Raw genomic sequence first — 144,179 nt, forward strand, 5'->3', positions numbered from 1 at the left:
ATACCTGGATTGTAGGGTAGTTCTATTTTTAATTTTTTGAGGAATGCCCATACCGTTTTCCAGAGTGGCTTCATGAGTTTGCATCCCCACCAACAGTGCAAGAGGATTCCCTTTCTCTACATCCTCACCAATGCTTGTTGTTTCTTGTGCTGTTGATTTTAACCATTCTGACAAGTGTGAGGTGATATCTCATTGTAGTTTTGATTTGCATTTCCCTGATGATCAGTGATGTTGAGCATCTTTTCATGTGTCTGTTGGCCATCCATATGTCATCTTTGGAAAAATGTCAGTTCATGTCTTTTGCCCTTTTTTTTTTTTTTTTTGGACTATTTGGTTTTGGGATGTTGAGTTTTATAAGTTCTTTATATATTTTGAATATTAATCCCTTACTGAATATATCATTTGCAAATATCTTCTTCCATACAGTGGGTTGTCCTTTATTTTTCTTAGTTTTTTCCTTTGCTGTTCAGAAGCTTTGTATTTTGATGTACTCCCAGTAGTTTACTTTTCCTTTTGTTTCCCATGACTTAGGAGACATATCTAGAAATAACTTGCTATGGCCGATGTCAAAAAAGTTACTGCCTGTATACTCTTGGTTTCAGATCTCACATTTAGGTCTTTCAACCATTTTGAGTTTATTTTTATGTATGGTATAAGAAAGTGATCTGGTTTCATTCTTTTGAATGTTGATGTTCAGTTTTCCCAACAACAATTGTGGGAGACATTGTCTTTTTTCTCATCGGATATTCTTTCCTGCTTTGTTAAATATTAATTGACCATATAGTTGTGGGTATATTTTTGGGTTTTCTATTTGGTTCCATTGACTTATGTGTCTATTTCTGTGCCATTACCATACTGTTTTGATTAATACAGCTTTATAATAAAACTTGAAGTCCAGAATTGTGATGTATTTAAAATTTTTTTTTTAAGATTTTATTTATTTATTCGACAGAGATAGAGACAGCCAACAAGAGAGGGAACACAAGTAGGGGGAGTGGGAGAGGAAGAAGCAGGCTCATAGTGGAGGAGCCTGATGTGGGGCTCGATCCCATAACGCCGGGATCACGCCCTGAGCCGAAGGCAGATGCTTAACCGCTGTGCCACCCAGGCGCCCCGAGAATTGTGATGTATTTAGCTTTGCTTTTCTTTTTCAAGATTGCTTTGGCTATTTGAGGTCTTTTGTCATTCCATACAAATTTTATGATTTTTTTGTTCTAACTCTGTGAAAAATGCTATTGATATTTTGATAGAGATTGCATTAAATGTATAGATGGTTTTGGGTACTATTGGCATTTCAACAATAATTTTTCTTTTAATCCATGAACATGGAATGTCTTTCCATTTCCTTGTATCATCTTCAATTTCTGTCATCAGTGTTTTATAGTTTCAGAGTATAGGTCTTTCACCTCTTTGGTTAGATTTATTCCTAAATCTCTTACTGCTTTTGGTACAATTGTAAATGGGATTGATTCCTTACTTTCTCTTTCTGCTCCTTCATTATAGGGGTATAGAAATGCAACACATTTCTATACATTGATTTTGTATCCTGAAACTATACTTAATTCATTTATCAGTTCTAGCAGTTTTTTGGTGGAGCCTTTCAGGTTTTCTATATATGGTATCATGTCATCTGCAAATAGGGAAAGTTTTACTTTTTCCTTACTGACTTTTCTTTCTTTTTGTTGTCTGATTGCTGTGGCTAGGACTTCCAGTAGTATGTTGAATAAAAACAGTGAGAGTGGACATTCTTATATTGTTCAACCTTGGTTTTTCCCATGGAGGATGATGTTTTCTGTGGGATTTTCATATATGGTCATTATTATGTTGAGTTACATTCCCAAAAAACCTACTTTGTTGAGGGTTTTTATCATGAATGGATGTTGTACATTGTCAAATGCCTTTCTGCACCTATTGAAATGATCATATGGTTCTTATCCTTTCTTTTATTAATGCGATCTGTCATATTGATTGATTAATGAATACTGAACCACCCTTGCAGCTCAGGAATAAATCCTACTTGGTTGAGGTGAATTATTTTTTAATGTATTGTTGGATTTGGTATCCTAGTATTTTATTGAGGATTTTTGTATCTATGTTTGTCAGGGATATTGGCCTGTAGTACTCCTTTCTATTGGTGTCTCTATCTGGTTTTGGTATCAGGGTAATATTGGCCTCATAGAATGAATTTGGAAGTTTTTCTTCCTTTTATTTTTTAGAATAGTTTGAGAAGAATAGGTATTAACTCTTCCTTAAATGTTTGGTAGAATTTTCCTGTGAAGCCATCTGATGCTGGACTTGTTTGTTAGGAGTTTTTTGATTATTGATTCAGTTTCTTTGCTGGTTATCAGTCTGTTCAAGTTGTCTATTTCTTCCTGTTTTAGTTTTGGCAATTTATATGTTTCTAGGAATTTATCCATTTTTTCTAGGTTGTCCAATTTGTTGGGCATATAATTTTTCATAATATTCTCTTATAATTGCCTGTATTTCTGTGATGTTGGTTGTTATTTCTCTTCTCTCCTTGTGATTTTATTTATTTGGATCCTTTCTCTTCTCTTTTCTTTTTGATAAGTCTGGCTAGAGGTTTATCAATTCTATTAAATTTCCCCAGCTTCTAGTTTCATTGATCTGTTCTATTGGTTTTTGTTTTTGTTTTTGGTTTTTTTCGTTTGTTTGGTTTGGTTTGGTTGTGTGTGTGTGTGTGTGTGTGTTTTGGTTCTATATCATTTGTTTCTGCTTTAATCTTTATTATTTCATTCCTTCTGCTCACTTTAGGCTTTGTTTGATGTTCTTTAGCTCCTTTAGGTGAAAAGTTATTTTATTTGAGATTTTTCTTGCTTCTTAAGGTAGGCTTGTCATATTGCTATATACATCCCTCTTAGGACTAGGACTGCTTTCGTTGCATGCCAAAGGTTTTAGACCATAGTGTTTTCACTTTCATTTGTTTCCATGTTTTTTTTTTTTTAATTTCATCTTTGATTTCTTGGCTGACCCATCATTGTTTAATAACATGTTGTTTAACATCCTTGTATTTGTGGTCTTTCCAGACTTTTTTCTTGTGGTTGACTTGTAGTTTCATAGCATTGTGGACAAAAAAGGTGCATTGTATGATTTTAGTTTTCTTGTATTTGTTAAGGCCTCTTTGTGGGCTAATTTGTGATTATTCTGGAGAATGTCCCATGTGCACTTGAAAAGAATGTGTATTCTGCTCTTTCAGGATAAATATTATCTGTTAAGTCCATCTGGTCCAGTGTGTCATTCAAAGCCGTAGTTTCCTTACTGATTTCCTGTAGGTGATCTGTCCCTCGATATAAGTAGGGTGTTAAAATCCCCTACTACTATCATATTATTATCAATAGGTTCCTTTATGTTTCGTTATTTTTTTGAACTTTTTTTAGTAAATGACAAACATTTATTAATTTCATTTTATAAACAGATTATCAAGAGTGTATATGTTGCCAAACATGCTTACTAACTTTGTTGTTTCTTTTTTTCTTTTATTTTAATGTCAATTAATTAACATATCATGTGTTACCGGTTTCAGAGGTACAGGTCGGTGATTCCTCAGTCTTATATAATACCCAATGCTCTTTACATCACATGCCCTCCTTAATGTCCATCACCCAGTTACCCCATACACCCACCCCTCTCCCCTCCAGCAACCCTGTTTGTTTCTTATGATTAATAGTCTCATATGGTTTGTCTTCCTCTCTGGTTTCTTCTTGTTTCATTTTTTCCTCTATTCCCCCATAATCCTTTGTTTTGTTTCTTAAATTCCACATATCACTGAGATCATATGATAATTGTCTTTCTCTGATTGACTTACTTCACTTAGCATAATACCCTCTAGTTCCATCCACATTGTTGCAAATGGCAAGATTTCTTTTTTGTTTCTCTTTCTTTCTTTCTTTCTTTAATGGCTGAGTAGTGCTCTATTGTATATATATATACACATCTTCTTTATCCATTCATCTGTCAATGGACATCTGGGCTCTTTCCATAGTTTGGCTATTGTGGACATTGCTACTATAAACATTGGGGTGCAAGTGCCCCTTCAGATCACTACATCTGTATCTTTGGTGTAAATACCCAGTAGTGCAATTACTGGGCCGTAGGGTATCTCTATTTTCAACTTTTTGAGGAACCTCCATACTGTTTTCCAGAGTGGCTGTACCAGCTTCCATTCCCACCAACAGTGTAGGAGGGTTACCCTTTCTCCACATTCTTTCCAACATCTGTCATTTCCTGACTTGTTAATTTTAGCCATTCTGAATGGTGTGAGGTAGTATCTCATTGTGGTTTTGATTTGTATTTCCCTGATGCCGAGTGATGTTGAGCATTTTTTCCTGTGTCTGTTGGCCATTTAGATGTCTTATTGGAGAAATGTCTGTTCATATATTCTGCCCACTTTTTGACTGGATTATTTGTTTTTTGGGTGCTGAGTTTGATAAATTCTTTATAGGTCTTGGATGCTAGCCCTTTATCTGATAGAACATTTGCAAATATCTTCTTTCATTTTATCAGTTGTTTTTTGGTTTTGTCGACTGTTTCCTTTGCTGTGCAGAAGTTTTTTATTTTGATGAAGACTTAAGAGACGTGTCTAGCAAGAAGTTGCTACAGCTGAGGTCAAAGAGATTGCTGCCTGTGTTCTTCTCTAGGATTCTGATGGATTCCTGTCTCATATTTAGGTCTTCCATCCATTTTAAGTCTATTTTTGTGTATAGTGTAAGGAAATGGTCCAGTTTCATTCTTCTGCATGTGGCTGTCCCAATTATCCCAACACCTTTTGTTGAAGAGACAGTCTTTTTTCCATTGGATATTCTTTCCTGCTTTGTCAAAGATTAGTTGACCATGGAGTTGATGGTCCTTTTCTGGGCTCTCTATTCTGTTCCATTGATCTATGTGTCTGTTTTTGTGCCAGTACCATACTGTCTTGATGATTACAGCTTGGTAATAGAGCTTGAAGACTGAAATTGTGATGCCATCAGCTTTGGTTTTCTTTTTCAACATTCCTTTGGCTATTCAGGATCTTTTCTGGTTCCATACAAATTTTAGGATTATTTGTTCCAGCACTGTAAAAAAAGTTGATGGCATTTTGATAGGGATTGCATTTAACGTGTAGATTGCTCTGGACAGCATAGATATTTTAATGATATTTGTTCTTCCAATCCATGAGCATGGGATGCTTTTCCATTTCTTTGTGTCATCCTCAATGTCTTTCATGAGTGTTCTATAGTTTTCTGAGTACAGATACTTTGCCTCTTTGGTTAGGTTTATTCCTAGGTATCTTACAGTTTTAGGTGCAATTATAAATGGGATCAACTCCTTAATTTCTCTTTCTTCTGTCTCATTGTTAGTGTATAGAAATGTAACTGATTTCTGTGCATTGATTTTATACCCTGCCACTTTGCCGAATTCCTGTTCTGGCAATTTTGGGGTGCAGGCTTTTGGGTTTTCCACATAGAGTGTCACATTATCTGCAAAGAGTGAGAGTTTGACTTCTTTTGGGCAATTTGGGTGTCTTTTATTTCTTTGTGTTTTTCTGATTTCTAAGGCTAGGACTTCTAATACTATGTTGAATGGTAGTGGTGATATTAGACATCCCTGCCGTGTTCCTGGCCTTAAGGGAAAAGTTCTCAGTTTTTTTCCCATTGAGAATGATATTTGTTGTGGGCTTTTCATATATGGCTTTTATGATATTGAGGAATGCTCCCTCTATCCCTACACTGCAAAGAGTTTTAATCAAGAAAGGATGCTATACTTTGTCAAATGTTTTTTCTGCATCAATTGAGAGGATCATATGGTTCTTGTCCTTTTTTTTATTTATATAATGTATCACATTAATTTTTTATGGAGTGCTGAACCAGCCTTGGAGCCCAGGAATAAATTCCACTTGGTCGTGGTGAATAATCCTTTTAATGTACTATTGGATCCTATTGGCTAGTATTTTGGTGAAAATTTTGGCATCCCTATTCATTAAGGATATCGGTCTGTAATTCTCCTTTTTTTGGTGGGGTCTTTGTCTGATTTTGGGATCAAGGTAATGCTGACGTCATAGAAAGAGTTTAGAAGTCTTCCTTCCATTTTGATTTTTTGAAACAGCTTCAGAAGAATAGATATTATTTCTTCTTCAAATGCTTGGTAGAGGTATCCTGTTTCCTCTGGCATCTTGGGTTGAGATCTGAAATGATGAGTGTGGTCGGCTTGTTTGGAGGACTTCTCATGCTTTTTGTGTTGATTCATGGTTTTGAGGATGTGTCTGTAATCTGTATTATCTGTAACCAGTGCTGGGCTTCAGGTCAGAATTGAACAAAAGCCTTATCTATATTACCAGAAATCCCAGCATTATGAAATCTATTTGGGAACTGGCTGTCCTGTAACTGGCAAGATGTTGGATTTCTTTGCATTCCTTTACCCTCTCTCTTCTTGTGGAATTAGAATTGAAGAGTGCCCATGGGGTATTCTCATTGAAAGTTCAATCACTTATGTGCCAGCGAATTTAAATATGACTGGTTACCTCCCGATATCCTGCTATATTCAAAGACATTTTGTATTCATTTTTGTGCAAAAAGAATAACGGTAGTAAACTTTGGGCACAGTCCAAGGGCCAATGGGACAGGAAAAGTCAACGTTGCCTCAAATGGAAAATGTGGGGACTCATCCACAAGTGTCTTTTGGGGCAGGAATTAACCTATAAATTCTGGATGGTGAGGCAACCTTGCTGACCTTCGCATGGTGACTGTCTGAGGATTGCACTGCCTAGTAGAAGCTGGACTGGTGCCTGTGGATATCATCTTTTACCAATTCAAAAATGATATTTTTAAATGAAGAACTTGCTCCAATGTCTATATTAATGAACTCTTTGGGTAGGGGGAAAAGGAGCTTCCCTAGATTTTAAATTTGTAATAAAGGCATTTTATAAATAAATAAATAAATAAATGTTTGGTAGAATTTCCCTGGGAAGCCATCCAGCCCTGGGCTATTGTTTGTTGGGAGATTTTTTATTACTGCTTCAATTTCCTTGCTGATTAGGAGTCTGTTCAGGTTTTCTATTTCTTCTGGATTCAGTTTTGGTAGTCTGTACATCTCTAGGAATGCATCCATTTCTTCCAGATTGCCTAAATTGTTGGCACATAGTTGCTCATACTATGTTCTTATAATTGTATTTCTTCAGTGTTGGTTGTGTTCTCTACTCTCATTCATGATTTTCTTTATTTGAGTCCTTTCTCTTTTCTTCTTGATAAGTCTGGCCAGGGGTTTATCAATCTTATTAATTCTTTCAAAGAACAAGCTCTGAGTTTCATTGATCTATTCTACTGTTCTTTTGGTTTCTATTTCACTGATTTCTTTTTTTTTTATTTTAATGATTTTTTTATTATATTATGTTAATCACCATACAGTACATCCCCGGATTCCGATGTAAAGTTCGATGCTTCATTAGTTGCGTATAACACCCAGTGCACCATGCAATACGTGCCCTCCTTACTACCCATCACCAGTCTATCCCATTCCCCCACCCCCTCCCCTCTGAAGTCTTCAGTTTGTTTCTCATAGTCCATAGTCTCTCATGTTTCATTCCCCCTTCTGATTACCCCCCTTTTCTTTATCCCTTTCTTCCCCTACCGATCATCCTAGTTCTTATGTTCCATAGATGAGAGAAATCATATGATAATTGTCTTTCTCTGCTTGACTTATTTCACTTAGCATTATCTCCTCCAGTGCCGTCCATGTTGCAGCAAATGTTGAGAATTCGTTCTTTCTGATAGCTGAGTAATATTCCATTGTATATATGGACCACAGCTTCTTAATCCAGTCATCTGTTGAAGGGCATCTCGGCTCCTTCCATGATTTGGCTATTGTGGACAATGCAGCTATGAACATTGGGGTGCATATGGCCCTTCTCTTTACTACGTCTGTATCTTTGGGGTAAACACCCAGTAGTGCAATGGCTGGGTCATAGGGTAGTTCAATTTTTAACTTTTTAAGGGACCTCCACACTGTTTTCCAGAGTGGCTGTACCAACTTGCATTCCCACCAACAATGTAGGAGGGATCCCCTTTCTCCACATCCTCTCCAACAATTGTTGTTTCTTGCCTTGTCTATCTTTGCCATTCTAACTGGCGTAAGGTGGTATCTCAGTGTGGTTTTGATTTGAATTTCCCTGATGGCTAATGATTTTGAACATTTTTTCATGTGTCTGTTAGCCATTTGTATGTCTTCATTGGAAAAGTGTCTGTTCATATCTTCTGCCCATTTTATGATTTGTTTATTTGTTTCTCGTGTATTGAGTTTGAGAAGTTCTTTGTAGATCTTGGATACCAGTCCTTTATCTGTGGTGTCCTTTGCAAATATATTCTCCCATTCCGTGGGCTGTCTCTTAGTTTTTTTGACTGTTTCCTTGGCTGTGCAGAAGCTTTTTATCCTGATAAAGTCCCATAAGTTCATTTTATCTTTTGTTTCTTCTTGCCTTTGGAGATGTGTCGTGAAAAAGGTTGCTCTGGCCGATGTCATAGAAGTTGTTGCCTATGTTCTCCTCTAGATCTATTTCATTGATTTCTGCTCTAATCTTTATTATTTCTCTTCTCCTGCTGGGTTTAGGCTTTTTGCTGTCTTTATCCAGCTCCTTTAGGTGTAAGATTAGGTTGTGTATTTGAGAACTTTCCTGTTTCTTGAGAAAGGCTTGTATTGCATATACTTCCCCCTTAGGACTGCCTTTGCTGCATCCCAAAGGTTTTGAACAGTTGTGTTTTCATTTTCATTTGCTTCCATGAATTTTTAAAATTATTCTTTAATTTCCTGGTTGACCCATTCATTCATTCTTTAGTAGGTTGCTCTTTAGCCTCCATGTATTTGAGTTCTTTCCAAATTTCTTCTTGAGATTGAGTTCCAGTTTCAAAGCATTGTGGTCCAAAAATATGCAAGGAATGATCCCAATCTTTTGGTACCAGTTGAGACCTGACTCGTGACCCAGTATGTGATCTATTCTGGAGAATGTTCCATGTGCACTTGAGAAGAATGTGTATTCTGTTGCTTTAGAATGGAATGTTCTGAATATATCTGTGAAGTCCATCTGGTCTGGCTTGTCATTCAAAACCCTTATTTCCTTGTTGATATTCTGCTTAGATGATCCGTCCATTGCAGTGAGGGGGGTGTTAACGTCCCCTACTATTATTGTATTATTGTTGATGTGTTTCTTTAATTTTGTTATTAACTGTCTTATATAATTGGATGCTCCCATATTAGGGGCATAAATGTTCACAACTGTTAGATCTTCTTGTAGGATAGACTCATTAGTTATGATATAGTGTCCTTCCTCTTTTCTTATTACAGTTTTTGGTTTAAAATCTAATTTGTCTAACATAAGGATTGCCACCCCAGCTTTCTTTGGACATCCATTAGCATGATAAATGGTTTTCCATCCCCTCACTTTCAATCTGGAAAAGTCTTTGGGTCTAAAATGAGTCTCTTGCAGACAGTATATCAATGGGTCTTGCTTTTTTATCCAATTTGATACCCTGTGTCTTTTGATTGGGCATTTAGCCCATTTACATTCAGGGTAACTATTGAAAGATATGAATTTAGTGCCATTGTATTACCTGTAAAGTGACTATTAACTGTATATTGTCTCTGTTCCTTTCTAGTCTGTGTTACTTTTGGGCTCTCTCTTTGCTTAGAGGATCCCTTTTAATATTTCTTTTGCACTGGTTTGGTGATCACAAATTCCTTTAGTTTCTCTTTGTCCTGGGATCTTTTTATCACTCCTATTCTGAATGACATCTTAGCTGGATAAAGTATTCCTGGCTGCGCATTTTTCTCATTTTACACCCTGAATATATCATGCTAATCCTTTCTGGCCTGCCAGGTCTCTGTGGATAGGTCTGCTTCCAATCTGATGTTTCCACCCTTGTAGTTTACAGACCTCTTCCCCCCCACCCCCCCGCAAGCTGCTTTCAGGATTTTCTCTTTGTTTCTGAGATTTGTAAGTTTCACTATTATATGTCAAGCATTGACCTATTTTTTTATTGATTTTGAGGGGGGTTTTCTGTGCGTCCTGGATTTTCATGCCTGTTTCCTTCCCCAGATTAGGGAAGTTCTCTGTTGTAATTTCCTCTGATATACCTTCTGTCCCTCTCTCTTTCCTCTTCTTCTGGGATCCCAATTATTCTAATATTGTTTCACTTTGTGGTATCACATATTTCTCAAATTCTACCTTCATGATTCAGTAGTTATCTTTTTTTTTCTCAGCTTCTTTATTCTCCATCATTTGGTCTTCTATATCACTAATTCTCTCTTCTGCCTCATTTATCCTAGTAGTTGTGCCTCCATTTTTGATTGCATGTCATTAATAGACTTTTTGATTTTGACTTGGTTAGATTTTTAGCTCTTTTACTTCTCCAGAATGGGATTCTCTAGTGTCTTCTATGCTTTTTTCAAGCCCAGATAGTATCTTTATAATCGTTATTCTGATCCCTAGTTCCAACATCTTACTTATGTCCCTACTGATTAGGTCCCTGGCAGTCAGCACAGACTCTTGTTCTCTTTTTTGAGGTGAGTTTTATGTCTTGTTATTCTGTCCAGAGTAGAACAGATGAATGAGAGAACAAAATACTAAAATGGCAACAACGACCCCAGCAAAATATACACTAAATAAGTTAGAAGGGGCCTGAAACCAGAAAAAAACAGAACAAAATAAAAAACCGAACAAACAAAAAATTTTAAAAAAGAAAAAAGAATATAATCAGACAGGTGAGCAGAATAGATCCATGCACTGGATTCCGTGTGTATTTTGGTCTGCTTTTTTAAGAAAACTAGATGCCAAAATTTTTAAGGAAAAAGACATATATATGTACAAAAATAAAATTAAATACAATGAAAGGATAGACTGTAACTGTAAAAACAAATTAAAAGACAAGAAAAAACAAAAGAGAAAAAAAAAGGAAGGGATATAAACGGATAGGTGAACAGAAGAGAGCAATACACTGTCCTCTGAGTGTGTTTTGATCAGTTTGTTAGAAGAAACTACATCTCAAAATTGTAAAGAAAGAAAAACTACATATACAAAAATAAAATTAAATGCACTGAAAGGATAGAATGTAACTATAAAAATGAAAATTTTAAAAGACCTTAACAAAAAAAAAAAAAGAAGAAGAGAAAACAACAACAAAAAAGAGAATATAATTAGACAAGTGAATAGAACAGAGCCATACACTAGATTTTGGGTGTATTTTGGTCTGTTAGAAGAAACTGCATCCCAAAATTGTAAAGAAAGAAAAACATATATATATACAAAAATAAGATTAAATACAATGAAGGGATAGAAAGACTGAAACTGTAAGAATGAAAATTTAAAAAGACTTTAAAAATAGAGCTGGTAAAACAAGAAATTGGTTGAAAAGGGAAAGAAAAATAATTTTTAAATGAAAGTTGAAAGACTAAAGAATCATTGGGAAAAAGGCATGAATTCTATGTGCTGTATTCCCCTAGCGCTGGAGTTCTGCATTTCTCATTGATTGGTAAACTTGGTGTTGGCTGGATATTCTTGTTGATCTTCTGTGAAGGAGCCTGTTGCATTGATTCTCAAGTGTCCTTGCCCCATGTGGAATTTTACGACCCTTGTCAGGGGGCCAGGCTAAGTAATTTGCTTTGGTTTGTTCTCTGTGGCTTTTGTTCCCTGAAGGCTTTAGAGGACAAGAATGAAAATGGCAGCCTTCCTATCTCCTGCCCCAGAGCCGAAAACTCAGGGTTCCACTCCTCAGTGCACTCTTAGAGAAAAGCAATCAATCACTCCTGTCTCCTTGGTCTCTGGATGCACTCTGTGCTCACCCAGTCTTTGACCCAGTGTTTCTGTCTCAGACACATGACCCTGTTTTGAGTTTCTAAACTCTGCAGACTTCTGTGGTGCACTCCCGCACTGCTCCCTGACCTAGGGGGGACAAGGGGGGGGGCCTTGCCAGTTCTGCTGCTTTTTGGGCCCATGCTCAGAGAGCAGTTGCCCGAATGTGCTGCAGTTTGTGGGTTATGGCAACCCCGAGCTAAGAGCCCACTCCTGGGCTCACTGCTTGCACCTGGCTTCCCCACTCCTATACCTGAGAGCTCTGCTGCCCTCAGGCACCACCAGTCTTCCTGTGACCCCGAGGATTCTGAGAGCACACTGTCCCAGCTAGGGTTTTGCCCCTGTTTAGCCACCTGAGCAATGTCCCTCACCAGAGCATATTTCTAAAAGTTCAGATTTTGTGCTTTGCTGCTATATCACTTGCCAGTAGCCAGCTTATGGAGGCTTCCTGTCCCCATGGTTTATCTTCTCACATATCGCCTTGGATTCACTTCTCCACACCTCCTCCCTTGCAGAAAGTGGTCGCTTTTCTATTTACACAGTCACAGCTATTCTTTTCTTAGATCTCCAGTTGAGTTTAGAGGTGTTCAGAATGATTTGATAGCTTAGCTATCTAGCTGAATTCCTGGCACCAGACGAAATTAAGGTCTCCTACTCCTCCACCATCTTGGATTCAGTCCTCCTTTATGTTTCTTATTCTTTTACGTATTTGGGTGCTTCCATGTTGAGGCATAAATATTTTTAATTTTTATGTCTTCTTGTTGGATTGTCCCCTTTATTATGATATAGTGCCCTTCTTTGTCACTTGTTATTGTCTTTGTTTTAAAGTCTAGTTTGTCAGTTCGGGGAGCCTGGGTGGCTCAGTCAGTTAAGCATCTGCCTTCCACTCAGGTCATGAACCCAGGGTCCTGGGATCAAGTCCCACATAGGGCTCCCTGGAGCCTGTTTCTCCCTTTCCTCCCTGCTCATGCTGTCTCACACTATCTCTGTCTCTTTCTCTCAAATAAATAGATCTTTAAAAATGATTTCAAATAAATAAATAAATAAAATAATAATAATAAAATAAAGTCTAGTTTTTCAGATATAAGTATTGCTTCTCTGGCTTTCTGTTGATATTCATTTGCATGTTAATTTTCTCCATCCCCTCACTTTCAATCTGCAGGTGTCTTTAGATCTAAAATGAGTCTCTTATAGGCAGCATATAGATGGCTCTTGTTTTTTAATCCATTCTGATACTCTATGTCTTTTGATTAGAGTATTTAGTCCATTTCCATTCAAAGTAATTATTGATAGCTATATATTTATTGCCATTTTATTACTGGTTCTGTCATTGTTTCTGGAGATTTTCTCTGATCCTTTCTTATCTTTGTTACTTTTGGACTCTCTTTTGCAGTCAGAGTACCCTTTAATATTTCTTGCAAGGGTTGGTTTAGTGGTCATGAACTCCTTTAGTTTTGTTTTTCTGGGAAACTCTTTATCTCTCCTATTCTGAATGACAGCCTTGCTGGATAGAATATGCGTGGCTGCAGATTTTTCCCATTCAGCACTTTGAATATATCATGCCACTTCCTTCTGGCTTGCCAAATTTCTGTTGAGAAATCCCCAGCTAGCCTTATAGGTCTTCCCTTATAAGGACTTCTTTTGTTTTGTTGGTTTTAAGAGTTTTTCTTTATCACTATATTTTGCAAATTTAATTACAATATGTCTCAGTGTAGGCCAGCTTTAGTTAATTTTGTTGGAAGTTCTTTAGGCCTTTTGGATCTGCAGGTCTGTTTCCTTCCCCAGATTAAAGAAATTTTTAGCTATTATTTCTTTAAGAAAAATTTCTGCCCCCTTTGCTCCCTATTCTTCTGGGAATCCTATAATGGGAATGTTATTACATCTGATGGAGACAATGAGCTCCCTAGGTCTATTCTCATGTTATGTAATTCTTTCTCTTTTGTTCAGTTTCATTATTTTCCATTATTTTGTCTTCTATTTCACTAACCTGTTCCTCTGCTTCCTCCAGCCTGCTGTTCTTTGCATCAAGCCTGTTTCTGATCCTGTTTATCATATTCTTCATCTCTGATTCTTTTTTTAATTCTTTTATCTCTGTGGTAAGGGTCTCACTGATTTCTTCCATTCTTTTCTCAAGCCCAGTGAGTATCCTTATGATCATTGCTTTAAATTCTCCATCAGGCATATTACTTACATCTGTTTCACTTTGATCTCTGGCCATCACCTTATCTTGTTCTTTCATTTTGGATAATTTTCTCTGTCTTCTCATTTTGTCTAAGTCTGGGCCTGCTTCTCTGTGTTAGAAAAGCCAGTTAAGTCTCCTGTTCCTGAAAGTAATGGCCTAATGAAGAAGAGAGTTACATAGTGCCCAGGGCCTGGCACTTCCAGGGAGTGTCTCCAGTGTATTCCGCATGCACTGTTGTGCTCTGGCTACTCTGTCCCCTAGGCCAGTTGTCCACAATACTCTCCTCGCCTGCTGGAGGCAGTGTTTCATCTCTGACGTGAATACAGTGAGTTTTAACTAGGTGTGCTCTGGGCTGCTTGTGAAATGAGACCTGTCACCACCTACACTGCAACTGAGGCCCTACAAAACTCTCTGTTTGGGAGACATGGTGTGGGCAATTGTTTGTGCTGGTCTTCTAGGGGAGGGGCCTGCCACACTGGGACTAAGGTAAACAAGACTAAGAAGGACAGTTCTGCAGCAGCACAAGTGTGTGGGGGTTAGCATTTAGGCAGCTAATGTCCACACTGCACTGCTTCCTATAGGTGGCTCTGTGGTTATGCTGGGGGTGGGGGTGGGAAATGGCACCAGTGGCCAGCTTCTTTGTTCTCAGAAAGGTGTCTTTGTGAATGCTGCCTCTCACAGACATTGGTCTGAGAAGAGGCAATAATCTCCCTACTGTGTGCCTCAGGTGCTCTTCAGTTCAGTTTCTGCACTGTCCATCTCTGGGTTGTTTGCCCACCTTCCATTCTGGAACAGCACAGTGCCCTATCCCAGCCAAGAGTGCTGACCTTTAAGACTCCAGGTTTTAAGCTCTACTGGTTGCAAAAACTCACAAAATTCATCACCTCTCGTTTTCCAAACTAATAGCTTTGGGGTAATGTTCTCCTCTACATTCCCCTTGTGTGCTCCTCTCTCTTGCCCTTCTCCATGACCACGGTTCACTCCCCTCAACAGCAATTGGGATCCCTTTCTCCCCTAAACCATGTCTCACTTTCTACCTTCTTCGATGTGGCCTCTTCTCCTTCTTTAGTTGTGGAGGTTGTTCTGTCAGTCTTTAGGTCAACTTCTGGGGTATTTAAGATGAGTTCATAGTTATCTAGTTGTATTTATGGGATAAGGTGAGCCTAGGGGCCTCTTACTCTGCCACTATCTTCATGTCTCTCAGCATTTTTCTACTAATTTTGTTTCAGAAGATTCTAAGAATGAGCTGGTCTTCTAATCCCAAATAAGTGGAAAATTATTTCCTTCCAAGCTGTCAGTAGAAGAGCTACCCTTTATTATCTTCAGCAGAGCCCCCCCATCCCCCAATATATATAAAATATACCAGTCTCCAACTTCTGGCACAGATTTAGTAGGAGCCTGGCCTGACTGCCAGAATACAGCCAGGCATCCACTCAGACCACCCTAATGACCCACACTTTTAAAACTTGTAATAGCCTCCTCGTTGTGTTCCCTATTTTTTTTTCACTGCCCCCATATAATTTAACCTCAACAGAGAAATCAGAATGATCTTTAAAGATGTTAGCTAGATCATGTTACTACTTTGGATAAAATCTTGAATTTCATTTGAACTAAAGTTGAGAGTCTTTACAATGGCCCAGGGGACCACATAGAACCTAATATTACAGGCACTGTTCCACATAGACTCTTTGACATCTTTGAATAAATGAGAGTTGGACAGATTCAGCAGATTCTATTTTGAGAGTAGAACTATTAAGACCTGCCAATGAATTGGATGTGGTAAGATCAGGGAACGGGAACAATCAAACGTGGTAAATGACTCTTGAGTTTTTGGCCTGAGCACCTAGATAAATGATTGTGTTAACTTTTCATGAGAAAGACCAGGTCTAATACACATATGTGGGTTATGGGTAATAGGTAAGAATTCTATCCTACACATTTGGAATTTTAGGAACCTATTAGAAATCTAACTGAAGAGTAAGAGTATGCAGCTGGTTATACAAATCTGTTAAGAGAAAACTAGGTGAATGTGATTTCATGGAACTCTAGAAAAAAAATGCTATATCAAAATGCAGTGGCAATCTATTTTTGATGCTGCTGAGGTTGAGTAAAATTAGGACAGAAGTTGACAACAGATTAAACAAATGCAGGCTATTGGTGATCTTGGGAAGATGATGTCATTGGAATGGTGAATGGATTAAAGAGAGAATGGGAGGAGTTAAATGGAGGACAGCTTATATAACTGACTTGATGGTAGAAAGATAAGTCAGTTCCCCCTCTGATTATATCCATTTTTATTGCAATATTAATTAACACTAGAGAGAGCATGGGGGGGGTAGAGTGAGAGAGAAGCAGGCTCCCCACTGAGCAGGGAACCAGATGCGGGGTTCAATCCCAGGACCCCAGAATCATGACCCGAATCAAAGGCAATGTTTAACTGACTGAGCCACCCAGGTGCCCATATTTTGTTCTTCTTATGGCTGGATGTTTTTCCACTGTGTGGTTTTACCACATTTTGTTTACCCATTCATCAGTATATAGACAATTGAAGTTGTTTCCACCTATTACCTATATGAGTAATGCTCATATAAACACCCATGTATGACTTTTTGTGTAGATATAAGTTTTCAATCCTTTGGTTATACCTAGGAGTGGGATTGCTAGAAAATACAATAGCTGTATGTTTGGCAATTTGAGGAATTGCCAGACTGTTTTCCAAAAAGGCTATACCATTTTAAATTCCTACCAGCAATGTACAAAGAATGTGTATTCTCCATATCCTTACCAACACCTATTGTTATCTGACTTTATGATTACGAGTCATGCTAGTGGGTCGGAAGTGGTACCTCACTAGATATGTATTTCCCAGATAACCAATAATATTAAACATTTTTTAACAGATTCTGTTACTGACCATTTGTATATCTTTAGAGAAATGGATATTCAAATCATTTGTCCATTTTAAAAAATAGATATTAACTCATTTAATCTTCACAACAACTATACGATACGGGTGGTACAACGGTCCCAATTTTACACATAAGGAAACTAAAGGAGAGTTTAAGTAACCTGCTCAGGAATGCATAGCCACTAAGGCCTGGCTTGAGGTTCGATGCTTTTAACTACAATGCTAAATCCCAGTGTACAGACTCCTGTTTCTAAATTCTGTTCAGTCTTATTCAACATCTCTGCCTGCACCAACCCCATACTTTTACAATTATATTTTCAAATGTGTTTTAATTTCTGAAAGAGAAGTTTGTACCTTTCTTTTTCTTCCGCATTTTCCAAGATATTACTATTTTCTCTACAATTTGACCTATAGAATCAGCTTAACTTTTTGAAAACGATCATTACGAGTACATTTCTAAATTACCTTAGGGAGGATTTGTATCTCAAAAGTAGTGTCTACTAAGAAGAAGCTCTTTATCTACATTTATTGGGTCTTCTACTGTTTCCTGTAGTTTTATAGTTTTTAACATATTTGAATCATATTTTTGTTAGGTATTTTATAGTTTTTGTTGTTGTTAAGAAGAGGTTCCTTTTTCTTTTTACTCTTTAACATACTGTTGAAAATATATGAGAAAATATTGATATTTTTATACTAATTGTGTCATCATACTGAATGATTACTGTGTAATCATCATACTGAACTCTTCATTGATTCTAGTAATTTTTCCCTGGATTTTCAAGATAGTTGTTTGCAATTATATACCTTGTCATCTGTCCATTTTTAAATTCAGTTATTCGTTTTATTTTTTGAGTTGTAAAAGTTTTTATATTTTCTAGATAGAAGTTCCTTATCATATACATGATTTGCAAATATTTTCTCCATTTTATTGGTTGTTTTCACTTTCTTGATAGTATCCTTTAATATGTAAGAGTTTTTAATTTTGATGATGTCAAATCTATCTAGATTTTCTTTGGTTGATTGTGCTTTTGGTATCATATCTAAGAAACTGTTGCTTAAGCCAAGGTCATGAACATTTACACCCATGTTTTCTTTGAACTGTTTCATAGTTGTAGCTCTAACATTTTGTCTTTCATCTGTTTTAATTTTGATATATGTTATGATCACATAACATAATTTTGTATAGTACTGTACATAGTATAATTTTGATAGTACTGGACATAGAATTCTTAATTTCATTTTCAGGTTATTTGCTACTAGTGTGTAGAAACACATTTATTTTTTTTGTATTGATCTTGATCCTAAAACTTTGCTGAACTCGTTTACCATGATACTCTTATTGCTGTAGTATTATTATAATTCTTGAAATCAGAGACTCTTATCTCTCTTTTTCTTTTTCAGAGCTATTTATATAATGCCTTTGTCTAGTTTTGATATTAGGGTAATATTGACCTCATAGAATGAGTTGTTATGTATTCCTTGCTCTTCTGATTTTTTGGTAAAGTTTGAGTAGAATTGATAGTATTTGTTCCTTAAAAAATCTGGTAGCATTCACCTGTGAAGCCATGTGGGCCTGCAAATTTCTTTATAGAATTTTTTTTGGGGGGAAGCTTTCCAATTTCTTTAACAGGTATCAGTCTTTTCAAGTTATCGCTTTCTTCTTCAGTGTGTTTTTCAAGGAATATATCTATTTCACCAAATTGTCAAATGTATTGACATAAAGTTGTTCAAAATATTCCCTTATAATCCTTTCACTGTCTGTAGAATCCATAGTGTTGTCCCCTCTTATTCCCAATATTGGTATTATGTGTCTCTTCTTTTTCCTGATCAGTCCAACTATATGTATATGTGTCTTACTGATCTCAAAGTATCATCTTTTGGTTTCATTGATTTTTCTCTACTTGCTTTTTACTTTTCATTTCTGTTTTGATCTGTACTATTTCATGCCTACTGTTTCCTTTGGGCTTAATTTCCTTTACTTTGTTAGTTTCTCATGGTGGAATGTCATTCACTTCAGACCTTTCCTTTTTTTATTTTTTTTATTTTTTTTTTATTTTTTTTTTTTTTAAAGATTTTATTTATTTACTTGACAGAGATAGAGACAGCCAGTGAGAGAGGGAACACAAGCAGGGGGAGTGGGAGAGGAAGAAGCAGGCTCATAGCAGAGGAGCCTGATGTGGGGCTCGATCCCATAAGGCCGGGATCACGCCCTGAGCCAAAGGCAGACGCTCAACCGCTGTGCCACCCAGGCGCCCCAGACCTTTCCTTTTTTTAAACATAGGTTTGATGGTTTAAATTTCCAAGGGAAATACCCCACCGATTCTTTTATGTTGTGTTTCTATTTTCATTTAATTCAAAATAATTTCTAATTTCTCTTTGACTTCTTTCATTAATGGGTCATTTAAAAGTGTATTATTTAATCTTGAAATATTTGGGAATTTTTCAAGTATCTTTACATTATTGAATTCCATTGTGGTCAGAGAACAGACTCTGTATGATTGGAATCTTTTTTTAATTTCTGAGATTTGTATTATAGCACAGAATATGATCTATTTTGGTAAATGGTTCATGAACACTTGAGAAGAATATGTATTCTACTCTTGTGTACAGTGTTTTATCAAGGTCAATCAGATCAAGTTGGTTGTCATGACTGTTGTTCAAATTTCCAAGTTCATTTGTCTATTTCTCCTTGTGGTTCTATCAGTTTTTACCTCACTTTTTTTGAAGTACTGTTAATAGGTGCATAAATCATTAGGATTACTTCCTTTTGATGAGTTGACTACTTAATCCTTACGAAATGACCATCACAACCATTACAAAATGAAAATTTTACAATATAAATAAAAGTCATTTCATAAGGATTATGAAGGATTATGCCTGTAATACTCTCACTCTGAAAATGTCTTTGTCTAATGGCCACCGCAGTGTTCTTTTGACTAGTTTTAGCCATGTTGTATCTTTTTTCTATCCTTCTAACATATTTGTATCTTTATGTATGAGGTGTATTTCTTGTAGGCATAGTTGGATCGTGTTTTCAAATCTGATCTGATAATTTTACTGTTTTAATGGCAATGTTTACCCTATTTACATTTAATGTGATTATTTATATGGCTAGATTTCTTTTCCGTATATCTTTGTTAAATATGTTCTTTGTCCCCCCCCCCTTTTCTGCTACCAACTTTTGGAATATTATTATTATTTTTTTTAATGAATTTGCTTTCTGCTTTGTTGGGTTATTCACTATGTCTTTATTTAGTTATTTTATTGATTGCTTTATCTTGTTACAGTCTATGTTCAAGTGATAGTATAACACTTAAGCTCTACAAAAACTTTAATTTCTCCCCTCCTGAACTTTATGCTAATGTTGTCATGCATCTTACTTATATGTATTATAAACCCTGCACTGTTAATATTATTGTTTAAACAGTAAGTTATCTTTTAAAGGATCTGAGTAGAAAAAAAAAATATATATTTACCTACATAGTCACCAATTCTGGAGTTCTTCATTCCTTTGTGTATATTTACATTTCCACCTGGTATTATTTTCCTTCTGCTTGAGGACCTTCTTATAACTGTTCTTATAGTATGTGTCTACTGGTAATGAATTCTTCTAGTTTTTATACGTCTGAAAAATATGTCTGACTTACCTCACTGTTGTTGAAAAATATTTTAGGAGGACATATAATTCTAGGCCGACAAGATTTTCATTACCTTAAAGATGCTCTAATGTGTTCCCCCTTGGATTATTTCCAATAAAAAAAATTATTTTCAGTCTTATGTTTGTTGTTTTGTACATGTCTTTTATTTTGGGGTACTTGTAGGTTTTTCCTTTTTTATCACCATTTTTGAACTTTTTGGAGATGATAGACCTTGCTGTAATTTTCTTTCTGTTTCTTGCAGCTGTGTTTCATTGAACTTCTTGGATTTGTGGGTTTATAAAGGTTAGAAAGGTTTTGAATATATTTCTTGAGAAAATTTTTCTGCCCCTACCCCTCTTTCTTAGGGCTCTAATTACTCACACATTAGGCCACTTAAAGTTGTCTGACAACTCACTAATACTCTTTAATCTGGGGTTCCTTTTTCTATGTGAGTTTCACTTTGGATAGTTTCTATGGCTATGCCTAAAAATTCTTATCTTCTGCCACACCTAATTTGCTGTTAATCCTGGCCACTGTATTTTTCATCCTAGACATTGTAATTTTCATCTCTAGAAATTTGACTGGGGTCTTTTTTTTTTGTTTTTTTAATGTCTACTTACCTCTTTGAATATATAGAATATAGTCACAATTGTTTGCTGTCCATTGCTACTAATTATATTATCTGTGTCAATCTGGGGATAACTCTGACCGATCGGTTATTTTCATTGTGGGTTGTATTTTTCTATCTCTTTGCATGTGTGGTGATCCTTGATTGCATGCATACTTTGTGATTTTATTTTGTTGGATGCTGGATACTTTTAAATTCTCATAAATCTTCTTGAGCTTTGTTCAGGAATGATGCTAAATTATTGGAAACAGTTGATCCTTAGGTTTTGCTTTTATGGTTTTACAGATTGGGAGCAGTTCTGAGTCTAGAGCTAATTATTCCCTGCTAATGAAGCAAGACATTCTTGAGTAATCTACCCAGGGTCTTATGAACTGTGAGTGTTTCTAGTCAGCCTGGAGGTAACAGGCACTATTTCTGGCTCTTTATGTGCTCCAGGCATAGGCTGTCTTTATTCCTGCCAGAGGATTCTTTCCTGGGCCTCAAGTAGTTTCCTCACAGCATGTGTTGATCAGCACTTTGCTGAATATTTTGACACTGGTACCCTTACACACTGGCAGTTTTCTTTCTGTGCGGCTCTCTGCTCTTTGTCCCTCATCCTATCAACTCTCACTGCCCTGATGTCCCTGGCCTCTTACATCTGTCTCTTCAATTAATGGTCTTAACTGGGCTTCACCTCCACTTTCCTTCCATATGTGAGGGCCTGAAAACTCTCAAGTTAGTATGTTGGGGCAACAACAGGTCTCACCTCTTGTTTCTTGCCTTTCAAGAATCATCACCCTTTATTACCTGATACCCAGTGTCTTAAAAACCATTGTTTAAAGAATTTGCCTGTTTTGGTTCTGTTTTGTTGTTTGTTTTGGTTGTTACAGGTGGGAAGGTGAATTTAGACCCTGTAACCCTATCTGTGAACTTTTCTTAAGCAGAGGTAGCAGGAAGGACTCTGAAATGGCCCATCATCAATGTCTTTTCTTATTTATGATGGGAATGGAAAATTTGGCCTACACACACACACACACACACACACACACACACACACACAGTTTTTTGCTTCTCGAATCTTTAAAAAAAACAGATGAAGCAAACACTGATTACACAGATTCCTTCTCCAGAAACAAGAGAATTCCACTGGGGAACAATCCTTTACGGTGCAGTATCCTAGCCCAAGCTTTGTCCTGATAGTTTACAAATTCAAATTTCTCCACAGGGGTCTGATGGGAAGTTGCAGGCCAGATATAATATGTAATTTATTGGAGAAATGGCAGTGAATGTAGAGGTAGACCTGGTCCAAAGTCATTCAAATTTAGTAGTATGACAGCAAATAAAAGGGCCCTAACTTTCTGGCCCAACTTTATTGCACATCTTCATCCTAAACTCCCACCATATACCTCAATCATAAGACTTTTTATCAAAATACTCCATGGGAAAAAAGTTCTTAAAAGAAGAGCAATATATAATATTAATAATTATAGTGGCATTATTATTAATGCTGATAAGTCCTTTGAAGGGGGTCTATAGTCCCCCAAAGAAAGGTTAACCAGGAGGATGCAAAATCATAGATGAGGAAATGAATCTAATTGCCGTGAAGCAGTAAATATCCTTTTTACCAGTCTTGGAGAGGTTGTGTATCCACAAAGCTTAGCAACACACTCGTGGCAAGGACAGTACATCTCTCTGTCTTCCCAGCAAAAGTAGCCCTATTATTACAACCTGCTTCTCGTGTTTTACAATCTGCTTTGGTCAATATTTCCCTAACCTAGGGAGAAAGCTAGCCAACACAGTTAGAGATGAGAAACTGGTGTTAGAAACCTATTGACAATATAAGCTAAAAAAGACATGTTTGGAAAGCTAGAATCAGTATTTTTAAAATATCAATTTCTATATTTTAAATAGGTATGGTTTGCTTTCCAATGGTAATTTAATGATAACTAAGAGTATCATATCAGGAATTAAAATAATATGAAGGATTCTACTGATTATGGCCTAGCCATGATGCTCATAAAACTCTAACTCCTGCTGCTACTACAGGTAGTCTACACTAGTACAGACCCAGAATATCTGAGTCATATTATGACTGAAATATATGTTCTTACCAATATTCAATGATGTCTTAAAGGACATCAAAAGAGAGCAACATATGATAGATATAAAGTACTAGTGTATTTTTAATATCTAATATAAATAACAAAAGGAATTAATTTTATGAAGAAAGCCCATCTTGGTTAGGTAGTGTAACCACAATACTAAGCAGGAAGATTAGTCTCTCCAACATAAATACTTAGTGAGACACATCACTGCTATTACAATAACTACTGACTTTCACTGCAAGGTTTATTGATCTCTTAAGACAAGTTATGTTTCATGGCTGCATTTTTAAAAGTCCTTCCTTGTAGTTTTCTTTAGAAAGCCAAACTCCTTTATTTATTTTTTTTTCAACTTAAATTAAGAAGAGGTGATATTTTTCCAAGTAAGTTTGGTTCAATCAGTGGTTTTGTTCCTCTCTTTCTCCCTGGGGACATTTGGCAATGTTTACAGAAGTTTTGGTACCAAAACTGAAGGGGCATCTAACAGGCAGATGCAAAGATTCCACTAAACCTTTTACAATGTACAGAACAGCCCCCTACAACAAAGAATTATCTAGTCCCAAATGTCAACAGAACTGAGATTAAGAAGTCATATGTTAGATATGATGCTACTAAACTTCACTATAAATTCCAATTGGGAAATGCCTTTGCTGCAACTCTTAAAATTACATTTAAGAAAAAATAATCTTATTTACATTTTTAAACAACCTCTTGCATTTGCTTAGCATTTTATCACTTACAAAATTCTTTCATACGTTTTAATCTCATTTGTTCACTGCTCTGATGAAGTCATCTTTTCCCTGTTTTACTACCAAGGGCCCTGTTGTACAAGAGGAGGCTTAGGGATTCAAGCAAAGTCACACAGATTCAAATTCTGGATGAAAAATCCAGTGCCCTTTTTTGCTACCTACAGTTATGATACTCTTGTTAAGAACATCATATAAAAAGGAATTTAAAAATTAAAAAAAGCAAATAAATCATTGTCCATCCATGGTGATATGACTCCAAAAGACAGATGTCATATGCTCTAAGGATCGAAAGGAGCAGAGAACAGGGAATGGGTTGGGTATTTTGGGAAGTGGGAAGCAAGTATGGGAGATAAGAAGCAGAAAGAACAAAGACATTAGACAAGCCATGTGGAAAGCACAGACAGATCCCTAAGTTTAAAATGACTCCTTCTCTGTGAAAATCATTCTTTCCCCTGTAAATAGGATAATATTCTCATGAAAACATAAAATGGACAAAGGTGCTGAATCCAACCAGAAAAAGAGAAACCACATTCATTACTTCAAATGGACAATTTGATACAAGAAATCTATTGTACAGGTGATGGAAAAACTGAGAAGAATCCAGGGATTAGCAACCCCAGGAAGCCATAATACTTTTAAACAGGCAGGAGAGAGGAAACAGTATTGCCAGGGCTCAGGGCTGATTCCATGGTAGGCTTGTCCAGGAGGAGATGAAATCTGGGAGGATACACAGTTGTTGCTGGGAACAATGCCTAAGGCAGAAAGAGAGGGGGAGAAATACACTGAGTTCTCCCTTCTTCCCACCCTCCAGGCTCCTGACAGTGCTTCCTATTGGCCTAACCCAGCAGGAAGCCAGCTGACACAGGGCATGGGAAACAGCTGGGAGCTAGCTGAGATTTGGAGCACAGAAGAGCCAAGGGATGAATCTGAAGGAGACAAGCTCAGAGCCATCACATTGTCCTGTGGGCATTTTGTCAATGCAAGGACACCACAAATTAGTTTGAGGCATCAAATGAATATACCAGTACTAAATCATGTTTTCCTTCAAGGCAAGAAAAACAGATCTTAAGTCTATCCTGGACCCAACAAATAAGTAAACTAAAAATCAAACTCAGAAAATGAAATCTGACAGATGAAGCACAAAAACATTTTTCGTAAATATCTAGACCTAAGTAATGACAACTGAGAGAAATAAAAATATAGGAAAAAAAAAACAGTTCTAATGGATATTCAGAAAGGAAACTTGGATTTTGTCACACCTAGTTGGCATACAGTAGGCTCCACATTCAAAATAGAAGCAATTTCTGAACTCCTGATACATCACGAAAATATAAACATTCATCACCTTTCCTCTTAAATTTGTGGACTATAGCAGAACACAATTTTTAAAAGGCTAGCCTAATTTTCTTTCCAGTGGAGAGAGGAGACTAAAGAAGCAATAATGTATTACCATAGGCTCTCCCTTTTAACTGGTTCACTGTGTGTACTGAATATGCATAATTCAATTTTAAGAAGTACATTGAAATTGTAGGATTACTATTATAAAATCAGAAATCATGGAAAGTAAAAGCCAAACTTCTAATGGTTATTTCAGCTAAGTAACAGTTAATATTTAAAAGAGATATAATCTAGGGTAATTGCTGGGACATTTGGTTTCTTATATACACTCTCAATCTCCAATAGTGAATGATCATTAAAACCTCCAGAAAAGTATAGCAGTGATGCTGTTGGTAACCGAGGCAGAAAAGTCCCCCTTTAGGGAAGGAGATACCTAAAGCAGATGTGAACAGGCACCAAAGTAAAAAAAATGTAAAGTATGATTTCTGGTAGCTATTCTGCCTCAGACACAAGTGGGCCTTCCTGGTCTGTCCCAGTGGACAGGGTAAGACTGAAACATCCAAAATGCAGCGCTGGACCCGTCTCTTTGAGTGGAAGAGCCACCAGAGAGCTGGATGCAGCTGCAGACTTAAGAGAGTCCAGTGTGCAGAGAACATCATCGTAGCTACAGGGTCAAGCAAACAAATGCCATAGTCCAAAGCTGCAGTCTCCTAAGGGGAGGGGGCTTTAAGATTTTAACAGTGAGCCCCCAGTGGTAGGAGCACTGTGAACGCAATTCCAGGGTCTTGTGATGCTGTGAAATCCCAGTAGGCCAGCTGACATTTGGAATAAAAGGAGTGTCTGTGTGAGCAGCATGAATAAAAGGTGAGTGACCTAGGCAGGGGATCAAACAGAGAAGACCAGTTATTAAAAACTGGAAAAGAAAAAGATTTAAGTGATGATAGGAGGTAGAGAGGAGGGCTTCAACGTGAATCCAGTGTGGAAGTGCTTACACCCTTCCCTCCCAGAGCCATTTTTTAAATCCTTTTAAGGTTCAGGTTCTAACTAAAGGCAAAACCCCTAGAGCCGTATGCTTTTCCAGGTTTTAACAAATTGAGAGCTGGAAAAGAAAATGTCTTGGCTCTAAAATATACAGAAAACTGCAAAGTGAAATTAATATATATTTCAAGAGGAAAATTTTATGAATCTCTTTCATTTTGCACAACTGAACATTATATTTTTCATGTGGGATATGACTATATTTTTGTGTTTGACAGGATGTGGGATAAGGCCTCTAAAAGAATATCCAGGTATTATGCAGCCCTTTAGTTGGCCCTTCTTTAGCCTGGCATAGTTCAGGCAGGGAAGGTCAAGAGTGTGTTAGAACTTCAGCAAGGATGGGCAGGCAAGAAAAGGAAGGCAGAAACCCAAATCACCAAGGCCAGAAATGTGGGGGTGGGAAGAGGGAGGCTTGGGGGAAGGGTGTCTGAGACAGATGCAGAGGTTGGGCTTGACTGGGAGCTGGGAGGTACAAGCGCAGTGTCCCTGGAGGTGGCACAGTCTAGTTTCTAATTTTGGAAATGGCCATACCAGGGTTTCCAAACTGGCAGGCAGGCTGGCAGCAAAGGGTTCTGAATAGTAGAGAGAACCATCTGGAGGCACGTGGCCACTCAGTGTTATGGAGGGGTATGTTGCAGGATTGGCAACAGCTAGACAGCAGGGCTTGGGTTCGAGCAGAGCAGTAAAAATCGGTGAGTAAGGGAACACTGGGGCATAGAGGTTCCAAGGCTCCCAGGTTCACCTAGTGTGATTGGGTACTGAGCAATCCCAGGAACACTGCTGGAGCTCAACCAGTGGGACCTCCAGGATTTCTAGATTGGGAGTCTGGAGCAGGCCCCAATTCTGTATGCCTCCCCCTTGAGAGGAGGGGTACCTTAGTCTAAGTGAAGCAGGGGGTCATCTGAGATTACTCTGGAAGCAGGGCCCCTTAATGTGTCCAGAGAAAACGGCCATGGAGCTATTGTTTCTTGAGTTAGGGTCAGAGGGAAGTGAAGTGATCTCAATTTTCAGGGAGAAAGCTAGAGAGATAGGGAACCACCCAGCAGGCTTTGCAGGGGCAGATGTTTAAATAAACTCCTCTAGCCTGAAATTGCCCTGATAGGCAAAAGGGTGTGTCTCTCTGGGAGGGGACCAAAGACCCTGACCCGGAGACACTGGGATGACTGAGCAGAGATAAAAGAGGAGGAGACTGAGCAGTTGTACCTCTACAGTCATCTGAGGCTGCTGCAGAGGCTGGTGACCTCTGGCTGGAGAGCACAGTGGAGAGCTCTAGGCTTCCCCTGGGACTATCTCCAAGGTCAGGATCAACCACAACTTCTTGGGTTACCTGAGAGCAGAGCAGGGGCAGGACCAGGGCACCAGCAGAGGAGAAAGAGCTTAGCTAGCCAAGCTGAAGAAGAGAGAGGTCATCAGGGACTACTAGATCATGGCAGCTGCAACCGCCTGGATCCTGGCACACTGAAAGATTTCCAGCAACTGTAAGTGACCTTGATGAGAGTGAGTTCTCAGGGCATGCCTGGAGGGATGCTGTAGGGGCTTTGGATAATCTTGTCAAAGAGATCATTTTTGTTGTTTTTGTCCTATTATATTGTAAACAGAGAACTTGTAGATAGGGTAACCAAGATTTTTCCAAGACGGGTTTATTGCCTATGTAGAGGTACTGCCATTTCTCATTCATTGGGTATTAGTGATCCAGAATCCAGGAATAACTAATGTTTTAAGAGCCTCAAAAATGTTTCAAAACTGATTAAAATTAATATTTAATTGAATGGCTATAAAATGTAACAGTAAACCAACTAGTGAACTGCAACTCAATCCTTACTCTTCACATGGTGATAGAAGAAAAATAACAAAAATCATCTTTCTTATAGTAGACCCCACAGATTATCAAAAGGACCAAAGTATTAAATACATGAATGCATATTTAATTTAAAACAAGACTATCCAGAAGTATTTGACATAATGTGGCTGGGGACATGAAAATAAAGGTGTCAAAGAAGGACTTAAAGGACACAAAAATGATCCTGTTCTCAAGATTCTGGGTGGGCCCTATCTCAGTTTTCTGGGAATGACTTTTGAATAAAAGTACATCAAACTTGCTGGCTCTTTCTTGCTATAGGCATCACTATACAAAGGTTGTAGGTATTTAATTCTAGAATTCTAAAGTTTTTGGATCCTTAGTGAATATCATATAATGCAAAAGTACTACAAAACTAGGAATTCACATGCAGGGTGAAAAGCCAGAGACAGAGAAAGAAATGGAGATATGGGAAGAGGAAATGAAATTACGAGTAAATATCTCACAAGTTATTAAAGAGCTTTAGTGTTTTCTTCCAAATAAAAGACCTAAAATTTATAACAGTGAAAAATAATTAGCAACGAAGTTGTTCTTTTCTTTCTACATAAATTCCAAAAACTAAATGTTATGTTAAATGTCTGGTCACAAGTGTTAGTTTATGGAAGTAAGGCCTGAGTTTGGTTCCCTTGAAGAAAATTTAAGACAGAAGGGGACATGGTTAGAAAAATATGGGGAAGACAGCTTACTAGGAGAGAAGAGCTTGGTGGACATTGGGAAGGGTGGTGTTTGAGCAAAATGTCCAGGAATGCACAGAGTATCTCACTTGGGATTCATGAAGCATATTATGTTTACTAAAAAGCACAGTACCACTTTCTTGACTCTAAACAGAATAATGAATTTGTGAATTATTTGCTACTGCATGCTTTAGTTTTCTGATAGCTAGAACTGGAAAATGATAGAACAAAACAGGTGGTTGTATAGAAGGCAGTGGTGAGTCTATTGTTTTTTTGATCTTTACCAACTGCCAACCTATTAATTACAGTAAGTAGACGTTCCATCCACTGTGGAGTGTGAATGGTTTTCTACATAAAACTGGCATTGGGCAGAAAAATGAGTATCAAAGCGTTCTTGATCTCTAAGGAGTTGGAACACCCTAAGTGTCTAAGGAGTCGGAAACCTTGTATTGCCTTAAGTAATACAAACCTGATAAATGACTGGTGGAAGCACACTATGCCCAATACCAGTGATAAAGCTGTTATTTATATATCTATAAAAATCACTTATGGCAGCAATAAACTATAGCCTATAATAGTCTAGTTTTCCAATAGATATCCAGTAAGTTCAAAATCAAATCAACAAAGGTAGTTCTTTAGGGTATTGGTATTGTAGCACCAAGCTTTGATCCAAGCTTATTGACCACTGAGTCATCTCTTACTTTGCCAAACCATCACAGTTTTATTAGCATTAGTTATAAGCCATACTTACCCTTACTCTTGACTATTACTTTATCAGTGGATAAAGTCACCAAGAAAAAGAATGGTATGTCCTAACACTACAAGGAGATCAAGCCTAAGGAAAGGACTCTATGAGAATACCCTGAAGAGCTATTTGACATTCTTGTGGTAGAACCACCCCCAACTGGAATCCAGTCAAGTGTCAAAGGTCACCTAAGTACCACTCGTTCCTTAATTCCCAATCGAAAATCTACTTCAAGGATTTATTATAATGATTGCTTGAACTTATTACATGTTATCAGTGCCTAACAATGACTGAGCAATGGAAGACGGTGTGATGTAATTTAAGGGGTTGAAAAAGGTAAAGGCCTGAGCAGAAATTATACACAATTTTCACTGTTTCTGTCACATATCATAAAGTTAACACAGATCTACAATGAGTACAGCAAATAGTTCTAACTTTATGTTTGGAGAACACAAATTTTTGGACTGATATTTCCTCTCCCCACCAATCCCTAGTACACTAATGCTCACTTCCACTTTTGCTTTTTAACCCTTGGCTAAGGCAATTTTGAACTTTATGGTTATGCTGATCTTACCTTTTTTCTGAAACTCTGGCGCTGGTTGTATTCCTCACGTTTTGTGCGTTAAAATACGTGAATAATACAAAGTAGTATTAATTTGAAGTGAGGGAGATCTGCTTTTCCGGTATTCAAACTCCATTCACCCGTGAATGAGTTACTTATTATTTCTGATCCTCAGTTGCTTTATCTGTAAGATGGGAATCATTTCTACCATGAAACTGTGAAGTTGTTGAGAGGATTTAAAAAGATCATACAAGTCTGTGCTTACACTGCTCAACACATAGTAAAATAATAAATGTTTTTCTTCCACCTCTCTTTCCTTTTCTTGGGAAAGCAGATAAGCAGTTGACTGACACGCAGTTTTAAAAAAAGTGAAAGGAACTGGGGGGTCTTTAAATGATATTCGTGCCTGCACTGGTCCCTCAAAACTCTAAAATGAGTATATTCTTGGCAGCTAGAGCAAGTTTTCTCTCACCAGTGCTGAAAAGTGTTGTTCGTTGTCACCTTTCTTTAAATTCCATGAGGAAGTCTCCTCATGTCTTCAGACATTTGCTTAGATATAGCATTATTTACCGACGTTTAGTCATGGGATGCCACCTGTTCTTCTGTGTTTTGCAAGCAACCTCAGCTGCCTTTAGGCGGACCCCTCCTTTCCTAGGCCTGAGACTTCCCTTTGAGACTCATCTCCAACCGTTCCAAAGTGGCACTTCATCTGCCTATCCGGAGTTGTCTTTATTTCTCACTGGAGACTGTATATTACTGTTCTTGTTTTAGCAGTTCACATAGCTATGAGCTCGTAACAGGGGCTCGGTAAAAGTTGCGTCTTGGCTTTCTACTCTGGTACAGCCCCAAGGAAATCACACCGAAACAGTTGCCGCCTTTCGCACTCTACGTCTATAGATTTTAAGAGGCGTTGTCAGCGGGCTTTTTAGGCAAGGAAAGTTTTATGTTGGGTCGGAGGGAGGTCCCGCAAGACGAGGGAATTCCTCGTCTCTCCACCGAGGCAAGCGCCGCTGACTCGCCGGGCTGAGAGCCCAGTACCTGGCTCTAGCGGCGGCGGCGCCTTCCAAAACCCGGCGGCGGATCCGGGCCGGCCCGGAAGTGCCCGGCGCGGGAGGGAGGGAGGAAGAGCCTTGGGAGTCCACGCCGCCGCCGCGCGCACGCGCCCTAGCTGGCTGGGGCTGGGGCTGGAGTCGCAACTCGGAAGCCGGAGCCCGGACGGGCCCGGGGCCGGGAAGGGGGGGGCTGCGCGGGGGCGGGTTTGTTTATCCGGGGAAAGAAGTTTAGGAGCGGGAGATAGGGAAGGAGGGCGGGCCGGGGAGGAGGGATGCGGCTCGGTGGAGGCGGCCGCCACAGGGACTCGCCGCCATCACCTCCGCCGCCGCGGCCGCCGCAGCCGCCGCAGCCGCCGCCTCAGCTGGAGAGGAGCCGCTGCCGGCACTGCCAGCCGCCGCCCCGCACGTCCTGGTAGGTGCCCCTCCCCCTCCGAGGTCTCCGCCGCACCTTGGTCCTTGCTCCTCCAACCCCCAGCCCTTCCAGCTCGCCTGCGCTGGAGCGGGGCGGCCTCCTCCTCACTCACTGCTCCCCCATTCCTCCTGGCTCCGGACCCCTGTTCCTGCGGCGTGCCTTCCCTTTCTCAGGGCTGCTTTCCGCCCCCGCCTCTCAGCCCCACCCTCCGCCCCCCGGCCCGGCTTCCCCTCGCCAGTCTCTGCTTGCTCCTGTAGATGCCCCCCCTTATCGATTTCCCAGCCTCCGCCTACCAGGATCCCCCAGATTTTCCTCCACAAGCCTCGCCCCTTTTCCTTCTTCCGTCTCCCTTCTTTATACCTGTGTATCTCCACGCCCTCCCCTTTATACCTAGTCTGTTTTCTTTCCCTCCCGGAGTACTGCCCAAAGAGGGAAGCCCCTTCCCCCCCGCACCCCAGCGTCCCCATCCATACCTCCCATCCCAAACATAATGTATGTGTGAAGTTATCCCTATAAGCCCATTTTAGGGTGAATTCTCTGCTCTCCGGCCAGACCACTTAGTGTTTACTGTGGTGTTCATGCCCTCGACCTACCTCTCTGCCTTCGAGACACATTGCCCGCTCACAAATTCTCTCTCACGTTCACCGGGTAACATCAAACTAGCTCTGCGGTTCAGGGTCCAAATGTTCACTTTCCCCTTTTATTCCCTTGTGCTGTCCTTTCTCTTAACTCCTCTTCCTCTCCAGTCCGTGTGTTCTGAATAAAGGGGAGAGGATCGTGGAGTTTTCTTGAGCAGTAGATCCAGTAGAAATAAGATTTACCTTTTGTTTATCCTGACTTTTGGCCTCTTTCTCTGTGAATTGTGTCATTTAGCCATACTTTTGAGGCTCTTGATGCTTTGTCTATACTTGAATAATCCTGGGCCTAGATTGTTCCATTGTAATACTTGTCTTCCCAGTTTTTCCTTGCAGCTGAATCCACTGTTTCTTAGGAAATTTAAGTAATAAAAGGTTTATATCTTGGAAAATTACATCTCTGCTGCCGTAATGGGAAAGCTGGAATATTTCAAATTATCATTCTGTTATTCTTGGGTGAAATGGTGCCAGGTGGTTAAGAGCTCAGATGTAGCTAAACTGCCAGGATCTAACCCCCTGCTTTGCCATCTACCAGTTCTGGCCTTGGGCAAGTTATTTAATCTCTCTATGCCTCAGTATTTTTACAACTCTAAAATGGGGATAGTGATATACTTGATAAGATGGTGGTGATAATTGCATAACTTATTGCAGGTAACATACAACAGTTCCTGGCACCTGGTAAGCGTTCAGTAAATGCTCTTTATCATCATCTCTTAGCTTGACTTCTTTTGGCCATTGGTAGGTTTAATTTTGAGGAAGGAAAGTGGGAATAGAAGGCTGCTTTTTGCTTTTTTTCATTTAACACCTTTTTTGATGTAGTTATGATTCATATTTTGTTACTGTATAAATTCTTTCTGGTGTGAAAAATACAGAGTTTTAGCTACCTATTTAAGGGTAAGTTACTAGGCTACAAGCAGTCCCAGCTTCAGGTGTCTTTAAAATGTTATATGTTTTGCGGGGCGCCTGGGTGGCACAGCGGTTAAGCGTCTGCCTTCGGCTCAGGGCGTGATCCCAGCGTTATGGGATCGAGCCCCACGTCAGGCTCCTCTGCTATGAGCCTGCTTCTTCCTCTCCCACTCCCCCTGCTTGTGTTCCCTCTATCGCTGGCTGTCTCTATCTCTGTCAAATAAATAAATAAAATCTTTAAAAAAAAAAAAAAGTTTAAAAAAAAAATAAAATAAAATGTTATATGTTTTGAGACTAAATGAAATATGTAGCAAGTTTATCATAGTGGAAAATGAGGGTTTCACTAATAAGAGTATACTGCAGATTAAATACTGATAACTTATTGTTCACACCTCTCAGTCCTTTATGTTGGATTGGTACTCAAGAGTTTGGCTTCATTCAAAAGACTTCAAAAGTGGCTTTTCTCTCTTAACACATTGTGTTTATTAACACAGCCGTGCCTTGATGTTTCCCAGATTTTTCTCACTCTTTAAAACCCTGACAGTTTTTGTCACATTTGCTTACCTCCTGCGCATTATTTTCCTGATTTTTTTTTGTAACAACTCAATTAAAATCCAAATAGGTACTGTTTAGTTTAGTACTGTTAAAAATAGTGACATATGCACTATCAAAATAAAGATGTTACCCATTATAGCTTAAAATCATATTTTATGTCCAGTGGAATGTACTCCAAACTTTGAGTGACAGTGACTTTGCTTATGGTGTTTTCTGGCCTAAAATAACCTCTGCTCTTTTCCCGACATATCCAGTTTCTACCTATCTTTCACATAGTTTCATCCAACACTGGTTTCTTTGTCTCTTGGTTTTCCTGCTGTCTGTATTCTGCATTTTTGGCTTTGAATAATATAAGCCCTGATTGAAGAAAAATGACTTCCCCTAGAAAAGGACTTGAGAAGTTTGTGGGAACTTTGAAGGGGTGGAATGAAATTGACACTTAGCATCTACTCTGTGCTGAGCACTCTTCCTTTGGTTTTGTACATATTCATTCTTTATAAAAATATTTAATGAGCACTTACTTCATGCCAGCCATTGAGGATACACAAGAGCAGCCCTTCTGAACCAAGAGTTCTAGTGAATATCAAGCCCTAATGCTCTAAGGCATCCAAGGTATGTAATGAATTAACTCCTCTCCTATGTGCCTAAAATGGTACCAGCTATGTACCTTGAGAGAGAGAATTGAGGAAATAATCACTTAACTCAGTTTCTGTAGGGCTTAATTCTTACAGAACCCTAGCTGGGAAAAGCTTATTCAGAGAATAATAATATGGACTCTGCTTTTTTGTAATTTATTTTAGTGTGGCACTGATAAACAATAAGCAAGTAGACAGATAAAATTATTTTGTAAGAGCATACTGGTAATATTAAAGATAATGCTAATCACTAACACTTATAAAACACTGTGCCAGGCACTGTTTCAAATAATTTAATATCTTGTTTAATCCTCATAGCAATCCCTTGAAGAAGGCTTTATTATATCTCTGTTTCAATAAGGAAACTAAAATTATTTAACTTCCACAAAATCACACAGCTTTGTAAGCAGTGAAACCCGACAATATTGTTGTAGTATATTACCTTTTGTTGCCTCTCAGATCTTCCAGTTCCTTGTTGGTTACTTTAGACAAAGTTCTTCACCTTTCCAGGGAAGGAAAAAAAAAATTAATTTTGACAGTGAGGTTTCCCTGTCTTTTTAGGTTGCTCAGGAAAGTAAAGGAGATGTAACTTTTGTAAAGCACAGGGTAAACAGACTTACCCGAAGCCTTATATATGACTCATTTGCATTTTGGTGGTCCTGCTCACCTTTATATTTCCTGACATAGATTTATTCACTTAACCAAATGTTTACTGAAGAACTGATACGTGCCAGACACTGTGCTAGGCTCTGGTGATGTATGTTAATGGAAGGAATGTACCTGTATTCATGAAGGGAAAAGCTTTTGGAAAAAGAAACTAAATAGCTAATTACAAAATGATAATTAAAATTATGGTTATTGCAACAAAGGAAAATTATTTTAAGCAATAAAAGCCTACTAATGTAAGAAGGAATGCTTTTCTGAAGAGATGACTTTTAGGCTAAATCTGAAGGATTAACTGAAGTTACCCAAGTGATGTTGGCAGTTTCAGCTTTCTAGAACTGAAAAGCCCTGTAGGGGTTGGACCTTAGCACATGAATCTGGTTGTTGCAAAATGAGACCAGAGCAGATCACAATGTCCAGTCATTGCTAAGCATTTTGTGCTTAAATCCTGGCGATGGGAAGCCACTGGATTATGTTAAAAAGCCGAATAAGTTACTTACATTTTTACTTTAAAAATATCACTTGACTGCTCTGCGGAGGACACATTGGAGAAAGGCAAGTGTAAATGCAGGGAGACCACCAGTTAGGCCAGTGCTTCTCAAACTTATCTGTGGAGAAGGACCTGTTTTGGTTTGTTTCGTTTGGTTTGGTTTCTAATCTGTACTGGTACTTTAGTGACACAGAATAAAATGGGTGTTGTGGCAGTTGTCAAACTGCTGTAAAAATTTCTAAACACTTCTTTCAGTTTCTGTATTTACCTTGTCTCAGACCAGTAACAGTAGTTCATGGGTGACTGTTGGTCTACAGACCACACCTTTGAGTAGTAGAATTGAGTTCAGCTATTATAGTAATTTAGGCAGGAGATGATGGAATCTTGGTCCAGGATGGCAGCAATAGAAAGTAGCTGTTGGGGGGAAGTTAAATTGATAGGATTTGGTGATGAGTTAGAGTAGGGGGTCTAGAAAGAGGAGAAGGCAGGTTTCCAGGGTTTGTGGTTCTTGTGCCTAACATAGGAAATACTGGGGGGAGGAGCAGTGTTTTGTTTGTTAGTTTCTGGAAAGTGAAGAGAGTATTGATCATAATTCAGTTGGGAATCCTCAGTATATGGCTTGCTATTGATATCTTACTGTGAGAGGTGGGGGATGCCATTGCCCAGGGATATAATAATCCCCTATGAATTTTCAACATTTAAACATTGGGAAAAAGAAATCGAGACTGAGAAGGTGTAGCTGGAGTTAGGAAGAAATTTTCCTTGACATCATTGAAGCCAAGGCAATACTTTTTGAAAAAGTCGTGGGTAATTAACTATGTCAACTACGTTGAATGAAGCTGAGAACTCAATTAAATTGGAAACTAAAAAGTACTCTTTGGATTGAGCAACATGAAGAAAATTTTATTATTTATTTATTCATTTATTTATTGGGGGGGCGTGGCAGAAGAAGACAGAGAAAGTATCTTAAGCAGGCTCCATGCCCAGCCAGCATGGAGCCTGACACCAGGCTCCATCTCACGACCCTGAGATCATGACCTGAGCTGAAATCAAGAGTCGGGCACTAACCTACTGAGCTACCCACAACATGAAAATTTTGTATTTCTCAGTAGCCTATCCATAAACTAGTTGATGATGAATTTTGTCTTAACCTGCCAAAGCAACAATCCTAAATTTAAGATAAAATTATCATCTGTAGCATGAGCCATCCTCCTTCTTCAGTTTAGACCCGTGTTTCTATTTATCACCATCTAGATGTTCTATGAGCATCTCAGATTCTTTCTTAAACTCATTCATCAGAACATACTCAAACAGAATGTTTTTTGAGTACTGTTTATCAGGTATTGAATACTAAACTTCTAGAAATGTGATTAGACTTCAGAGACTAGGGGCATTGGACAATTAAATTAAATATTGTTACAGTGTGATTGGTGCCATCATTGCAGCTTATTCAGGTTGCCTTGGAAGCACAGAGAAGAGGCATCAGGGAAGGCTTCCTAAGGAAAATGACATTTGAGCAGTATCTGAAAGACAAGTGGAGAGGTGGAGAGGCAGTGCAGTGCAGTGATGGAGGAGTTTAAAGACATGATACTATAGCTATTTTGAAAGCATTCAAAGGCAAAGGTGAGGAATTGGGGTTCTAGCATGTGCATGTCAAAAACAAACACAAAAAACCATGGAATATAAATTCATTCTGAAGTTGTCAGGACAAATATCAACACAAGAAGCTACTAAATACTTAAATTAATTGAATTTGATTTAATTAAAATTTTTGGTGGCAATTCTTAGGACCAGTTTAAACTTTTTTTAGTTATTCAGCATGGCAGTTGAGCTTCAAGTTTTGTATGTCCAGTTTTGTTAGACCTCAAGTGGGCACACACTAAGCAGAATGGTCATTTCTGATTGCATTCAAAGTGTATTTATTATTATTATTATTATTTAGAGAGAGAGAGAGTGCATGAGTGGGGGAGAGGGACAGGGAGAGAGAGAGTCTTAAGCAGGCTCCATGCCCAGTGTGGAGCCTGTCGCAGGGCTCCATCTCACGACCTTGAAATCATGACCTGAGCCGAAATCCAGTCAGACACTTAACTTACTAAGCCACCCAGATGCCCCTAAAGTGTATTTTTTAAAACTTGAAAATACCTTTTTTGTGTGAGCATTTTATCAGTGGCATTTGAGAACTGGCTTGAAGCAAGTGGTATTTGGGAGTATCCTGATTTATGCTTTATTCTTGATGATTTTTATTTTCTCAGGTGTCTTATTTTCGCTGTTACTTTGTCTGCTTCCCCCCCCAAGTCCCTATCAATGAAAATTTCATAAAGAAATTGTATAATTAAACCAGTATTTCTTCCTTGCAAAGTGTATAACCAAGTTTATTTGAACATGGGTCTGAGAAACTGACAGTAGTGTAAAGGTATTTTCATAGACTTTTCTCATAGATCATTATGGTTTACAGGGAAGAATTGCCCTTTTTAAAGTGCTTGCACCAGACGCTATGTCAACTGTGTTAGATATTTTACCCCATTAGGTATAGATAATACCATAATTTTTTGAAATGTACTTGCCTGCAGTTACCAGACGCACCATTATTTTATGTACCCTAAAGAGAGAAAACACTATCAATTACAATTGTAAAACACCATCGATTTTAGAAATGTTAAAATATGGGAGAAAATGAGTATCTTAGAATTAATGAAATGTGGTATTAATGCTACCTCATTTTATGGTTATCACCCAAATTCCCCAAAATAACTAACGTCCCAGCCTGAAGTGAAAATTTATCCTGCTTTACCTTAGAGTTTTCTGAATTCTAAAATTCTGCTTTACTTCAGAGCTCTCTAAGCAGCATGGCACAGAGATTAAGAGCATGTAACCAGACTGCTGTTGAACAGCTTTGTGAATTTAAGCAGTTACTTAGTTAGCATCTCTGTCTCAACATTCTCATCTGTAAAATGGAAATGGTAACAGTACTTACCTTGGAAGAGTTTGTTATATAAGAACTAAATGAGTTATATTTACATTTAGAATAGTGCTTTATACATAAATGCTTTGTGTAAATGTTGGTTAATTAAGAACAATATTGCTATTTCTGATCTAAGATATGTAAGTAAATGATGTGTTTAAAAGGGAGGGACAAGGGGCCTTATCAAATGCATCATTGGTATTTTGGGCACCCAGTGAAGATTTAAGTATTTTGTTGATTTGTCTTTTTTTTTTTTTAATTTTTCTATTTGTCTTTTAAAATTAATGTGAGAGAGCATTCTTGACAACTTTGATATCTAAGTTGCGTTTTTATTTTCATAAAAATGATACTGTATAAAGATTCAGCTGAAATCTGCTTTTCTTTCATCCGTGTTACGACATAGTGAGAATATTGACATGCTATGATGGATGTCTTGAAAATAACCTATTATATACTTATGATTGCTGTCAACCTCATAAGGAATTCATTCAGAAATATTTTTAAAGAGTTTCAAATTACAGAACAATGTTTTAATTTTAGTTAAAACATCCTACTTCTACATTGTGAAGTATATGGAGGAAAAATAATACTGAGGCAGTTTTTGTTTATTTTGATGGTTTTATATGTTCATGATTTTTTGGTTCATTTGAGATTTAAAATCTTGTCATATACTTTAATAACAGGTTAAGACCTTCCTTTGAACTTCTTGATTTTTCCAACATTCTCACTTCTGCTTTGTTTTTCTGTTTTGAACTCACATCATTCATTTATTCCGTAAGTGGTTATTGACCAGCTGTTAAATATCGGGTTCTGTGTTTGGAAATAGCCCTTGACCTGGAAGTCTCATTATTTGGGATATATTAATACTGCCTAGTCATTGAGTGCTTAGGCACAATGCTGCAAATTGTATATGCACTCTTTGTGTTAATCCTCATAACTACCCTGCTAGGGTAGGTTATTATTTTTCAAATGTTTCTTCTAAATGATTGGCAAAAGAGTGAACCCTTCACTGATGGAGGGGAGGTGAAAGTCTGAATGGTCAAGGTGTAGTGGTGGAGGGGGAGAGCTTTAGTGTTAAAATTTTTTTTCAAAAATTTTTTTTCAAAAATTTTTAGTGTTTTCTCCTAAAAAGGATTTGACTCTTACATTCTATAACCTTAATACAGCCTTCTTTGTTTTAATATAAAAAAAAATTTTTTTTTTAATTAGCACGAGGGAAGATTCAAAAGAGTGTTCTGTCCCAATTTTAGACTGGGAGGAACATGGCACTGGGAACAGGATTTTATTACAGACATCTAGGCATCAAGCTGCTTATTTATTTATTAAATATTTATTTGTTTTTTTAGGTAAATTTTTTATTAAAGTTTAATGCACATTTGAAGACATGCATACTGCATCATACAGTATGTACACCCATGTGTCTGGCTTCTTACCCCAAACATTTATGTATTTCTATTTTTATTATTTTTTTCTTTTTCTTTTTCTTTTTGAGAGAGAGAAAGTGTGCATGTGCGTGCAGGGGTATGGTGGAGAGAGGAAGAGAGAAAATCTCAAGCAGGCTTCACACCCAGTGCGAAGCCTGTTGCAGGGCACGATCCCACTGCCCTGAGATCATGACCTGAGCTGAAATCAAGAGTCAGACGTTTAACCAGCTGAGCCACCCAGGTGCCCCCCGCAGAACATTTATTTTTGTATGATCCATTCATGTAATGTGTAGCAATAGCTTATTCATTCTCATTGTTCTGTAGTATTCTGTTCCACTGTATAAATGTATATACTATAAATTATCTACTCTACTGTTAATGAGCATCTAGGCTGTTTTCAGTTTTGATCTGCAGTGAGTAATGCTCCTATAGAGTATTCTTGTGTTTTTGCTGCGCACGTATACGTTTCTGTAGTATATGTTCCTTGTGGTGCAACTGTTGGGTCATGGTGTGCACTTGTATTCAATTTTAGTATGTATTACCCAGTGTTTCCCAAAGTGGTTATATCAGTCTATACCTTCATCAGTAGTGATGTACTCTGCAACATTTGTGTGATATTGTCTCATTTGTTTAGCCATTCCGGTGGGTGTAAAGTGGTATCGCATTGTGGATAGGCTAGGTTTTCAAAATAAACATGATTCCCTTCCCCACTCGTACCCACATCCCCTCCCACGTGCACACCAAGGAAAAGTGGAATAGAGACATGTTTATTTTCACAAAACCCATCAGATGATTCTGGCTGCCTTGTCAGTTGATAAGATGCAATGTATAAAACAAATTTAAGGAAAATGAGAATGTCGTGAAAATGATAGCTTCACTGTATAGTTCACTGACTTTCTGACAGATGGTGCATTTCTGCCTAACTATTGCTAAATGTGGAGAAGGTTTTAAGATTTTGCAAGCTGGTGAAAAGTTTTGTAGGCTAGTTTATTGAGTGAGTCTGCAACATTGGCTCAAAGCTCTCATTACACAATGCTGGAATGCACTTGCTCATACTTGACTGCCTACCCAGATTGTAGGTTGTGTAGGTTCATTTTTTTGTGAGGTTCTGCTACCTCTTAAATAAGGGAAACATTGTCTACACAGCAGGGCTTACTCAGTTTTCAGATCTTGAAAGTTGAGAAAATTTTACCATATGCCCACAGCATGCTGGGTGCTGTTTTATATTTAATTTCTTGTTATATATGGAGTGTTTTCTTGTGTCAACAGAAGGCAGTATTGCTAATATATTTTTCATTGTCAGATTGTGTAGTGAAAACCAAGGATGCAAAAAATATTTCTACCTGTGTATCTTTTTCAGTGTTAGGATTGTGGTTATTCCTCATTCCTCAATGAATGTAGATCATTTTAGAATTTATGTAGGGAAGTGCCATTCCTGTACCTTTTATTCTTAATTAGTTGTTGACTTCTTCTATTAAAACATACATATGAACTCACAACTGCAGATAAGATAGTTTTACCTTTTAAACATTTTCATATGCCTTGATAGCTAATATTTTTATATGTGACTTCATTTCTTACTGCTGCAAAATACTCTTCCTGGGTAGAGCAGCTGTTTGATAAATACTGTGCTGTACATATTCGTAAGTAGTTACTGATTATTGTTAGTCATAAGAATCTTGGAATTATTAGCTCATCAGAAGAGCTGAGATGGCATTCGTGTCCTTAAAGTGTTCCCATGAGGTATAAAAACGATTCAGTTTATTTTGCAAAGCATTTCCTTGGTGAGAGAGGTAGGGCTGGTAGGTGGATGGCAATAACCTTTTATTAAGTCCAGTTTAACCATGTGCTACATCATTTCAGAAAAGACTGGCTTAAAACTCAGGATCTCGTGACACATTGTTCTTCATGGATCATTTTGCTTTATTTCTTTCTCTTTCCCTTTTGATTTCTTTTTCTTTCTTTTCTTTCTTTTTTTTTTTTTCCCTGTAAACTAAGCAGCTATATGAAATGTTTTTCTTCAAGAAAATATTTTTCTTTAAGGAAAATAAAGTTATTTTAATGGTGATGTACATGCAGGGTGTAATGATGTAGACCTATGGATTCCTACTGTCCTTTATTCTAAAGCATACTATTTTGCCATTTTTTTCCCATAGATTTTAATAACTGAAAGGTCCAATAAGTGTAGTTTCTCTTATCTTTTTCAGGGATGATGGTTTATCCTGCTTTTGCTTAAGATAATACTAATTTATGTCTTGTGTCCCAGCATCATTGTTTTATTCAGCATTTGTAGTATTTAATTTTTAATGAAATACCATTTATTAATAGTTGAGTTAAAATAAGCTTGGGTGGGTTTGGTAGATTTTTACTTCCAGCTGTTGCCATGTCTTGTGTAGTGATATGTGAGATACATGTGTAATAATGAGTTCTGTCTTTAACAGGTGGTAAAATCTGAAAGTATACCTTTCTTTTTCTAACCCTTCTCATACAGTATAACCAACACCTTCCTTTAATGACAGTATCAGGATGGGGATTTCCATGATTAGAAGTGGGCTGGAATGCATATGACTAGGGGCAACAAACTCCTTTTGGTAGGTATGATGCCATTGTCCTATTGACTACTTTAGGTACCAACCTGTTCCATGTCGGTGCTGTAGCTTGCATGAGTGAAGTCATAAGGATGGCAATAGATAGTGGGAAATTACAGGCTATGTGAGCCGAAATAGTGGCGGAGTAGTCCTGCCATGGAATGTGTGGAGCATCAGTGTTTAATAAAGCTTTGTGCAATGGTGGCAGTGTTCTACAATCTCCACTTCCATTGTGGTAGCCACTAGCACCTTGTGTCTATTGGGCACTTAAAATGAGTCTAGTACAACTGAGGAGTTAATTTCTAATTTAATTTAATTGTTTCATTATTTGGTAAGATGTAGTTTGCAACAAACCCTTTTGACAACAAATAGTTAAAAGTAGAACTATGTACTTAATAAAGGCATCCACTCTCTTCTGCTTATAAAGATTTTTTTACATGCTCAGAAATCTAAATAAAGGAGCAGACTGTGGGTGGTTAGAGTGACATGGAGTAGAGGATTTACAGAATGGTTGTAGTAAAAGAGCAAAGGAGTGAAGTGTGAAACATGCTTGCTAGAGAGTGTTTGAAGTGAGGCATTGTGGGTTTTCAGTTTGATAAAGAAGGAAATGAGGCCAAAACGAGCATAATGACTAAAGAATGGGAAGGGCTCAATGAAGTGTTGTAAGTATTGGGGAATTAAATTGGTGACGAATGGGAATAAGTTCTATTATAAAGATACGCTAAGGTTTAATTTTCATAGTTGGCTTAAGCTATTTTAGGTGATAAGCTCCAAGTCAGAATCTTTGAAAAAGATTGCTAAAATTTCAAGTGGGTGAGAGATCGTTTAGGAAGGTGAGGGAACTCTATGCAGGTAGATGGGAAGTCAACAGGAGTGCAGCCATCCAACATGATGGCAGGAACTGTGAAGAAGACATGGAGACAAGTGGTAAAGTCCTCCACTCTAAAGGAGCCTAACTGGAAGAGGGGCGAGAAGATGATAGAAGGGAGAAGAGGGTAAGAGAATATAACATTGGACTTATGCAGTTGTCATACAGTTTTGGCAGAACGTTAGAAAAATGGTCTGGAAGCAACAGTGGGAGATTGGAAGAGCTGTCCTTCCAACTCCCTTTTCTAGATTCTTCACAGGTGTAAGGAAAGGACCTAATTGTAGCAATTCTATTTTATCTGCTTTAGATAGGTATTTACCTCTCTGACCTTATGTTTCTTCAGTGCCTGACCTGTTTAGGTACTTAATAAATGTTTGTTTAGTAAATGCTAGATGAATGTGAAAAGTGTTCCAGTGCCCTGGAATTCTAGAACAAAGAGCATTGCTTAGACACTTTCAAAAAATGATTTGAAAACTAGCAAAGGAACTGTTACTTTAACGCAATTGTATTTTCAAAGAATGGAATTAATTACCCAATTTTAATTAGACATGTTTATATTTGAAAGGATAATACCGGAAATAAATTATATAACTTTACATAAATCAATGGATGGTAGTTTCTTAATGGGTTATTAAGGGTAGTTAAAATATTTGGGGGACTGTCTTAATTTTTAGAGATTGACAAGAGGACATTACAAGATTGGTGTATATTTTTCAGATCTTTAGATAATTATTAAAATTCTGATCTCTGGCAATGGGTACTGTGTTTCATCATTGGAGCATTAAACTCTTGGAGGAAGGACTTGTAGCAGATTGATTGATTAACTTTGCATGAGATGGGTAAAAAAGTCTTCTTTAAGGGGAAAATTTTTGATCCTCTCTAAACAAGCAGGAGGAGAAATATGAAAGCAAAGATTCCATTATGACTGTGTAAACAAAACACCATTGGGGGCAAAAACTTGAATCAAACGAAGTTGGGGGGTAAGTAGGAAAAGGGAAATAATAGCTTTTATTTTGTTTTTTTGTTTTTTGTTTTTTTTGTTTTTTTTTAAAGATTTTATTTATTTATTTGACAGAGATAGAGACAGCCAGCGAGAGAGGGAACACAGCAGGGGGAGTGGGAGAGGAAGAAGCAGGCTCATAGCGGAGGAGCCTGATGTGGGGCTCGATCCCATAATGCCGGGATCACACCCCGAGGTGAAGGCAGATGCTTAACCGCTATGCCACCCAGGTGCCCCAATAGCTTTTATTTTGGATACATGTTTTAGGACTTAGGTAAATTTGAAAAACGTCTAGGGTTAATTCCACTAACTGCAGAAACTAAGTACTTTTCAGACCTTCTCACCTGTTAAACTCACTAAATCTGTTAATACTCACTAAAATCTTCCTGGGTGAGTAATGACTCCCTTTCTGAAGATGAGAATGCTAAGGGCCAGAAAAGGAAAGTGACTTGTTCAAGGATTATAAGTCCTAATTTTTTAAAAATTTGCATTGTTTTTTTTTTTTTTTTTTTAAAGATTTTATTTATTTGTTTGAGAGATAGAGACAGCCAGCGAGAGAGGGAACACAAGCAGGGGGAGTGGGAGAGGAAGAAGCAGGCTCACAGCAGAGGAGCCTGATGTGGGGCTCGGATCCCATAACGCCGGGATCACGCCCTGAGCCGAAGGCAGACGCCCAACCGCTGTGCCACCCAGGCGCCCCAAAAATTTGCATTGTTTTATATGCAGGTCTTTCAGTTATATTTCAATGAGTTTTAACAAATGTATTCACCTGTGTAACAACAGCCCAGTCACGATATAGGTCAACTCCAGAAAGTTCCCTTGAATGTTACTTAATTCCTAAGAGACATTTGGACATCAGTCTTATCTTTTTCCAGCTATACCATTACTTGCATTAAAAGGGAACTGAAACCTTTAGAGATAAGCAATGTGGGAGCAACAGTTAATAGTTGATGTAATATTTTTTGGAGATCCCAGTGATAAAGATTGAAAAAAACAAAAATAGAACCTGAAAATACATATTTAGGGAAATTTCATTCTGCTCTTAAGAGTTCATGAAAGTATTACTGTTTTGTAAACTACTTCTATCTTTTGAGTTTCATATTGATATTCATACACATTAAACTAATTTATTGCGTGCTCTCTGTGTACCAGACACTATCCTAGGTGTTTTCTGTACATTCTCACTCAACACACCAGTCATTTGAGGTAATTACCATTCATTATTCCATTTGTTGAGGTATTACCATTTATTATTATTATTATTATTATTATTATTATTATTAATTGTACAAACAAGAAAACTGAGGCCCAGAGACCTTATACAGCTTTAGGATTTGAACTTAAGTCTAATATCAGAAACCAAATTTTTTAACCCTGATGGTAATCCCTGGATCGTTCTGTAATACTAAATTATATATGGTACTTTGCTTTTTAGGAAGCAGTAAGTTCTACACTGCCCAGGAAATATGTAATACTTTTCCAGTAGCTAACTTCAAATCCAGTCAGTATGTCTTTGCTTACTGTCTTCTGCCTTCTGTTTGAAGCAATGGTTACATAAATGTGAAAATATAGTACTCTCAAGGAGTTTAGCATATTTGATTAATTAGAAAAATTGTTGTATTATCAACTAAAACTCTTGGATTTAATTTTTGACCAACTGGTTGTTTTTGTTGTTGTTTCTTACCTGAATGATTTTAGATCACATTGCTTCTGTGTTTCAGTTTCACTGTCTGTAAAATAGAAGTAACTACTTCACAGGGTTATGTAGAGGATCCAATGAGATAATATTATTAATTCTGTGCAAGAGGCATTGGCTATAAAGGTACTTGAGTAGCTAGGGAATAACTCATTTTACTGAAAAAATGTTACGGTTGGTTAGTAAAAGCTTTACAGAAGAGGGGGCAATTAAGATGGGCGGATTAAAAAAGTGTTGGTGCTTAAAGAAGGGATACGATTAAATTATCATTTGTTAATTTTGATAATTTACTACTCTGAGTTGGGTAAAAAAAAGTGTGGTATGGTAGTGTAACTTATAAATTAGTGCTTGAATTAAATTAACTTTAAAATTTTTAAATTGTATCAAAAGTTTATAACATGTATATTGCCATGTGTCACACATGTTTTAAACAAAACAAATTATGCATTGGTAATTTCTGATTAAGGGTTTTGCTAGGACCTTTAATCCATTGCTAAAATTTTCAAAATTTAGGCTAATGCCTAAGTAAACTTGCTTTTAAAGACTATAGTGAACTCAAAGGTAATGCTTTGGTATTAAGCGTATCTGGATGATCTTGTTCCTTTAATCGTGCTTGTGCTGCTTAAAAATATTATAGGGGGACCTGGGTGGCTCAGTCAGTTAAGCGTCTGACTTTTGATCTCAGCTCAGGTTTTTTTAAAAATTTTTTATTTATTTATGTGACGGAGATAGAGACAGACAACGAGAGAGGGAACACAAGCAGGGGAAGTGGGAGAGGAAGAAGCAGGCTCATAGCGGAGGAGCCTGATATGGGGCTCGATCCCATAATGCCGGGATCACGCCCTGAGCCGAAGGCAGACGCGCATCCGCTGTGCCACCCAGGCGCCCCTCAGGTCTTGATCTTAGGATTATGAGTTCTTAGACCTATGTGGGCTCCACGCCCCAACTTAAAAAAAAAAAAAAAAGATACACACATACACACACACACGCAAACACGTATTTGGGTAACAACATTTAGTTTAAGCTTTTTGAAATTTTTACCAAAAAAAGACATGGATCAAAGTTTTTGCTTTTTTGTTTGTTCTCTTAAGCACATGTGAAATTATAGAAGATTTTTCCCTGGGAGACTTACAAGATCTAGTCTAAATTATGAAGTCAGGGGCTGTCATCCTTCCTTGTTTCCACAGGGTCTAACTAAGTGTAGGTTCCCCAGTGGATCAGTAAATAAGAGAGAGTGACTAAAGGAAGGAAGGAATGATTTAAAAAAAAAAAAAAAAAACAACAGATATTTTGCAGTGTGGCCAAATTGAATGAGTAGTCTCTTGACTACTGGTCTCACCCCTTTTTATTTCACCACAGTTTGTATATTACTGCAATTTAAAATCTTACCTTATGAGGTTATTAGCCGTACTTAAAAAACTGTCATGCTAACTGAAGCTGATTTTTAAAAACCCCAGTACAGTCTTTATAAGATTTCTGGAAATAACTTCCTTTTAAAAAGTGAAATATTTATTTGCAGATAGACTTCTGTTTTTCTTATTGTGCCTTGTATGTGACGTATTGCATAAGCAATAAGAACACAATTGAACTGGAAGCAACTAACAGGACATACAACTCTAGTTGTTTGCAAATGATGATTTTTAAAAGTGGCTTCCAAAGATCCAGAGTGCCCTTGTATGTTATGCTGTAGGAAAAGCAGTCAGGTTCTGAAATGATCTATAGTTGATTTTTTTTTTTAAAGAGGTTCATTGCAGTATGAGGAAATTAATGTGGTGATATCAAGTAAGTCTTAGTCTACAGGATATGAGTCTTGTGTATTAAGTCGTAGAACTAGATGGGACTTAATGATCTTGCCTCAGACTCTTTGAGCTCAATGCTCAGTGCTGTGCAAAAGGGCATGTAGCCTGAAACGTAAAATGGCTAGGAATAGAATCCCCATCTCTCTCAACACACGGGCCCCAGAGCTTTTTTCCCCAGATTTTTACCATTGTTAAGGAAAATGATGTATCTACCTCTAGAAATATTGTTAAATGACTTCTTTTAGTCCTTTCTTTGAAATACAATAAAGCAACAGAAATGCTTTTTTTTGAAATGTGATTTTTGTGGAGTTAATAATGTGTGTACCCAGGGGTTGACTTTTAGTTTATTTTTGGTTTTTGTTTGTTTTAAGGGAGAACTTTGGTGTTCAATGACAAGGCAGCAGTAAGCAGAGGCTTTAAATCTCTCTAGAAACCTTCACCAGAATGTATTAATGGCCTTTAGGAATTATCAAATAGAAAAAGAGTTGGCATTAAATGTCTGTAAGTCTTCTGCCTATCCTTGTAAAGTTTCTTTGTATGTGTGCAATTAAAATTACCTGCTTACTTTCAGTGTTGAGATGTTGAGGATTTCAAAAGAGATTCCATAACTTTGGAATAAGGCCCTGGAACAAAGAAATTGAAAGCTTGGGGCTCCTGGGTGGCACAGCGGTTAAGCGTCTGCCTTCGGCTCAGGGCGTGATCCCGGCGTTATGGGATCGAGCCCCACGTCAGGCTCCTCCACTATGAGCCTGCTTCTTCCTCTCCCACTCCCCCTGCTTGTGTTCCCTCTCTCTCTGGCTGTCTCTATCTCTGTCAAATAAATAAAATCTTTAAAAAAAAAAAAAAAGAAATTGAAAGCTAGCCCAGCCCCACAGGATAACACTCAGGTAAAATGGAAGACTCAGAGTTGAAGAACACATGGATGGTCAGGGCAGTGATGATGAGATTTTTGTATTTAGCTTTCTGCTCTAACCCTTAGGCTAGAACAGTGGTTCTCAAGGTGAGATCGCTAGAACAGCAGCACCAGCACCACCTGAGTTCTTTGTTAGACATGCACATTCTAGGGCCCAGTTCAGGCTCACTAAATCATTAACTCTGGGTTTAGGGCCTAGCATTCTGGCTTAACAACCCTGCCAGGTGATTCTAATGCACACTTAAATTTGAGAATCACTGCCGCATAGAAATACAACCTGTAAGTGCCATTTGTCATCCCTTAGAGACTGAGACTATTAAATTGGACCATATAAAATTACCAGTATTCTGCTTTTAACTTATAAAAAGTTCAAACTGTAAGACTCGCTATTTTACTTAGGCCTCTCAATAGTCGAAGTAGGAAAGAAGAGCCTAGGTAAGTGGACTGTAAGGTAAACAAAGGTATTGGCTCAACCCCATGCATTTTTTTTTTCTTTTTTAAGACTAAGGCCCTGTGTAATTTCAGCAGCAGCAGCAGCCATGGCTCCTGGGTGCACATGTACTCCTCCTACTCCCTGCAGCTCCTTTGGTTTTCCCCTTATTGCTGGGAAGAAGGAATGATCTTCCCATCCTTAGGCAGTTTTTTTCTTGAGAGTTTTTCATCACTGCCTTTTCCTTCCCCCTAAGGTTCTTCTCAGTAGCACATGTGTCCAGAATTACTACCACTGAGTCAAATTATTCTACTGAGAGTCATAGCTGTTTCTGTTTAAAGAGACTTTCTCATGGTACACACATTTTAGTGAACTTTAGATTTTTAAGCAATGGGAACTACAAGATGACTTTTCTGTTTTCATGTATATATATATAACAGCTATAATTAGCTATTCCATTAATTCCCTTAGACCATATAATTAATCCACCTCCTTCTTTCTTTTAAACACTGAGGCTTTGCAGTACAGAAATAAATAAAACACAAAAAACCTTCATAGAGATCATAGTAGACTAAGTAGTAAAATGCAGTAAATGAAGGGGGTGATGGAGGTGATGGAGTAGTAGTTGTGTTTAATGTGAGCTCACTATGGCAATGAGTAACCAGGTTCGCTTTTCTAAATGGGCATACTAAAAAAATAATAATAACAAAGTAAATGGGCATACTGTGATGTATACTGCTCCACCCTCCTGGCTAATAATACTTTTCAAAAATAGAAGTCTTAATTGTGTTGAGATTCATGTTACATAAGAGTGAAAAGGATAGGAAGTCATCTTCCCACTCTCAGTTCCACTTTTCACTGCAAATGGTGCCTGCTTTTATTTCTGTTAGTGGTTTTTATTAATGTTATTTTTTATTTATTAGCTCCAGAGATGATTATCTCTGGGAATGATAGTCTTGGTCATCTCCTTACTCCCCCCCATCTCCCAGTTATTCACTGTTAATTTTATATCATCAAGGTATTTACATTTTGTTTTGTAACTATAAATTCTTTTTAGATCAATTCTAAAAATTTTAAACTGAAATATTTACAATGTGGTAATATAACTTACTGTAGAACAAAGTGGAATGATCTCACAGAGAACGAACCGTAATCCTGTGTACATTAAAATTTTACAATTGAAAATTTTCCAAATATCAAATTCTGATGGATTCTCCTTTAGTTTTTTCAATTTCCTTCTTTTCTTCTGAGACCTGTTCAGTTCAATTGTTTCTTCAGTTCCATGTTTTTTTCCCCTTGGATTTCTTTTTCAGTTGGTGTAGAGCTGTGGTCTTCAAAACGAGGCATCCATCCACATTAAAGAGGGTATGCAGAGTAATTTTGGGGGGTATAGGAATATATTTGAAATTAAATTATGTGTTTTTATCTATTTTTTTATTTTTATTTTAATTGTGCTTTATAATATGCAAATATATTAGTACAATGGTATGTTAATTTATAAATAAATATAAAATACAAAATATTTATAAATATTGAGAGCATATGTTCAGATGGTTTTTGCTCATAAAGGTGTGTCATACAAAAACATTTGAATTTCTTTGGGTTCAGAATACCTCATTGAGTAATTATCAATATAGGCTGGCAGACTTTTCAAGTATTTGCTGTCTGAAAATATCCTGTATTTGGCTCATACTCATGAATAAATTTGAGTATGGAATTCTGAGTTTACATTTTTTTTCCTTATAAATCTTAAAAGCATTAATCCTGTGTCTTAACAGCATTTAGATTTGAATGTGACTTGTTCCTTTGTAGATAACATGGTGAAACTGAACAGTTTTACTGAGATGTGTCTATGTATAGATATTTTTCAGTAAGCATTTTGGTACTTGGTGAGGCCTATGAACTTTTGTCTTCCTTTCAGATCATGGTAATAACTTTGCTTTTTCTTTTTTTTTCTTTTTATATGTCCCTATTTTTTCCTGTTCTCATCTCCTTCAGGAGCACCTATTAGCTGTATTGTATCTCTTCAACCCAACCTTCAGGTCCCTAGTTTCTCTTATTTCCTATATTTTTTCTGTTTATTCTGTCTCCTCAAAAGTAGTCTTTATCTTTTATTTTGCATTCATGCATCAGTTATGGCCATTCACAAGAATTACAAGAATTTACAAGAATTAATCTTTCCTGACCTCTTTTTCAGAGTAGCTTATTGTTTTTTTCAAGTGCACTTCATGAGAAATTTTTTTGAGTGTACCATTCTGCCCCATGTATTGTCTCCATTTCTGTCTGTTGTTTTGTTTTCAGTTTTGGATCTTTTCCCAAATGTCTTTTGTCTTTGGTTTTCCATTAATATTTTCGGATGAAGAGCTAGTTTACTAAATAATTCTGGCATGGTTTTCCCTAAAGTTGCATAGGTCTCTTCCCCATCAGCCTCTTCCCTGAATGGGAAGGCTGTAGATGAATTCAGTGTAAGTGGGTGAAGTGTTTCAACATGACATACTTCTCTGTAGGTTGTGTGGGTAGGTTGGGGACCCCCCCCTTCCCACGTATGTCAAAATAAGGAGGGCTTTATTTCCTATGGTGTAAAGTATTTAATTAGTTAGGAATTACCTCTTCTCCCTGTCCCATTCTTAATGTCTCTTACTATATTCCGAGTTAGTCCAATCTGTGTCCTGATTGTCTCTCAAGCACTGATAATCTTGTAAGGAATGTACCCAGACAGGTGCCCAGCTTCCCTTAAGGAGCAGTTCTTGGCCTTTGGCATGATGGTAAAAGCCACAACCACCAGCCTTGGGAAAGGGGAGGGTCCCAGCTGCCTCAGCTAGCCCAAATACTGTTTCTAAAATAATTAAACTTATAATTGCCACTTGGTCTTTTCCTGCTTTTTTATTTGATGAAAGGTTGGTTTTTCTTTAAACCTCTTTGAAAGAACGGTGGATACTATCTTGGATTGTGATTCTTCTCCCTTAAGTTCCCCATAATTTGCTCCCATCTAATTGATGTCTTTGCTAATTTATTCCCATTTATGTGCCTTGAATTTTTCAAAATTTCTGATCCATCAGTATCACCCTTATTTTCCAGCCCTGTTAATGTCTTTATTCTTTTATAAAAAACTTGTCATCTCATTGATAGTGTTGGAAAATAAAAGATAGATAAATGCGTTCACTTTTCTGCCTAGAACCACATTCTGTTTTCAAAGTTCCATTGTAGGTTCAGTATTTGATGTAGGTATTTAGAAATTAGAAAATTGTTAGAAAGCTCTTTATTAGTCACCTGGGTGGCTCAGTCGGTTAAGCATCTGCTTGCAGCTCAGGTCATGATCCCAGGATCCTGGGATCCAGCCCCACATTGGGCTCCCTGCTCAGCAGGGAACCTGTTCCTCCCTCTCCCCCTGCTTGTGCTCTCTCTCACTTTCTCTCAAGTAAATAAATAATATCTTAAAAAAAAAAATAGAAGGCTCTCTGTCTTTCATATGAGTTTGGAAGAGGGTATGAATCTCCTTTGTTCTGGGTTTTTTTTTTTTTTTCTTTAAGGACTTTTATTTATTTTTGCAAGAGAAAGAGAGAATGGGAGGGAGGGCACAGAAAGAGAAGCAGGCTCCCTGATGAGCAGGGATCCCGATGCAGGACTTGATCCCAGGACGCTGTGATCATGACCTGAGCCAAAGGCAGATGTTGAACCAACTGAGCCACCCAAGCACCCAGTGTTCTGGGTTTTTTAAATCAGGCTTAAAATAAACTTACCAAACTGACACACAATATGAAAGAGAAAATCATAAGCAGTCCTATATTGATTAAAATTGAATTTATTATTAAAAACACTCCCACAATGAAAATTTACACAGATGGCTTCACTGCATAAGCTGTTCCACAGAATAGGAGACAAAAACTTCACAGTATGTTTGACGTTAACTTTTCTACCAAAATCTGTCAAGCACATTATAAGAAAGGAAGATAAGGAAAATATCTCAGGAACATAGATGTAAGAACCATAAATAAACTAACAGCATATCAAACCTAGCACTGCATAAAAAGTAGACAACTTCATGACCAATGGGGTTTTACTTGAGGAATCCAGGGGTGATTAACATTAGAATCGATTAATGTAATTATCCTTTTAACAAAAAGGAAAAATAGATCACCTTGATAAGTGCAGAAAAGGCATTTCATAAAATTCAATACCCATTCAGAACGAAAACTCTTCACAACTAGGAATAAAAAAAGCTTCCTTAATTTTACAAGCGTCTTTAAAACATACACCTACAGCACTGCAGTAAGAGTTCCCACTGAGATGAGATAAAGGACCACTATCAGTGCTTTCATTCAACTCTACTAGAATTCTAGCCTTAAGGCAAGAAAAATAAAAGGTATAAGAATTGCAAAAGAAAAGAAAATGATCATCATTCATAGATAACATGATTGTATACAAAGTAATGAAATTAACAAGCAGTTTTGTCCATGCTGCAGCACACAAGGTCAACATACAAAAATCCATTTTATTTCTATAGGTTAACAACAAATAATAAGAAAATAAAAATGTTAAAGGATGCCATTTATAGCATAATTTAAAAACCCACTTGTAGAAATAAATCTAAGAATGCTCACAATCTCTACACAGAAAACTACAAAGTGCTATGAGAGTAAAGATAAGGTTCATACTATGAATAATTTCAGTGACGTGAAATTTGTTTTTAAGGTTTTGTTTATCATGCAATAATATGGTTGGTTTTGGTAAATGTTTTCTGTGCAGTTGAGACGAATTTTTATTCTTTTGCTGTTGGGTGTTGTGTTCTCTCTCTGTATATGTATGTATATATGTCAGGATCTTAAGATTGAGCTGGTTCTCTGCTCAGGGCAGAGTCAGTTTGGAATTCTTTTCCTCTTCCTCACTCCCCCTCTGCCCCTCCCCTCATGCATGTGCATGCGCTCTCTCTCTCAAGTCTTTTTTTAAAAAAAGAATTACATTCTTGTGATTGACCCTTTTCCTCTTTTTATTTCTTTCCTTTTTATTTTTCCTAGTGCTGCTTGCTTTAAAGTCTGTTTTGTCTGATCCTGGTGTAGCTGTACCTGCTTTGTTTTAGATAGGATTTGTAAGGTACGCGTTTTCCCATCCTTTTAAAGTTTAAACCTTTTCTTACCCTTACATTTATGTCTTCTGCAAACAACAAATAGTGGCATTTTTTTCTTTCCTCACATAGCTTCCCATCGTGTTTACACCATATAAGCCCCAAATTAAACAGCATTTAAATGTAAATGCTTTGTTATTATTGATTAGAACAACAATGTTAAATTAAAAAAAGAAATTAACATTGGTATAATATACTGTAAACTAACTGTGGACTTGAATCAGACTTTTTGCCAGTATTCCCACTACTTAGAATGGTCTTTTTACCATTCCAAGATCTGACATTGCACTTAACACCTACCTCTTTGAGTATATTTATTTAATCAGTCTGGTAATTGGCCTAGATAACATATTTATATATAAATGTAGTTATTTATATCATTTTCTACCATCTTACTATTTCATTTTTATATTTTTTCCTTTTTTTTGTTTATCATATATTTTTTAAAGATTTATTTATTTATTTATTTTTAGAGAGAGCACGTGCGCACTACTCACAAGTTGGAGGGGCAGAGGGAGAGGGAGAGAGAATATCAAGCAGACTCAATGCTGAGAACAGAGCCGGATGAGGGAGGGCAGGGCTCAACTCTGGACTCCATCTCATGACCCTGAGATCACAACTTGAGCTGAAACCAAGAGTCTGAAATGTAACCCACTGCACCACCCAGGTGCCCTTGTTTATCATATTTTTAGTTAAGCTATCTCACTTCTCTTTTAGTGGTTACCCTATGCTTCATTGACTGATTACAGTTAATACCAGTACTATGCTTACTATTCCCCCAAGAATGCTAGAGGCTTAGAACACTTTTTATTCCATTTATCCTCAAGTCTTTTACATTATTGTTGTCTTGCATTTCATTTATACATATATTTACATCCTAAAGACATTACAGTTATTGTTTTATTGACCAGTTTTGGAAAATTCTCAGTTATTTTTTCAAATATTGCAGATGCACTCACACATGTTAGATGTTCACTGTGTCTCACGCTTGTCCTAGCTCTTTTTGTATTTTCCATAATTTGTGTGTGTGTGTTTCAGTGCAAGTATCTTTTATTGTTAATTTAAAAAGTTTTCTAGTCCTATTTTTTGCTGTTTAGTCTGCTGTTAAACTTACATATTAAATTGTTAATTTCAGTTATTTTCCAGTTCTAGAATTTCCACTTGACTATTTCTTAAAGAACTACATGAAACTCTATTTTCATCTACACTCTCCATCTTTCAGCCTACTTTTCCACACCTTCCAAATGAGAACCTGATGTTCTTACTCAGGTCCCTTTCTTTGGCAGATCCTGAACTCTAGTCCTTATGTCCTCAGCAGTATGAAATTTCTGAAATTTGTTGCGCTTTTTGGAGGCTTTTTTCTTGGCTTCCTGCTCCATGTAAGGTAAGCATTTGGCAGAAATCTTAAAGGGCACTTTTCATCAGGGTCTTATTAACCTTTCAAGTATCCTATTTTTATCTCCTACCTCAGTAGGGGAACAAAATCTTTATTTCTGTCCCTTAGCTTAGCAGCAGTCCCTGGCTTGGACAAAGCCTGGATTCTCACTCTGGATTTTAGTTAGGCTGAGCAGCAGATACTGGTAGAAAAAAATGTAGCTAGAATCTATCAGCTTACCTTTAGATTATTTGCTCTCTCTGGAATTTTGGGATCCCCTGTCCTGATGGCTTGAACAGCTCTAGATGCCTTTAAACAGATATTTTATTTTTATTTCAAGTTTTCTGCTTAACACAGAACTTAAGTTGCCTGCCAAGTATTCCATTATGCTCAAAACAGAAGACCCTGTAATAGCCTTTAAGTACTTTTTATATACATTAATTATTTGTTTTGGTTATTACCACCCTTACCACCACTTATCCTCAAATGTCACTTGTGAAGTTTTCATTATTATATGTGTATTCTAGTATTCAGTTTGTGCAGAGCATAAGCATGCCCACACCCACCCACACACAATTTCATTTTATTCACTTACAAACCAAGGGAAATGAGAAAGGAAATAGAGAAATTTAAAAATTCCTTTAATAGAGAAAGGAAAGGCCTAGTGTCTGTAAGATTACAGAATCCATGACAAAACAAACAATGTTACAAGCTGGTCTCAGGGTAGAACATTTGCTGCTAAAATCTGTGTAGTTTGTGGTCTTCCTGTCGTTTATTTGCTTCCTTCAGAATCCAGCTCAGGGACTATCTTCAGGATATCCTTGTCCTGAAAGTATTCATGATTACTGTGTACATTCCTCTATCACATTATCATATTGAAAGTATCCATGTGTCTGTCTCTCCTATGATATTATTATAATCTTCTCCAGATTAGAGACTATATGTTATTTATCTTTGTAGCTAAAGGTCCATTAGAGTGCATGATATATCTAAGCATATAATAAATACTTCTTGTACTCCCATGAAGTCATCATATGCTTAATTCAGAGATTTTAAAGAAATTTATAATACACATATTATTTTATCATTTTAATAAACATTTATTAATCTAGTTATTCTTGATAAGTCTTAGCAAAATTGTTGAACATGATATTAAGTTACATATTAACTCATCTTTCATTTTGTAGTCATAGTCATCATGTATATAAAATTGCTTTGGTAATTTCAGGCTATTTTCAGTTATAACTTCATGATGCAGTTCAGAAGACTTTTAGCATGAACATGGTAGTATTTCACGGTAGAATGATTTACATTTTGTGAGTTGAATTAATAAAAATGCTAGATAGGGGCGCCTGGGTGGCACAGCTGTTAAGCGTCTGCCTTCGGCTCAGGGTGTGATCCCGGCGTTCTGGGATCGAGCCCCATATCAGGCTCTTCTGCTGTGAGCCTGCTTCTTCCTCTCCCACTCCCCCTGCTTGTGTTCCCTCTCTCGCTGGCTGTCTCTATCTCTGTCGAATAAATAAATAAAATCTTTAAAAAAAAATAAAAAATAAAAAAAAATAAAAATGCTAGATAATATCACAAAAGTGGCATCTCATTAACATACTAGTCACATTGTATAACTGGATAGAATTTTGATAATATTCTTCAGACAGTATGATTTAAAAAAGAAAACAACTCTACTTTGCTTTTAAATTCATATATTTCATTGGTGGAAACTTGATAGCTAACACACTTGGAATACTGCCCCAATTAAGACAAGTGTTAAAAAGCTTTAGTAGTTTATCTTTTAAGAGTCATTAAAATGATCTGTTTAGTACTTTATTACCTAATAGTAGCTAATTTCGATTGTGCAGTTACAGAAGAAACTTTGTAATCACTTCCTTTTTAATCACAAAAGAAGTATGTATATGTGGGTATAGGACATGTATTGCATATACTTTTTTTAATGAAGTAAAATTCAGATATTAGAGTTCACCATTTTAACGTTTTGAAGTGTATAGTTCAGTAGTGTTTGTTTAGTACGTTCGTGATGTTGTGCAGCCAGCACCACTCTCTGGTTCTAGGACTTTTTTATTACTTCAGAACCTCATACCCTTTGAACACTCAACTCCCCACTTCCCGCTCCCTCCAGTCCCCAGCAACCACTACTCTACTTTCTGTCTGTATATATCTGCCTGTTCTGGATTATTTCATACAAATGAAATCATACAATATGTGGCCTTTTGTGTCTGGCTTTTTTCACTTAGCGTGGTATTTTGTGGTTCATCCATGTTGTAACATATATCAGTTCTTCATTGCTTTTTATGAAAATGAAATGAATAATATTTCATTTTTTAGATAATACCACATTTTATTTATCCACTCATCTGTTGATGGTCATTTCGATTGTCCACCTGTGGATTGATTTTTAGCCAGTAATAATTGGCTATTGTGAATAGTGCTGCTGTGAAAATATTCATGTACAGGTTTTATTTCAACACCTGTTTTTGATTAGTTTGGATATATACTTAGGACTGAAATTGCTGGGTCACAGGGTAATTCTGTGTTTAACTTTGAGGAAGTGCCAAACTGTTCTACATGGTAGCTGAACCATTTTACATTTCTACCAGCAATATACAAGTTTTCCAATTCCTCTATACCTGGCCACACACTCATACTTTTCCTTTTTTTTTTTTTTTTTAATTATACCCATTGTAGTAACTATTATTTTTGGCTTTCATCATGTTTACTATGCTGTGTCTTTGGATCTCTGCATTTATCCTACTTAGAGTTAGTTGAGCTTCCTAAATGTGCATATATTGTTGTTTTCAATAAATTTGGGAAGTTTTCAGTCATTATTTCTTCAAATATTTTTTCTCCTTTTTGTCTCTTCTCTCCTTTTTATGTCAGATGCTTAATAGTGTCCTACATTTCACCAAGTCTCTGTTCATCTTTCTTCATTCTTTTATCTCTAGATTGTATAATCTCACTGGTTACTCAGCAAGTTTCATAATTCTTCTGAGTTCATATCTGCTGTGTATGAACTTAGCCCCTTATGTAAAATTTTAGTTTTAGTTAATAGTACTTTTCAACTCCAGAATTCCCTTTTTGTGTATATGTAACTTCTGACTCTTTATTGATGTCTCTAGTTACTTAATCAGTTTCCTTTAGTTCTTTAGACATATTTACGGTGGCTACTTTGAAGATTTTGTCTGTTAAATTCAGCATCTTCTTGCAATCACAGTTTCTGTTATCTCTTTTTGTTCCTGTTATGTGAGCTGTACTTTCTTATTTCTTAGCATGCCTCATAATTTTTGTTAAAAACTGGACTTTTTATATAATGTAGAAATTCTTGGAGCTGGTTTTTCCCTTTCTAGTGCATGTTGTATCTTGCTTGTTAATTTAGTGACTGGCTGGGTTATTTTAGTGGAGTCTACATTCCTGTTCTTCTATCCCCTCATCCCCTTACACACACACACACACACACACACACACACACACAGTGTTAACCTTCGGATGTTTCTCCTGAAGGGGCATAAATTTGAGTTTTCCTACAATTACTTTGGGGTGACAGTAGTTTGGGCAGGGCTCTTTTAGACTGTCTCTTCCTGACTACGTGTAACTGTTAAGGTCCCCTAATCTAGTTCTGATTACACTCTTCATCTCAACAGTACCCTCAGGCATTAATTGCTCCACAGATTAAGCTAATCAAATTTGAGTTCCTTTGGAGGGATAGTTTTTTAATCAGTGCTTGAGGTTTGTACTGACTGCAGGCAAGTTACTTCTACCTATCTCTCTCTTTTGTTCTCTCTGGCAAACCAGCCAGCCAACCAACCTTGGGTTTAGTCTTTATGTCCAGTTATTTCTCCAGTCTCCCCTCAGTTCCCTTTCACAAGGGCCTCTACTGTTTTTCAGAGCACCTTTGTCCATTCCCTTGCAAATGAAATCCGGATTTCTCAGTTCCAGAAGAGATGTGGAGCTATATGTTTTATGGCTCCCTTCATCCCAAAGGCAATATCGCCATATCAGGTCTTGAGTACGTAGTGGGGACAGTAATGCATTTCTCTCCCAATGATGTCTCTCCTCTAGGATCTGAGCGGTTGGTGGAATGGAGGGAAGGGAGGGGAATGGTACACTCATGTCTACTTGGATTGGCTCCTCTCATGTGGAATCTTCACCTTAGAACCTGGAACAATAGCAGTCAGTGCCTAGCCATCCCATCAGTGTGGGTTGTATGGAAGAAGAGAGCTTCTCCCTACACACACACACACACACACACACACACACACACACACTTCTTGGCCACATTTACCTAGTACCTTACCTTCAGTAATAAGTAGCTGGAGGCAAGATGAGAAGTGTTGGTATCCTGACCTTCGCAATAAGATAGACCCCTGAGCCCACTGAGGAAAGAGGGAGCCCTGTGCTCTTGGCTGTACCAGGCTGGAGTGGAGTCTCCACCTTCCTGAGCTAGGGCAAAGGGGCCAGGCAGATCCTGGTACAAACATCATAGACTCTCACTTTTCTCACAGTCCCTAGTAGATTTTCTTGAGCACATCGTTCTTCATTTGCCCTTTATCCCCAGGACCATTTCCAGGGACTACAACAAATGTTTGTACTTTTATAATTTCCGCTGGAGAGCAAATCTGTGAAGTTCCTCAAGCTGTCATGCTTCAGAGTTTTTTGTTTTTGTTTTGGGTTTTTGTTGTTTGTTTTTTTAATGATTCAGTCTCTTTACTGAGACTTGTTCTGATTTTCTGTTTGTTTTTGAGTCTTCATTTGTATTTTTTTTTTTTAGGAATGTGTCAATTTCCTCTAGGTTATCTAATTTGTTGGTGTACAATTAATCCATAGTATTCTCTTACCCTTTTCATTTCTGTCAGGTTGGTAATAATGTCCTCTCTTTTGTTTCTGATTTTAGTCATTTGAGTCATCTTTCTTTTTTTCTCTTGGTCTAGGTAAAGGTTTGTCAGTTTTGTTGATTTTTTTCAAAGAACCAACTTCTGTTTTACTCTTTTTATTGTTTTTCTGTTCTCTATTTCATTTTTCTTCCCTCTAATTTTTGGTATTTCCTCCATTTTGTAAGCTTTCGCTTAGTGTTCTATTTCTAGATCCTCAAGGTGTAAAATTAGATTATTCAGATTTTTTCCTTTTTTGTAGGTGTTTAAAGCTATACATTTCCCTCTGAATGCATCCTTCATTGTATCCTGTAAATTTTGGTATGTTGTATTCTCATTTTCCTTTGTCCGAAAGAAAATGCTCTTTTCTAATGTTTCTTGTGATATTTCTTTTTTGCCTATTGGTTGTTTAAGAATGTGTTTTTTAGGGGCGCCTGGGTGGCACAGCGGTTAAGCGTCTGGCTTCGGCTCAGGGCGTGATCCCGGCATTATGGGATCAAGCCCCACATCAGGCTCCTCCGCTGTGAGCCTGCTTCTTCCTCTCCCACTCCCCCTGCTTGTGTTCCCTCTCTCGCTGGCTGTCTCTATCTCTGGCAAATAAATAAAATAAAATCTTTAAAAAAAAATGTGTTCTTTAATTGCTGCATATTTGTGAATTTTTCAGTTTTCCTCTTACTGATTTCTAGTTTCATTCCATTGGCATTAGTAAAGATACTTTGTATGATTTTAGTCTTCTAAAATTTATTAGAGACTTATTTTATGTTCTAGCATATGGTATAAATGGAGACTGTTCCATATGTACTTGAAAAGAATGTATATTCTGCTCTTGGTAGGTGGATGTCTGTTTTTGTACTGATGTTCTTCCTGGTTGTTCTGTGCATTATTGGAAGTCAGTTATTGATGTCTTCAACTATTCAGAATTGTGTATTTCTCCCATTCTATTAGTTTTTGCTTAATATAGTTTGGAGCCTGTTGTTTGGTGCATATATGTTTATAGTTGTTTTGTCTTAATCCTTTTATCAATATGTAATGTTCTTCTCTGTGTCTTGTAACAGTTTTGCCTGATGTCTGTCTGTTCTGGTTATTTATATGAAGTATCTTTTTCCATCTTTTCAATTTCAACTTATTTTTTACTTCCATAAATACATGGAAATCACTTCTAGCCTTGTAGCCAGTGCTCTCTGTTAGGACATTCCTTAGGCAGGCTATTTAGAACTCTGCCTTAGTCTTCACTTTCTACATGGTACCCGAAGATCAGTCAGAGTTGATAGCGTAGGGTGTTGTCTCGTATTTGGCAAGCATGTGTTTGGCTCCAGGTGTGCACATGGCCTTCTAGCTTCTTCAGTGTACACAGGAACTTTTCCTTCTTTCCTTCCCTTCCCTTCCCTTCCCCTTCCTTTCCTTTCCTTCATTGTAGAGAAGGAGAGAGACAGCACGAGCAGGAGTGGCAGAAGGATAGAGAGAGAATCTCAAGCAGACTCTGCACTGAGCATGGAGCCCAGTGTGGGGCTCAGTCTCAACGACCATGAGATCGCGACCTGAGCCAAAACCAAGAGTCAGACATTTAACCGACTAGCCCACCTAGGCACCACATGTGGGAACTTTTCAAAGCCCTTTGTCACCAAGTATCTTAGCCTTTTTCTTCCCAGGCTTTCCTATCTGGGTATTGCTTGTTAACAACCTTTGTTCCACACAGCTGCAGCTAATACATTTGCCTTTAAATGCTTTTGACAAGTGGTGCCACCCAGAATACTGCTTCTACCATATGGAAGCTCCAAGGCATGTGAAACGAAGGCAGGCTCTTCAGCTGATTTTTCAGGGAGTTACAGACTAGGGAAAGCGCACAACCACAGTTGTTTTAGAATAAGTCTGTATAGCTCCCTCTGGTACCAGCAACCTGCACCAGAAGTGTGGGCTGATGTCTTCATGGCTGCTGCTGAACTGGGGAAGGGTCCATGGTAAGTACGTATGTTAAAATGTACTCCCTGAAATTTTAAGAGCTGCAGTTCTTCTTCAAGCATTCCCCTGATTGTAAGTTTTCATTTGATTCCAGAGTTCCAAAAAAGTTTTCCCAGCTTATTCATTGCTTTTGTGAAGGGATGAGTTTTGGAGTTCCCCACTTTGCCATTTTTGGTGACATCTATGTACATATACTCTATTATATCATCTGTAAGCTTGTATCTGTATAGTATAGAGTTTCATAAGTGGATAAGAAGAATGTGAAGAAATTCATCAGTATGCTGACAAATTCAGGATACAGATAACTTCTCATAGAGAGAGATTTGATGGTGGGAGGGCACACAAGGATAGTGGGAAGATGGTTGACATTTTCTGAATATTTGAAATTCTTTATAATTTATAGAGTTATGTGTATGTGACATATATATTTGAACACTAATTTGGCACTCAGACATTTTGTTAAGGTAGAAAATTACATGTGTTTATTTCAATAGCAAGAGTCTTGTTTTCCTTTAATAAGTAAAACTAGGAAAGTACTTAAAATTTTAAAAGCTTTATGTAGAATATGGAAAAAACCTTTTTTGTTAATATGTGTTGATTATCTTGTATTCTCTAGATCTTATTTTAGTTTTGCTCTCTTTTTCTGCAGGCTTTTCTGTAAGAATAAGATTAGGAAGTCCTGAATGTCCAGGGTGTAGTTAATAGTCTATTGTTCTTTTTTTTGAAGACAGAAAAAAAATAGAATACTGGAAACAGCACTGAAATGGACTTTGGGAGTTCTTTTTCTTTCTTCCAGTATTTATTTAACAGTATAAACTTGGACAGTTTATTTCTCTAGTCCATCTCTCTCTTCTTGGTCCTCATCTATAAAATGAGAGTTGGACCAGATATAGGTATGGTTTGTTTCAGCTCTGTAATATCAGAAGGGGCAGCTGATTTCATGGAAAGAGTGTATATAGACTTTGGAGCCATTAAATTTGTGTTCAACCATTTTCTGGTTATCTGCAGTCTAAAGTAAGCTTTCTAACCTGTCTGATCATTTTCTTGTGGTTAAGATGGGATTATTACCACACATCTCATAGATTTGTTGAAGAATAAACAAGGTATGTAATGTCTCATAAGTACTCACCAGAATTCTTCATACCCCCATTCTATAACTACATCATTTGCAAGAGTAGTTGGAAAAAAACCAAAAATCTTTATAGCCTTTTATTTAGTTGGCTTTATATATGAACTATGTTGTGAGTTACACTTGAGGAGGGTAATAGCTCTTGTGGAGGCATTGAAGAACTTTCTGTTCTTTTCTCTTCTGGTTTTTTAAACTTGTATGTATTTTATTAATGTTAAATTAGTTATCTTATGAAAATTTAAATATGAAAGATTAACATTTTCTTTGAACATCTCTCAATCTCTGCTGCTTAGCAATACGTGCACACACACATTACATGTTTTCAGTGGGTTCATATGGTATGCAAATAACTATTTTCTACTTTTAAAAATAATGACTTAAATTTCTTTATTAATAAAAACAAAAATTAGAAAATCTCACCACCCAGATATAGCCTCTGTTAATATTTAGGTGCATATCTTATCAGAGTTGACACTGCAGTGCCAAAGTGCAGCTCCGTGCATCCGTGTGCCAGTCTGGCTTTTTTCATGCATCTATGCTTATATTAATGCTATATGCTATTTATATTTATATAAGTGAGATCCTTTTAGGCATACTCTTTATGTATGTATATATAAAAATATAAAATTATATTATTAAGTGTATTAAAATTAAATTGGAATTATATAAAATTATATATATCCACACACAACAGATCTTGAATACTTCCCCTGTCATTAAGAAGATTTAATGTTCTTAATGGTTGCGTAGTCCTATATGTATATCACAAAAACATACTGTATTTATATTTAATTATGTTTTTCCACAGTTGTAATACTTTTCCCAGGATAAATATCTAGGCTGTATCTGGTAAAGAATTCTTTTGATACTGATTGTAAAATTGCTTAACAGAAAAGGCTTACCTGGGCACCTTGAAGCTGCTGCCTTTGGCTCAGCCCTGGTATCAGGCATCTGCTCTGCAGGGAGCCTGCTTCTCCCTCTCCCTCTGCCCCTCCCCCAGCTTGTGCGCTCTCCTCGCTTGCTCGCTCTCTCATAAATAAATAAAATCTTTAACAACAACAAAAAAAAGACTTACCAGTAATATCTGCCTCTCTGCAGTTTTGTTGGCTGTAGAGATTAACGATTTAAAATAATCTTTGACCATGCTACAGGTAAAAAATTGTATGTGTTCTTTTTGTATTTCATTGATTACAAATGAGGTTAAATTTTTTCTTTTCATGTGAATTGCTTGTATATCTCACTAGTTTTCTGAATGTTTTTTGAAATCATTCTTAGTTGCCAAAAATGATATAAATTGTTCCCATGGCCATCAAATAATGCCGTAGGTATTCTCATACTTATAATAAAATTAGTAGCTTTTTTATTAGCATTATTTCCTTCTCTTTTGCCAGGAATTCCACCATAAAAAATGAGAAGGGAGATTATTAAAACAACTTTATAATTTATATTCCTACTAGAAATGCATGAGAGTGCCTATTATATTGTCACAGTCTTTTGGATCGTTGTTGCCAGTCTGGTAGGTTAAAAAATGGCTTCTTAATTTTCTTTTAATTCGTATTTCTCCAGTAATGAGTAAAGTTCTTTTTCTGTGAATTATTTTTGTTACTTTTTCTAATTTTCAGGAATTTCTTACATACTGGGGAAATTAACCCCTCATGTGATATAATGCAGTGCAAATACTTTTCTTGGTTTGTGTTTTTGAAATTGTTCATTTTATCAGTTTGCTTTAGAGCCACTGGCAAAGTATTAACTGGGATAGGGCCCTTTCACATATTTTTAACAGGTAAACCTGATAATCTTTATTCTTTTATTACATTTATTAATTGAATTTTCATAAGAGAAATATCCAATTCATATTTCTGCTCATGTTTCCACTCCCGGCCCAGTAGACAGCTGTAGTAGTTTTATCAGTCTGGGCCTAGCCAGGGAAACAGCAGCTTTGCTGCCAGGTCAGGTGGATTTGATTTGGGACCAGGGGGTGGGGAACCTGTGGTTTTGTCAGCTAAAAGTAGCAAACTCAGTAGAAGGAAAGGGAACGGTCTGCAGGTTTGCTAAGTAACAAGGCAAAAATAATAGTAATGGGGCGCCTGGGTGGCACAGCGGTTAAGCGTCTGCCTTCGGCTCAGGGCGTGATCCCGGTGTTATGGGATCGAGCCCCACATCAGGCCCCTCCGCTATGAGCCTGCTTCTTCCTCTCCCACTCCCCCTGGTTGTGTTCCCTCTCTCGCTGGCTGTCTCTATCTCTGTTGAATAAATAAATAAAATCTTTTTTAAAAATAACAGTAATAATAATAATAACAATAATAATAAGCTGGGCAGGGACATCAGAGGCCACACAGTATGGTGGCAACAGATACTGCTGTTAAGTCCAGACAAGTTATGAGAAGGAAGTCAACAATCCATAGAAAAATCAGAATCCAGATTTACTACAATATATTAATCAATGTCCAGCTTTCAACCAAAAATTATGAGACATGCAAAGAAACAGGAAACTGTAACACGTATTCAGGGAAAAAAGTAGAAGCCAGACATAAAACTACATTTGATATAATTCTATTTAAATGAAACATCTAGGTAAGGTATAACTATGGAAAGCAGATTAGTGGCTGCCTGAATTTGGGAGTGCAAAGGACCTTTTGGGATCATAGAATTATAGTACTGTGTTGTATTGATGAGTGCCCAACTGTAAAAATTCACTAAAAACCAGTCATCTATAATGAGTGAATTTTGCGATATGTAAATTACACCTTAATAAAGCTGGTAGATGTGTAGGGAGAACTAATATCTTTGAAATGACAGTGTTCTACTAGTGATCTTAACTTACTGTTGTGACTGCCTGTTCAGTGTTCTGTTTTCAAATAAAAGTAAATAAGCATTTGTGGTTTATAAAAGCAGTTGAAGGTAACAACTTGGAGGTATTTAAGAGCAGTACCTAATTTTTATGCAGAAATGAGTAATTCTTGTTAAAGTGACAGTGGACAGTGCTCTTAAATTGCATACTCATTTTTCTCTGAGGCATGCTGCCAGCCATCCTTCGTCTCTATTCTTGCTTGTTTGTTAAGGAACATCCACTTGTCTTCACCTCTCCTTTAATGCTGTTGTGATTTTTTTTTTAAGATTTTTATCTATTTATTTATTTGAGAGAGAGAGAGACAGCGAGAGAGGGAACACAACCAGGGGGAGTGGGAGAGGAAGAAGCAGGCTCATAGCAGAGGAGCCTGATGTGGGGCTCGATCCAAAAACGCTGGGATCACGCCCTGAGCCAAAGGCAGACGCTTAACGACTGCGCCACCCAGGCGCCCCAGGATGCTGTTGTGATTTTTAAGTACTCCTGATAGAATATTCCCAGTGTTATTCTTTCTTGGTGATTCTCACGTGTTGCTGTGCTTCAGGTACATCATATGATAGGAACCCTTGTATGTGAGGAACTTACACAAATATAAGTACATTTGGGTGAACATATTAGTGTAGTTGTCATACTTGAAAGGGGAAATGACAAAAACCATTAACAGCGTTAATTTTAAAGTTGTTCCATTTGAAGTATTTTTACTATTACATACGTTAAAGTTGCATCCCCCATCCTCCCCAAAATTACTCTTCTGTCTCTGTCTTCCCCATCTGAGGATATGGCATTGCCATGCTCCCAGTTGCACCAATCCCAAGCTAGGACCTATCCTTGATTTCTAAAAGATTTTATTTGAGAGAGATCGAGCACAAGCAGGGAGAGCAGCAGAGGGAGAGGGAGGGGGCGAGGCAGGTTGCCTGCTGAGCAGGGATCCCGATTCCGGGCTCATCCCAGGACACCAGGATCATGACCTGACCCAAAGGCAGACACTTAACCGACTGAGCCTCCCAGGTACCCCTCCTTCCTTAAATTTTATTCCATCACAAATTTTGTGGGTTTTATTTTTTTTAATTTTTTGAAAATTCTGTTGATTTTTAATATTTCTTTCAATTCATAGAACCACATTTCTCACCTCCCCTGTTAACACTATATTAGTGTGTTGCCACTGTCTCTTGCCCTACAACTCTTAATACCTGCCCAGTTTGTTTTCGTGCTTTTATTCAGATTATTTCCTGAAAAGTTGCAATTCTTATCTTACTGCTATCTGAATTACACTGTTAGTCTCCTACTAAAAAATCCATCAGTGACATCAACCACATTGGACTCCTTTCTTTTCCTTAAATTTTCTCAGATTCTTTCCTGCCATAGGGCCTTGGCACTAGCTTTTCTTTTCCTTTCTTACACACACTTTTCCTTGACTTGTCTTTGCTGTTTTTCTTATCTTTTAGTTTCAACTCAAATATTAACTCTTCAGAGCGGCAGTCTTAACTGATTTTCTCAATTCCTAATTGAAGAATTTTCAGGTATTGCATAAAAATTACTTTCCTATTTCTCTCTTTTCTTTTAGTTTCATTTGCTATAATTTATTGTCTTATTTAGTAGTTTATTTAGTTTGTTTTATGTTTTTTCCCCCAACACATTTCCTGTGCTTGAATGAATTCATTTCCAGTGGTTCAGTGAATTATTGTTAATTTTCAGGTTTTTTTTCCTTTAAACTGAACCTCAAATCATTTAAGTTTAGGTGGGTTTTTTTCACCACAAACCTAGCTTTTGATTTGAGTCAACTATTTCTTGATCTAAGGATCAGATGAATGTCACCCCTTCATTTATAGATGTCTACTGATTTTGCACCTGAAGAATAACTATTATTTCATAATTTTATATTTAATGTTTTATTCATTTGACTTATTTTGTCACAGTGCTCTAAGAACTTTTTTTGACATGTCTGTACAGTTTTAAAACATTATAGATTTATCGTACATGTTCAGAGATATAAAAATAAAAACCATTATGGTGGAAGTTTTTATCTCTGTTTCTGCTTTTGATTCATCTGTCTTTAGCTGGAAAATAACTTGTGTGAATTCATCCCTTTACCAAATAGCTCTGGAGGTGGTTTACATATTTTACACATCTGGAAATGAATTTTTGCTGCTTTAAACATGATAGAGTGTAGAATCCTTGTGCCACAGCTCTTTTTCCCTTAGAACTCTATAGTAATTATCCTGTTACCCTCAGGCATTTAAAAATGAGGAGAAAAACAAGGCCATCTTGATTTTTGTTCCTTTAAAGGAACACATGTATACTTGTAGCATTTTTTTTTCTCATTTTGAATTTCACAGAAATATATCTCAGTGGTAGTTTTGTATTGTTATTGGTTATTTCTGGTACAGATTTTTAATGTGCTTCATTTGGAATTTTAAATTTTTTCAGACCTTTTGTAGGTCTTTTTGTTTCCGTGCATCTTTCTGATAGCTTTCTTCCACCTTTGTTTTCTTGCTTCATACTATAGTTTCATTGTTTGTAGACACAGAACAAATATTTTCTTATGAATTTTGGATGATGTACCTATGTTTGAATGTGATTTTGAAACGCCTCCACCCACCCCTGCAAACTACACTACTTATGTCCTCTTGGGTTTCGCTTTTCTTTTATAGACTTTACAAATTGCAAAGTAGTCACTAATGTCCTAGCGAGATTATGCTGAATTAATTGTGTCCACATGGATGTAGTGCATGAGAACAGCTAACTAGGAGGAAATTTTATGATAAGGACATATTATCTGGTAGGGGGTACTCTAATAGAAACAAAATCTCAACAGAGACCTGTTTATCTGAGATAGAGGTAGACTTCTGTGGAAATCTATGTAATTCTTCATATAAAATACTGGTTGTTAGTTGCCACTCTTTGTTTTGACCAAAACTTTGGCAGATGAGTGACTAATATTTGTAGTTTTCAGGACTGTTCTAACTTTGCAACCCTTTGGATTTTTGTGAATATATCAGAAGATAAAGGTGAATCGGATATTAGTTGACCTTGAATAACATGGGTTTAAACTGCAGGTCCACTTATGTGCAGATTTTTTTCAAATATAGTACAGTAAATGTATTTTCTCTATGATTTTCTCAATATCATTTTCTGTTCTGGGGTGCCTGGGCAGCTCATTTGGTTAAGTGGCTGCCTTCGGCTCAGGTCATGATCCTGGGGTCCTGGAATCTGAGCCCCACATTGGGCTCCCTGCTCAGCGGAGAGCCTGCTTCTCCCTCTACCTCGGCCTGCCCCTCTGCCTACTTGTGATCTCTCTCTATCAAATAAATAAAATCTTTTAAAAAATTTCTTTCTTTTCTCTAGCTTACGTTATTATAAGAATACAGTATGTAACACATACAAAATATGTGTTGTTATCAGTAAGGCTTCTGGTCAACAGTAGGCTATTAGTAATTAAGTTTCTGGGGAGTCAGAAGTTATGTATGGATTTTTTGACTGCCTGAAGGTTCAGTGTGCTCCTAACCCCCACCTTTTTCAAGGCTCAATTGTAATTGTCAGTAAGTTCCATGTTATTTTGTGATTTTATCTCTATACTCTTGCTATTCAACTATGTTATTTTTTGGTTTGCGGTATTTTGATAAGTATACCTTTATAAAATAATATCTAAGCATTAAGTTTGTTTAGATTTTAAGTGTTATATGTCACAAAGGGTTATGATTTTTTTAATTATTGAAATAACAGAATCCTTTCATGTTCCTTCATAATCAAATTTGGGAAGCAAATTGTTTTATGATTAAATACTTATTTCCCCTTGACTCAGTCAGTTAAACTTTTTGATCAGTAAATGAAACTTTTTTTCTTTTTAGTGAAGTATTCATCTGTGTGGGATATTGCATAAATCTTGGAAGACTGCAATAGAGTGGCAATGTCTCGGGAACCCAGCCCACCTCTCCCTGGAGATATGTCAGCTGGTCCTATAGCAGAAAGCTGGTGTTATACACAGGTACATGCTGTTACAAAGGCCTTACTTTATGTCACTTACAAATTTTATAGTATTTTGAGAATATCGTAAAGCATTTTGTTATAGTTATTCCACGTGTTAGAAAAGTGGGTCACAGGATTTTTAACATAACGACAGGTTAAAAGCAATAAAGTCTTCATTGTAAAAATGGTTTTCTGAATCTCTTAGGTTAAAGTAGTAAAATTTTCCTACATGTGGACCATTAATAACTTCAGTTTTTGTCGAGAGGAAATGGGTGAAGTGTTAAAAAGTTCAACATTCTCATCTAGCCCCAGTGACAAAATGAAATGGTAAGATTTTTTGTTTTGAATTTTTGCTTTTGTTATTATCTTCAGCTACTTTATGGTTTTGTTATTGTTTCTTAATGGATTATATTAGATTTATAATAAGTTCCTAATAGTATAGAGAATTATAAAGAACTGGAGATATTGATAGGAGTGCTATTTGTGATGTTTAACAACTAATTTTAGTATTGCCTCTCTCTTTTGAATGTTTTAAGTTTTATATTCCTCCATATGAGCCTGTTGTTTTATTTTAGGTGCCTGAGGGTAAATCCAAAGGGATTAGATGATGAAAGTAAAGACTACTTGTCCCTATATTTGCTTTTAGTCAGCTGCCCAAAAAGTGAAGTTCGAGCAAAATTCAAATTTTCCCTTCTAAATGCTAAAAGGGAAGAAACAAAAGCAATGGGTAAGTGATTTGGAGTTAAGAAGTCTCTGAGTAACTACATATTAACTTACGTACTTTTACCTAGAAAAGGATATTTTTTTTCCCCACGGAAATCTGCTTAACCTAAAACATGCAATGTGGCCATTGTTTAATTTTAAATGCCGGTATGGAGTTATGGTTGTTTTGATAAATATTAGACTTCCTAAGACATGTAAAATTTGTTAAAACATAATACTAAATTTTACTTTTTCATGTCCTAAAACAGTATTTACTTGTCATTTAGAAAAATAATTGCCTTTAGGGCAAGGTGCCTGGTTCAATTCCTGGCAAATATAACTGGTGTTCAGGAAATAGTTCTCCCTTGCTGTTTTTGCCAGATAATAAAATCTGAGGAACAATGTGAAGAAATTGAATGTTCTGGTATTTTGTCACTAGAATTTTTTTGGGCAGTGGACTGAACACTGACCAAAAGGAAATGAGTTTTTCTTAGTCTCAGGACCTATTAAATTCATTTCAAGCTTCACATATATAGCCAGCTGAAACCATGTGGCCTAGAACTTCATAATAGAGCATTGTAGGAAATGTACAGTGTGCATAGCAGGAAAATATGAACTGCCACATTAAATTTTAAGTGATTTCTAGAAGTGAATCACAGAGTCAAGTAACGTCATTACAAAAAAAAACTTCTTCCAGATAAAAGTTTTAAATAGTATTTTTATTGCTGAAGCAATACATAGTTTCATATGTATTTTCCTCATGTCTGACATTTATGGTAGTGGAGTGTCTTTGTTTAGGCTGCTGTAACAAAGTACCATAGACTGGGTTACTTATAAACAACAGACATTGGCTTCTCACGGATCTGAAGGCTGAAAGTCCAAGAGCGGAGTGCCGTCAAGTTCTGATGAAGGCCCTCATCTGGGTTGTAGAGTGCTGACTTCTCAGTCTTCACATGGCTGATTGAGCTAGGGAGTCTCGCTTATAAGAGCACTAATCACATTCATGAGGTCTCCACCCTCATGAACTCTTCTAATTCCAATCACTGACCTCTTAATACCATCATATTGGGGACTATGATCTCAACATAAGAATTTTGAGGAGATATATTCAGTCCATAATGTGAAGTCTTTCAGTTAGATTTGTTACTGGTTTTTCACCTCCAGTTAATACTTTGTATAACAGATTGTGAATACTTTCTGTTGAGGATCTTGTTTATTTTATAATACACAGTCCTACAGTATGCTAGGCATTTGAAACATTCACCTCAGACATTATTGATTGTCTTTTACAAATTATACTAAAACCATCCTTTAGACTTTTATGGAAGTTGTTTTTAGGGGTGAGAGGATTACGTCCAAAGATCTAGGAGTGATAAGAGACTTTATTTAGTTTAGTTTTTTTTTTTTTTTAACCAGTTGATGGATTTTTCTCTAGTTCAGTAAAACTTATATTAGTGTGATAGATGCCCCAGGAAAGTTAAAAGGATGCCTTGGTTGACTTAGAGCATCCATTTTTAGAGGGAGAATAAGAAATGAGGGGTATGTTTCTAATCAGGTTCTGCCCTGGAAAAGTATGCCTACACTGTATTTTGTTCCTCTGTTATTCAAGGGCCTGCATTGTTATTGAGATCTCTTCCTTCTCCAGGAGGTTTGATACAGCTTTTCTCCTTAGAGATACAGAAATCTGAAAGTGAGCTAGCTCATTGGTGGCCAAAATTTGAATAGTGCTATGAAACAGTCTTGTCCTGTATGATGTAACTCTTAAGACATTTCATTTATGAACACATATATCTATAATTTTTATAATGTATTGGCCAAGTTTTATTTTTGCACATTCATTTAACTGTGTTATCAATTAGATGATTTTTTAAATTTAAACTTCTATTCTATTTTCCATCAGAAAGCCAAAGAGCATATCGATTTGTACAAGGGAAAGACTGGGGTTTTAAAAAATTCATTCGAAGGGATTTTTTGCTTGATGAAGCTAATGGTCTTTTACCAGACGACAAGCTTACATTATTTTGTGAGGTGGGTATATTTTTTATTTCAAGGAACTCCAAAGTTATATTTCGTGATAAAGCAAAAATATAAAGTAGAACAATATTGGGTATACTTCTTTAATTGGGTATACTTTTAAAATTAAGTAATTGGTATAATCGATAAGGTTTCATTTGTAAATGTTTTACCAGTAAGACTAGATTGTTTTAGAAATCAATATAGTAAGTAGCCCATCCTGAAACATATCTGTCATGTCTATAACTGTAAATTATATATGGTAGTTATACTACCACATACTAAATACCTCTTCCTCCTAGGAAGACTATAGATGTGTATCTCTTTATATGAAAATTTGTATCTTCTTCATTCTGAATAATTCTGACATAGTTCATTATTTTTTGTCATATTCAGATTGACCATATTAAACATGATTAGTAGTGTATCAGTTTGAATACATACTGAAATATGTACATACCTACATAATGAAAGTGCCTGAAAAGATTGGGAATCTTTTTGTTTATTTAGACAGTTGGCTTCATTTAATTAAATAGATGTTAGCATTATAAGAAATAGCATCCCAAATTTTTAAGATTTGCCCATGTCTGTTCACAAACTTGTGAGGTATATTTATTTGTATGAAATGTCATAGTTTAACAGTTATAAGTAATGATTTGTCTTAATTTGAGTGTAATAATTTACACTTATGATTTGTCTTAATTTGAGGCTGGAATTTGTTTTTGTCATTGTTAACATTACATGGTTTTTTATCTGTACAAATTGTTGAGATTCCTCTTTGTAGTGAATTCAAGGATTATATTATGTTACCAATACAGTTCATAGAGAATATACATCAGGAACATAGGTTTGTCAAAATGTTTAAGGTAGTTGATAATTTTCATAGGAAAACTAATTGAAAGGTTATGATCAATAAACTTAAATATATTTCAGTAAGTTCTTATAGACCAGTGAGTGTCTTGGAAGCATGGTAACTTACTTTAACTGCTACTAAATTAGCTTTAATCTCTTTGTAGAAAATATGTAGAATTTCTTGGCAACATTATAAACTAATTGTATGTTTTTATGCTGTATCAGAAAAATAATTGGAATGTGACTCTAGAGACTACATAATGCAAATATAGCACATCTTATTTTCACTTAGACAAGTTAAATGAACTGTAGGATGAATTCGTTATGAATATAATTATTTGGTTGGTAAAGCGCGTACCACAAGTGCCTTCTGCAGAGTTTATCATTAAATAATTTCTAAAACAAATACTAAAGCATTTGTTGCCAATAGATATATATTCAGAGTATTATTTTAAATAAATACAGGTTATATTATTTAAAAATTTTAGCATCCTTAATGTAGACTCTTCCAGAACTTTAGCAGTTATCTTAAATTCCAACATGTTGTTTTAAATCTTATAATTTTGAATTTAAAGGACCTTAAGAAGCTATGTAATCCAGTTTCAAAACTTTACTGCAGTTGAAAGTCTTTATGCAAATAAACTCTTTAAGAAAATAATTTCTTTTTTTTAGAATTAAAATAGTATTTACAGATATTTTCCTAAGCATATTATATTGGAACCTAGTCAACCAAGAAATTCAGAATGAAGGCTGAAATTAAAATCTTTTTTCAAAAACATACTTTTGAAGTATGTTTTTTATCCACATGCTAGTGACCTCCTAAAAATATAACCCACCGTGACTTACGTTTAAGTTGACATTGATCAGATTCCGCTTTGGATACTTGTAATATGTACCTTTTTACTGATGTAGAGACTTATACCCTGGGCACTGTATTTAGCATTGGTGGGCAAAAAGTACTTTGAACAAACATTCCTTATGCCCTCCACCATTTCTTCCATACCTCTCATTGATGCCCTTCCTTCTACAGCACCTCCAGCACTGCTTGCAGAAGAGGAGGAAGCATTGCACTGCCCTACCTAAAGAACTGCCTCCTCCCCCTCCCCTGCAAGTGGTGCTGTAGACAGGTAAGGCACTTTGGTGCTACCCTTTTTCTGCAAGACCTAACTTCATCTTGCAAGTTCCATACTATGAATCAAGTAGCCAGTGTAAAGAGCTCTGCCCCTCCTCTGCCTCCCAAAGTGATGCAGAAGACAGGACTTGAGGAATACATTTGAAAAATAGAAAACTGTTCAGATTAGTTCATCTTTTTAAAGCCAGCAGATTTTAAATAATCCCCAAATCTGTAGACCTAGTACTATTCCATGATTGCAGAAGATGATGCATATACAGATAGAATATATGTATGTATTGAGTTTTTCATAAAGTTAATTCATTTTGAAGGATACACTGTTTTCCCATCCTATTTTTTTGTTGCTATCACTTCTGTTTTAAAATACTTGTGATAATGGATGCAAGTTAGGCTTTATTCTTTAAAAAGCCCTTTTATGGCAAAATGAAAAGTTGACAACACTGTTTCTGTCACCCTAGAAGGATCCCTATCTAAGACAGTCAAAAAGTGTAAGATCACTATTTTAGAAGATGGGAAACTGGACTATTGAAAGTTTCTCACTGGGGAGCCACTGCGAGGGGTGGTTAGGTAGTTGATTAAGAGTAGCAATATTTATGCTATGAAGAACCGTTGTAAATTCCTAGTTTTTAAAACTAGTTTGGAGAATTGAGATTTTTTAAAACTGGAAACAGTCACCTCAGTTCACACTATGGGAGACCCAGATTTCTAGAGTAGTCACAGTTGATTAGAATTTGTACATGTTCATCATTAGTCTAAATTATAGTCTCACAATTGAGGTTTTGCTTTGCAGCATTTGTCAATTTTGAGTATTGTAACTTTGCCTTTTTATTTTGTAAAAACAGCAGTTTAACCATAGGAAGGAATCTCAGACTTTTTTCTGAATTTTTTACTCTAGGTTCCATTCAGTAAGAATGTTCATTACCTGTCTTTGAATATGTGCTAGAGAAAACTAAAATTTTACCAATTTCTTATAAGTATCAAAATAATCAGATTTTCTTCTGTATTGTTAATTAGATCATTAATTTTTGCTGCATAATTAGTCCCTTGAATACATCTTGAAGTATGAAATGTTAATTAAGTCTTAGTTAAAATTTGTGATCGCCATAATACTATGTAGATGTGTATGTTAATAATGCAACTTCATCTGAGTTATGATTACATATACAAAATAAAAATATAACATTATCAGTATCTACGCCTGGTAAAAATGGCTTTTTTTTATCGTTTTACTTCTTCTGTCACCTGATTTTGGCCAAATTTTTACATTTAATATATTATTTTGAGTTAGGATAACAGACAATAAATAGAATTTTAAAAATCCTTTCCTAAATTAAATATGTTGTCACGTTTTTATGACTTGACTGCATAATTTATTCAAGTTATTGAACCGATCCACTTCCTACTGTCTAGAAATTTTTAAGAGCAGTGCTTGATAGGAAGAAATAAATGTTGTCTATGTGATAAAAAAGTGGTCTTTAATTAAACCCTGAGTATCAACATCAGCATTTCTAAAGTATCATTAAGCTATAATGGGTGATGTAACAGGGTAATCAGGTAAGGATTAGTGAAGTTTTTTTTCTTTTTTGTAGTCATTTTAGAAACAATTTGGATAATTAAAAAATTAATAGAGAACCTTTATTGCTGGATTGATTGATTGATTGATTGATTGATTGATTTATTTATGTACACAATGTCTTGACTCCTGTATTTAGAAAATCATCTCACAGTATTGCTGCAATAAATCCTTTTTGAACCATAGGTGCATTAAAGTAGTACTACTGATTTTAAAAGATATCCAAAGAAGTATTTGTGTAGTACAAAGAAAGAATTGTTAAAAAAAAAAAAAGGAATCTTAGAATTGTAGGTCTAGTTTTCCTTTGATACTGATTGCCAGTGTGCCTGACATATTAGTTACCTTCTTTGATCTTCCTTTGAAATCTTTTTTATAAAATAAGGTGATTGGATTAGATGATTTCTGTGATATATATGATTCCAAATAGTTAATAATACAAGTTGGAAAAACAAAGTAGCTAATAAAAATATCCTTGGAAAAATAAAGTTTTTCTTTAGACGTATCCATTCATTCCCATGTGATACAAGTTTATATACATCAGAATGAAGGAGAACATCCTGAGATTTAATATTCTTCAAATATTTTATACTGGACCATTATTATACATTCTGTGTTAGCATGGTTGTAGTTTGGTCCAGTGTATCCATTTCCAATTTTCATTTTCTACATATTTTACCACATTGGTATATGTCCTTACTTATGCCTACTTTTATTTAATAAAAGCCTTATGAGGGGCGCCCAGGTGGCTCAGTCGATTAAGCCTCTGCCTTCAGCTCAGGTCATGATCCTTGGGTCCTGGGATCAAGTCCCGCATTGGACTTGCTGCTCAGAGGGGGGAGTCTGCTTCTCCCTCTCCCTCTGTTGCTCTCTGTCTCATTCTCTGTTTTAAAAAACAAAGCCTTATGAAATGTTTTTCAGTGAATACAGTTCTTGCTGCATAACAAATGACCACAAAACTTAGAAGCTTAAAACAGTAGATAACTAATATATAGTACTAATGGTTCATTTACTGTAAAATACTTGCTTTACTAATTCAGTAGTATTTTCTTCCATTTATTAAACGTCATATGAAATTTCTAATATTAGTAACATACTTTTTCTTGAAAGTGGTGCACAAAACTGTGGTGTTTTAAGATGCTATTTAGTATATAGACATCTTTAATGAGAGAAAATTTAATTCATATTAAATTGAAATGTTTATAAAAGCAGTGTTTTAATCATACTTTTTTTTAAAGAAATGAGAGCAGTTATTTTTTTTTAAGATTTTATTTATTTATTTTAAAGGGATAGAAAGCACAAGTGGGCAGAGCGGCAGGGAGAGGGAGAAGCAGGCTCTCCGCTGAGCAGGGAGCCCCACGTGGGGTTCAGTGCCAGGATGCTGGGATCATGACCTGACCCAAAGGCAGCTGCTTAACCAACTGAGCTACCCAGGCGTCCCAATCATACTAACTTATTTATTATTTCATAGATAAGCAAAAGGTTTACAAATTGAACTAAATTGAATTTGTATTATTCTTACTATTCTTACTATTCTTACTATTGATTTCCATGAATTTTAATGAGTGCAGTTGCTTTTGTGAGAATTCTTGTACTTTACAGTTTAAATCAATATTACTAGATTTTTAAATCAATTTTACTAGAGTCAAAACATGTAGGAATTATACTTAAAATACTTAATTGCATATCATAGACTATAGTTTTATAACCTTTTTTAATACTATAAAAAGTCCTTATGAGTGTGATGCCATTTCTATTACATATGTAGTAGACTTTAAACGTTGATAGGTCTTTGCTGTGAGAAAATAAAAATTAAGAAATTTCTTCCTTCACCTCACAAAAATGTCTCCTGCTTGTTTCAGTTTGACATCATCTTATGACTTTTATTTTCCTGAGAAATAGGTTTTGTGATTACTTTAATAACCAAGCATTCCAACCAATCGATAAGCCATTTATTTACATAAAATGTCACTTGAAAATGATCTAGTTTGTTTCTGATTTTTTTCTATATTCTCTCCTTTAAATCGTATCCTTAAATTTAGTCCCCAAGTATTAGAATTTTTGATCAGGAGTACTTTGAATTATCCAAGTGATTTTAATGATAAGAAATTTAAGTGTAGACTTAATAACTAATTACTGATAGTAATTTATAAAAATACTAAAGTGTTTTTCTTGCCATCCTTTTTTTAACAGGTGAGTGTGGTCCAAGATTCAGTAAATATATCAGGACATACTAATACAAATACCTTGAAGGTGCCTGAATGTCGACTAGCAGAAGATTTAGGTAATCTCTGGGAAAACACAAGATTTACAGATTGCAGTTTTTTTGTGAGAGGACAAGAATTTAAAGCTCATAAATCTGTACTTGCAGGTACTTTCAACTTTTGGGTAATATTGTACATTTTTTCCATAAATCTGTGCATTAAATAATGATGCTTAATCTTGTTACAGCTCGATCCCCAGTTTTTAATGCAATGTTTGAACATGAAATGGAAGAAAGCAAAAAGGTAAACATGGTTTAAAGGCTAACATTTAATTTGTGCTAATGTAGAATAATGAAATGTGTATTTTGAAAGTTAACAGTGCATGTTCTCATTGTTACATTATGATTTTAGAAATAGAAGGATAGGAAAAAAATAGGGAAAAAATGTGTTCTGTAGTAGAACAACAGATGGAGCCTAATGTGGGTGAATATTCCAAATAATGGATATTTTGATGTCCATCTGGTGGCAAAATAAGTGGGTAGTTGTTATCCAAAAGGGTGATTCTGGTCCATAGCTATTTGAGAGTTCTGTGGTTAAGGTGTTTATTCCTCTTTTCTAGACTGTGCGTTGATTTTGCCTACATTCTTTTTACCACTAAAATAAGAAGATACTTATTAGATTTTTAAAAACTGACATAAATTACATCCATGTTATTATATATTTACTGTAATCAATATATTACCTCTTTGGTTTTCCCAAATGTTTCTCCTTCACCTGTCATCTTGAAATGTAGTCAGATTAAAGATCAGAGATTGGTTCTTTGCTGGGAGCCTTCATGCTCTAACTGGATAACTCGAAAGTTTATTTATGTGGCTCTCCTTCATTCTTTCTGTAGAACTAAAGGCTGCAGCAAATGGCTGCTTTCTTTCCTTGGATTGTTGTTCTGCCAGGTACTATGATTAGCCTTCTGCTCACTTCCACATAAGGAGACAGGAGTAATGTCAAATGTTATTGTCAGCAAAGGGTCAGAAAAATTTGGTATTGTTTAGTGTTAGCTGTTTAGCTTCATTGATCCCTTGAGAGAAACCAAATACAAAGATGTAGGAGTAAAAAAGGAATTACTGCTCCTTGGATTTGAGTGTGTTCTGAGCAAAGAGATAATATGCCAGTAGATAGTATGGCATGTCATTTTTGCAAAAAGGAGCATTCCAAGGTAGTAGGCTATGGAATTATTTGAAATACCTGACCCTACTTGTGCTTAAAGCTGGGAATAGCACTATTGGTTATGGGGTCTTAGGCATTGTACTATGACCTTGAAATTCAACAAAGAAAATTTAATAGCTGTCTTCTTCTAAGATACAGGTTAAAAACTGAACACATATATTTTGTTTGGCCTAAAGGCTTTCGGGGGTTTTTTTTGTTTGTTTTTTTGGTTTTTTTTTTTACTCTTTTTAACTGAGGTTTTATATACCTACGTGGTAGTGCTTGACTGGGTATACTTCTGTTAAACCTCCTGCTTCACTTGGCCTGCTTAGCTTACTGAAGATTTACTTACCTCCATTTTAAAGTGAGTTTAAAATAGAGCACTTGGATGCAAATTTAGTTAAATTATTATCAGAGTTTTGCTTTGGTTCATTTGTGCATATGAATGTTCTTTGAGTATAACTATTTTATGTTGTTTTCAATATCAGAATCGAGTGGAAATAAATGATGTAGACCCTGAGGTTTTTAAAGAAATGATGAGATTCATTTACACAGGGAAAGCACCAAACCTTGACAAAATGGCTGACAACTTGTTGGCAGCTGCAGACAAAGTAAGTAATTAGGTCTTAAAAAATCTGAAAAATCTCCTCAAGCTTGTTGTATCTAGAAAGCTATCAAATGAAAAGCCCAAATAACTTAAAATATTGAAGAATTAATTTATACTATTTATAGATGGCTCTTGAGGATATTATGAAATAGCATAGTGGAGATATTATGAAAAGAGATTTTTTTTTAATCAATAAGGCATAAAAATATCTTGAACCAGTTAGAATATATAAATAAAATAAAATAATAAAAAAGAAAATACTGGATTTTTTCCTAACTTAATTCCCTGTATTCAGAGATTGATTTTTTAACATAATAGCACAGAAAGAGAAAAAATGTTAATTTTATAATGTTCTTTTATAATGGCGATTTAAAGCCCACAGCTGATATCATTCTCAGTGGGGAAAAGCTGAGAGCTTTTCCCTTAAGATCAGGAACATGAAAAGGATGCCCACTCTTACCACTGTTGTTCAACATAGTACTAGAAGTCCTAGCATCAGCAATCAGAAAAACACAAAGAAATAAAAGGTATTCAGATTGGCAGAGAAGAAGTCAAACTCTCTGTCTTCACAGATGACATGATACTTTATGTGGAAAACCCAAAAGACTCCACGCCCAAATTACTAGAACTCCATACAGCAATTCAGTAGTGTGGCAGGATACAAAAATCAATGCACAGAAATCAGTTGCTTTTACTATACACTAACAATGTAACTGTAGAAAGAGATATTAGAGAATCGATTCCATTTAGAATAGCACCAGAAACCGTAAGATACCTTGGAATAAACCTAACCCAAGAGGAAAAGATCTATACTCTAGAAACTACAGAACACTTATGAAAGACATTGAATAAGACACAATAAGATGGGAAAACATTCCATGCTCGTGGATTGGAAGAATAAACATTGTTAAAATGTCTGTGCTGCCCAGAGCAACCCATAATTTCAATGCCATCCCAATCAAAATACCAATGGCGTTTTTCAAAGAGCTAGAACAAACTATCCTAAAATTTGTATGGAACCAGAAAAGACCCCGAATCGTCAAGGAAAATGTTGAAAAAGAAAAACAAAGCTGGGGGCATCACGTTGCCTGATTTCAAACTATATTACAAAGCTGTGATCACCAAGACAGCATGGTACTGGCACAAAAACAGACACATAGATCAGTGGAACAGAAAAGAGAGCCCAGATATGGACCTTCAGTTCTATGGTCAACTAATATTTGACAAAACAGGGAAAAATACCTAGTGAAAAAAGTCTGTTCAATAAATGGTCCTGGGAAAATTGGACAGCTATGTACAGAAGAATAAAACTCGGCCATTCTCTTACACCATACACAAAGATAAACTCTAAATGGATGAAAGACCTTAGTGTGAGGAATCCATCAAAATCCTAGAGGAGAACATAGGCAGTAATCTCTTTGATATTGGCCACAACAACTGCTTTCAAGACATGTCCCCAAAAGCAAGGGAAACAAAAGCAAAAATGAACTTTAGGGGCTTCATTAAGCTAAAAAGCTTCTGCACAGCAAAGGAAACAGTCAACAAAACAAAGAGACAACCCATGGAATGGGAGAAGATATTTGCAAATGACATTATAAATAAAGGGCTGGTATCCAAATCTATAAAGAACTTCTCAAACTCACACCCAAAAAAACACATAATCAAGTCAAAAAATGGGCAGAAAACATGAAGAGACACTTCTCCAAAAAAGACATACGAATGGCTAATAGACACATGAAAAAATGTTCAACATCATTAGCCATCAGGGAAATTTAGATTAAAACCACATGGAGGGGCGCCTGGGTGACTCAGTTGTTGAGCGTCTGCCTTCGGCTCAGGGCGTGATCTGGCGTTCTGGGATCGAGCCGCACATCAGGCTCCTCTGCTGGGAGCCAGCTTCTTCCTCTCCCACCCCCCTGCTTGTGTTCCCTCTCTCGCAGGCTTTCTCTCTGTCAAATAAATAAATAAAATCTTAAAAAAAAAAAAACAACCCACATTGAGATACCACCTTACACCAGTTAGGATGGTAAAGATTAATAATAATAAGGCAGGAAACAACGAATGTTGGAGAGGATGTGGAGAAAGGGGAACCCTCTTAAAGTGTTGGTGGGAATGCAAGGTGTTATAGCCACTTTGGAAAACAGTATGGAAGTTCCGCAAAAAGTTAAAAATAGAGCCACCCTATGACCCAGCAATTGGGGTATTTACCCCAAAGATACAGATGTAGTGAAAAGAAGGGGCACGTGCATCCCAATGTTCATAGCAACAGTGTTCACAAAAGCCAGACTGTGGAAGGAGCTGAAATGCCCTTCAGACAAATGGATAAAGAAAATGTGGTCCATATATACAATGGAATATTACTCAGCCATCAGATTGAATGAATACCCACCATTTGCATAGACATGGATGGAACTGGAGGGGATTATGCTAATTGAAATAAGTAAAGCAGAGAAAGACAGTTACATCGTTTCACTTACATGGTTTCACAATTACATGGCTTCACTTACATACTTTGACTTATATGGTTTTCATATAAGGAATAGCATGGAGGACATCAGGAGAGGGAAAGGAAAAACAAAGGGGGGGAATCAGACGGGACACTGTGGACTCCAGGAAACAAGCTGAGGGTTTCAGAGGGAAGGGGGGGGATGGGTTAGAATGGTGATAGGTAGTAAGGAGGGCATATATTACAATGAGCACTGGGTGTTATATGCAAACAATGAAGCATGGAACACTGCATTAAAAACTAATGAAGTACTGTGTAGTAACTAACACAATAAAAAAATTTTTTAAAGATTAAAAAATTACAAAAATACACTTTAAAAAATTATAAAAAATGAAAAATTTTATGTATTAGAACACCCATGAGTGGGGGTGGGGAAGGGGCAGAGAGAGGGGGAGACGCAGACTCCCCACTGAGCAGGGTACCCAACTCGAGACTTGATCCCAGGACCCACCCTGAGATCATAACCTGAGCCGAAGTCAGATGCCCTAATAACTGAGCCACCAGATACCCCTGTAATGTTGATTTCTCAGTTTGAGAAACAATGCAAAAATACCAGAAAATCTCAAAGCCAGTAGTTCTCAATCCTGTAAGCACACTGGGAGGTTTTTCTGAAAGTATTGATGTTCATGCCACTTATGTTAATGTATATAATATGTAAGTTTATGCATATACCTATGTGTGTGAATATTTGCATGTATCTGTACATACACACATACACAAACACACGGAGAGGGAAAAAGAGTGTGTGATATTGTACTTTTTAAAAAGATTTTATTTATTGACAGCACAAGCTGGGGGAGTTGTAGAGGGAGAGGGAGAAGCAGGCTCTTGTTTCTTACGTTGTTGATTTTAGCCATTCTGGCAGGTGTGAGGTGATAATCTCATTTCAGTTTTGATTTGAATTTCCCTGATGATGAGTGATGTTGACCATCTTTTCTTGTGTCTGTTGGCCATCTGGATGTCTTTGGGAAAATGTCTGTCTATGTCTTCTGCCCATTTTTAAATTGGATTATTCTTTTTTGGGATGTTTTATAAGTTCTTCATATATTTTGGATATTAACCCCTTACTGGATATATCATTTGCAGATGTCTTCTCCCATTGTGTAGGTTGCCTTTTAGTTTCGTGGATTATTTCATTTGCTGTGCAGAAGCTTTTTATTTGGTTGAAGTCCCAATACTTTACTTTTGCTTTTGTTTCCCTTGTGCTAGGAGACATATGCAGAAGGAAGTCGCTACGGCCTGTGTCAGAGAGATTACTGCCTGTGTTCTCTTCTAGGATTTTTGTGGTCTTAGGTCTCACATTTAGGTCTTTCATTTTGAATTTATTTTTGTGTGTGGTATACATAAGTGGTACAGTTTTGATTCTTTTGCACGTTGCTGTCCGGTTTTCCCAACACCATTTGTTGAAGACACTCTCTTTTTCCCATTGGATATTCTTTCCTGCTTTGTTGAAGATTAATTGACATATAGTTGTGGGTTCATTTCTGGATTTTCTGTTCTGTTCCATTGATCTATGTGTCTGTTTTTGTGCCAGTACCATACTACTTTGATTATACGGTTTTGTAATACAACTTGAAGTCCAGAATTGTGATGCCTTCAGCTTTGCTTTTCTGTTTCAAGATTGCTTTGACTATTCAGGGTCTTTTGTAGTTCTATATGTTTTATGATTGTTTGTTCTAGCTCTGCAAAAAATGCTACTGATATTTTGATAGGGATTGCATTAAATGTGTAGATTGCTTTGGGTAATATAGACATTTTTACAATGTTTGTTATTCCAATCCATGAGCATGAAATGTATTTCCATTTCTTTGTGTCATCTTAATTTTTTTTATTAGTGTGTTATATTTTTCAGAGTACAGGTCTTTCACCTCTTTGGTTAGGTTTATTCCTAAGTATCTTACTGTTTTTGATGCAGTTGTAAATTACATTGATTCCTTAATTTCTCTTTCTGCTGCTTCATTATTGGCATCTAGAAATGCAACAGGTGGGGCGCCTGGGTGGCTCAGCAAGGTTAAGCGTCTGCCTTCGGCTCAGGGCGTGATCCCTGCATTATGGGATCGAGCCCCACATCAGGCTCCTCCGCTATGAGCCTGCTTCTTCCTCTCCCACTCCCCCTGCTTGTGTTCCCTTTCTCGCCGGCTGTCTCTATCTCTGTTGAATAAATAAATAAATTCTTAAAAAAAAAAAGAAAAGAAATGCAACAGGTTGTTGTATGATGATTTTGTAAATCATGCCTCAGTTCTAGCAGTTTCTTGGTAGAATCATGTCTTATGCAAATAGGGAAAGTTTTATTTCTTCCTTGCTGATTTGGATGCCTTTTATTTCTTTTTGTTGTCTGATTGCCATGGCTAGAATTTCCAGTACTGTGTTGGTGAAAGTGGACATCCTTGTCTTCTTGTTCCAGACCATAGGGGAAAGGCTCTCGCATTTTCCCCCAAAGAGGATGTTAGCTGTGGGGTTTTCACATATGGCCTTTATATGTTGAGGTGTGCCCCCTTTAAACCTAATTTGTTTAAGGTTTTTATCATGAATGGATGTTGTACATTGTCAGATGCCTTTCTGCACCTATTGAAATGATCATATGGTTCTTATCCTTTCTTTTATTAATGTGATCTGTCATGTTGATTGATTTATGAATACTGAACCACCCTTGCAGCTCAGGAATAAATCCTACTTGATTGTGGTGAGTTGTTTTTTTGTTTTGTTTTGTTTTGTTTTTAATGTATTGTCGGATTCAGTATCCTACTGTTTTTTTGAGGATTTTTGCATCTCTGTTCATCAGGAATATTGGCCTGTAGTTCTCCTTTTTAGTGATATGTTTTTCTGGGTAATATTGGCCTCATAGAATGAATTTGGAAGTTTTCCTTCCTTTTCTATTTTTTTAGAATAGTTTGAAAAGAACAGGTATTAACTCTTCTTTAAATGTTTGGTAGAATTTGCCTGTGAAGCCATCTGATCCTGGACTTCTCTTTGTTAGCAGTTTTTGGGTTACTGATACAGTTTCTTTGCTGGTTACCAGTCTGTTCAAGTTGTCTATTTCTTCCTGTTTTAGTTTTGGCAATTTATATGTTTCTAGGAATTTATCCATTTTTTCTAGGTTGTCCAATTTGTTGGGCATATAGTTTTTCATAACATTCTCTTAAAATTACCTGTATTTCTGTGATTTTAGTGGTTATTTCTCTTCTCTCTTTGTGATTTTATTTGGGTCCTTTCTCTTCTCTTTTCTTTTTGATAAGTCTGGCTAGAGGTTTATCGATTCTGTTAATTTTCCCCAGCTCCTAGTTTCTGTTGATCTGTTCTATTAGGGTTTTTTGGTTTTGTGCTTTGTTTTTAGTTTCTATATCATTTATTTCTGCTTTAATCTTTACTATTTCCTTCCTTCTGCTGGCTTTAGGCTTTGTTTGTTATTCTCTATCTAGTTCGTTTAGGTGATAAGTTAGGTTATTTGAGATTTTTCTTGCTTCTTGAGGTAGACTTGTATATTGCTATATACTTCCCTCTTAGGACCAGGACTGTTTTTGTTGCATCCCAAAGGTTTTAGACCATAGTGTTTTCACTTTCATTTGTTTCCATGTATTTTTTTATTTTTAATTTCTTCTTTGAGTTCCTGGTTGACCCATCATTGTTTAGTAACATGTTGTTTAACGTCCTTGTATTTGTGGTCTTTCCAGATTTTTTCTTGTGGTTGACCTTTAGTTTCATAGCATTGTGGTCAAAAAAGGCACATTGTATGAGTTTAGTTTTCTTGTATTTGTTAAGGCCTCTTTGTGGGCTAATTTGTGATTATTCTGGAGAGTGTCCCATGTGCACTTGGAAAGTATGTGTATTCTGCTCTTTCAAGATGGAATGTTCTGAATATATCTGGTAAGTCCATCTGGTCCAGTGTGTCATTCAAAGCTGTTGTTTCCTTACTGATTTTCTGTTTAGATGATCTGTCCATTGATGTAAGTAGGGTGCTAAAATATCCTATTATTTTATTATTATCAATGGGTTCCTTTATGTTTCTTATTGACATTAACGTATTTGGGTGCTCCCATGTTTGGTGCATAATTATTTACAGTTGTTGTATCTTCTTGTTGGATTGTCCCCTTTATAGTATAGTGTCCTTTGTCTCTTGTTACAGTCTTTATTTCAAAGCGTAGTTTGATGTAAGTATCAACTACTCTGGCTTTCTTTTGACATTCATTTGCATTGTTAATTTTCTCCATCCCCTCACTTTGAATCTGCAGGTGTCTTTAGATCTAAAATGAGTCTTTCATAGGCAGCATATATGGGTCTTGTTTTTTATCCATTCTGACACTCTGTGTCTTTTGATTAGAGTATTAGTCCATTTACATTCAAAGCAATTATTGAGAGCTATGTATTTATTGCCATATTATTACTTGTTATTGTTTCTGGAGATTTTCTCTGATCCTTTGTCTTTGTTACCTTTGGACTCTCCTTTGCAGTCAAACAGTACCCTTTAACATTTCTTGCAAGGGTTGATTTAGTGGTCATGAACTCCTTTAGTTTTGCTTTTCTAGGAAACTATCTCTCCTCCTATTCTGAGTGACAGGCTTGCTGGATAGACTGTTCCTGGCTGCAGATTTTTGCCATTCAGCACTTTGAATATATCATGCCACCCTCTTCTGGCTTGCCAAATTTCTGTTGAGAAATCTCCAGCTAGTCTTAGGGGTCTTCCTTTTTAAGTTGAGGACTTCTTTTGTCTCACTGCTTTTAAGATTTTTTTTATCACTGTATTTTGCAAATTTAATTATAATGTCTTGGTGTGGGCCTGCTTTTTTTGATTTTGATGGGAGTTCTCTATGCCTCCTGGATCTGCAGGTGTGTTTCCTTCCCCAGATTAAGGAAGTTTTTAGCTGTTATTTCCTCCCTCAAGTAAATTTTCTGCCCCCTTTGCTCCCTGTTCTTCTTCTGGATTCTTACCATAGGAATGTTGTTACATTTGATGGAGTTACTGAGTTTCCTAAGCCTGTTCTCATGTTGTAAAATTCTTCCTTTTTGGTGAGTTTCATTATTTTCCATTATTTTGTCTTCTGATTCACTAATCTGTTCCTCTGCTTCTTCCAGCCTGCTGTTCATTTCATCAAGCCTGATCCTGTTCACTGTATCTTGTTCTCTGATCCTTTTTTAATTCCTTTATCTCTGTGGTAGGGGTCTCACTGATTTCTTCCATTCTTTTCTCAAGTCTAGTGAGTTTCCTTACAATCATTGCTTTAAATTCTCCATCAAGCATATTACTTACATCTGTTTCACTTTGATCTCTGGCCATGACCTTATCTTGTTCTTTCATTTTGGATAATCTTCTCATGTCTTCTCATTTTGTCCAAGTCTGGCCCTGCTTCTCTGTGTTAGAAAAATCAGTTAAGTCTCCTGCTCCTGAAAGTAATGGCCTAATGAAGAAGAGGGTTATGTAGTGCCCAGGGCCTGGCACTTCCAGGGAATGTCTCCAGTGTGCTCTGCATGCACTCTGCTATTGCGTTCTGGTTACTCTGTCCTTTAGGCCAGTTGTCCATAAGACTGTTCTTGCCTGCTGGAGGCAGTGTTTCATCCCTGACATGAACGTGGTGAGTTTTAACTATGTGTGCTCTCTGCTGCTTGTGAAATGTCACCTGATACCACTTCATCCAGAAGCGAACTACGGGCAGGGTTTGTGCTGGTCTTCTGGCAGAAAGGCCTGCTGTGCTGAGACTGATGGACACTTGACTGAGAAAGGTGGTCCTGCTAGAGTGCAACGAAGTGGCGCTTGCTGTAAGCAAGTAAGGCAGCCAATGTCAGTGCAGTGCTGGCTCTGTATTTATGCTAAGGGGTGGGGGAGTTAACTGGTGCTGGCTAGCTCCTTTGTTCTAGGAGAGGTGTCTCTGAATGCTGCCTCTTGGGGATCCTCTCAGAAAAGAGCAAATAATCTTACCCTGATGTGTCCGAGACATTCTTCAGATAGCTGTTTCCACACAGCCTGGCCCTGGGTTTTTTGTCTGTTTTCTGTCTAGGAGCAGGGCATTATCCTCCAAACTCTATCCCAGCCAAGCCCACAGACTTTTAAAACTCTAGGCTTAAAGCCCCACTTGTTGCAAGAAGTCATGAAATTCAGCTCCTCTCATTGTGCAAGCCAGTGTTTTTGGGGAAACATTCCCATTTGCTTTCCCCTGGGTGCCTCTCTCTCACTCGCTCTCTCTCACCCTTCTCCACGACCACAGCTCCTTCCCTTTCACAGCACCCATAATCTATTCTCCCCTAAACCAGGTCTCCACACTTCCTACCTTTATCAATATGGCCTCTTCTCTTCCTTTAGCTGTGGAGTTTAGAACAAACTGTCAGTCTTCCAGTCTATTTCAGGGGTATTTAGGATGATTTGATATTTATCTAGTTGTGTTCATGGAACAAGAGGAGCCTAAAGTCCTCCTACTCTGTTGCCATATTTCTCTCAAGCTGGAATCTGTTACTTTCTTAACAACTGCCCATGAACCTGTAACTATCTCAATAAAAATTTAATTTAAAAATGACATTTGCAGTAGCATCAAAAATATTAAATATATAGGCATATATCTGGCAAAAGATTTCAAAAGACTGAACTGATAATTACAATATACTGATAAGTGAAATTCAGGTACTAACTAAATAAATGGAAAGAGAAATTTTGTTCCTGAACTAGTAGTCTCAATATTAAAATTTCAGTTCTTAAAATTCACTAGTAGAACCAACATGTCCTTAGCAGGGTTTTTGTTTTGGTTTGGTTTGTTTTGACAAGTGGATATAAAATTTACGTGCAAATGTAAGAACCTAGAACAGTCAGATAACTTTGAAAAAGAAGATCAAAGTAGAGGGCTAAAACTGCATGATATTATTATAAACCTTTTAGTATGTAAGGGGCACTTGGGTGGCTCAGTCGGTTAAGCGTCTGCCTTTGGCTCGGGTCATGATCCCAGGGTCCTGGGATCGAGCCCCGCATAAGGCTCATTGCTTGGCAGGGAGCCTGCTTCTCCCTCTGCTTCTGATGCTCCCCCTGCTTGTGCTCTCCCACCCCACAAATAAAAAAATCTTTTTAAAAAATAAATAAAAGTAAATGAAGCTTTAGGATTTAAGACTGTGTTGTATTGGTAACAAGGTAGACAGCTTATTGGAACAGGATGGAAAGTACAGAAATAGACTGTCACATATGTTGATATCTATTTTTTGATAAAAGTGAAAAGATAGTTCAATGAAGAAGGAATGCAGAAACAAATGTGGTAGGTCTATACACAATGGAGTGTTTTTTAGCAATAAAAAGCATTGAACTGTTGATAAAATGGCAAAGACATGCATGAATTTCAGAATAAGTATGCTGTGTAGAAGCCAGTCAAAAATGAGTACAAATTATATGATTTCATTTATGGAAGACTCCAGAAAATGCAAACTACAGCAGTAGAAAGCCTATCAGAAGTGTAGCCTGGGGTGGGGCAAGAGGGGCGGATTACAAAGAGGAACAAACTTTTGGGGATGATAAATATGTTCAGTGTCATGATTTAATGACGGTTATATAGTATAAACTTTAAATATGTGCAGTTTGCTGTATATCAGTTACACTTCAGTAAAGCTGCTAAAGTTGTCATAATAACTGAAGAAGTGGTTATCAAAATGATTTTTTCAGCTTTATAATTCATTCTTTAAGATTGAGCAGTGAGTGGCAGCATACAGTGTACTGGCTGGTACCCTTTGGCATTTAAAATAGAGAAGAGAGATTCACTGAAAGTACTGAGCAAGAAGGGTTTTTTAAAAGAATAAAACCCTGATTTTAAAATTGACAGTATGTATTTTTCACAAATTGAAATTTTCTAAGCAAAATTAGTGTTTCTCTTGAATTCATTCATTTGTATCTTCTTAATATTAGGTTAAAATAACTTTAAGACTTCTTATTCTCAGTCATAGGGGCACCTAGGTGGCTCAATTGGTTAAGTGTCTGCCTTCGGCTCCGGTCAAGATCCCAGCATCCTGGGATCGAATCCTGCATCATCTCCCCCGCTTGTGCACTTGTGCACGCACGCTCTCTCTCTCTCTCTCTCATAAATAAATAATCTTTTAAAAAATAAAGGACTTTTTTTAATTCTCAATTCAAAGTGTAATATGCTTTAACTTTATTTTCTACATTACAGACAGCAAGTATTTTCTAAATTACAAATACCAAGTATTTAGTTTGAGTAAATCTTTAATTGTTATGTTTTTCCTTTTGGATAGTATGCACTGGAACGGCTGAAGGTCATGTGTGAAGAAGCTTTGTGTAGTAACCTCTCAGTAGAAAATGTTGCTGATACCCTTGTCCTTGCAGATTTGCACAGTGCAGAACAGTTGAAAGCACAAGCCATAGACTTTATTAATAGGTAAGCTATGCCTATATTTCAGTGGGCATGACACCTTCAACATTTTTTCACCGGACTTTTTTTTTAAGTGTGTTTAAATCTTCAATGCAGGTGCAGTGTACTTCGACAGCTTGGGTGTAAAGATGGGAAAAACTGGAACAGCAAGTAAGATGACATCAGTTTCTGACTTAAAGTTGATCTGCATACATGAAATTGTTTGCATAGCCTTTTGCTCATCTACAATAAGTATGAATCCAGATTATTAGTTATATGAAGCAAACTGCCAGTTATTTTAAAAAATAATAATTTGACTTAGTGGATTCTTGAGGCTATGCTCCCTTGTAGATCAGCTGCTAATATGAACTGGGATGGACATTTTAATTTCTTAAGCACATATGCTCATAGTATATGGCCGAGTCCAGGTATTTCAGTGGCTATTGGAGATCTTTTCCCTGCCCCTTCAGAAAGCATTTCTATAAGTATGGGAATACTCATTTTATCCTCTGAGGAGTGTTCCCTCCAGATTTGCCTAGGAAGTTTTACATTTGAATGCTCATCCACTGCTTCTTAGGTTAGCCAAGTACCTTGAATCATACGATATTTTAGACTAGCTGCCTAATATTCCCAAATAGTTCAGTTTGTTCTTCCTTTCTCTGGTAAAGCTGTAAGAGGTTTGGTAGAGGTTACATCTTTCTAAGCCTGGGGCTTCTGAATATGACCTAGAACTTATTATTCCCTTCTTATGTTTTCTTCTCTCATTTTTAGAGTGATTTGTCTACTTTTTATAATTATACATAATCCAAAAAGGTGAAGAGTTGATAGTTTGAAGAATTTGCACCTGCCTTTGATTAGTTTTTACCTATAAAGCCTTCAGTTCCATTTTCACATATTATCAAAAGTTGATATAGGTGAAAAAAAGACAGTGTTAGAGACAATAAAATGAGTGACCTAATTACTTCCCATTGTTTTCATCTGTGACTACTTTTAATTTATTGGTTGTTCTGTATATTGGTTAGTGTGTGATAATACGTTATCACGGTATATGATCCTTAAAAATGCATTTGAATCTAAAATATAACATTAGCAGTAAATGATAATTTTGTGATCCTTTGTACTTAGCCACTTTCAAGGTCTAGTTTTATTCTGTTAAGAAAATATTTTACATCGTACAGTTTTTTTCACTGTCAAAAAATACCAGTTTATTTCACATCCCCTGGAGAAGCTATTGTATGTACAGATCTTCAGTAGATATTTGTTGAATTAAATAAATGAAAATGTCAGGTATATTAAGAGGTATGTATGTGCTTCTGAACAATTAATTAAAATTACAAACATAATGACATAGAGGTAATATGATGTCAGGCAGATTGAAAAAAGTTGTTTTGTTATTTGCTGCTGTTTAGTTCCACAAACATTTACCTAGCATTTATTGTGTCTCAAGCACCATACTAAAGAATTGCATATAAAAACGATTAGGAAAAATCCTTCTCTTGAGAAATTTATCTAATGCTAAAAACTAAGCATGTGATTATAGTATTATAATGTGGTAAATAATGTGATAAAAAGATGTGTACAGGGCACTGTATAAAGGCTGGATGGTTTAGGGATGGCTTCCTGGAGATGACGTCTGAGCCTTTAAACATAAATAGGAATTAGAAAAACTAAGAAGGATATAACAGGCATTGTTAACAGAAAAGATAGCTCAACTAAAGTATAGAAACATGAAGCTGTAGGTGATCATTCATTTGACAGATATTTATATTTATTATCCATTAAATACCCTAGGCACTGTGCTTATACAAAGAATATAGTGGTGACATGACAAATGTTCCCCCTGCCTTCAAGGAGTTTATAGTTTAGCAGGAGGCAAATAGGAATTAGACAGGTAATTGAAATAAAGTGTAACAATGGATAATATATAGCATACCCATCCAAGCATATAGCAAAGGAACCTTACCAAAACTAGGGGAAGAAAGCCTTTTGGGGGAATTAATTGTATAAACACCTGAAGTATTAGTAGGAGTTACTCTGGTAAAGAAGAGGGAAGAAGTGTGAGTTTTATCAGATTGGGGAGCTCGAGCTGGTGATGGTAGTTGAGCAAGGTTAACTACGGGTAGACACATTAGAATGTTATTGGAGTAGTTCAGGAAGAGATGAAGGGTGAAATTAGACTTGATTGGTGGTAGTAGGGTCTAGAGAGAAATGGAAAGATATAATATTTTGAAAGGGCAGTCTATAATATTTGGATATTATTTGACTGGTGGATGGATACAAGGGAGAAAAGAGACAAGGATAACTAGATTTGTTGTTCAAGCAATTCAGTATTTACTCTGCATGCTCAATTGATACACAGTGAACAGTTAAGTATCAGTGTGTGAAATGCCCAAGCATGTAAGCACAGGGTGCATGGGTAGAGAGAAGAAGTAGGAAAACTTGTTTCTCTATCTGAAGAACTTGGATACAGGCAATGGGAACAGTAGAAGAGGATGAAATGTAGACCTATTTGCGTTTGAGAGGAGCAAGATAGGAAAGAAAGACAAATTAGGAGACTGTTCTGATAATCCAAATATGAGATGATGTGAACCTTGACTGGGGATTCGAAATATCTTTGGGAATTAAAATAGGGCTTTTGATAATTGATTTATTAAAGGACAGGGTCTTGGATGACTCAGGTTTTTGACTTGAATCACTGGGTGATGATGGTAACATTAGCTGTTTGGAAATGAGGGAAGAAGAATTTGGGGCGTAGAGAGAGACATGTTGAGTACTTACCTGATGATTCTGAATTTGTAGGTCCTAAGGCCCTTTGAAATAAAGAGAAAAAGTGGTTGGGAGTGTACCTTGTAGGGAGGCTTAGGTTTAGCAAATCAGTCATTATCATCATGAATGGATATGATAGAATGAGTAATGAACATTAAGGGAGAAGAGCAGAGGGCAAAAGTTGGAACTCTAGAGAAAACCTGTGTCTAACAGCCAGGGGAAACCTCTTGAAAGAGCTGGTAAAGAAATGGTAACAGTGGGAGTTAGGACTATGGAGAAAAGTATCACATACTTCCAGAGTATAGAACTTCCAGAATAATTTAATAGTTTTAGTTACAACAGAAGATACCAGTAAGGTAAAGATGGTATTTTCATGAATGCATAGGGCTTGATGACAGAGTGAGGCAAAGTGTTTAAAACATTTTGAAATTTGTAAGATTTTTTTTAAATGATACGTTTTGTAAAGTACTCTTTAATAAACATAACTTAATTTTATTTTCCAGCCAAGCAGCGGACATAATGGAAACATCAGGGTGGAAGTCCATGATTCAGTCTCACCCTCATTTAGTAGCAGAAGCCTTCCGAGCACTAGCATCTGCACAGTGTCCACAGTTTGGCATTCCACGCAAACGGCTAAAACAGTCCTGAAGTCTTCCATGAACTGTAGAAAAATGGAATTGACTTTTTTACTCCTCCAGGTCCAGAAGGATTCTGATATACAAACCATAAGCAAGAGTTGTTTCTGTTGTCTTGTCCACAGAACAGAAGCTGAAAAAGCATATTGCTTGCATTTCAGGTGGATAATTTATGGTTTATTCTTCAGCTTTAAATTAGACTGATTATACTCTAATTCACTTCAAGGCCTTAAATTATCTTCAATGACTTCTCTTGTTCATATAATACTTTAATTTTTTTATTGTGCCTTGTCATTTTGACTAAGGCTATGCAGGATTGCACTAGCTCCATAATGCAGTAATATTGATGATAACTGAAGATATTAAGTTTCAAAAGGATCTTCCATTAGTTTGAGAAAAAAGCAAAATGAATTTTATAGGGTTTGTCAAAGTTTAAAACTAGGTTCTTCTTAAAAGCACTTGTATTGGAGATTGCTTGATAATGTCTCCAGTCTAAGTTCTATAAATATAGGAGAACCTGCTTACCTTGAAGGTAAGTTACGGCAATACACTGCTTCAATTCTAATTTATTTTTCATTTCAGGGGGCAAATATGCAATGAGTTGGCCCAGATTTTTAGTAAAATTTGTGATGTTTGTCTGTGTTAACTGTCCAACAGACTAAGAGAAGCATAACCTTTGCTTGTGTTTTTTGTGGGTGTATTCAAGTTTACAATGATTGAGAACTGATTGAGGTGAAGATTTCAATAAAAAGCATGTTTTGTGCTGAATTAATTTTTTTTAATTTATAGTAACCTACATTTATATGAAGAATTCTGTCCATGTTGAAAGTAAGGATGACCAAATGTAAATTTAATGAGTTGGGCCAATTAAGAAAGATATATATGCACTTTTAATGTGTAATTTTTGTATGCTAAATGGTACATATATTTTTTTTGTTTTTTGAGGGTATTAATAAGGTATAATTAATTGTGTCTTAACTTTTGAAAGAATTTTTTAAGACTGATGGAAGCAATTGGGATGTTTGTGATAATAGACAAGAAAGATATCCTTGATTATAGTTAAATTGGTTTGAATTTCAGATATTTATTATTGAATTTATTACTGTCTTATCACACTTTGGAGAAGGCAGTTGAACAATAAACAAATCCTGGATACTCTACTCTCCTTAAAACAGTGAACTGATATTATTTGCAGACTAAGGAGAGAACCCTTAGAAATACACAGGCCACACCCTGAACCTTTTTTCCCCCTAGCTTTTCTCCTTTCTAGGTTTCAGTTACTGTACTAACATTGTGGATGATACTGAAATTCTGCATAATGTGAACAGGATAAACTATTTATAAACTGCTTTTCATGGGCCAGTTCTTTATTATAAATGAATTTAGCTTTAAACACATACACATGTTCAGTGTTTGGATAGCTCTGTTCACATGGAGGTCTGTTCTGGTGCATTGTCCCAGAGAAGTAGGAGCAATCAGTGGCAAGTCACTGCATCTGATTTCCTGTAATAGTGACAGTATGCTTCTTAGGCAAGATTTATACTTGACCACAAGGGAAAAAGTGTCACTGGAAAAAAACATATATACCTATATATTCACATATATACTTTATTCTCCAGATTAAAATTTGGATGATGTGTTTATTTAATTTTTGAATTTAGGACAAAAGGAGAAAAATGAAGCCTGAGGTTTTAAAATAGATTTTATTTTTGTTATCTCTTTGTTAGGTATTCACTGAAGCAATCTTAATATAAACAAACACTGTCATATAAGTATTTGTTATCCACAACAAACTGTAGTTTGAAAAGATCATATTTTGAGATAATTTCATTTCTTTCTGTGCAGTTTAATTGGAATCTTCCTTACGTTAACTTATATTTGAAATTGGTAAAATCCATTGGGATTGAAGGATTCTTACATGTTATTGGACTCCATCCTGTGTAAGAATACTTTAGGGAGCAGAACCCAACTTCCTTAACTGGATTGAGTCCATTAAATTTACAATGTACAAATTTAAAACACACACATACATGCACAGGTTGTTTTTAAAAATTTGCCAGGGTCTTTAAACAAAATTCCTCAGGCTATAGAACCTTGTTTTCAAAAAAGTACTGGTAAATCCGTTTATATCAAATGCACCCAGGCTCATTGTGAATTAATTCACTGCTTCCATCTACATTTCTAATGATAGTGACTTCAGTAATAACACCCATATAATGAACACTGCGGCTTGCTCCTACCTACTTACTTTAGTTTTTCTTGCAGATCTAAAGGGTTTTATTATAAAGTTGTTTTTTGCTTTTTTGAAGTTTGGTAGCACATTTTGTACCAAAAACGTCAAACACTGTGCTGTGAGAATATCCACGTTTGTAAAAATGTCCACTTTTCAGATAATATAATGCCTACTATTATACTAACAGAATCGTATCATAGTTGATTTATTTTTTTTATTTATTATGGGGTTTTTTTTTTTTTTGGTATTATGGGTTCTTGAGGCAATGAAAAAAAAAAACCTAATGTATTCTGACGTGAGTGCTCTAATTTTTCATTTTGAAACTACACACATTGTCTTCAGTAGGCACAGATTCTGTCCTGAGCAGTTTTGCCTTACATCAGCCTGCTCTTGTTTCCCTTTTGTCACCTAAACAGAGCTTTTCCTTAGAAAAGTAGTGATTGGTTTTAAATGTTACATGTTATCAAAGTAACCATTGGAGATCTGTTCATTAGCTTGAGATACAGAAACACTGTATTTGTGCCTTTTTCATTTTTAAATTTTAACATATATTGGTATTTAGAGCACAAATATGAAGGTGCCATAATGTTATGGCTTGCCATTGTTACCTCCTTGAAACTTGTGTGTCATTGTCTTGAAATAGTAATTGGAGAACCATGCATGTATTATGTCATTTGGACGTGTGTGTGTATGTGTACACGTACTTGTGTTTGCTTGGACTTGCGTGTGGTATGTTCAGAAGAGTGAATTTCTGAAAATAGGACTCAGTTAAATGTTGAAAATTCAGGTTAGTTGGAATATTTCATTAAATGTGCTTATTTGGGGGGTCAGTTGATAGGAAATTATAATTTTCAAAAATGTGACCATTTACTGCATGATGAAATGTGAAACCAGTGCCTTTTTAGGACATCAATTTTAAAGTTAAGTTTTAAAATATTCACAAAGATCTCTTAAAAACTTGTCATGAGCATTATTAGCTTATTTTTTAAACTAGACCTCAGTTAGAATTTAAATTGCCAAAATATAATTACTGATTTATTTACCCATTTAAGTTTTGTGCATAAATGTAAAAACTAAGTACAATTTTTTATGAAAATGTGGATCATATACACTACCCAGTGTTAATAAATTAGAACACTAGAGACTTCAGTAAATTGTTTTGTTAAAATCCAACTCAACAAGCTTTCCTCATAAGGTATTTGAAAGGTGAATTATTCTGACTTGGACATTCTTGCTCTTTGGATAAAATAAAAATATTCAATGTATTCTTGCAAAAGGAGGTGGGTGGGTGGGTTTTACTGTTTTCAGATTATAAAGACAGCACTTTCAGCACATAAGAGTATTTTGCAAACCTCTTTTATACAGATTATGAGCTCTACTTTATTTAAGTGTTCATGGAATGATGTCAATTTTAGGTCTAGTTCAACAAATATTGAGTGCCTACCATATGCAAGACTTCCTCTTCACTAGGAATGAAATCACCACACCGTGTCTTCTGTTTGCAGTATGTGGACTTTATGTTTAAAAAGGAATTCTTATATTTAAATCTTATTCTGTTTGAGTTTATCGTTGTATACTGTAACCCAGTTAATTTCACATCCAGTTTTTTAGAATGAAGATACAACTTAAGTGAGTCCCATTTTTGAAAATAAAATTCTAAAATTATTTAAGAATTAATTCTGGGGGAACTTGATTTTCAAGATTCAAATGTGTAAAGACTTATATGAACTTTTCAGCCTCATTTTTAATCAGCTGATGTTAATGATGAGATACATACTTTTTGTATCTTGTTGCTGAAAATATTTTTTGCATTTCAGCACGTTGAGTTAAAATAAAGTTTTTACTACTTATTCAGAATTAATTGGTTTATTTTGTGTTTATTTGAAAATATGAACTTTTTCATTTTCAGATTGCTATGATGCTTTGCAAAAGAGCCATGTGTTTGATGTTGTAACTTTAAATTATGCATAGTAGTTGTCTTTCCTACAGAGGAAAGCTACTATTTTTTGGAACCTACTAAAGACTTACTCCTTAACTGTGAGAAATACCTATATTTGCTTTGATGTATGCATTATCAATATTGAAAGATTTATGCTAATGTCACGTAACTTTAATATAATACTTAAAGATCACCTTTCCCTGGTCCTCCTGTCCCTTCTTTAATTTTAACTGGCAAGTTAATTATTGCTGCCATCAAAAAGGGCAGAATTGGGTCAGTGCATTCCTGGCCTCGTTTAGTAACAGTAACACAATTAGTGCATGAAAATTATGGCCAAAGTGGCAGTAGTATGAATGCACAGTGAGAAACCTTCCATTCACCCAACACACATACACATGTATGCATATACTAAATTACCCTTAGAAGAATCAAAGAAGGATTGAATAACTTAAATAGGGCAGGTAGTGGTCATATTCTAAACTTTAAATGAATTATGTATAACCATTCCCCTTCTACTCTGCAGCAGCCAACACTCTGAATATATTTTTTAGAACATTGGAATGTAGTGTTTCCTCAGTTCTACCACCCAAGAATCATTTATTTCTAAGAGAATGCCAAGAGTGTTATTCGTTTTGATCACTACTTTTAAAGAGAAGACACACTTGCATGTAATAATGTTGTTGCTACTTTTTTGGTATCAGAGAGATTTGCATGTATCTGCAGTGGATAGTAGCAAAGAAGTTTGTCCTTTCTGTTATGAATGCTTCCTTTTCACCTCTTCTTCTATTGCCTTCCATCCGTAATTTTTTGTAAAGGATTCAGGTATGGCCAAACAATTGCAGGACTTAAGAATAACAATACAGCACACCAAAAAACAAAACACAACAAAAAAGTGTCCTGACAATTCTGATACTCACTTTGCTCTAAAATAGATTCACTGCCATAGCAGGTTATTAGAATGTATGCTTAATTTTAGCTAAAAAGTTGTGCAGTTCATCTAAATGGAATGGGCAGAAATGAGGAAAAATAAAAATGACGTGCATCTGAAAAAGAGGAGAAAAATTAGATGCATCAAACTTGATAAATACCAGAAATGCAAAGCAGAAATTTGAATCAATAGAAAGCAAGGCTCATAAATGCTCCCAAATCACAAAGACAAGAATAGATGAAAATAAAGATGATTCAGTTTAATTTCTATATCCAAATAATGAGTGCCATTGTACCGAACTTGATAATATAAACAAAATATAAATAGCCCATATCCTCATAAGTATATTCTTGAAGTAAGCACAGTTACATAATATAATATGTATGTGAATTGTGATAGGAGTGCAAGAGTGCCACTTAATCTGGGACGGGGATGGAGATCCCAGATGTCCTCTGAGGAAGCGATGTCTAAATTGAAATTGAGTGGAAGTTAGGCAGCTTAGTGGGAGTGTCATCCAACCCATTATGTGAAATCCCAGAGGTTGACCAAGATTCATAGAAAATGTGTGTGAGAATGAAGATGAACATGGCTATATCCTTATGTGTAAGAGAAGGGAAGAGTAAACCAGAAGGTGAAGGTCATGATTTTTTTAAAGGTATTAGAGGAATCAAATTTAACCTGAGTGTTGAGGGATTTGAAGTGCGGTTATGTCATGATCAATAATCTATCAATCTTCAGATGAATTGGAGGGGGCTAGAGGAGAAGGTAAAGAGACTTCTGAAGAGATGAGGAATGCTAGTGCTCTGCTAGGCCAGGAGCACTGAAATGGAGCAAAAGGGAGAAATCTATGAGGAAATACTGCGAGAGCTTGGAAATAAATTGCGTATGCTAGAAGGAAGAGACAAGATTCAGGAGTGACTCCGAGGTGGTGTATTTGAGCAACTGGGTGGAGGGTAGTACCATTCATGGATACAGTAATCACGAGAGGAACAGCAGCTTTGAGAGAAAAACCAATTATTTTGATTTGGAGCCTGTGGAGCTTAAGATTGCTATCGGACATTCTGGTTGGGTATGTGATCCTTAAACATGAGAGTGATCTGGGTTATAAAGTCAGGAATCCTCAACATACAGAAGATAATCGGTGCATGCAGGTTAGTAAAAAAGACAGCACAGGGAAGAAACAAGAACAGAGAATAGCTTACAAAAGACGATGGCCACAAAGATAAAACCAGAAGAGTGATTCATCCCAGAAGTTGGAAAAAAGGAATGCTTCAAGAGAAGAAATGGCTAACAGCGTCAAGTGCCGAGCCGTCAAGTAGGAAGCTAGAACATGAAATTTTTGAAAGGAGACATGACAGGAGTCTGAAGTGGGGAAAGAAGTAGGATCGGAGTGAGGAAATGGATGTTCCAAGTATAGAACATAGGATGTTTGGCGAAAACAGCAAGGAAGAAACTAGCTGTGGGATGGGGTTAGGATCAGTTTTTTATTTTGCTCTCCTTTTTGGTAGGAGAAGTGTCTGTATATTAAGGTAATGATGAGGAGTCAGAAAGTAGAAAACAGATGGGATTACTGAGGTTTTAGTCAGAAGAGAAAAGAAATGGAATTAGATGCCAGACAGGAGATTGCTCCTAACATGTGCAGGGGAGAAATGATGGATGCAGAGTCAGACTTCACATTGTTTTGTTTTGGCCTGAAAGTTAATATTTTATGTCTCATTCCTTGTGAAGTCATCTATTCAGAATAAAGGGGCAGGTGATGGGTTTAGAGCAGGGGTCAGCAAATTTACTTCGTAAAGGACTTAGAAAATATTTTACCTGCTCAACCAGGCCATTGTAGCGTGAAAGCCACCATGGGCAACATGTAAACAAATGAGTGTGGCTGTGTTCCATTAGAACTATTTACAAAAGCAGGCAGTGGGCTGGATTTGACTCTTGTGCCACAGTTTGCTGAATTCAAAAGTTTGAGAAGACCAGAGGAGTAGATTGGAGACGGCGACTTTACAGAGGATGCGTTAAGGAGAACAAATGTTTGCATAATTGATATTATCAAAAAAATAATTGGAAGACAAACAGTGACTAAAGATACTGTTTTTCTTTTTTTAAAAAGGTGAATTTTGGGGTGCCTGGCTGACTCAGTTGGTAGAGCATATGCCACTTGATATCAGGGTTATAAGTTCAAGCTGCACTGATTGTAGAGATAATTTTTTTTAAAGTGAATTAGGAAATGAGAAAATTTATAGTGCTCCAGGTAGAATTCATGAACAGTTGTCCAAACCTAGACACAATGGGTGACTTGTAAATTGGAAAACTAGGTAGTGTGAGCATCCAAGAAATAAGTATTTTAAAGTCATATTTCTCTGATGAGACTTTCAGTGAAAAATATTTTTATTCAAAACTCTTAGCTGTATAGTAATTCACTTCTAACATTAACATTTAAATTATATAGTAGTAGTATATTAACACAGTGCCTGAAGCATAGGCAATGATGAATATTAATAAAAATTAATCCAATCATAGGAAGTTGAGGCTTGAAAGGACTGGCAATGAGTATTAAACTGTTAGAAGGAAGTCTAACTTATTGTAACATACACAAATATGTATGTAAAAGTTGACCACAGCCCCCTCACCCCAACCTGGTGTGCTCCCAACCCTACCTGCCCCTCCTCCTGCCCTTCAGGATGACCTATGGAGACAGCTATTAGCCTCCCGCAGAGGGGTCTTCTTGCCTTGCTGATGAACCTTGGCTGGTTTAGAAATATAAACTATATAAAATGTAAAAGTATGTTATAAATGTAAAAGTGGTCAGCTATTATAAATACAAAGGAAACCAGACAGGAGGAAGATGGGAAGTGGAATTGGGAAATTGCAAAATTCTTCCTCTTGCATAAACGGGAAGAAAAATATTTTCTTACCGATTTTTAAACTTTGAGTTATAAACATTTAAGAACTTTTTTTTAATTAAGAAACTTTAATTACATCCACTGGTAAAATTTAAAATAGGCTACATATATATCCTCCAAAACGTGTGTGTGGCGAAGTGGGGGGAAAACCAATTAGGACACCAAGAAAAGGAGAAGGCAAAGATAAAATTACAAAGATCTAGCAGAACTAGTATGACGAATGGAATAGGTTAAACGCAGCTACTGGAAGGAAAACTTATTCAGCAATGATCTCATTCAGCAGGTTGTGCTAGCTGTGAATGTAACAATGACAGAGAAATGCCCTATTCTGATGGAATTTACTAAAATCAATAATAAAATATAAGACTTGGGGAAGTAAAGGGTGTTGTGTGGCACATCTCTCAGTCCACAACTGCTAGCCAGGCATAGAGGAAGAAGAGCGTTTTTGTAAAGGAACAAGGGTGACAGCCCAAGGGTAAGAGGGAATGGTGATTTACTGAAATTCAGTAGAGCTGAAGGGTAGTGCTTTTTGTTGATGTGTATGTAGTGCCTCTGTGTGTGTGTGTCTTGTCTTGGGGATAGAAATCCAAGTGAGAGAATCCCAGTAGGACTAAGTCAGGAAAGTCCTTTTAAGTTCTAAATTGCCCAAATTGACTAGATTAAGGGAAAAAACGTAAACAATTATCAAATAATTACATACACGAAAGGCTTGGAATTAGGTTGACTTTATATGGAAATGATTTCAAACTTTCTAGAAACTGATCATTCCCATGATAACTGAATTGAAGTAAATACTGCAAAGTATTTTCTTTTAAGCTATTATAAACCAGATAACCTTAGGAAATTGTAGAAAGTAAATGAAATCATATGTATAAGACTAATGCAGCATCCTAGTGGTTAGCAGTAGCCTAGTAAATGTTCTCACCAACTGTAATTGTGGATTTGTTCATTTCTCCTTTGAGCCCTGTCAATGTTTACTTCTTGTATTTGAAGCCCTTTTTATTAGGTACATGCATATTTAGGATTTTAATGTTTTTCTAATGACTTGATCTTTTAATCATAATGAAATAGTCCTTTTTATTTCTCAGAATCCTGTCTTGAAGCCTCCTTTAGTAATATTAATGTAGCTGCATTGGCTTTTTTTTTTTTTTTTTTTTTTTTTTTTTTTTTATTCGACAGAGGTAGAGACAGCCAGCGAGAGAGGGAACACAAGCAGGGGGAGTGGGAGAGGAAGAAGCAGGCTCATATCGGAAGAGCCTGATGTGGGGCTCGATCCCATAACGCCGGGATCACGCCCTGGCCGAAGGCAGACGCTTAACCGCTGTGCCACCCAGGCACCCCTGCATTGGCTTTTTAAAGCTTACATTACCATGGTGCCTATATTGTCACTCTTTCAACTTCAACCTGTTTGTGTTTTTATATCTAAAGTGAGTATTTTGTAGACAATGTATACTTGTGTCTTATTTTTCTATCCAGTCAAATAAGTTCTGCTTTTTAATTAGTGTGTGTAAACTATAAATACATTATTTAAAGTACATTATATAATTACTGATATGTTAAAATTTGCATCTGTTGTCTTGATATTGCTTTTCTTTATTTCCCTTTTTCCCCCTTTGTTGTTCCTTTCCTGCTCTTTTTGTATTTTTTAAAAAATATTTTTAATATTTTAATTTTTTGTCGTTCTAGACATTACAGTATATATCCTTATCACAGTCTACTTGCAATTAATGTTGCGTCATTTCATTTAAACTATAAAACATGTACACCTGTTTCATTTGTCACTGCCTTATCCTTTGCACCACTCTTGACATACGCTTTACTTCAATATATACTATAAACCCTACAATATCATGTTATTGTTCTAAACAGTCAATAGCACTTTTAAAGAAATTAAAGAGAGGAAAATGAAAGACAATATTTTCTATTTACCCACATATTTACTATTCAATGCTCTTATTCCCATAAATCTGCCTTTCCATCTATTTATTGCATTTATTTAGAGAGCTCTGGAGACAGTGTTGGATAAGTTAGTGATTGATAATCTGAAAAGTAAACAAATATGCAAACAAAAATATTTGTTAACTCCTGGGAATGAAAATAGTTCTACAGAGAGGAAATGAAATCAGCATACCATGTGCCCTGCCTGAGAAGGATGTTTTTATACCAACATCATGATGGAAACACTGAATATTGTCATAACCACAAATTGTGATTTTATGCTCTTAATCTTTCTTAGTGGGAAATTAATTTAATAAATAGTCATAACAGCAAGTTGGGAGTTTGGAAATGGGAAGATAAGTTCCAGAGGGAAGCTCTGACAGTTGGCAGTTTGCCTCTGGAAAGCAAGAGTGGCAGTAAAGTAGGGGACTGCTCTTTCTCCTAACAGGTTTAAATTTACCATTTAACTTCTTATATTATATACATGTACTAATCTGATAACAAACCATTGTGAAGCTAGTGGGAATATTCCATTGAGAGGAAAAACACGAGTATAGAACAAACAGACTAATGGACCAAGTAAGACTTCTGACTACACACATTGTTGGTATGATAATCCACACAGTAAGTGGCCTTAAATACAAGAAAAGATAGTTGTTCTGGTCTGTTGAACAAGAGGAAAGGATGATAGGACCAGAGCATATGATGGTAGGTTTCTGTGTTTGGTGGTAGGAAATTGAAGGGTGTCCTGGTTCTATTATCTCTATGAAGTCAGCATGAGAGTAAAACGCAAGCCAAGTGTTACTGCTTTACCCTGAGGCCCACGAGTGATGACAATGAGAGGATTTTTTTTATGATTTAGAAAATTTCCATTCATTTTCTTTGGGTTATTTTTGTTGTCATGCTCATCCTTATAGCCTGATACTTTACTACTTATTTTGTATGTTTCCTTTCATAATTTCTCTTTTCCTTCCGCTTAGTCTCAGGTTTACTCCCCTCAAAAGCCTAGTCTTTTGAAGAGGTTCTTTGTTCTCTGAATAACCAAAGTAAGCTTTGTTTATGGATATCTGAGGACTGTTAGCATCTGCAGAAAAATTATAACTGTCTACGACATCCCTATTCGGAACTCCTGTGCTTTGAATAGCATATTGTCTAAATGTTAAAGAAGCTTGAAGTCAAACGGAGATACAAAACAAAGTCTCCTGTGCATGACTTTTCATCTTGAAGAGCCTGCGAATGTGCTCTGGGCCTAGACAAAGGATTTGGTATGCCTGAGATAGTGAATGGAGAAAGCTGCATAGACATTAAAGGATACTCAGTCTAAGCCTGATGAATAGAACTTGGGTCCACTGACATCAGTGTTTCCTGCTCTCAGCCCACATAGACATTGTTAAGTATCTGGGAGTTGGTATCACTGCAATTGAATCCTCTATTGCCTACCAGCTGTGTGTTCTTGGGCGAATTACTTAAACTCTGAGTTCATTACCCCATTTCTTAGAATGTTATTAATAACTTTATTACCTTATAGGAATGTTGTGAGGATTGAATGACAGAGTAGATATGAATGCAGCTGTCACACCTGACATGCATACAAGCACATACTTGGCCACAGGAGGAAGTCACTCTCATCACTCACCACCACCATCAATTGATCAATCCACAGTTAATCCAAACACATCTCTACTAAATTTAGGGAAACTTGCTCTTTAGAGAATCAAGTTTTTATCTTTTCAATGAGGCAATTAACAATTAACAATCAGCTTAAAATTCTGATGTGGGAAGTACGAAAACAAAATGGAGAAAGACAGGGCTAATGTGGAAGGTTAGGGAAAGGGAGAGAAGCTGGAGTTAGAGACAGAAAGAAGAGCATGAGAGCAATTATGGAACAAAGATGCTGAGGTCTTAACTTGGGTTTATGGCCATGTGTATGGACATAGAGGCAGACCCATTATTTTAAAACTGTGCTTACATGGCCAGCTTGTAAATGCGGGTTCATCATGAAACCAATAAAGCTGCAGCTTCAGAGCTCCCTCCCTTGCACAGATGAGCTCCTTCCAGGGCTCTGGGAGAAAATCTGCTAATGTGATTGCATATTCATGTGTTTCAACTGAAACTGCAAAATGTTTTAACTGTGATTGGTTAAGACTGTTGCCTTTCACTTCAACTTTGTCACTCTTCCCCTCATACAGGGTAGTGGGGGGGGGTTGGAGTGGGCACAGGAATTTTGAGGCTCCTACCAAGGAAAGATGAGTTGGGAATACATTAAGTTTGAGTTTTGTGGGCTATATGTATGTGGGTCACAAATGTTCACATACAGTTAAGTTACTGCGAGCTGTTCTGGTAGGAATGGCTTCCAGGAATAATCCTACTACCCACCATGCCACTCCCCTAAAACCTGTACAAAAAAAAAAAAAATTGCAGAATCATATGCTGTATCATGATATAAACATGTCTTATTGCACCTGGCATTGAAGTAATGGATAATGAAGGAGAAAAAATGTTTGAAAAGTATGAAGCCAAATAGCTTGTGGGAAAGTCGTCTAACTTTCAGATGTGTAAATTTTCAAGAGGCGAATTTAGTTCTCATTAATACCTAGAAAAAGAAGTTGTGTTAAGAGTATACTCAATAATGCACAATATAAATTATCAATGCATGATCATTTTTTCTCTCTTGATGGAATTTGTGTGAAATGCATCCAAATGTCTATATTTATGGCACAAAACCTATAGCAGTGTTGAAGATGTGGTACACCTGGGTACGAAGTCATGTTTTATGCATCCCAGCATACTGCATCTCATTATCAATACCAAGTTGTGAAGCTGACTTTTTTTAAAAACCATCAGTACTATAACAAATTTCATCAGCCATGTTTCAGGCTGAATTTTCTGTTACCTCTTTAAAGACAATATATCACAAAATTGTCAATATGAAGAAGTGCTCACAGGTTATGCAACTAAGAAAAAGAAGTATAGTATATGCCAGGCAATTAGTAAAAATATGGTGTTTATATTGATTCTGTGAGGTCTGTATCAGCTTTGACAAGTTTGTAATTTATTGTAATTTTGTTTTTCATTCAAAATAAATATTCACTTTTCTCACAAATTTTGTAGTAATATTTTAGTCTTTTTTCTCTTAAAGGGCTCCCTCCCCAAATTGTATAAACCTCAAACCTCATAAAACTTGACATTGCCTGTACAGTAAGATGATGCAGGATAGATCAGGTTTTCCAGAACGGGACATTAGTTCACTCCTAACACTGCTGAGAGCTTCCAGTTAATCACTAAACTCGAATGAATCATATCACAGACTGGGCTACTTTCAGAAATTGACTTCTTTTCTTTTAGTACCTATTACAGTCTCTTAATTCTCCATAATGGATCAGCTGCATCCTAGAGCAGATGCTGGCCAAAGCCTTTGGGCATCCTTGTGCTTAATGACTTTCTCTTTCAAATTAGCATGAGACCTCTCAAGTCTTGTTTCCTCCCAGCAAAATGTAGCAGTGAGGACACAGGATCTAGAGATCCCAGAGAAAAGTTTGTGATGTTGTTTCTGTTATTGGTCTACGTAAAGAATTTATTAATTTCTCTCTTCCTTTTTTTTTTTTTTTAATGAAGGGTAAACCCAGGGAATCCTCTTTATGTCTTACAGATCAAACTGGGCTTGAATTGTTTCTGAGATAACAATGTAGGTGCTCTTTGTTGCAGTGATAACAAATGAAATATTAATATTGTGGATACTAAATTTGACTTTCATCTTTATCAAGGCTGAAACCATCAGTCTTTTTTTTTTTTCATGTTTTAATTTGAGGGGGAAAGCAGGCTCTTTGCTGAGCAGGAAGCCTGATGTGGGGTTCGATCCCAGGACACTGGGATCATGACCTGAGGTAAAGACAGCCGTTTAACGACTGAGCGACCCAGGACCCCCACCATCAGTCTTTTTAATAAAAAGATCTATGCCCTGCTTTCTCAACTCTCAAAACAAGCATGTTGAACCAACTTCCTGAGCTGTAAACCATGGGAATGAAAAGACAGCAGAGTGAACATGGAGCTGCAGCATTTTGTTAATCTGTAAATTAAACGATCCTCACACGGTCTATCTTCCTTCTGCCTGCATCAGACATCTGCTCGTTTGCGTTTTCCAATCAGGCAGTGTTTCATTCCTTCCCTTTCTCTCCAAAATGTTTCTTTATTTTCAGATTTGTAGAAAGGGCTTTACATAATGGCTATATTTATTCCTTTTGAGCTCTTGGAATAAAATGTATCGCTGTACCTCATCTACATTTAAGTTTAATGATTTCCTGTCTTCTTGGTCAATGTTTGTATCTCTTAGGGTATTGAGTTTGTTTTGTGAAAAAGATGCTGAGAACATCTTTCCAAAATTATCTCAGATTAAATGACCTTCTACTTAGAGTCTTAAGACCTATATTTTTTAGCTGATCCTTTCCTCCTCCTCTTCCCTCCATTTCCCTATTCTTTCTTCCTTTCCCTGGCTCCTTTATCATTCAAGGAAGGCTGGGGAGAGCGAGAAGTTACTTGCTGGTTCTCACACTCTCGCCTGGGACCCGAAGGGGACTCCGTGCACCTTGACAAGATGACTGCTGATGACATCAGCCAAGAGAGCAGTTTCTTCCCAGAGACCATTTGGATCTGAGACTGGGTTGCAACCATTGGTGAAATCAGAACATCACATAAGGAAAGGACACTCTGTGAGCCATGGATAAAAGTAAGTGATTGTGCATTTAGGGAAGTGTTTCTCAGAATTGTGAAATGAAGTTTTATCTTCCTGCTTCTGGGACAGCTGCCAACCTCAATCCTGCTTACAATGTCATTTTGAGAAAATATTCACTCAGGGTACAAAAAAACCTTTAAAAACTTTGGATTAGATCATATGCCTCGCCAGCCCCCTGAACTCAAGGTCCAACCTGCATTTTTATTTATGTTTAATCCGCATTCTTCACTTAGTCCCCAGTGTTCTCCTTAATAATTTGTTTCTTACATCTTCTGTCCTTATTCCAACCACAAGGGAAACATCTTCAGAGATCCAAGTGGCAACAAAAAATGTTGTGTATGTCTTGACTCTTTGATCACAGTATACTCACAGACCTTCAGTACCTCTTATGTGACTATCTGAAATCAAGGCTTGATTTATCCGACCATGTACCACTACTATTTACATCTTCCATTTCTCCTGGAGAGCGATGATCACCAGCTCTTTTAGCTACAATTATTTCTGTAATACACCTTTTATAATTCAACTTAATACTACAGAAAAAAAATTAAGCATGCACAGATAAAGACGAAAAGAGCAAGAGAAAACATGACAACCATTAAATGTTAATACATTTTTGAGATTCTAGTTAGTCAAGGCAAAAAGCGAAAGCTGATGAATTAACACTATCCCATAAAAGGAAATGTACCAGTTCCTCAGATTATATCTTTTTTAAATGTTGACTCGTTAATGCAATTGATAATATTACAACATTCCAATAATATCAGCATCTTCCATGTTTAAGACTCTCACATATATTCAAAATCTGTAAAATGGCAACAGCAATAGTAACTATTAGAAATCACCATTTTTATAAGTCAAAATAGTTAAATATTGACAATTTCATACGGCATAATCCGCATCTCATTAGTTTGTTAAGATCAGTAATGTAGGGAAAAAATTGTTCCCATCCCTATCTCCACCCAAACCCATTGCTCCTTTTAATGGTAATTTTGTCTTCATCCAGAATATCTTTACATCAATATAAGCAAAAACCAAAAAAACAAAAATGAACCCATTCTTTATTTTTCCTTTTTTTGCAAAAAAAGTATACCTTACTCAGTTATGCGCGTTACTTTTTAAAAAAAAGCTTACCACAATTTATGTATCAGTAGCTTCTTGTCCTCACCTCTTCTTTTTTTAAAAACAAGTACATAAATATTCCATTGTAAGAACGTAATATGACTTATTTTATCACCCCCAATTAATGGCTTTTTCAGGTTGATGGTATTTTTAAGATGATTATTGATATCATCAGGCAAATCCTTTGCTATTATAAACAACATTGTAGTAAATAACACTGATGTTACATTCTATGTATGCAGTGTGGGATTAAGATGCTTCTCAGAAATGGAGTTGGTGGGTCCAATGTAAACTTATTTGTACTTTCGATAAACACCATCACATTGCTTCTACAGGGATAGTTTATATTCTCACCAAGCAATGAATAAAAAAGCCATTTCCCTGAAGATTTGCCAACATAATATGTCATTAAATGGTTGGAATTTTTCCTATACGATAGGAAAATTGAATTTTTGGTTTTAATTTATATTTTTATTACTATGAATAAAGCTTAGGCTTTTTTTTTTTTTCATTCAAAGAACTTTCCCCACCCACCCCCACCTGGAAAGCGACTATTTATTTCCTTTCTCCCTTTACTGTTAAGTTATGGGTCTTATTCTTATCATTTTCTAGAAGCTCTTTATATATTAAGAAGATTGGCACTATGCTTCTAATATAAACTGTAAATACTCTTCCCAGTTAATTACTTATATTTTGACTTTGCTTATAGTTTTGTTTTTTAGCTGAGTAGAAGCTTTTATTTTTATAGATGTGAGTGTATCTATTTATTTATCTTTTCTTTAATAGCTTCTAGATTTTGAGTCATAGCTCCAAGTTTGTAAAGGAATTTGCTCAAGAAGACTTGAAAACTTTTTTCAAACAATTATTTGATTCATGTGGAATTTATCATATTATAAAATGGAAGATTTGAACCAACAGTATTTTTTAGATGGCTATTTAGCTCTTCCAACATCATTTATTGAAAAGTCTACCTTGTCCCCTGTCATTTCAGATGCACTTTTATATAGGTCTATCTCTAGATACTTTTTGTTTCATATTTATCTTGTTCCATTGTCTATTCTTGCACCTATACCACACTGGTTTCATTATACAAAATTTATTATCTGTTTCAACATCTGATAGTTTAGTTCCTTTTTGGTGCTCTTTTTCAGAATTCTCCATGTTATTTTTCTTGTTTATTTTTCCATATAAGCTTTAGAATAACTTTTTTTTTAAGTTCTTAAAAGTGTCCTGTTGTTGCTTTTGAGATTACAGTACATTTTAAAATTAATTTAGGGAGAACCAACATCTTGCTTTTTTTCCTGCTAGAAAATCTATACCTCTTTTTGTTGTTGTTGCAATTAGAAATAGGGGTTTTTTTCTATTGCATTTTGTAACTTGTTTCCATTATATATGAAATCTATTGATTTGTGAATACTAATTTTCTACTCTACTACCTTATTGAATTCTCTTGTTGCTTCTCGTAGTTTTCAAATTAATTTTATTTTCCAAGTATATAATCATATCATCTGCAAAAAGTGACAGTTTTATGTCTTCCATCCCATTTTATATAAGCAATATATGAATATATTATTCATTATATAAAAAAACAAGCAATACAGAAATATTTTGAATCACAAACAAGAATCCTTTTTAACTTCCTCAACCAACCATTTTTCTCAAATGCAACACACTTTTCATCTAAAGTTTCTTCTGCATATTTTCACAGGTTGCTGTGTAAAACTATGCACAGTTTTGTTTTTCTGTTTTCGTATTTATTACGTACTTTATCTATATTTTACATAGTTGTCTTTAAGAATCACTTTTTAAAACAATCACAGATGTAGAAGTTTGCAGGTACAGAACAAAGACTTGTTTTCCTGAATCATTTGAGAGGAAGTTACTGACCTGATAATCCATAATCCTGAATACTTCAGTGCAAATTTCCTGCATTTCCTACATACTAGGATGTTATCCAAGGGAATCATCAAAATTAGATAATCAACATCAATACGTTAAAACCATCTAGTCTGAGGCTCCATTCATATTTCACCAATTGTCTCAGTAATGTTCTTTATGGCAAAAGAATCTAACTCAACCTCACTTGTTCCATTAGTTTTAATGTCTTTAGTCACGTTCCTCGACTTTCATGATCTTGACTCCTATGAAGATTACTGGCCAATCATTTTGTAGAATGGCCTTCAATTTGGGTTAGTTTGATTTTTTTTCTCCTGATTAAATTCAGGTTACACACAGGAACACAGTAGCAGGAATATCACAGAAGTAAATCTATGTTCTCCTTGTGTCTTATCTGGTGGTATATGACTCTCATTTGTCCCATTACTGATTATATTCACTTTAATCGTTTAATTAAGGGGTTGCCTGCCAGGCTTTTCCACTGTGAAGTTACTCTTTTATACTTAGTAATTAGGTAAGTATTTTGTGAGGAGTTACTTTGAAACAAAGTATATATCCCACTCTTCATCATTTTTTTTTACTTATTTCTTTATGTATCTATTTATATTCATATGAACATGCGTGTTTTTCTATTTTTTTTCAATGGGTTATAACCCATTACTATCATATCTTTTGATGGTCAGATTGTCCCTGATCTGGTCAGTGGGGGCTTCATCAGGGTAAATTCTGTGTTTTCTTGGCCATGTCTCCTGCTATTCTTTAAGCATGTTCTTGCTTCCTAATACAGCAAGATATTTCAGATTTATATTTTTGCCTCAGCCCTAGAATCAGCCATTTCTTCAAGTAACCACAGTTCCTTCTAGTGGAGAATGGTATTTAGAAATCAGGATCTAGGCACTTTGTATGCTTATTGCTGCTAGAGTATCTGTTCCCAGATCCTTTCATGGACAGAGCTAGAGAATATATGTTTATGTATATGTATGTGTATATGTATATGTGTATACATTTATATACTTACATCTTTTTTCTATACTTATTCTATGCCCATCTGTGTACGGAAAACCACAGGTTGACATCAATACTTCCAAATCCAATACCAAATTACATGATTAATTTCAGTGTTCTCCCTTTTCGTCACTATAAACCCCTTCTGTGCTAGTGATAAAACTGTTTCACATTATCCTTAATAGGTTTAGTGATTTCGTCAGTTGTCCTGAAAGCAATCAATCTCCTATCTGCACCAGCACCCAACCCCTCAAGTTCACACGGGCACCCTTTTCACCCTGTTCAGACTCTGACATCCCACTCTGGGACACTGCAGCTTCTCCTTTCTCTGGTGCGATCACCTATCTTGTTCTACCCACGTAATGACTGTAGAAATGAAGTTGTTCAGGAAGGAGTAGGGGAACAGGAACTCTAGCTAGATATCTTTTAAAAATTGTTTTGTTGTAAAATAACCCAACATCGATTTTGAAATCAAAACCAGTCTTTATTTTAACTTGCTTTGTATTTTACTTAATGCATGCATTGTAAATCTTTCAGTGTGAATAGACATATAACTACTCATTCTTTTAAAATTTCCTTGATTAATTCGATAATATAGTTATACTATAGTTTGTCAATAGAAGGACAATAAAGTACACATCTGGTTTCTTGAATTTTTAAATTTATAAACAATGGATATCTTGTACATATTGCCTCTTTGTGTATATTTCCTTTTTAAAAAATATTTTATTTATTTGACACGCACACAGAAAGGGAAAGAGAGTCAGGGAGAGGGAGAAGCAGATTGCCCACTGAGCAGAGAGCCCGATGTGGGGCTTGATCCCAGGACCCTGGAATCATGACCTGAGCCGAAGGCAGACACTGCCTACTGAGCCACCCAGGCACCCCATTGTGTATATTTCAATGTAGAAAATACAAAGTGGTATTTCTGGACTGAGGGATATTATTGGTATTTTATTTTAGTCAGCATTTTTGCTAAATTTTCTTTTGAACTGCTTATGTTTTTCTTACTGATTTGAAAGAAATTCTGCATATTAAGACTATTAAAACTGTTTGTATGTTATAAATCTTTTTATTTTTGGTCTGCAATTTGTTTTTTCATTCTTTTATGGCATCTTTAAGCCATATATATGTATATAAGACGTATATATCATATATGTATATGAGGATTTTAAGATGATTAATCTATCCATCTTTTTCTGTAGCTCTCATTGATTTTTTAATTTTATTTAGAAACGTCTTCTAGTTTATGGGGCACCTAGGTGGCTCAGTCATTAAGCATCTGCCTTCGGCTCAGGTCATGATCCTGGAGCCCTGGGATCGAGCCCTGCATTGGGCTTCCTGCTCAGCAGGAAGCCTGCCTCTCCCTCTCCTACTCCCCCTGCTTGTGTTCTCTCTCCTGCTGGCTGTCTCTTTCAAATAAATAAAATCTTAAAAAAAAGAATTTCTTCTAGTTTTTCTTTTCTTCTGATATTTTTAACTAGGATATAACTTACATAAAACAAAATGCATGGATCTGAAGTAAAAAGCTTAATGAGCTTTTCTTATTGTCAACCTACCCCAATCATATTGAACATTTCCATTACCCCAGAAAATTTCCTCATGCCTGTTTGCAGCCAATCTTCTTGCTCCAGAGGCAACACAACTATCTGCTTTCTATCACCATAGACTAGTTTTGCCTGTTCTTAACCTTCATATTAGTGAACTTATACAGTATATACTCTTTCATTTCTGGCTTCTTTCACTCAACATAATGTTGTGGAGATTTATTAATATGTTTATGTATCAGTAGTTAATTTTTAAATTTCTGACTTGTAGTCTATTATATGTTTATATAACAATTTGCTTATTAATTCTTCTGTTGATGAACATTTGAAATGTTTCCATTTAAGAACTATTATGAATAACACTGCTATGAACGTTGCTATATAAGTTTTTGTTTTGTAAGTTTGGGATATTTTCATTTCTTTTGGACAAATACCTATGAGTGGAATGAATGGATTATAGGATGTGTATGTGTTTAACTTTACAAGACACTAACCCACAGTTTTCTAAAGTGGTTGTACTTTTTTACATTCCTACAGCAAAGTCTGAGAGTTATGGTTATTCTACATTCTTGCCCACATTTTTAATTATTGCCATTCCATTGTGTATGGAGTGATATCTTTGTGATTTAATTGTTAAATTAATGACATTGAACACTAACTGTTGTTGGTTATCCATTTATCTTTTGTGAAGTGTTCAAGAGTTTTGCCCACTTTAAGATTTTTTTATTTTATTTTACTTATTTTTAATACAATTTAGTGTATTATTCTTTTGTTATTAATTTATGATTGATTTTTAGTTCTTTGTGTATTCCAGATACAAATCCTTTGCCAAATATATGTATTTTTTCATCCTAGTTTATGGTTTGTTCTTCATTTTCTTTTTAAGTTTTTTAAAAAATTCATATGACAGAGAGAGAGAGAGAGAGAACACAAAACAGGGGAGCTGCAGAGGGAGAGGGAGAAGCAGTCTCCCCACTGGCAAGGGACTCTATTCCAGACCCTGGATTCATGACCTGAGCCTAAGGCAGACGCTTAACCGACTGCACTACCCAGGTGCCCGTTTCTTCATTTTCTTAATGGAGACTCTCAATGAGCAAAAAAGTTTACAGTTTGGTGAAACACCATTTTTTTATCTTTTAAAATGGTTAGTGCTTTTTGTTTCCTGTCAAAAAAATTTTTTTTGCCTGCCCCAAATTCACAGAGACTTTTTTGTTTTCCTCTAAAACATTTAGAATTTAGCTTATACAACATTGAGGAAGACATAAAAATATGGAAAAATATTCCATGCTCATGTATCGTTACATAAAAAGATGGAAAAATATTCCATGCTCATGGATTGGAAGAATTAACATAGTTAAAATGTCCATACTACCCAGAGCAATCTACACTTTCAATGCTATCCCGATCAAAATACCGAGGACATTTTTCAAAGAACTGGAACAAATAGTCCTTAAATTTGTATGGAACCAGAAAAGGCCCCGAATCTCCAAGGAACTGCTGAAAAGGAAAAACAAAGCTGGGGACATCAAAATGCCGGATTTTGAGCTGTACTACAAAGCTGTGATCACGAAGACAGCATGGTACTGGCACAAAAACAGACACATCGACCAATGGAACAGAATAGAGAACCCAGAAATGGACCCTCGGCTCTTTGGGCAACTAATCTTTGATAAAGCAGGAAAAAACATCCGGTGGAAAAAAGACAGTCTCTTCAATAAATGGTGCTGGGAAAATTGGACAGCTACATGCAAAAGAATGAAACTTGACCACTCTCTCACACCATACACAAAAATAAACTCCAAATGGATGAAAGACCTCAATGTGAGACAGGAATCCATCAAAATTCTAGAGGAGAACATAGGCAACAACTTCTATGACATCGGCCAGAGCAACCTTTTTCACGACACATCTCCAAAGGCAAGAGAAATAAAAGATAAAATGAACTTATGGGACTTTATCAGGATAAAGAGCTTCTGCACAGCCAAGGAAACAGTCAAAAAAACTAAGAGACAGCCCACGGAATGGGAGAATATATTTGCAAAGGACACCACAGATAAAGGACTGGTATCCAAGATCTACAAAGAACTTCTCAAACTCAATACACGAGAAACAAATAAACAAATCATAAAATGGGCAGAAGATATGAACAGACACTTTTCCAATGAAGACATACAAATGGCTAACAGACACATGAAAAAATGTTCAAAATCATTAGCCATCAGGGAAATTCAAATCAAAACCACACTGAGATACCACCTTACGCCAGTTAGAATGGCAAAGATAGACAAGGCAAGAAACAACAATTGTTGGAGAGGATGTGGAGAAAGGGGATCCCTCCTACATTGTTGGTGGGAATGCAAGTTGGTACAGCCACTCTGGAAAACAGTGTGGAGGTCCCTTAAAAAGTTAAAAATTGAACTACCCTATGACCCAGCCATTGCACTACTGGGTGTTTACCCCAAAGATACAGACGTAGTAAAGAGAAGGGCCATATGCACCCCAATGTTCATAGCTGCATTGTCCACAATAGCCAAATCATGGAAGGAGCCGAGATGCCCTTCAACAGATGACTGGATTAAGAAGCTGTGGTCCATATATACAATGGAATATTACTCAGCTATCAGAAAGAACGAATTCTCAACATTTGCTGCAACATGGACGGCACTGGAGGAGATAATGCTAAGTGAAATAAGTCAAGCAGAGAAAGACAATTATCATATGATTTCTCTCATCTATGGAACATAAGAACTAGGATGATCGGTAGGGGAAGAAAGGGATAAAGAAAGGGGGGGTAATCAGAAGGGGAAATGAAACATGAGAGACTGTGGACTATGAGAAACAAACTGAGGGCCTCAGAGGGGAGGGGGTGGGGGAATGGGATAGACCGGTGATGGGTAGTAAGGAGGGCACGTATTGCATGGTGCACTGGGTGTTATACACAACTAATGAAGCATCGAACTTTACATCGGAATCCAGGGATGTACTGTATGGTGACTAACATAATATAATAAAAAAATCATTTAAAAAAAAGAATTTAGCTTATACCGATTTACAATTCGTTTGAATAAATTTTTGTGAATGGCATGGAGGTAAATGTCCAAGTTCTTTTTTTTTTTAATTTCAACTGAATATCCTGTTGTTCAAGTTATATTGTGTTGAAAAGACTTTCCATTACCCCACTGAATTCACTTGATGCTCTTTTGTTGCTGTTGTTAACGTGAAATTTGCATAACATAAAATTAGCCATTTTAAGTGTATAATTCAGGGGCATTTAGTACATTCACAGTGTTGTGCAACCATCACTTCCATCTAGTTTCAAAACATTTTCATCACTCCCAAAGGAGACCCATACCCATGGTTGTCCACCCCCCATTCCCTGAATACTTTTCTTAAAAAACAAGTCATCAAGGAACTGACCAATATGTTCAGGTCTTGATTCTGTTTTGTTGAAGTATGTATCTATCTATATGCTAATATCTCAATTTTTTTGGTATTATTATTGTAGCTTTATAGCAAACCTCGCAATCATGCTGTGAAAGTTTTCCAGCTTTGTTCAGTTTGAAGATTGTCTTGACTATTTTAAGTCCTTTGTTTCAGTATAAATCTTAGAATTAGTTATCATTTTCCATTGAAATAAAGCCTGGTAATATTTTGAGTGAGATTTTATTGAATCTATAAATAAATTTGAGGAGCACTGACATCTTAACAATACTGAGCCTTCAAGTTCCGTATAAATTGTATATTTATTCACTTTTTAAGGCTTCTTTAATTTTTCTCAATGTTTTCTATTTTCAGTGTAATGGTCTGTTATTATCTTTATTCCTAGTTGTTTGATCTTTTTTTTAATGATAAGATAAATAATATTTTAAAAAATTAATTTAGAATTGTTTGTTGTATTTAGAAATACAAATGATTTTTGTAATTTGACCTTAAATCCTGTGACCTTGTCAAATATACTTACTAATTCAAATAAGTTTCTGTAGCTCCATTAGGGTTTCCATCTGTATAATCATATCATCTGCAAATAACAATTTTTCTTCTTCCTTTTCAATCTTAATACGATTACTACACTTCTCTTGCTCTAATGCCTTGGCAGAGACCTCCAATACAACATAGAATAGCAGTAGTGGGAGTTACATCTTTGCCTTAGTCCTGATCTGAGAGGAAAAGCATTCAATATTCATCATTAAGTTTGATACTTGCAGACTTTTCATAAATACCATTTATCAAATTGAGGAAGTTCATGTGTGCTCCTGGTTTTCAGAGTTTTTAAATTATTGTTATTATTCATTGGTGATTTATTTTGCCAAATACATTTTTTCGGTAATAATCCAAATTTTCTCTTCTCTTCATATAGTGAATTATATTGATTATCTTTTTAAAGTTAAAACTAAATTTTATTCCTGAGATAAACCCTGCTTGCTTTTTACTCTTTTTTATTGTTAGATTTGATTTTCAAATATTAAAGATATTTTATATACTTAAGAGGAATATTGGTTTGTAATTTGCTCATCTTGTAATATCTTTGTCATATTTTGGAATTAGGGTTATTGCTGGCCTCAAAAAACAGATTAGGAAATGTTCCTACTCCTCTATTTTCTGAGAGTTTGCATATCATTGTTTCCTTCCTTTCTTAAATGTTTGATAAAGTCATTTAGGCCTAGAATTTTCTTTGTGGGATTATTTTTAATTTTACACAATTTAAAAAATAAATATAAAGCTATACAATATTTTTATTCCTTTAGTACCTTTTGGTAAGTTGTGTTTTTTAAAGTATTTGTCCATATCATCTAATTTATTTTATTTATTGGTAGTATGTTATTTATAATATTCTTTTAAAAATCTCTTTAATGTCTCTAAGCTCACCACCCCTTTGGTAATTGATAGTTTGTATTTTATCTCATTTCATCTCAATACAGTTTGCTCAGTGTTTATCCATTTTATTAAACTTTTCTAAGAATGAACTTCTGGTTTTATTGTTCTTTATTTTTTTTCAATTTCATTGATTTTGATTTTATCCATATTATTTTCTTTCCTCTACTTACTTTAAGTTTGATTTCCTCACCTTTTCATACCTTCTTGAGGTGGAAGTTTACATCATTTATTTTATGTTTATGGTATTTTCAGATATAAGCATTTAATTAACACTATAAATTTCTCTCCAAGCACTATTTTAGTTGCCTCATAAGATTTGATTATGTTTTTATCACTTAACTTGAAATATTTTCTAATTTCCTTTATGATTTATTGTTTGAATCATGGATTATTTAGAAATGGGTTGTTGAATTATCAAGTACTTAGGAATCTTCTAGACATTTTACTGTTATTGATTTCCAACTTAATTTCATTGTCACCAATGAACATACTCTGTATAATTTCATTTGGAATTTATCCAGACTTGTTTTATGGTGTAGCACGTGTTCTGTCTTGGTGATTATTCCATGTGTACTTTGCAGTTGTTGAATGTAGTGTTCTATGCTGGGTGTCACATTCAGTAAAACAAAATGTCAGTTCTTGTGAAAGGAAAATTTTCCACAGACAATTTACTAGTAGACTTTTATTCAGCTACAGAATCAGACAGTACCCAATCTTAGCAGATAGGAAGGAGCTCTGAAGAGTTGCACAAGCAAGAGATTTTTATAGAACAAAGTGAGGAGGAACAAAGAAGTTATACTGGACGTCTGCTGATTGGTTAAAGCAGAATTGCTTTCCTCATGTGGAATGAAGGCAAGTCCAGGAGCAGGTCATGTAACTTGTGCTAAGCAGACAAGCTGTGATTGGTTGACTTGAGCCTCCCTGTTCTGGGTGAGCTGAGCACAGAAACTTAATATTTGCTTTTCTGACATGGGGCTTAGCACAAGCAACTCAATCTTGGGGCTACTTTAGATATCGTTAACAGTCAATTCCTGAGATACATATAAATTTTATTTGTGAATGTGTGAGGAGGTAGGGATCTAATTTTTTTCTTGATAATTGTTTCAAAACCTATCATAGTTGATTTGAAATGCTGCCTTTTACATGTCAGTAACCATTCTTGACTGCTATATTACTTCCTGGGATCAGGTACACAATTACCTAATATGAGACCTGACATCAGCAATTAATTCCACCAATTATTGACTGGAGGAAATATTTTTTGCATAGACGTAATTCATGAACACAATTACAGTTCTTCTTTGTCTTCCTATAGCATCGTAGCCTATTTTTATATATATTCTACTTTATATATATTCTAAATATAAGATGACTACACATGTTTAGGGTGATGTTTAAAATCCTTCCACAGCAACCTGGCTATGCAACAAATCACTAAGAGATAACTGTCAGGGACTGTGCATTCTTAGAGAACTCATAACTTACACTAAATAAATGCTCAACCTATATCATGTAATGTGGATTGGCTTGACTTGCTGATATTTTTTCTTAACTCCTGCAAACAATACCATTTGGGGTGCTAGAGTTGTCCTATAATTTAACTGTTAAGTTGTGACATGTTCCCTTGGAGAACTGTCTCATGAGAGAGGTGGTATGAGTAGTGGTGTTAGTTGGTCAGGGAAGGATGTGAGGCATATGGTAGTGGCTGACAAGTGTTTCTCTGGCTGCTGCTGCTTCTTTCTTCTTCTTCTTCTTTTTTGACTTTTCCTGTGCCACCTTGACTAGAATTAATTTTTTGCTCTTAGATTGCTTAGAGGTTCTCTCCTAGGATGTTGATCACATACTGATTTGCACTATTATTCAGAGACATAGCCTACTTGATCTATGAAGATGTTTCTCCTGAATATACTTACACACATACAACAATGGAACTCTTTATCCCTTCATCTGTTGACAGACATTTGGGTTGTTTCCATATCTTAGGTATTATGAATAATGCTGCAATGTACATGGGAGTACAGATATCCCTTTGAGATAATTGATTTGTTTCCTTTGGGTATGTACCCAGATGTGGGATTGCTGAATCATATGGCAATTCTATTTTTAATTTTTGAGGAACATTGATACTGTTTTCCACAGTGGCTGTAACAAGTTACGTTCTCACCAAAAGTACACAAAGGATCTCTTTTTCCATACCTTCAGGAACCTGAAAACATTGAACTTGTAGTACCAGAGAACAGAATGGTGATTGACAGGAGTTGGGGGTGGGGTCTAATGGGGAGATGTTGGTCAAAGGGTACACACTTTCAGTTAAAAGATAAGTTCGGAAGTTCTTGTACAGAATGGTGATCATAGTTAATAATCCTGTATTGAATACTTGCAATTTGTTAAGAGATCTTAAGTGTTTTCAACACCACCCCCCCAAAACACAAACAGTAACTATGTGAAGTGATGGATGTGTTAATTAACTTGATTGTGGTAATCATTTCATAATGTGTGTGCATGTGTGTATAAATTATCATCTTGTACACCTGAAAAAATCACATTATACAAACTAAGTACATACAATTTTTATTTGTCAATCATACCTCAATAAATCTGGAAAAAAAATTAAAAGCCACAATACTAATGCAAGTTTTATCATTATCATTTCTAAGCTGGAAAGAACCAAATTCAAATTTAATTTGCAATTAATTGATAATAATTTGTTTTTGTGGGAGAAAAAGTTATACACAGTATGTCATAGTAAGAATTTGTGCAGAGAGAAGTATTTATGGAAAAATGATTTTTTATTCATTTAACCACCAATAGCTAGATCCCTTAAACAGATTTATATAAACTCTGGGCACCATTTGAATATAGGTAGAAATGATTTAGGTACAGAGTTCCAAATATACTCCCTTAAATAAAATCATCTCTCATGGCAGAAAAAGTCTTGTATGATCTTGGTATGAATATGAATTAGTAATGTTGGAAGGTAATTTGGCAATTTCCATCAAAATGCCAAAAATAAGTATACTTTGCAAACTAGCAATTCAAATCTTATTTATCAGTTCTTCAAAATCAATGTACATGCCAGTTTGTATGTATAAGGCTATTCAATGAAGCATTTTTGGAATAGCAAAAAATATAAATGGTGTAAATTCCAGTTGATAGAGGGAGATTGAAAATACTAGTCATTGAAAATAATATGGTAGATCAAGTGATACAGATGTAAAAATATTTCAAGACATATTGCTATGTTTCAAAAAGGCCAGTTACAAATAATACATAGTTCTTGACTTAACTGATGTGAAAAGAAACCATGTATGTATCTATGTACACTAAGCTACATCCTGTGGTTACCTGGGAAGAAGAAAAGTATCCTGATGGAAGGTGAAAAAACGACCTTAGGTTTTTGCTATACTGGTTTTGTGTTTCTTGAATGTTTTAACATGAGAATGTTTCCTTTTGTGTAATTATTTTCATTTTGAGAATTAAAACATAGAGAAAATATAGAGTAATGATTAATGCTGTCTTGCCCTGTTAAATTAAAGTCATATATGATATTGGATTAGAACATGAACTTTATAGTCAGACTAATCTGTGATCTGAATCTGATTCTAATACTTAACCAGCTGTGACTGTGTATAAGTTAGAATTTATCTGGGTCTTTTGTTTTTTTATCTATAAAATAGCAATATCTAAATGAGATAATAGGTAAATAGCATGGACCACAATGTTTGGTGCATAGTAATTCTTTGATAAATAGTAGCTCCCTTTTTCCCCACTTTTCCTCCTTTTTATTATTATTAGTATCGTATCATTAAAAATGATTTCAATTTAAATCACCCACATTCATGGACTATTTAAAGTAAGTGTATAATGTGTGTTTGTGTCTATGTGCACATATGCTGTTTAGATGTCCTAGTGATTATTATGGCCAATTTTGCCTGTCAGGTCCCTATGATAATAAGCCAATGAGCCAGGAAGCTAAGCTGAGTGGAGTTCCAGGGCAATGGTGACTACAGTATTGCCCTTATACCTGGGCAAGAGGGCTCTTTGGCTCTGAGCCTTCTGTGTTATAGTACCCATATATCTGGTTCCTGAGACAATTTCTTATACTATATCTCTGAAAGAATAGTTGATTGTGAAAACTTGGGGTTTGAGTCATTGTCAGTTTTGGAGACAGACACCAATTTGGAGTTTGAGGAAGACTTGGATTTGAAGAACATTTAGATAATAGAATAGTGAACAAATTCATTTGTTCGATCTTCTCTCTCTGATATAATAAATGTCTTAGATTTTTGCCTACCAGAATGCCTTTGCCTAGTTGTGCCCAGCATTCATTTTCTTGTTTCTTTCTTTTCTTTCTTTCTTTCTTTCTTTCTTTCTTTCTTTCTTTCTTTCTTTCTTTCTTTCTTTCTTTTTTAAAGATTATTTATTTATTTTTTTATTTGACAGAGAGAGAGAGAGAAGACCCTGGGATCATGACCTGAGCTGAAGGCAGATGCTTAACTGACTCAACCACCCAGGTGCCCCTATTTTCTTGTTACTTTTTCTGTTCCAATTTGTTGTTCAGGAGGGATCCACAAATTAGCCCTGAATCAACCTCAGTTCGCATAGTGACAGATAAATATTTTGTTATATAAAATAATCCAAATATTTTATACATATGCACATGCATATACATGTGCATTTAAACTACAAAATATATTTTTATAATCAAAAGAAAAAAACCACATGTGAGTTATACAACAAAAGTTACATGTCAATAAAATATAAGAAAATTAATTAGAAGTTAGAAACAAAAATGACTTAAAGAAGAAGCAAATAACATATGCAAATAATCCTGAAACTAATGTTTAAGAGGAGTATTCTCTGGAGGCACCTGGCTAGCTCAGTTGGTAGAGCATGTGACTTGATCTCAGGGTTCTGAGATTGAGCCCCATGTTGAGTGTAGTGATTACTTAAAAATAAAATCTTAAAAAAAAAAGATTGTTCTCTGGCTATTGTAGATTAAGATAGAGTCCTGTTTGAGGAGATATCTGAACAAATCTTACAAAATAATACAACTATTTTCAGGTTTCTTTGTAAACATCCCAATATTGAAATATTTGGAATAAGAACTAAAGAAATGTGAAATGGCTCTAGATATTGCTTTAAATAATGGCCCAAACTGTGATATATAAGTGACAACAATTTTAGTAATGAAATTAAATATATTGTAACTTTTTTCTGTGATGGTAATTTTTCATATGTAAATGAATTATGTTTGAACATGATGTATAAAATTCATGTTTCATGTCTGAATCTAGGCATTGTTTTAAGCATTTTGTTGAAAATATTGGTTGCTCTTGCCTCAGCAGAGCAGTTTCTCAAGATTAAAATTCATAGAAGCTATCTAAGGACAATAATCACTCAAGAAATTTGGTCTAATTTGGCAATCCTGTCAATAAAACATAAATTATGTGAAAAGCTTGATAACAACAACATAATTAATACATTTTCTGAAATTAAGGCAAGAAAAATAAATTCTATGGGATAAATATATGATAATTTATGGATTATGTATGTCTTTATTTTATTACTCATCGTAACATCACCAATCCTTCAACAGAACACCCAGGTGGATCATCTTTGACACTTTGCCAACTTTCAGTTAAATCAAAACCATAGCTTTCCAATTTCTTTTAAAATTTTGTAGTAATGATAGTATATTTGTCAAAACAAAAGAACAGAACATATTTTATTTAACAATTTGTGGCATGAAATATAACTTTGAAATAATTAGACATATGTGATGGAGGTCTCTGTATTCTTATCCTGAGCCTTCATATGCCAGGGGCGAGCTAGTGTGTTGTGATTACATTAGTGACCTCTCTACAAATGCAGTGAACAAGTAACCCCATGTGCCAGAGGTCTCAGCACAGAGGATCAGGTCTGCTGGGAGTGAAGAATGAAGGAAGGGAGCCTAGACTATGGCACTGCTTCTTTTTCTGCACAAGTAACATGGTGTTTCAAGCCTGACTCATCATATTCTTTCTACCAGAAACGCCCTCTCCTCTATATTCACTTAGATGCTTCCTGTTTCTTCGTCATGTGCAATGTTGTGGATTGAACTGTGTCCCCTGAAAAAATATGTTGAGGTCCCAACACCTGGTACATGTGAATGTGACTCTTTTGGCAATAAGGTAATTGTAGATATAATCCAGGTAAGAGGAGGAGGTCATACTGAGTTAGGGTAGGCTCTAAATCCAATGATGGTGTCCTTCTAAGAAGACTATGAGAAATGCAGCGAAGAAGGCTGTGTGATGGCAGAGGCAGAGGCAGAGAGAAGCTAAGGAATGCCAAGAACCACCAGAAGCTGGAAGAGGCAAGGAAGGGTATGGTGTTTTCAAGCCTGTAGGCTGAACTCATGAAATTCTTCCTTGGAGAAACACACTGTCCTCTTTGTTCATTTGGACACTGCTTATTCATCCTTCATGTACCACTCATTGCTTGCAACTTTGTTGGACTTTGTTGACAGCCCAGGGTGTTTGGCTTTATGCCAAAGTAGAACATGGCCAAGTAGAGGATTCTGCTTCTTCTTTTAACCTTGCATCATATTATTGTTTCCCCTGAAACTGGGAAGAACCATGCACAGTCTTATGGCAGCAGCCAGTCTTCCTAATATGTTCTTGGTATCAAACTGTGTAACAAATCGGACTGGCATGGCCTTGGTTGATTCTTTCCAACTCTACCTTTTGGAAAGAGGCAACCTTGGCCAGTAGCTGCTCGTGCTCTAGGAAGGACAGCTATCTTAGCGCTCATTCATCTGGGCTAAAAAACAGCCTTTTGCTCTGCAGATAATTCCACCAGATGCGATGGCTGAGCTTCTGTGTCTCAGACCCTGTGTCTGAAGTCTTCAGTGCCACCTACCTGGCATTTAAGTCAGGAGCAGCATTTTCCAAAGGACCCTGGTGTCAGCAGCTGCTTGAGTGGGTAACACTAGGTGTAATCATCCACTTATGCTCTCAGATTAAGAGTTGATTAGACCAATTGTATCCAGATCATTTTTCCCCTATGAACAATGGCAGCCGCAGAGCACGTTTTCAAAAAATCTAATCCAAAATATGAAAAAAAGTTATTGTTTTTTTTTCATTAGAAATAAAATAGATTGTACTTAGCTCCTGAATTTTATTTTATCTCTCCCTGGGTTTTATTAGCAAGCTTAATATAGCTGTATTAGAAAAGGAGCATTTTAATCTGGAGGGAAGAGTTTGCCCTCTCAACAAATCAACATTCTCTTCTCTGCAAAACATGGAGCTTGAATATGCAAATGATCCTGTAGTAGGAATTATCATTAGTCACTCTTTCACAAAGAAATAATTGAAGAACATTGTAGTATATGACAGACAGCATTAAGATTCATCAAGTTTCAATTCTTGGGATCTGTCAGCTTGTCGAAATGCAGATGTCTGATTTTTGTGGCCTTGCTGGTGAAACACTGGACTCTTTCTCTTAGTGCACAATAGTCACCTGCTATAATTTGCTTTGAAATGAACAAGATCTGGCATGGTACATCTTCTATCTAATGGGCAATATTACAAACAAGATTAAAAGAAATGGCTATAAAGTTGTTGTCTTTACAAATTGAATTTGGCAAGATACTACCGCAGGCAACTAATAAGCTTACTAGATATATTATCTGGACTGATCACCAAACTCAGGAACAGCATAGTTTTCTTCACAGGCCTTAGTAAATGTATAGGGGAGTTTGTCATTCAAACACTAACAATTAGAAAGAATCTAGGGTGGATTCCAGCAAGAGAACCTGTAGTTCAATTTTAGATGCAAAAGAAGGAAAAAGAGATCATTATTCAGCATAACTTTTATGGTTAACTTGAATCTTTGAGGTAAAGTTGAGGAACCTGTAAGTTTGAAAACTTTTACTATCAATGTTGATAAAAAGTTACTATTTACTGAGTGGTTAGTCTACAGCAGCTATTGTATTTAGTGCTTTCCATCTAATCTTCATAGTGACAAAGTGAGGTAAGCAACACTCATTCTCATTACCTAATGAGTAACATGAAGGTTTTAAACATTAACTTGCCCAAGATCAATAGCTAGAAAAGGGCAGGGTCAGAATTCCATCTATGCCCATCTGACTATAGAGCCTGCACTCTTTAATCACTGGGTTACATACGTCTGAGCCAGAGAAGACCAACCTATTGCTGAGAACTTCTATTTATGAAGCTGACTGAGTCACCTGATTGCTTTGGACACGTAACCTAGATCTACAGGAAGCACAGCCTGAGGAAGTGGCACAATGTGCACTTGGCTCTGAGGACAGATGTAACTTCTTCCTAGTTTTTGCTCTCTCTGAGCAAATAGACATTTTGTACCTATGGAAGCACTTCAACTTCTCAAATGGGAGGTTTTAGGAGTGTGGTATTGTGATTTATAATAAATATATATTTGGTCTTTGTCCCCATTCCTAGCACAGAGCTCCTAAAACCCTTGGAATTTCCTAAGTGATAAGAGCGCTAAAGGTGCCTTCATATTCATAACGAACTCCTTTCAACCACACCTGAGTTCATGTGAATAAGTTGACTTTTGCAAAGCACATAAGGATGGGGCTGGTTGCCAGAGGAGCCAACCATGTGACTGGTGGGTTGGAACTTTTCAGTCCTAGCCTGCTAACCTCTGGGGAGGGGGGAATGGCATGAGATTGAATCAACTACTAATGGCTAATGATTTAATCAATCATGTCTATGTAATGAAGCCTCATAAAACCCTGAAAGGATGGGGTTTGGAGAGGTTCCAGACTGGTGAACACGTGGAGGTTCAGGGAGAGTGGTACACTTAGAGCATCCCATCTGGCTGTACCTGAGTTATATCCTTTTATACTAAACAAGTAATCTGGTAAGTAAAATATTTCTGAATTCTGTGATGCACTCTAGCAAATTAATCAAACCCAAAGAGGGGGGCCAATCTATAGCTAGTTAGTCAGAAATACAGGTGATAACCTGGATTTGTGATTAACATCTGAAGTGGGGGGGGGGATCAGTCTTGTGGTACTGAACCCTTAACCTGTGGGATCTTATGCTATCTCCAGGTAGATGGTGTTAGAATTGTGTTATAGGAAATCCAGCTGGTGTCAGAGAATTGTTTGGTGTGGGAAAAAAAAAACCCACGCATTAGATTTGGTACCAGATTGTAGGTATATTGATTAATGTGACTTTAATTCAAAGCTTTCTGTGGCAGATAATTTTAAATGACCTTAAACCCAAATATTTCCAACTCTTTTCTTGCCACTTGCTGACCTCCAAACACTCAATTTTCCAATCTCTCTTGAGCTAGGTGAGGCCATACAACCTACCTCTAGGCCATGAGAAATAAGCGCAAGTCTGATGGGAGTACATTCTGGGAAATTTGGGCTCGCCTGATAAAGGGGGAAGATGATACTGTTGATCCTTGAAGCAAGCCTACCGTAGACTTGTTCTATGAGAAAAATAAACCCAAGTCCTAAAGTTACTGTGAGTTGAGCTTTTTCTTTTGCTCAGTTACACTCGTAACAGCTACAGCTCCCAATATTTAACCATATTAATTTTTTTTCTTATTTAGTTTAATTAGGTCAATAGTCACATACAACAAATAACATGATATTATCTCCATTTTGAAGATAAGGACAACACTGTCTATGGTGATAAAGCTCCTGGTGCAAGAGCTGGAGCTGCAGGCTAGGCCCTCCAATACCTACCTGCCTGGTGCCCTTTAAACACTCAGTGAAGAAGCTGTGAATGCTGTGGGGTCTTTCCTGATCTTTGCATTAGAAGTATTGAGGACTTCAACACCATTGCAGGTTGATTTAAAATGGAGAAGAGGAAACATTATTTTTTGGATATAGTCCTCAGAAAGATGAAGGGAGTCATTTATGGAATAGAGGGAGGTAGGTTGTGAATATAATGAACACGAGAGAGATTTCTGCAGAAAGAAGCAGAGGGATGGAGGAAAATGAATACAAACTTCCATCATGGTCATTAATCAGCTGAGGATTTGCATAGAACAGGACAAGAGATTTATCTAAGCATTTTAATGTGTTTCCTTTATTCCAATCTAAGTGCAGAGTTTTGATTAATAAATCAGTTAATACATTGAGAGAGAAAAGAAATGGGAAAGAGAAAAGGAGAAAGGGAGATGAGAATATGAGCTATCTCTAAGCTGGAGCAACCATGTCAGCTCCTCAGTGGAACAAACCATGCAGTGGCTTGCCTAACATGGATCTCCACCTTCTCTTCCTCCTATCCAGTAATATCCCGAGAAATGCTCCTCCCACTGGGGAAACTCACTGTAAAATTACATGGCAAAGGGTGTGGGTGTGAAATTCTATTACAGGAGAGTGAAGAATTGGGACTAAAGATCAACCTGCCACAGAGCTCTATACTGAGCCTTCAATCTCCCCACTGGCATGTGGAGAAAGCTGAATGGTATTCTGCAATAATGGTTGTAGGCAGTAACCTTGATGATGTAGAGGGAGGCTTCCCTTGGTGAAAACATCAACTCCACATAACCTAATATTCTGGTTGACTCTGGCCCAAGGCATTGAAGGTCCTATTTAAAAAGCAAATTATTTGAGAGGCATAAGCCATTGTCACTCAATGATATACCGAAGCAGGATGCATCACAGTTGTATAAGTCAAAAGATGGATAGAGAATGAAGAGTTTGGGTCTGAATGCAGTGACACAGCTTTGGAGTCTGAGTACCTGATATCAGGCCTCATTGGAATGCCGTAAAAGGAGGGGTTAAAGATATTAAGATGAGATAAATAAACTACCTGTGCGAGAGACAGAAGGATGGTTTGAGAAATTTGTCCAGCCTTATCGTAAGTGGATATGTTCAAAAATTTCATAATGGATATAATCCCCGGGAGGTCTCATCTATACCATGGTTATAATTACCATCTACATGTCAATGCTTAAATTTAAGTCTCTTGTCTGGTCCTTTTCTTTGACAATATTCCTTGGTTTTTGATGCTCAACTTCAGAAGCTCACGGATCTTCGGATCAGCTGAGCAAGGCAGTGCTCAGCTGGGTCAGGTTGTACCCAAGCTTCAGGTTGTTCAGGTCAGCTCCCATGTGTCTTCATTCTGGGGCTTAGGCTGGAGGGCCAGTGGCTACCTAAAACATACTCTTCTCACAGAATCTCAAAAGAGCTCAAGTGGAGAAATCAAACATGAAAGCATATTTAAAGTCTCTTTTTACATCTCATCCCCTAATATTATACTTATCAAAGAAAGCTACATGGCCAAAGCCAAGATCAATGAGGGGAAATGCTCCTCCCACTGGTGAGTCACTGTAAAATTACATGGCAAAGGGTGTGGGTGTGAAATTCTATCCCAGGAGAGTGAAGAATTGGGACTGAAAATCAACCTGCCACAGACCTCTAGCCCCATCTATCCAGCTGCCTGCCAGAGACAAATGCATTTGGATACTGCTAAGGCACTTTAAATTCTATGTGAACAACACCGAACCTGTAATCTATCTCCTCCTTACCCCATTCATGCACATGCAACCCATTGCTTCTCCAGTGTTTCCCATGTTGGTGAATGGCACCACCATCCATCCACCCCCCTGTGTAAGCTCGACTCCAGAAGTCATCCTTGGCATCTCCGTCACCCCTCCCTAGTTCATCAATCACCAAGTCTCCTAAATATCTCTTGAGTCCATCCACTTTTCTCTGTTTCTAATACTATCCTTTCCTGGAGCTACCATCATCTTTTGCCTGAGCTATTTCAGTACATCCCAACTGGTCTCTTCACATCCATTCTCCCCTATTTCTATTGTATCTTTGCTCTATATACAGAATGATCATTTAAAAATGCGTATCATCTTAGTCTTCTGCTTAAAGCCCTTTAGTTTCTTCCCATTGTCTTTAAAATAGTTACAGAAGGCCTTAACATGGCACCCTATAGGGCCTGCATGATCCAATCTGTTCCTGACTCTGCTGCCCTGTTCTATGACACTTTCCCCTCTTGCCCCTGTACTCAGGTATCACCCCTTCTACTCCTTGACAGCTTTCAGCTCCTCTGACTTAGATCCTTTGCCCACATTGTTCTCTTGCGTAGGGATCCACTTGATCACATGCTTTGTCTGTTTAACTTTGATTCAGCCCTCATAGCTCAGCTCAAATGTCACTTCCTCAGAAAAGCTTCCTCTGACCATTAATATTAAAACAGAGTCTTCATTATAAACTTTCTAGGTACAATATACTCTTCTTTTTTGGCTGTCATCACAGTTTTTATTATTAAGTGATTCCCCAGGAAGGAAACACAAGTTAGAGGAAAATTAATGAAGGGAACTGGTCATAAAGATGCTGGAACTTATGGGAAGCAACTGTTGATGAAAACCATTGCCATTCCTGGGGCTGGAGGGATGATGGGGAGAGAGACTATTATCAGAGCCCAAAAGTTGGGGATGCCTGGTGGGGGCTGGAGTCTTGGGGGAGAAGCCACATAGTAGGAGTTAGAGCCACAGCCAGGGCTGTCCAAAGAGACATAGTGAGGGAGGAGAAATATGTCATGGATTTCCTCCTCCTATAACCCTCCAATCCTGGTTTGTGGTTTGCAGAGCCTATTCCTGTCACAGCAGAATCTGTGAAAAACTGGGTAGATCCCAGGCTCCTGTTTTCCAAGGAGAATATCAAATAATGGAGTTCAGTGCCTCTGAATTTGAGCAACATGTAAAATCTGATAAAAATCAAAGTGCTTACATTCATAACTATCTCACAAACTGATTGAAATAGATTATTTGCAAACATGTTTTTGGTCCTATTTCTAAAACTTGTCATAAAAGTATTTTGAACAGTTTTTGGGAAACTCTGATATTTTGGGGAAGCTGTCTTGGAAATTACAACTTCCAGGAGAGGTTACTGTAACCATAGCCACAGGTAGCAGGTGGTAGTGCCAAAACCTGGAAGAAAGTGAGATACGTTTCCAGGTGTCCTTTCTAACTAATTCTACCTTGTTGTGTAAAATTGTTTCTGAACCTCCCTATGTTGGCATTGGTAGTAGTGTAAGGCAGGCAAAGACTGGGCTCCCTGGGCCCATGAATGCCCCTTTCATTTTGTGTTCTTTCCTTGACATCCTTCATGACCAGTGTCAGAGAGACAGAGGTGTTGGGCAAACATTCCGGTTGCTGTCTCATTACTTTCAGCATCCTCACAGGTAGGCAGGGTTATGTGACTGGTTCTGGTTAACAGGTGTGATTATGAATGTTGTGTGTCATTTCCAGGCCAAGGTATAGACAAGCTGCCACAGCGCCTGATTTGGATTCATGTTGAGATGCCCAGCTTAGGTCACTGAGGCACGCATGGAGGAAAGTTGCTCTCAAGAGTTATATGGACCCACAGTAGACGTTTTGTGAGCAAGAAAGAAAACTCTGTTGTAACTACTGAGATTTTGTTCATCAGTGTATCTTCGGAGCCTGAAGATTGCCTGGCACAGAGTAGATGCTTGATAGACTATTTGTTAAATGAATGAATAAGAGAGAAGTGCTCTGTCCGTGGTCATGGATGGAACCCAAGGCTGGATGGGAATTGAGTTCTGCCTGCAGCAGCATGAGAACTAGGGGAGTCAAGAGGCCTGGCTGATTGGGACGGTGGGAGCATTGTTCTCAAAGAAAACAGGTGGAAGTGGAAAAGGAAAGCCTACGCCTACAGTGTGCCTTAGAGCCAGTGCTAGAAGTCTGACACTGGTTAAGTGGTTATGAAATCCCTGGAATCTCCTGGTTAGCACTCTCTAGCAGGTCACCTTTCTTGTTCAAGGGCACACAAAACCTATGCATGCCTGGCATAACACAGGGAAAACTCAATTTCCAAATGTGGCCCTCCAAAAGCATTTCCTGAGGCTTTGCAATATTTCTAAATATTTCAGAAGCAGTATGGTATTTTGGGTTTCTGTCCATAGGACCTACAAGAATTAATAAGTGCACCATTTTGATGAATTGCCTGCTGACTATATTGTTATGAGAAGTGACAGAGAAAATAAATACAAATGAATTACATTTTCGCAAAATAAAATAATCCCTAAAGTAAATATTAAGTCTGAGCGCCACTGCTTAGGCACCATTTAAGAAACTTGCAGCCTTCCACTGAGGCTTTGGGTGCTTGCTTGGCCCCAGCGTCTGCTGCAGCTCACCCGGACTTCCCACAGGTGCAGCCTGAGAGTGCTCAGCCCCAGCAGGGGAGGTAGGGGGTTGGGGGTGGGGGGCGCCCTGGTTGCAGTGGGAGGTGCTTGGAAGGTGCTTAGACTACTCAGGCAGGCACAGCCTGCAGGTGTGGGGAGCAAACCTGGGAGGCAAGGCTTTGGTCAATGAAAAATGGAAGTGGGGAATCAATACATGCTTCCCCCCTTTCCCCCAGACAGCTGGCCACCCAGAGTCTCAGTCATTTACAAGGCTTTATAAAAGAGTGTCCCTGGAGATCCAGCCTGCAGCGGCCAGCTTGGTGACCCTTGCCTGTCTCATTCCCTTCTCCCTATTCCTGCCACCTGGGAATTGTATTCTCTGATAAATATTAGCATACACGTTTTGCCTCAGGCTCTGTCCCCTGGGAATGCAGGGTAAAACACTGTCTAAATATTGTCTCCCAGGAGTTATCATAAACATCAAAAGACAAATGGGACTTGAAGGTTAAATATTTATTGTGTGCACATTTGTTTTTCACATTTATACCAAATAACATAAAGAAAAGCCAAATGCTTTGAGGATCCTATGGAAATTCAGTTAAAATAAAGTCTAAAATTCCTGCCAGCACAGTTTTCTTTCCCATGAACTAGAGTAGGTAGACCATATGAATTAATACTTTCATTAGCAAGCTCTTTATAATTTCAAGAATTTTTCGGATTACCTTCTCTTTATACCTTTGTACTAATACTAGTTTTACATAAGGGGAAATGGAAAGTAGGAGGTTTAATTGACATATTCAAAGACAAAGAGTAAGAAGGCCTCCAAACAGGGTGTAAATGATCCAAGTTTTCTCCTCTTCAGCCAAGGTTTCTCCCCTTATCCTTCCCTGCTTGCTTCTCTGGACCCAAGTCTGTTGAAAAGCACACAGAGAGCTGTACATGAGAACCGGAGGCAAAAAGCGAGCCACTGGCTGACATGGGTAGAAAAATTCAAATGATTTTTCACTTAGTAACATTAATGTAAATAAACCTCAGATTTCAACTATGATCCTGCTACCTGTTAGCTAACGTAGGTGTTCCGTTTGAGCTGTTTCTGTTCATGATGCTTTGCCTTTGACATAACATTAATAGCTTGGCTTGAAATGTAGGGGGGTAACAAAAGAGTCCAGGTATCTTGTGCCAAATTATTGCATGCAAAATCTGAGAACCAAAGAAAAGAAAAAATATTGATTTAGAGCATAAAGAGGAAGAAGAACCAGCAAAGACATCTACAGTTATTTCAAGATCAGAGTCGCGAGTCCAGAATTTTATTTGGCCATTTAAAGAGTTGTTCAAAAGATAGCACAGGTATATTCCTTGTGGGGGTGTTTGGTTGGCATTCACACTGAAAGCAAGAGAGTGATTTAGGGGTCACTGGTTAGAATAAGGAGGATGTGCCAGAGGGTACCCTTGGGGGACTTAGTATCTGAGCCCAGAGTCCTTCTGGCATCCTTGGAGAGAAAAGATAAGTTGAAGACATAGAAGAGGTTTGTTGACTGCTTTCCTGGTGGGATATAGAAGGGTTTCAGGGGTCATCTTTGGGGGGACAGAGGTTCCCCCCAGCAAAGAAGGCAGGGTTTCCCCTAGCTCACACTAAGGTGCATCTTTGCATGAATTAGAAAAAAACACAATCCCTCCCAGGGGCTCTTTTGCTATTACCCTCATGTGATGGCTATTCTGCTGGTCACAGCTCTCCTCTGATGGAGACCACTGCTGAAATCCCCACTGGCCTTAGGAGGACCAATAGTGCTCTTAGGAACCCTCCCAGCACAACTGAGACACACAGTGATGGTACTTCTAGATAGACTTGGCTGTAAACGGGAACAGAAGCACAACACGGACTGAACTTAATGACTTCAACTGCAAGGGCCAATCTTAGCTTCCAGAGAGTCAATCTAGCTGAAATGTCCTTTGAATGGGTCCTTGTCACTTAGGTCCTGACCTGCAGCCCTGTGGCAGAGGCCATTCCAAATCCCCTTCCCCAGAATGCACCCAAACCCCCACTATCCTTGGGATTTTGGCCTAACCATCCTCTTCCCCAATTTTGAAGTACTTGCAGTCCAAGGGAGAGAGAGAGAGAGAGAGAGAGAGAGAGGACTTCCCTCACCTTTTTCATGCCCTGGGACTAGCCTCTTGGAAGGATGCGTGACAGATGATTTATTCCTCTTAGAGAAGGCAGATCACTCCCTTACTCTCAGGACAGGATCTGGCCCACAATTCCTCCCCCATACTGGTTCATTGAGCCATGCAGCACACCTGTGGAGACCACCCATCCCGTTCCAGGAGGAAAGTGCTGAGGGCAGCCTCCATTAGCGCCAGTTTTCTCCAGCAAGAACAGAAAGCAAGTCTGTTCATCTCCTGAAGCAGCCCGGTCTTGCTGCTCGTTTCCTATAAATAATTGTTTAGTTGAGAATTCACATCCATCTCTCAGGAAAGTCACATGTTTCAAGCACAGGACAATCTACTCCTGTTTTAGTGTGAAGAATTTAACAATTCAGGGATACACTTTGCTAAAACATCCAATTTACATTGCTATGCCATTTACTTGGTATTTCAGTCTTAAGTATTTATATTTGCTACACACAAGGCTTCCCTGAGGGCAGTATCTGGGCGCTTACCTTAAATTTGCAGGACTGAAAAGGGTTCTTTCCAGAACGAAAAGTTAGGCCACAAAGATAAATTATGGTTTCTAGAGCAGAACACCAGAAACTGCAAAGAACCGCATTATGACAGGTTTCCAGCTTTAAAACACTGTATCCTCAGTTCCTTCTGGAATAACTCACATTTATCCAACAAGAGCATTGGGGAAAGCCTTCATCTGGGGTGTCTCCGAGGAATCGCTCCCTTTCCTTCCTGCCAGACTCTCAGTCTCGCTTGATGTTTGGTGATTATTTTTGACATACACCCTGGTCCATACTTCACACTTTTACAGACCCAAATATTTATTTGTGATATTCCAGATGTATGGAATTTTCTGTCTAATTCTGACACAAAGTGCAGCGTATGTCAACTCTTTATACCACCCTCCTTATTTTGATTCCCCTTAGCTACAGTAGAGATCCATGTAATTATGAGATGTAAAGAAGTTTATTCTTCTCTAACACATAGTCTGCAGCGTCTGATCTAGCTCGTGTCACTGAGTGACTTTTGTTAGGAAGAGGGTAACTTCCAAATTGATCATCACCTGAAAAATCTCTCCCGTGCTACAGAAAAAAATCCACCAGGTTACTCTGATTTGTAGTAGTTTGGAATTAGCTACTTAACCATTTTAAATTAACCTATACCCGGGATGCAATTTCTTTTACTTCATGACATCAGTGAAAACCTTACATGACCATGCCCCTGTATTTCTCTTCCTCACGTCTTTCTTGGATTCCGAACTAGTTTTTCCAAAATGTATTTGGATGCCTCAAACGTGTCTCAAAACCTAATGGCTCAAAACCACATTCACCATCTTCCCTGACGAATCAGCTTCTTCTGACTCACTTATATTAAAGATGAGTTAAACCACTCGCTCCTCTGTCCTCACTCCTCTGAGACTCCTCTCACTCACTACTCGTATCTACTACTTGGTACCAGCTCTTGATGCCTTTCCCTCTTCTCTGTTCCACTGGTCTCCACCATGCTTCCTTAGGACTCCTGCAGCTGAGCGATGATTTACCACAGAGAGTAAGTGCATGGAGTTTGGGCTCACACTGCCCCGGCTTAGATTGGGTCCGCCACATTCCGTCTGGACTTGGTCAAATTATTTCACTTCAGTAAACCTCAGTTTCCTCATCTATAAATGAGAAATAATATTAGTATGAGGATTAAATGAGATAATGAGAAAGTGTTTGTAACAGTACGTGACACATAGTAAGTATTACCCTAAACACTCCGTGAGTGTTTGCCTGTCGTATCACCCACTCCATTCTGGTGCCATCACAACAGAATGTGTGGTGGCCAATGAGTGCTCAGTATTGTGAGATGAATAAGAAAGAGCTCATTGTTACAACGCCACCTCTACAATCTCCTCTCCACAAGCCTTCGGAGCATGGCAAATTGTATCATTGTTAAGAGACGTTTCTGCCCATCTCTCTGTTGTTGCAGGGTTGGGTGGAGGAGAGTTGGTTATCTTTCCCTGCTCTGCTATCAAGTGTGGTTGTGTGNCTATCAGGTGTGGTTGTGTGAGTTGCTTTGGTTAATGAAGTGGGAAGGGAATGTCCTGTGGCATCTCCAAGCAGAGGCTGTAACGGCCTGCGTGCAGTTTTCACAACTTTCAAGTGTATAATGCAGGATTGTTGGCTCTATTCAGATCCGGAGAACTTCTTCATCTTATAACTGAAAATTTATATCCTTAACCAACATCTCTCCTTTTCTCTACCTCTTAGCTCCTGCCAACAATTGTTGTACTCTCTGTTGTTATGAGTCCCAGTTTTTAGATTCCACGTGTAAGGGGGGTCATACAGTATTTGTTTTTCTCTGTCTGGCTTATTTCACTTGGCATCATGCCCTTCAGGTTCATCCATGTTCCAAATCACATGTGGTTTTCCAGCTTGTCTTTCCCTTTGTTGAAAGACCTGCGGTGTTCCAGGTAGAAAGGAGGTGTACTGTTAGTGGGTCCTAGAGTGAAGCCAAGTGGAACAGAGCTGGAGTCTAATTGTATCAGATAGGTGNAAGTGGAACAGAGCTGGAGTCTAATTGTATCAGACAGGTAGAAAGAAGGAGCAACAAATAAGTATTCCCCGCTGTGAGCCCCTACAATTCTGAGATTGTTTGTGATCCTTCTTTATCCTGGCTGATCATTCAGAAACACACTCATGAATATGTTGCTTTCCATTAGCTACAGAATAAAAGCATACTGTCCTTAGCATGACATACAAGGACCTTCAAATTTGGTCCAGCGATCCGCTTCTCAATCTACTTCTCCTGGCAGTCCGTACTGAGACGTTCTCTGCTTAATCCACACAGAAAATTTTAACCTCAGAACATCACTCTGAAGACCTGTTTCCACCTCTCTGAGATCCTGTCTGTCCTTAGCACCTGACTTAAGGAGAAACAGAAATCTCTTCTCATTCTAGTGAGTTCAAGGTAGGATTTACAGCTGATGACTAAGTGGTTTACAGATTCACTGGAATGACTAAGGGAGCCAGTTAGCAGAACTTCCTAAGAAGAAGGTAATACCGCAGAACCGGCTGACAAGGGAGCTGCTTTTCCACCACATTCACCAAACTGCCCTTGTCGCGCGGACGCAGACCCTCCAGCTGCCTGCTGTTAAACCATGGCACTTCTGTGACCGCTGACGCCCGCGAAACTGGGCTCTTCGCTACACCCAGTTCCATGCTCAAGCCTCTCACACACGCATGTGGTTGGCAAAGTCCAAATCACACCCACAACCACCAGCTTCAAGGTCATCTGAGAAAGGTTGTTTTTAACTTCCAGGCCTGCGATCCAGAAAGGCATCCTAGAAAGAGGTTGGAATAAATGCTGATTGGGTCATTCCTCCATGATGGGATCAGTCTTCTAAGAAGAGAAAGAGACCAGAGCTCCCTCGCTCTCTCCATCTCACCACCACCCCCCCGCCCTCCTCCCCCGGGGATACAATGAGAAGGTGGCCACCTGCAGGTCAGGAGGAGTTCTCACCAAGAACTGAATCAGCCGACACCTTGATTTTGGACTTTCCAGCCTGCAGAACTGTGGGAAGTAAATGCCTGTTGTTTGAGTCCCTCACCCTGCCCCAGCAGAGGTATTTCGTTACAGTAGCTCAAGCTAAGACAACCCTCAAGAGAGAAGCTTCATGCATCTTGTTTCCTGAAGACCCCTTGAAACNCGAAGACCCCTTGAAATGTGTTAGAACACGGATCATTGGATCATTATTGCCATCTCTGAGATGAGAAACCTGAGACTTGGGCACGTCACATGGTGAAGCCAGGACCGAAACTCAGGTTTGCTAGATGCTCATCCCGTGCCCTCCCAATACGCCCAGGAATCTAAATTTTTCTAAGTGCTAGGCCCTGAGACTTTGAAAGTCTAGGGTGACAAGTGCAGCTGCGGCTGTTTCGCTGCATAAGGCAGCATTATCAGTGGTGCCGAGAGCTCCCCGAGGAAAAGCCCGCCCTCCGACAGGGTGGGAGAGTCAGCTGCGGGAAAATAATTAATCCTCAGTCCTCTGATTCCTATTAGGATAGTGTCTCTCTCATTTGTTATCTTTAAATGAAGTGAAGTGGGCGCTATCAGAAAAGTGGTGCTTCCTCCTTGGCTTGTTGGGAAGTTGGGGGGAAGCAAAAATATTTTCCACATTTTGATTTTCACTGGAAATTTTCACTGGAAGAGATAAGTCTTTGTGGACCATTTATATGCCTAGAAAATCCTATTTGCTGTTATACAAATCTAACCAGAAAAGAGAATTATTGATTTTCCTAGGAAATAATGAAAAGTCATTAATGCATTTATGCCTGTGTGCATTTAGGGTTTCAGAGTGAGAACGCTATTACAATGTTTTCGGTGGCATTTCTAGAAAATGATTCACTCCCGGGCCAAAGAAGAAATAAATTTTAAAATTCAAGAGTCTGAAATATTAATTTCAGAGCCTCTAAATCTAGAAATTATTAAATCCTGGAATGTTTGAACCAGAAGAAATCTCAGAAATGACCGGTCTGATGGAATTTAACCAAATTTAAAGCAAGAAAACTTTTTGTTCAAATAAGATTTTATGGAAAGCTCCCAACCAGATAAGACCAACGCTGTTCTGAACGAAGTGGAGCTAGGTGGTCAAGCCTGACACATGTGGCCACTTTCTCACAATGCTCCCACCCACCCGACATCTCCAAAGAAACCTAAGCTTCAAAAAACCCAGTTCCAAAGGCACAGCGATTGTCCAGCTCAAGGCCATATAGGTAGTACCAGCAGTGGAACTTGGACGTACGCCTTCTGATTTTTGTACTTTCCTTGAAAAATCCCTGGGACAATATATTCTTTGGTGACTTTTGCTGATCTCCCTTTGCCCCATGTCCAAGCACTCACACCCACTTCTCACTGTAGCTTGAGAGCCATCCCTTCTTGCTAATAGATCTGCTGGAATTCCTCTGTTCTTGTGGGTCTTACTTGTGGGTCTTCCAGGTCTTGTGGGTCTTCCAGGCCCAGCCCATGTGCAAGGGACTCAGGATGCCTTGGTGAGAAGATATTGTCCCTGACCTTAAGGGGTGGGGGGCAGGGTACAGTGGGTTGTTGAAAGGGAAACCCAGAAACAGCCAGAGGAATGAAAAGATAAAGACATGGTCTTTAGAGCAAATTCTAATTAATCTTGGACAACTCCTGGGACACAATTTTTGTGCTCAGCTCACCGTCTTCTTCTAGGGTTTGAATAGTTAAAGAGATGGAGCAAGATAAACCAATCCTTCCTCTACCCAAACACCACTCCAAATCCTTCAAGGCAATGGCAGTGACATCTATTTGCATTAAAATTAAGTTAACTGATAGAATTTTCTCAAACTAAAGTTTATCTCCCAAAGTATTTCTTAACCTTTGGTGTCTACTACTGCTTGTCTGTCACTGAGAGCTAACAGATGGCAAAATTAATGAACAAATAGCAAAGGAATATTTATGCAAAACATAGAAGCAACTGATCCTGCTCAGGGTAGCAGCTTGTTTCTTTGCTACCCATGGGATCAAGGCTTTATGCTACGTCCATCCGTACAGTATAGGTGGTCCTATGTTTGGTGAGGATAATTGTTAATTCATGTGATAATGAGAATATCAATTTTTATCCTTATATATGCTTAGGATAATATCTCTGCATCATTGCCCAGAAGCTGGTAATCATGGTAGTGTCTGAAAAGATAATAGGTGTTGGAATAAGAGGTGGGAGAGAGACTTCATTGCATATACTTGCTTACATGGAGACATTTTTACCATGTGCATCTTTTCAGTTTTCGAAGAAATTAAAATTGAAATACATGTGCTTTAAACATACGATGTTGGGGTCTCACTTCACAGATTCTGAGTACGACCTGGGCACTGGGGTTTTTAAAGGCTCCCCAGGTAATTAGAGCATGCAGCCAAGGTCAAGAACTGCTGCTCTCAGCTATTATCAGAAACTCTTACTATCAGATACTGATAATTGTAAATTACTTAAGGCAGGCGTTCCTAGCTTTTTTTGAGAAAGGAAGGGCTCCTTGAATGTCAAAAACTTTCACAGCCTCTCACACCAGTTGACATATTTTTGGTATGTGTTGACTGCAAAAAGATCAAACGTCCAAAGTTACTATAAATTAATTTCAATAAAACTGAACACATATCTGAAAAATAGTAGTAGGTATATAAATACAGGTAAGAAGCAATGTCAATGCTTTTTATGGGTAATTCTACATTTTTGTATCTTCTCATCTAAGACTTGCATATGTACAGGTACAAAGTCTCCTTGCAAAATTTCTGGTTCCTTAGACGTCCACAGTCTACAAAATAGGAAGCACTGAATTTAGGAATTGCTCTTCCTGGACAAGACTGTAGGGAGACACTTTGACCTCTTGGGTAGTACACAGCGAACAGCAGATGTTTCCATAGTGTTGACTTGAGATCTGCTTGTTTTCTGTTATTGCTTTATTTAAATTTCAACCCACGTTTCAACATTTCCTAGAATACAAACTCTGCCTTGCAATCCTGTTTGCAAGCTTTGCTTAAATATGCACCAGGCTCTCCTCTCTTGGTAAGTTTGCCAGGGGCCATTTGCCTTGCTTGGAATGATAGCAGAGCACATATTCTCCTCCACCTCCTCCACCATGATGATGCCCCCGCTCAACCTTCCTTTTCATGAAAACCCCTCTTTACACCCTTCTTTAATACCGTGAGGCCACTAGCCCTTTACCTGTTCGAAGCCAGTCTGACTTTTCTCTTTGAAGGTCTCCTGGTTCCTTGGAATTGGATGTCAACAGAAAGGCACTGTGAGGATTTTTCAGAGCTACTGGCTCCTTTACAGACCCCAGGGAACCTTTGGACCTCCTCTGTAGAACGACTATGAATATGAGAGCTTCATCAGCTCATTAAAAGTAGAAAAATCGCCAATCCTGAACGCTCCATGCTATGTTACCCCCAATTTTGCAGTTATGAATTGCATTTACTCTTTTTCACTTCCAATCAACCATCAAGTTTCATTCAAGCAAAATTAACATATGCTAATCTAAGAACTATTCGATATATTGGATTTTCTTAGATATATTACCACACCATGGTACTTGGCATGATTTTTACTAAGCCTTACACATTTTCCTGTCAGTTCTGAAAACTATGGATTTTTTTCCCTCCCTTGTGCATATCTGACTCTGCCTTAAAGTTAAAAATCATTAAAGAAACAGAAAAGATTTTCACCCCTTGAAAGTGCAATATATACATAGTTCAACTTGTACCCGCTTTGCAAGCAAGCAAGATTCCAGCCATCCATCAACCTGTAGTAACTTTTATTTAATTGTATTTTAAAGGCATATGAGGTGACAGTAGTTGTTGGAAAAAAAGCCTAAATAGCCACATCACAGTTAACTAATAGTGCTGAAGGGTTCACCAGAATTTGCTTCTAAGTCCTCGAGAAGAATGGTTTGTTCTTTTATAGATTTTTCCTCTTTGGCTGTTCTTCAGCCATCTCTGTGAAATCATTTTTATAGTAAAGTTTTTCCCTCTTTCTTTCTTTATATTTTTTTATATAATCATAAAAGTAATACATGTTTATTATGGAGTATTTTGGAAGAAAAAATATGCATTTTTAAAAAAAATCCTTAAAATCGCCATTATAATTTACTATTGAGAGATAGGCATTAACATTTGGTTGCATTTCCTGTTTCCCTTTTTCTGTGTAAAT

The 144,179-nt window shown here is 36.9% G+C and overlaps 1 protein-coding gene across 11 annotated transcripts; it reads left to right on the forward strand.

Annotated features, from left to right (window-relative positions):
• The first annotated feature begins 27,637 nt into the window (after positions 1-27,637).
• On the forward strand, positions 27,638-99,145 carry SPOPL (speckle type BTB/POZ protein like). 11 transcript variants are annotated; one of them, XM_034654501.1, is made up of 12 exons: positions 31,627-31,695; positions 65,116-65,240; positions 70,421-70,557; positions 70,744-70,865; positions 71,114-71,265; positions 73,141-73,268; positions 79,001-79,091; positions 79,259-79,314; positions 80,703-80,825; positions 91,539-91,681; positions 91,772-91,825; positions 94,924-99,145. In XM_034654501.1, the coding sequence occupies exons 3-12, from the start codon at positions 70,480-70,482 to the stop codon at positions 95,066-95,068; spliced, it is 1,092 nt and encodes a 363-aa protein (XP_034510392.1). In that variant the 5' UTR covers positions 31,627-31,695; positions 65,116-65,240; positions 70,421-70,479; the 3' UTR covers positions 95,069-99,145. The 11 variants fall into 11 exon arrangements, with proteins under 11 accessions (XP_034510389.1, XP_002924309.1, XP_034510392.1 ...); XM_034654494.1 differs by having other exon boundaries at positions 79,001-79,178; positions 94,924-95,068; XM_034654495.1 differs by lacking the exon at positions 31,627-31,695 and adding an exon at positions 62,341-62,594 and having other exon boundaries at positions 79,001-79,178; positions 94,924-95,068.
• Positions 99,146-144,179: the final 45,034 nt, after the last annotated feature.

Source organism: Ailuropoda melanoleuca, chromosome 2 (genome assembly GCF_002007445.2).
Source record: "Ailuropoda melanoleuca isolate Jingjing chromosome 2, ASM200744v2, whole genome shotgun sequence".
NCBI classification, from domain to species: Eukaryota; Metazoa; Chordata; class Mammalia; order Carnivora; family Ursidae; genus Ailuropoda; species Ailuropoda melanoleuca.

Coding starts and splice junctions, on each gene's coding strand:
- SPOPL (XM_034654498.1), top strand. CDS start 70,480: ATGTCTCGGGAACCCAGCCCACCTCTCCCTGGAGATATGTCAGCTGGT. Junction 71,266..73,140: donor GGAAGAAACAAAAGCAATGG/GTAAGTGATTTG, acceptor ATTTTCCATCAG/AAAGCCAAAGAGCATATCGA. Junction 80,826..91,538: donor TGTTGGCAGCTGCAGACAAA/GTAAGTAATTAG, acceptor CCTTTTGGATAG/TATGCACTGGAACGGCTGAA.